The 113,338-nt window shown below is 36.9% G+C and overlaps 7 protein-coding genes and 1 long non-coding RNA gene across 11 annotated transcripts; 4 read left to right on the top strand and 4 right to left on the bottom strand.

The window, feature by feature from the left end:
* Positions 1–6,598: 6,598 nt before the first annotated feature.
* Positions 6,599–15,061, top strand: si:dkey-14d8.21 (deleted in malignant brain tumors 1 protein). The gene is made up of 11 exons (XM_052583078.1): positions 6,599–6,652; positions 7,265–7,303; positions 7,620–7,976; positions 8,466–8,774; positions 11,284–11,586; positions 11,680–11,985; positions 12,106–12,408; positions 13,290–13,595; positions 14,240–14,328; positions 14,420–14,524; positions 14,608–15,061. The coding sequence occupies exons 2-10, from the start codon at positions 7,270–7,272 to the stop codon at positions 14,519–14,521; spliced, it is 2,109 nt and encodes a 702-aa protein (XP_052439038.1). The 5' UTR covers positions 6,599–6,652; positions 7,265–7,269; the 3' UTR covers positions 14,522–14,524; positions 14,608–15,061.
* Positions 15,062–23,666: 8,605 nt separating this feature from the next.
* On the bottom strand, positions 23,667–45,802 carry LOC127977955 (soluble scavenger receptor cysteine-rich domain-containing protein SSC5D). The gene is made up of 9 exons (XM_052583167.1): positions 45,701–45,802; positions 45,303–45,342; positions 44,876–45,211; positions 44,492–44,800; positions 42,247–42,333; positions 25,068–25,277; positions 24,169–24,263; positions 23,912–24,005; positions 23,667–23,812 (listed from the first exon to the last, which is right to left on the bottom strand). The coding sequence occupies exons 2-9, from the start codon at positions 45,334–45,336 to the stop codon at positions 23,802–23,804; spliced, it is 1,176 nt and encodes a 391-aa protein (XP_052439127.1). The 5' UTR covers positions 45,337–45,342; positions 45,701–45,802; the 3' UTR covers positions 23,667–23,801.
* On the bottom strand, positions 40,378–42,238 carry LOC127978129 (uncharacterized). Its single transcript, XM_052583180.1, has 4 exons — positions 42,037–42,238; positions 41,041–41,135; positions 40,784–40,880; positions 40,378–40,684 (listed from the first exon to the last, which is right to left on the bottom strand). Exons 1-4 carry the CDS (start codon positions 42,146–42,148, stop codon positions 40,674–40,676), a joined length of 315 nt encoding a protein of 104 aa, XP_052439140.1. The 5' UTR covers positions 42,149–42,238; the 3' UTR covers positions 40,378–40,673.
* A 3,979-nt stretch (positions 45,803–49,781) lies between the features above and the next one.
* On the top strand, positions 49,782–57,649 carry mapk11 (mitogen-activated protein kinase 11). The gene is made up of 11 exons (XM_052582957.1): positions 49,782–50,013; positions 53,844–53,973; positions 54,171–54,229; positions 54,444–54,555; positions 54,696–54,725; positions 54,876–55,038; positions 55,169–55,240; positions 55,518–55,597; positions 55,782–55,860; positions 56,199–56,372; positions 56,581–57,649. Exons 1-11 carry the CDS (start codon positions 49,901–49,903, stop codon positions 56,652–56,654), a joined length of 1,086 nt encoding a protein of 361 aa, XP_052438917.1. The 5' UTR covers positions 49,782–49,900; the 3' UTR covers positions 56,655–57,649.
* An 852-nt stretch (positions 57,650–58,501) lies between these two features.
* mapk12b (mitogen-activated protein kinase 12b) lies at positions 58,502–63,298 on the top strand. The gene is made up of 12 exons (XM_052582948.1): positions 58,502–58,901; positions 59,730–59,859; positions 60,036–60,094; positions 60,282–60,393; positions 60,496–60,525; positions 60,761–60,808; positions 60,925–61,039; positions 61,836–61,907; positions 62,175–62,254; positions 62,372–62,450; positions 62,530–62,703; positions 63,125–63,298. The coding sequence occupies exons 1-12, from the start codon at positions 58,783–58,785 to the stop codon at positions 63,199–63,201; spliced, it is 1,095 nt and encodes a 364-aa protein (XP_052438908.1). The 5' UTR covers positions 58,502–58,782; the 3' UTR covers positions 63,202–63,298.
* A 2,035-nt stretch (positions 63,299–65,333) lies between these two features.
* Positions 65,334–66,576, top strand: LOC127977822 (dermatopontin-like). The gene is made up of 5 exons (XM_052582972.1): positions 65,334–65,491; positions 65,569–65,641; positions 65,894–66,082; positions 66,166–66,303; positions 66,412–66,576. Exons 1-5 carry the CDS (start codon positions 65,437–65,439, stop codon positions 66,455–66,457), a joined length of 501 nt encoding a protein of 166 aa, XP_052438932.1. The 5' UTR covers positions 65,334–65,436; the 3' UTR covers positions 66,458–66,576.
* Positions 66,577–67,658: 1,082 nt separating this feature from the next.
* Positions 67,659–84,390, bottom strand: LOC127977828 (uncharacterized). Its single transcript, XR_008158365.1, has 3 exons — positions 81,300–84,390; positions 80,224–80,474; positions 67,659–67,826 (listed from the first exon to the last, which is right to left on the bottom strand). It is a non-coding gene; the product is annotated as an uncharacterized LOC127977828 (long non-coding RNA).
* Positions 84,391–89,172: 4,782 nt separating this feature from the next.
* Positions 89,173–99,815, bottom strand: vegfab (vascular endothelial growth factor Ab). 4 transcript variants are annotated; one of them, XM_052582921.1, is made up of 8 exons: positions 98,931–99,815; positions 97,577–97,619; positions 96,881–97,077; positions 96,526–96,602; positions 96,084–96,116; positions 93,642–93,707; positions 91,247–91,390; positions 89,173–90,837 (listed from the first exon to the last, which is right to left on the bottom strand). In XM_052582921.1, the coding sequence occupies exons 1-8, from the start codon at positions 99,096–99,098 to the stop codon at positions 90,816–90,818; spliced, it is 750 nt and encodes a 249-aa protein (XP_052438881.1). In that variant the 5' UTR covers positions 99,099–99,815; the 3' UTR covers positions 89,173–90,815. The 4 variants fall into 4 exon arrangements, with proteins under 4 accessions (XP_052438881.1, XP_052438874.1, XP_052438889.1 ...); XM_052582914.1 differs by having other exon boundaries at positions 91,247–91,393; positions 98,931–99,813; XM_052582929.1 differs by lacking the exon at positions 93,642–93,707 and having other exon boundaries at positions 98,931–99,809.
* Between the last annotated feature and the right edge of the window lie 13,523 nt (positions 99,816–113,338).

The raw sequence follows: 113,338 nt of genomic DNA, 5'->3' as shown, positions 1-113,338 counted from the left end.
TGGAGGATTAGTGGTGCCACTGCACTGTTCTGTGATGGAGCATCAGTGAGGATGCAGGTCAGGAGAGCTGAGGGGACCTTTTTTTTTGATAGCTGAATTTTCATTATTTTTCTTAGTGCTGCCTTTGCATTGTTTGATTTTTTTTTTTTTTCTGGTCTCTTACATTTTTTTAATAGACCCAGGTAACTGGCTGATGGTTCACTGGAATGCTGGCTGACTTGCTGCTGGTTGACTGGGCTGTGTCACCTGTCCCTGTCTCTCCTCTCTAGCCATGTCCTTTTTCTTCACTCTCACTTTCCCTTCTCTGAGTGTCCTTGTTCTTTTTTCCTCAACCTTTGAAACTGATAGAGGTAGAATACATGGTTTTGCTAATTTTAAATATTGAAAATATCACATCACTTTACTAGTACGAGTTTGTACTTATTATATATGAATCACCTGAAATAACAGCTGTAATCAGTAGCCATTTCTTGTATGTTCACAGGTCTAGGGGTGCATCGTGGAGCAGGGCCCTCCTCTTTTTGACCACAGGACGATGTACAAAGATTGTGGGAATAGCATCTGGTCTCAGCCTACTCTTGAATTTTTTGGTCATGACAAATTGCTTTGCCGCATACTGACTTCAGTTTAGTTTCCACACACACCTTTTTTTTTGTCTACCCACATACAGTACATATCACATGGTGGTTAAATGCACAGTTATAGGTAACACTGATGACTCCCTGCAATGTCTCACCATGAGTCTCAGCTCCCTGGGTTTTGCAAGGCTTTGCTTCTTCCTTATTTTCTAGTAAAACATTGTCAATGTAAAAAAGTGCAAATAAATTTAAGTATAATTACCTAACAATTTTTTGTTGTTGTAATTTTTATTTGTATTTAGATTGCTCCTGCTGACTTGAGCCAACCATTATTTTCTCCTCTCCATGTCAGCGGGGAAGCCATACATTCGCACACCTTTCTCTGACTGAGTGGAGCATCCCCATGCAGCACAGTAAACCACGGTGGAGACTATGCAAGGACAACATGAAAGAAAGGACACATACAAAATGTTTGTCATGCTATTACATTTATTAGAAATGTATTCATGAATTGCTGTAAATAGTTAATTGTATAATTACAATTTAAAATAACTGTTTTCTATTTTAAAATGGAATATACTCCTGTGATGCCAACCTGAATTTTCAGCATCATTACTTTTGAATGGCAGTGTACATGTTTAAATACGAGTATGCTTAAGTTGTTTTAAACCTGAATATATTGTGTACATGAATAAGTATTGTAAGAATTATACTAGATATAATAGGTATATTATTTATAATACATAATTATATTACTATATGTAATTGTAAGAATTATAAACAGTAAGCTTCATTTTACATTTATTTAACATGCTAATTACTGCTGCTAACAGTTAATTGACCCATAGTTCGGTGCGAGCTGAAAATCACCTGTCACCAGCCTGTCTCTGTACTACCTGAAAGTCATCAATATGACATGAGTTAACATGAGATCAGTGAAAAAATTGACAATATGTAACGTAAAAAGGCAACAGGAACCCGTGTTTATAAAACTTAAGGTTAGCCTGAAATACGTTTTTAAAATAACGGTAATTGAACACTAATCCTCAAATATTACCCGATTTGATATTTTAAAAACAACATCGCTGTAACTACATACTCATGCTACGTACATATGTCAGTGTGTTGTATAAACATATAAAATAAATGCATTTATTGACTCCTTATTACCAGAAATCGCAGTTCTGTCCCTCTACTCTATCAGTTTGAATGGCCGCCAAAGCACTTCCTGGAACTATTTGAAGTCTACACGAATCACGTGACAACCAAACATTTCGAACTTCCGTTGTCGCAACTCTCTCTCTATATGGCTCTGCTTACAGGTAACTCCAGACTGTCTTTGATCATCCTGGAGGTGATCATTGGCTGAGCCTTTGCCATTCTGGTTATTCTTCTTTCCATTTTGATGGTTGTCTTCCGTTTTCTTCCACGTCTCTCTGGTTTTGCTCTCCATTTTAAGGCATTGGAGATCATTTTAGCTGAACAGCCTATCATTTTTTGCACCTCTTTATAGGTTTTCCCCTCTCTAATCAACTTTTTAATCAAAGTACGCTGTTCTTCTGAACAATGTCTTGAACGACCCATTTTCCTCAGCTTTCAAATGCATGTTCAACAAGTGTTGGCTTCATCCTTAAATAGGGGCCACCTGATTCACACCTGTTTCTTCACAAAATTGATGACCTCAGTGATTGAATGCCACACTGCTATTTTTTTGAACACACCCCTTTCAACTAATTCAACTAATTGCCCAATTGCACAGCCTTAAGAGCGTGCATATCATGAATGCTGGGTCTCATTTGTTTTCTGAGAATCTACTGAACCTACTGGTAACTTGTTTGCCACGTAGCAATAAAAAAATATACGAAAAACCTTGATTATTCTGGTTAGTCACATTGTACTGCTATTATTTTGAACAATACTGTATTATATACAAGACTGTAAAGTGGAATTATAATGAATCATGCTGTTTGTCTCTTTTGAAACTGTAGTTTTACTGTCAGTAGTATTTTAACTATCTCTGACCTGTTAACACTTAGATTGTGCTTTTGTTTTTCTCTATTGTTAATAATTTAGTGATTCTGGACAGTCTTGCTGCACTACTAGTGAGGATAAACGAGCTTAATGCAGTTCATGTTGAAGCATTTATATATCAAATATTTTTAAACCCAATATGTAAATGTATATTCACATTTATTTAATTAAAAAAGTCTTGGCTCTCCAGAATAAGTGATGTGAAGTTGGTTGGAAACTCGTCCGGCTGAAGCAAATCTCTGGACGTGTGGACAGATGTTGACTGTAATGATGGACAGGTAATGGATATTGTGTGTTCTAGTGCACTAAACGTAGGATACCAACATTTTCTTTTTGAAGGGCCTTCCTTTGAAAAGCAAATGATGGTAACCTAAGTAGGTGGGATGAAAATTTACTTGTTTTAATTTAAAATAATTTAGTACAGAAGTAGGTTGTTGAATTCTTTAGTGACAATTTTTGAGAGTTATTACAATCTAAATCAAGTCTAAAATCAGGCATGCACTATTCTCCTCCAAGAGGGTAAAAGCAAAAAAAACAAATCAATAATGCATTGCAATATCAATCAGAATTATTCACACAATATGTAATTTCATTGTTCTTGCTAAAACACTTGCAAGAGAGAAAGAGAGATAGAGAAATAACTAAAACGGTGATTATTGTGAATTACACCACTACAAATCGAGTCTAATTGCACTATACCTACGAAAACACATCGCATATCATCATGAACAACAAAGCTATTAACATTTTGTTCTTTACCAGCTTCTGTTAAAAATAATACATTTATTAGCAAGAAGGTTAGAAAATCACATTGTGATTTTTTTTTTTATTACACCACTGCAAATATAGTCTCCGTGTGTTGTTATTAGTGATTTAAAGCAATGCAAATCGATTTTAATATAAGTACTTTATTGTCATCATATACAAAACAAGTTACGTATTTTTCGGACTATAAATCGCACCTGAGTCGCATCAGTCCAAAAATAAGTAATGATGAGGAAAAAAACATATAAGTCGCATTTATTTAGAACCAAGAGAAAACATTACCGTCTACAGCTGCGAGAGGGCGCTCTATACTGCTCAGTGTAGACTACAGGAGCACTAAGCAGCATATAGCGCCCTCTGGTGGCTGGAGACGGTAATGTTTTCTCTTGGTTCATATCTCTTTGTTCATTTCTCTTGGTTCATATAAAATTAATTTTGATAAATAAGTCGCACCTGACTATAAGTCGCAAGACCAACCAAACTATGAAAAAAAGTGCGACTTATAGTCCGGAAAGTACGGTAATGCTGTATTAAATTCTGCAATAACCAATTTTAATGAACTAACAGCTGCCCCCTCCTGTGGTGTTTTAGTGAATTACACCACTGCAAAAACTATACATACAATATTGTCAAAACATTATATGCAAAACAAGTAATGACAAGAAGGAGGAATATACAACTTAACAATAACAACAATAAAAAACTGAAGCAAAATAAGGTGCTAAGTAATGCATAAAAAAATCTAAAATAAGATAAATTTTACATAATTAGTTCTAATGGATCTAATTGGGTTGCGCCCTCCTGTGGTGATTTTTGTCATTTACAGCGCTGCAAATTGAGACCAACTTTTTCGTTGCCTTTTTAAAAAATGAATACAGTATTGATTTTTCTGTGAATCAGTAAAAACATATAGCAAATTATACCTGTAAACTGAGCAAATAGTAAAAGCGTCTCAGCGACATGAATGTGGTGTTTCTTGCGCTGCTTTTATACAGTTATCCAAACTGAGTCATGTATTACACTGATTCAACTAAATGACGGCTAAAATTCGAGCAAAGGGATATTAAATTTAGCATCGATTCCAAATAAATAAATTACTGAATAAAATAAAGGCAGACATTGTTTTTTTTATTTATTAATTTTTTGTAATTTAAACCTCAAGACTTGCACTTGCAAAAAAAAAAAAAAAAAAAAGAAGTACATTTTGCATTGATCCATATTTTAAATATTGATTATTCTGTGCATCAAAACACATTTTATTATTAAAAAGTATCCCTTCAAACTGAGTAAAATAAAGACAAACGTGATTTATTATTTCTCCCATGGTGAATTGTGTGTATTACACTGATGCAACTTATGTGTCAATTAGACAGAGGAAATCCTTGTGTTAAAGTATTTAGCAAAAAAAGTAAACGACTGAAAAATTAGCACATAAAAATATGTATTACATGGAGCCAGATGAACGCAACACCCTCCTGTGGTGAAATGTGTGAATTACAACTTTTTAATTTTACAGGCCATAGAGCCTGAATCATTGTGCTTCAGTATTTGATTGGACAAAAAAATACGATTTTAATCAGAATTTAATTATTTAAATAACTGGATGCCACTGACTAAATTAGAAATATGTTGCTGTCATGTCATGTGGTATTGACAACAAGACAGCATAGGCTACTGCTGTTAAAAAACTGTATCCCATTGTTGTTGATGTTGTTTTAAACTTCATTTTTAGTATTTTCTTCTTTTCACAATGCAGCATGCATTATCCAATATCCTAGTATCATACTGTTCATATCTTGTTCCCCTGGGAAAAAAGTTGTTTCATTACTGAACTTTGACAGCCCTTGCTGATCACAGAATTCAGATGTGGGTTATTTCAGCCTCATATCTCCATCAGATGCTTGGAAGACAAAGTAAAAATAAACAATTACAATGCTAGCATAGATGTTGTTCGACTTCTTACCTTTGTCTTACCTCAACCTTCTCATTTAATGCAGGAACTTTCCTTCACTGATGTATTTCATTGGTTTAAACCTGAATGTTTATGAAAAACCATGTACATCTTCCTGGAAGTTGGTGTGATGTCATAGAAAATTAATGAAAGGAAATTTAGGAAGGTTCCAAGTTAAAAATCCAACATCAAGGGAAATTTATAGTTCAGTATATGTAGCTTTCAGAGTTAAATGGAACACTATCCTGGAATATTATTTGCTAAACTTTTCAAACAGATGAAAAATCAAACTATTGGGTTTTTCATAAGCCTTTGTAACTTGAACAACCATATAGCACTATATGCAAACCTCTGTGAGCTTAATTTTAATGTTTATGAGTTCAGTTGTTACAAGCAGTCTCCGTCTTCTCCCATTTGTCATTCATTCAGTGCTTTATGTACACTGTAAGAAAACCAAGACCAAGACAAATGTATGTGTCAAGCAGTGATTTGCATTGATTAGCCTTAAAACCTGTAGTTGCCAGCTGAGGAAAAATAGATGTCAAATAAAATGGCGTTAAAGTAAGTTACTGAAAGGCCACTTGTGGTATGGAAACATTACATAAATAAATTTGAATTTTAAATTGGATATGAAAACTTTGTTGGTAATTGATACTGTATTTATCTTTGAGGTGATAAAGTGTAATAGTGTTAACAATATAGAGTTGTAAATTACATATTAGCAGACAAAGTACTACAAAATAAAGACATGTTTTAAAACATCTGTACACTCACATGCATGTTTCTATCATCCAAAAGTTTCTTTGAATGCTTCTTTGCATATTCTTTAAACACAAGGAGCAAGTTTGCAAGCCCTTCATTCATATTCTCAGGCTATTTGAATAGTAAAACCAAGATTTGATTGCCAAATGTGTCTGACCTGCTCTTAAGTCTTAAAAAAGAAGAAGAAGAAAAAAAAAAAAACCTTCAGTAGCAGTGATATAAAACAATGCATTCAGCATTTTTTTTAACATTCCTTTTGTTGACTCATTTATATCAAACATTGCTAAATTTGTTCATGCTCATTAATTCCAGCTTTTTCATTCACAAAAAACCTTGACATTAGTTAATTTAAATTAACATGCTTCCCTAAGAGTGGTCCAATGGGTTATTATGAGCTTATTTCTTTCTGACACTGTGTGTGAATAACAGCGTGGGTCAGTCAGAGGAGGAGGGAAGGGGTTAATACTGCTTCCTTTTAACAAAGGTGTCTTAACACCTCTATGAACAGAAGTTCACTCATTCTTGAGGACTGCACGACGAAGAGCCAGACGGGTCACAGCCAAAGGTTTTAACATATTATTGCTTATTTCTTTTTCTGTCTGTCTTGATTTCTTTTTGTCAGGCACTGACTGATCATGAATTTATGATGTTCTGTTTGTTGAATGTCGTCATCATGACACACAATTTAAAAATAATCATGACGTTGATGCTCTTTTTAAGACGTTTTGTATATAATTATTGAAATTATTAGCTCATAACTTACAAAACATCTTAAAAAGAGACTCAAAATCATGATTATTTTGAAATCAATTAAATAATTATTTAGTAATAATATTCAATATATTTCAGTTGGTTTAATTATATATTTATATATATATATAGAGAGAGAGAGAGAGAGAGAGAGAGAGAGAGAGCGAGAGAGAGAAAATTAATTCTATACAACCAATTTTAACCAATATTTTTAACCAATTATATCCAGTATAATAAAAATAGACTATTATCAATGAATTATCGGCCATAAAGATCCATTAACATTCAATCCAAAATAATTGCACATTATTGAAGTTTCTTTTATCACTGAGCTTTAGTAGTTGCTGAATTATCTAGGTCTTGTTGAGGTTGTTTTTAGTTATTTTTCAGTTTTTGCTGCTTACTGATAACTTTCTTCTCTTTTCAGTCACTATGCTGTTCTATCTGAGCTTCATTCTGCTTCTAGGTGAGAAACACATTTAAATACAAAATTATTTTTATACTGTACAAACTATTTATTTTTAAATGCTAATTCCCTAATAAAGTGTTACATTTTGTCATTTAGTCTGATTTACAAGCTGTTTACCTCATGGGAACCAAAACAAAAAACAAAAAACAAAAAAAAGATAAGAAAAAGGAAAAAAGTTCCCACAAGATTCAGGTTTTACTATCTTTGTGGGACATCTGAGTTTACCTGGACCCCAACATAGGGTTTTCCTGGAACACTAATTACTCTGTTTATTAATTAAACTCCCCTCAACCTTCTTGTGTTTTTCAAACAGACAGTGTATTAAATGCAGGCGTCAGTAAAACCAAAGTGATAAGTGTGCTTGTTCCGGTGAGGTTGGTGGAAGGTGATAATGCCTGTTCCGGAAGGGTTGAAATTTACAAGGACAGTGAATGGGGCACCATTTGTGATGAAGGGCTGGACAACGCTGAAGGCAACTTGGTCTGCTACGAGGTAGGGTGCGGTCCTCTCGTATCCATACAGCCTAGTGCTTTCTTTGGGGAAGGTACGGGACCGCTGCTGACGGATGACCTAAACTGTTACGGTAACGAGAGCTCGGTGCTCGACTGCATTTGGGGGAACCAGACCGACGTGTGTGACCACAAGAGAGATGCTGGAGTCATCTGTGACTGTAGGTTACATTCATATTATTATCAAAATCATGCATTATTCTAAGACTCTTAAAAATAAAGGTTCCAAAAGTGGGGCTCTGTAAAAAGTGATTTAGGGTTCTACAAAGAACCTTTCAGTAAATAGTTTGAATAGAGAACATTTAAATAATCTAAAGAAGCTTTTTTCACAATAAAAACCCTTTTGTGGAATGAATGAAAATATTCTATGTTAAAGAAAACTCTTAAAAACATAAAAGTTTGATTCCAGAGAAAGAAGCGTTTTGAAGTACCCCAGAGAACCTTTCAGTCAACAGTTCTTAAAATAACAACTTTTCATAATGCGAAGAAAATGTGAAAAATTTTAAGAACTTTTGTAAAATGGCAAGGTTCCATGGATGTTAAAAGGTTCTTCGTGGAACTTTAGATTCCAATAACGAATCTTTAATTTTAAGAGTGAAAAAGAATGTATATTTTTAAGAGTGAAAGAACTTATGGAACTTTTCATTTAGACACCCTCAAGTTAAAAGACGGCAGTGGCATGTGTTCAGGGAGAGTGGAAATCTTCCACAACAGACAGTGGGGAACTCTCTGCGACTCCGCCTGGGATGTCGAAGACTCGTCGGTGGTGTGTAAAGAACTTGGCTGTGGAAGCCCAATAGCTACATACTACAATGCTTATTTTGGACAGGGAACAGGTCCGGTATGGATGGATGGCATCAGTTGCACTGGTCGGGAGAGTTTGCTGAAAGATTGTGTGTTTAGCGGTTGGGGAGTGACCTCTTACACACATGCTGATGATGCTGGAGTCACTTGCTCAGGTAATTACCAAAACCAAAGAAATACACTGGGAATTGTTACACTAGGGCTGGCCCTAACCAAAAAGGTTATTCCCAGGGAATTGAACCCCCAACCTTGCGCTTCATAGTGCAGTGCGATACCAATTGAGCTACGGGAACACTATTAAGTATACTTAAGTAAAGTTCAAGTATATGTTTAAGTATACTTCATGTAGCAAGTATACAAATATCAAGTGTTCTAGTAGTATACTTGTAAGTGTACTGTTTAAATACTCATTGGGACTAAATTGGCCCACTTTCTTGTATATAAAAGCATATTTAAAGTATATTTTAAAGGGGGGGTGAAATGCTCGTTTTCACTCAATATCCTGTTAATCTTGAGTACCTATAGAGTAGTACTGCATCCTTCATAACTCCAAAAAGTCTTTATTTTTTTTATATTTATAAGAGAAAGATAGTCTGTAATGATTTTTCCCGGAAAAACACGACCGGCTGGAGGCGTGACGTGTGGGCGGAGCTAAAGAATCACGAGCGCCAGTAGGCTTTTGAGTTGAGAGCATGTTGAAGCTGTGACACAGATCCAGAGGCTGAAATTTAACAAGAGCAGCATCAGCAAAGGCGGTATGCTATGTGGTATGTACTGAAACTGTATATATTTGCTAAGCGGTTTTGGAAAATGACTAAGTTCCACTTTATGTCGTCTTTTTTTTTTTTTTTAAGCTGTACATGTGGAAAGTGCAGTTTGATGACAACATCGCATGTTGTTTACTTGATGTGCTTATGCGCTGATAGCTAAGTTAACAACACAGAGATAATTGAAGCAGTTTAACTCACCGCATGTGGTTCCAACACACGATTGTGACCCTTTTTATTTGGGACTGCATTATCCTTAAGAAATAAACGATGTGCAATCCGAAATGCAAGGAACAAACAAAAACACTTGCACAACTCCGTTGATGCTCTGTAAAAATAAACTCCATCCACTGGTCCCTCAATGCTGTTTCTCTTTTGGTAATCTGTGCAGGGTTGTCTTGCCCTGGCAACCAAAAACACACTTTTTTTGTGACTTTTCGCGACGCTCTCGCTCTGATCAGTGATTGTCTGTGCACAGCCTCTCTCTGCTCTGCTATACGGGAGCGTGCGCTCTTCCGGCAGAAGAGCGCGCACTTAGGACCCATATAAGGAAATTCCGCTCCATCTAACGTCACACAGAGCCATACTCGAAAAAAACTTTCCGAAACTTGTGACAAACCGGAAGAGGTTTTTTGGAACAAAAATACTCCTTCAAACGTACAACTTAATTTTTGAAACTTTGTCCATGTTTAGCATGGGAATCCAACTCTTTAACAGTGTAAAAAACTCAGTATGCATGAAATAGCATTTCACCCCCCCTTTAAGTGTAACAGTAGCAAACATTGAGTAAACAAGTAAATTACCTCTATGTTTGTAGTTTGTACTTCAATTATACTAAAAGTGAACTTATATGTATTCTGACAGTTTACATATTAAATACTTTGTACACTTTGAAGTATAGTCTCAGTAAACTACTAGTTTAGTAATTTTATACTGCAAGTATACTCATGAGTTTTCTTTACGTGAGCTTTACATCATACTTTAAGTATACTACTATGTCCTATTTAGGTATGAATTTGTATATATTTTGTTATATAAATATATGAACATACAAAAACGTTTTAAAGAAAGAACAGGGGTCTCATTTATAAACGTTGCGTACGCACAAAATAGGCATAGAAATTGCGTACATATTTTTTTTTCGCACACATCGGGATCTATAAAAAATAAACTTGCCGTAAATATGTATGCACTGTATGGACATTATAAACCATGCGTACCAACTCTTTTTCATGGAGTGAAAAATTTATGAAGTAAACAACGACTTGAACAAAACTTTGTTTTCATGTTGATAAACACATTTACGTTAAGAGATTAACACAGAAATAACATAATTTGACCTTGACACTGTTATTTATTTGGCAGTCTATAGGACAGTCTCAAGCCTCCTTGTTATCTTCCAAAATATCTTAAATTGCGTTCTGAAGACGAATTAAGCTTTTAAGGGTTTGGAACGACATAGAGGTAAGTGATTGATGACAACATATTCGTTTTTGGGTGGAGTAACCCTTTAAATTCACATACTTGTTTCTCAGAAAAACAACGCTACAATCAGTAATCACTGTTGCCAACCCAAGCAAGACAAATAAGCAACTGCAGCTTAAAAAAACAAGCCTGATATTATTTGATTATTTAGTACCAGTAAATGAGTCTGCAACATATTAAACATAAACACTTTAATTTGAAAAGCGGTTATTTTACAAAAATCACGAAACTGCACCAGCCCGGGAGGAGTGCATACATAACATATTAAATTGCATGTACATTTATTTTAAAAAGTTAAAATATATGCATCACAGCCTGTGCGCAAGGTATTTTTTAATTGGATTCGGGGCAGTCACATTCAGGTCTCCATTTTTTATTAAAATCCTCAAACATCCTCCTTTCTCTTTTTTAGAGTATAGGCTTGAGGATGGACCAAACACTTGCTCCGGAAGGGTGGAGGTCGTCTTTGAACGTCTTGGGTGGGGAACTGTTTTGGACAAAGGCTGGAATGTGTTGGGAGGAGATGTGATCTGCAAACAGATGGACTGTGGAAGTGCACGGAGTGTCAATGGTGGGTCTGCTTTTGGGAAGGGTTCAGGTACGGCATGGTGGTATGATACCACATGCTCGGGAAATGAAATCTCCCTGAAAAGTTGTCTTTCAGGCAATGAGAAAAAGAGTTCACACAACAATGACGCAGGAGTGGTCTGCAGAGGTAAGTGTGAGCGACAAACAGAGAACTACGATGATTACGCCAAGACAACACATCAAATGCAATGTGATTTCATCTGAATTTTTCTTCTTTCAGAGGTGAAACTGGTAAACAGCCAAAGCATTTGTCAAGGTACAGTGCAGGTTCGTAATACTGGAGAATGGGGAACAATATGTCACAACGATTGGGATCCACTGGACGGTATTGTGCTGTGCCGAGAACTCGGCTGTGGTCCTCTTTCAGGGACATACACCTCAGCTTATTTTGGGATCGGTACAGGGTCAATAATGATGGATATTGTCCAGTGTACCGGCAGTGAGTCCTCACTGAAGGACTGCATTAATTCTGCGCCTGTAAGCAGCCTCTGTACACATTCACAGGACGCTGGAGTCATCTGCGGAGGTAAATTCAAACAAAAAGAGGTTTAAAATGAACAAATCTACTTATATATAAATGTTGTATATACAGTTATTCTTACATGAATGCCTTCTGAAATGTGTTGTCACTTACTCTGTCTCTCAGAAGTGAGATTGGTAGATGGAGACAGCATTTGTTCTGGAAGGGTGGAGGTTCTTAGAAACAATCAGTGGGGAAGTGTCTGTGGAGACAGCTGGGATATGACTGACGCCCAAGTCGTCTGTAGAGAGCTGGGCTGTGGAACTCCAGTGGAGGTAAACCAAGGTGCTTTTGGAAGCGGTGTTGGACCAATATGGATGGATGATGTGAAATGTACAGGCACTGAGTCAACATTAAAGGACTGTGGGTCAAACGGATGGGGAGTTCATAACTGTGATCATGCAAACGATGCAGGAGTTGTCTGCCGAGGTGAACTTCCTGACAACATTTTCTTACTTTTTTTCTTTTTTTTTTTTTTTTTACATGTATATATTTTCAAAATATAAATCCATGTATGGGAACTTTATCATTTTATTTAGGGCTGTATTAATTTTAATCTGACAATTATTCAATATTATAAATTGCAACTGGATTTGGTGAAATTCATTACATACAAAAGTAAAAAAAAAAAAAACCTACAGAGTAAAAAAAAGACAAAATTATAAATATTACTAGTGTAATCAGGGTTATTATAGTTAACTAAAACTATGAACTTTAAAAACTGTGAATGAATTTTAACTGAAACAAAATAAAATTTCAGCTAGAAAATAAAACCATTTCTCATTTTCATTAAGTTTAACTTAGTTTACATAAAATAACTAATAATAAAAATGAATTACAAATTAATAAAAAACTATGCAGAAAATAAAAAAGCAAAAGCTAACAAAAATATTTTTTTTACTTAGATTAAAATGAAAGCAAGATATAAAAATAAAACAAATTATGCATTGTTATTATTATTAACTATAAAAATATCTCAGTGATACTAAAATAACAGTAATTGTAATATTTCACTGTAAAGAAAAGAATAATAATAATACATTTGAATTATGAGCTGCTTGTGTATAAATGAAAACTGTGTTGCGCTTCATTTTGAAACACCAGCACATATTTTATCTATTTAAATTGCAGCCTTTGTGTTTTGATAATCACATCATATCATATCATAATTTTGGTTTTATTTCAATGAATCATGCAGACCTACTGTAATTAAATTCTGTTAATTAATTATTCAAATACATTAAATTATCATTGTCTATTATAAATGTATGCATAGAGATGGATCAGGAACTCTTCTGACTTCTTTTTAGAGGTACGGTTGGTGAATACGAACAACATGTGTCAGGGCACAGTGCAGGTGTATCATGACGGCCGGTGGGGAACTGTGTGCCACAACAGCTGGGATATCGCAGATGGTTTAGTGCTTTGTAGAGAGCTGGGCTGTGGTGGGAATGTAGAGCCCTTGGGAAGTGCATATTTTGGGGCTGGTGATGGGCCAATATGGATGGATTCACTCAGATGCAAAGGTGACGAGTCAAACCTAAGGAAATGCCAGTTTGGTGGGTGGGGAAACCATCAATGCATTCATGCATATGATGCAGGAATCATCTGCAAAGGTGCGTCCATGTCCAAACCCATACAGTACATCAGTCCTCTATGGAAGCATGCTTGTTTTTATTTTGTCTTTTACAATTCTTACCGTTTATATCTCACATTTCAGATTTTTTTTCCACCCACAAAATAAATACAAAATTCTAGTCTGAATTACTAGATATAAACTCTGAATCATGAGCTGTTCATGTGTAATTTAACACAGTGCTGCGCTTCACTCTTAGTTTCTATCTTTCTCTATTCTGAGAAAAAAGTAGGAACTGAAAAAACATTGCAAGTAAAAAAAAGAAGAAGCTACATGTAAACTCAAAATTCTGTCGAAAATTTTTAGAATTGCTAGATACAAACTCAGAACTGCGATAAAAAGGCAGAATTCTGAGTCTATATTTTGCAATTCTGGTTTTTCCCCCCTCGGGTCTGAGTTTACATTTCTAAATTCGATTCCGAAACTCCGTGCCTGAAACAGGCTTCCATAGTTCTTTGCATTTGCAAATATTAACCAAATATATTTCTATGCAAACATAAAATAATATAGGTACAAAAACAATATCACATAATCAAATAGGCAACTTCGCTGTAATAATGTTACAATACATGGGATATTATCACCATATGAAGATTTGCTTTAAACAATATCTCTCTTTTACAGAGATTAAAAATGTGCTCAGGATTAAGGTGAACGCTGACTCTGATGTAAACCCCAATGACCCTTCATACATGGCACAACTACTGGACAAAGTAACACATATTTATAAATCAATGACATTTTTATTCATTTGTCTATTGTTGTCATTGAGTGCCTGTTGTATTATTCATCTGAATTGCACAGATCAAAGAAGAGCTCAAAAATCATGGAAATTTCTCTGTCAAGTGGAGAACGCAGTTGAATGAGCAAGTGTTTCAGGAAAAGAAAAACTTATTTGATCCCTGACAGGTTTGTAAACTCTTTCTGAATGGGCTTATTTTAAAGATACAACTTGAATATAGAACGTCAGATCTTCATTCAAATTGTTGCAGGTCTGTTATTTCGACAGGAGCCATAGAAGAAATTACCTTTCATGACAAATTCAACAGAACAACTCAACTGCTCTTGCAGAATCATCCTGATGATGAAGAAGTGTTTATATTTACATTTAGACATTTAGCAGACGCTTTTATCCAAATTTAATACTAAGAATTATATACTAAAATGGTCTTACATTTTATATTATATACTAGAGATTTAGTATGTAGTATAAAATGATATAATAAAAAGGTTTAATATATTTTACAGCATATGAAATAAAACATACTATTTAGAATATCTGTTTAGGTTGCAGCAGGACAGTGACAATGAAAGTCTGTAATCATTTCACATGCGTTGATGCTTCTTTGTCGCTGACCATTGTTTAATTATGTTCATTGGTTGGAAGTGAAAGGAAAATAAAAATGTAAAAATGATTTTATTTACATGTTAAATGTTTCTTTGCTTCGGATTTAATATATTTAATATATTTATAAACCACCCTCCTAAAATAAAGTTACATAACTTGCTTAATTGTGTATTAATTTGTATGGTGTTACATTTCATTACATAAACAAATGTTTCCAGAGTAAAGCTGATTAATCAAATTTCTTGACAATTCTAGTAAATAAATTAATGAATGAATAAAAATGAATTAATAAATACAATTCTAAGTTATTCCACGTTGTTCCAGGACATTATATTTATTTTCCATTTATAGAGTTTTCAGTATTGTATAGAGTGAAGCAACAGAAAGATTAGCATTAGTTTTAATTAGATTTTGGATAGTGTGCAAGAGGTGCACAGCTCTTCATACCAGTTATAAATATTATAAACATTAATTAATAAATCTATGCATGCACTAAGGTGAGCCACATGCTTTAACACTTAATATTAGCCTATCTTTCAGAAGCACCTGTTGGGCTTTAAAACTCATTTGTCATTACCAACAGCCAAAATCGTATTCAGATTTTGAAGGCACTTTTACATGTACTTCAGGGTGTTTTGCATGTAGACTGCTGATGCTGCTCTAAGGTGCAGGCGGGGTGTGGCGGTTTAGATTTAGAATAACTAACTATGTCATAACATGGTAATATTAGTGTAATAATAAGTCTAAACGAATGTCCAAAATAAAATTAAATAAATAAATAAATCTCACTCCTTCTTGCCACTCTTACTGTATGACTTTCTGGTTCTCAAGGCATGCATCAGCCCTGCCTGTGAATATAACAGGTTTATAATTAAAATCAGCAATGCATTAATATTTACATACATCTTACATGCAAGAGACTCCCAACACCTCCTAGTGTACAAACCTGTGGCTGCTCTCTGCTGGTGAAACACCTGCTCATCAGACTGTCCTTTCACTTTATCAAAAGGTTTAAACGTTATCTTTATATTTATTCATTTATCTATTACCTATTGTGATTGCAAATATTGTTTAATAAAAGTTAACATGAACCTTACCATGTCCGGAAGCTTATTCTTGATATCTGGATTATTGACATTTACTCCAATATTGGCCTTCACCACAATATTTCTGACAATTGCTTTGTAGTCAAACATTGATAAGGAAGAATGATCTGTCATAATGGAATCTAGTCATTGCATTTTGTCAGGAAAACATAAATGAAAATGGGATGTAATTGAGATCATTCTTAACAGTCCTGTTGTGTTTAAAACCGGGTACAACTTCTGTAATGGGGTCCAACTGAATCCCAGGATCATTGTTGAATTCTATCGCTGTACAGGAGCCTACGCTCTCGAACTAGTAGGCTCAGGAAGAGCTTCTTCCCCCAAGCTGTGACACTTCTGAACTCCACACCACCAATCTAACCTGCACCTCCTCTTTTACTGCACTGGTCACAGTACTTTACATACATACAGTACAGACCAAAAGTTTGGACACACCTTCTCATTCAAAGAGTTTTCTTTATATTCATGACTATGAAAATTGTAGATTCACACTGAAGGCATCAGAACTATGAATTAACACATGTGGAATTATATATGGAGTTATATACATAACAAAAAAGTGTGAGAATATGTAATATTGTAGGTTCTTCAAAGTAGGCACCTTTTGCTTTGATTCCTGCTTTGCACACTCTTGGCTTCTCTTGATGAGCTTCAAGAGGTATTCACCTGAAATGGTCTTCCAACAGTCTTGAAGGAGTTCCCCGAGAGATGCTTAGCACTTGTTGGCCCTTTTGCCTTCTGTCTGCGGTCCAGCTCACCCCTAAACCATCTCGATCGGGTTCAGGTCAGGTGACTGTGGAGGCCAGGTCATCTGGCGCAGCACCCCATCACTCTCCTTCTTGGTCAAATAGCCCTTGATGCCTTCAGTGTGAATCTACAATTTTCATAGTCATGAAAATAAAGAAAACGCTTTGAATGAGAAGGTGTGTCCAAACTTTTGGTCTGTACTGTATATTTGCACTACTCATATTTTGCACAGACTACACACTATTCTAGCTATTACACTGTAAACTAACTAACATTGTTACTGTACTTAGCACAGTAAACTATTTCTATAAAAATATAATTGCACTAGTTATTTTGCATATAATACATTGTTTAAAGCTGCGGTAGGGAACTTTTGACGCTCTAGCGGTTAATAAACAGAACTGCTTGCGTCTTGCGGAAGAACATCGTAGCCGGAGCTACTTCTCTCTGTTTATGTCTATGAAGAATCACAAAGGTACTGGGTTACTCCGCCGCGGTACCCCTGAAGCAATCTAAAATAGTCTGAATATAAACACTTATTATAGATGTACCCTAGTGATGTACCTGATTGGTTGTTTCTTAATGGGAGCGATGTATTTCTGCAAATGGCAATAGGATCACTGGGAGGAGCCAGAGGAGCTTGATTTTTTCACAGATTATCTGTCTCGTATTCTACTGTCAGGACATAATGACAGGTTAAACAAATATGTAAAAAAAAAAAATTACATTTTTACAAAAGTTACCTACTGCAGCTTTAACAATACAGCCATAATTTGTACTTGGTACTTCTCCTGCCTTTTTGTAATGTCTATTTCTAAAACCTTTTGTGAGGGTAAAATGGTCCCCTATCTACGGAAGTTCTAAGCGGCCATGCATTATCATTTTTTCCCTTTGTTTTCTCGTTATAACAATTTCATTTTCTCGTTATCTTAACAATTTGTGATGTGCCTCTTTTTCCTATTATTAATCTTTGTTAATCATATTGATGAAATGTGATGTATATGTAAAGTGCATAGGCTACTTTAATTCAGTAATGTTCTATAATGTTGTACTACACATAGCCTACAGTACACTTACACATGAACGCTCTTTTCAAACAGAAGCTTGTAACGCACATGATATCCGTCACAGAAAATAATGACTACTAAAAATTACAAATTATAATTTAATTTCAAATAAAGGGAAAATTAAAAGTGAGTTTAATCCAAGCAGCTCTAAAAGATCTAAGAATAGTTCTGCGTCCTTCTGAAGTGTTTGTGGTGTTGTTTTGAAATGTAAATTACAAAAACAAAACGCTTGGTGTACTGTCCCTGGAAAAATCAACTGGGATCAGCATTTATCTATTGTAGACGTTATTACCTAGGCGAAGCAAAATTTGCTGAAATATAGGCTACAGTAAGAGTGCTGATCCTGTCGAAGCTGAGTTTGTTACTCTAGCAACAGTAAAAACTGTCATGTCGTGATAACTGTCATGTCATGAAAACAACTTTCGTTATGTCGAGATGAGAAAATTAAGTCGTAATAACTAGAAAATAAATAAATAATGCATGGCCACTTAGAACTTCCGTACCTATCTGTCGGTAACCACGAGTTACGTCGAACGACATATGGGGTCTCACTTGGGAGGCCAATCATCTGAGTTTGAGAAAATACCAATAGAAAATTGGCTAGTGGATTTTGCATAACTCACTGTTACAGGTGACTCCAGCATCTTTTAAATGCTCACTGTATTCCCCATTTTGTTGATGTACAGCTCACAAGTGAAGCCTCAGTCCCAGTACACTGTACATCACCCATCCATACTGGTCCTGCACCTGGTCCAAAATAAGCAGCACTCTTTGCCTCAATCACATTCCCACAATTCAGTTCTTTACACACCACTGCAGCATCGGTTTGATCCCATCCATCATCACACACTGTTCCCCACTGACCATCATGAAGAACCTCCACTCGTCCAGAACAAAAACCGATACCATTCATCAACCTCAGAAACAATTCGACTGGAGGTACATTTCCAAAATCTGTATGAATTATAAAACACAATATGGGCATCTATAACATACTTCTTAAACTTCAATAACATACTAAAATCCTTTAAGATCTTCTTCATACCCAATATGAGAATGAGCCACAACGAATTAAACATTGTGCCCTGAAAGAAAAACAAAATTATTACTTTGACTCTCTGACTTTAACTTTGTTTTGTACATTTCTGACACAAGATATCTGCACATTTATTCTTTCCAACCAGGAACCCTATTTTTTATTGTGCATACTATTTCAGTACAATTTCATAGTCATTTTCATAATTTAGTAACTACAAATAATTAACAAAAAGAGTAAAAAAAAAAGGTAAAATACACAATTTATAATAAGCAAATAATATCAGCTACACCAAAAAATCATAAATGTTGTCAGTATCTAATAAAATACAGTATCTAATAAAATCTGTAAATTACAGAAAATGATTAATTAATAGATTTCTTTACCCTGTTAATATGCCAGTCCCTTCAGAAGCGTCTTTGTCTCTGTGAGGGCGTAAGATCAAGTAAAAGAGGTTTCAAGGTGATTTCATTTAGTTGTAGAATCAGTTGAAGTCTTGGCTCCTCCCCTCCGATTTCCTTATAAGACAATGATCAACATCAGAAAAAAAACTCTTATTATCAAGCAGTCCATCTTTCAGAACGTAAACCTATTAAATACTCAGAAAGAGCTTGGTTATATTAAAACCAGGAATTAATTTCTCATCTTCTTTATGGATGTACCACAATAAACGCATATTTTCATGAAGTGAATGCTCTCATATACTACATTATCATATAGCTGTGAAGAGGATATCTGTCAGTTTTCAAACATTAAATATTTAGAGTGGGTCAGTTTCATGAAACCTACTTTATAAATTTGCAAAGAGATGCAAATTACATGAAAACAAAATATCTACATTCATGAATGCTAGAACTCTAGATTTGTTTGTGTTTACATGGACACACCGACCAACAAATCACGCTAGTGAGGTTCTCACGTGACAAAGAATTGAATTGGAAATTTCCATACCTTTAACTTATACCTAAGAGATGCAATAAAAATGTTTCCTTCACATTTCAGGTATGAAAAATTCTCTATACACTATATGTTTTGTTTGAGACCACATTCATACAGCAAGTCATAAAGTTCAGATAGTTATGATCAAACATTGATTAGGTGGAGATAAGCTTAGTAACCTCCTATAAGCTCATTTTATGTCCCTGCAAACAAATTACATTCTGCTGAATCTCCCTGAAGAGAATTAGAATCCGAAGTTTGCATATTGTTCAGGTTGAAATAGTAATTTGATTATATGCAGCACACAAATCCAGCACAACATGTTTGAATTTCAAGATGTTTTGTTTATCAAATGTGGATGTCAGTGTTATTTACTTGGTAGATAAGAATGCACCTGTGTGTAAATCCACACTGATATGAATCAGTTTGGAAGATGTTCCCACTCTATAGTGGCTGTAGTCAAAGATGAACAAGAGGAAAACAGTCTGTATGACAGTCACACGTCCACTGTTTAATAGACTACCTCAATCCTATAAGAAGTAGTCAGATAACCATCTAGCCAGGTATTACCCTAAAAACATTAGCATATAGACATAGTGAATGTTTTCATATACATTTAGCATAAGTACTTTTGTTCAGTTGAGATTAAGGGGGGTTTGTTTCAAATATTATTTAAAACTTAAAACGGCTTCAAAGGCAAAACTAATCAAAACTTTCAAACTTTAAAGCTTTTAAACTACTACACACTTTCTGTCAAGATGTTCTCATGCCAAAATAAAACTTATCTTGACAAACTTTTTTAATCTACTTTTAGTAATATTGTTTACTCTACACTGACAGTCCATAGTGTTTTATTTTTATTACATTTATTTTTTCATTTTATATGCTTACTGCCTATCATTGGAAATTCAACACTAGATTCAACTAAACATTACATTTGAATGATACAATATTACTATTGTTACTATTAGTAGTAGTAATAGTAGTAGTATTGAAGATGCTTAAATACATTTCTTTCATGCTTTCATTCATAATTGCTAATATCTAGAACTCACATTGATTTGCTTTAAAATGTATGTAGACTACTTCTCTTCTTAAATTAGAGCAAACGCCACAGGATGAAGCAAAAATTCTTATAAGACTATAAACCAACGAGTATTTCATATCTAATATCATATATTTGCAGCCAGTATATGTTGTGGTCCATGCAACACTTTCTGCTTCTGGATAAAGGAGACCGACGTACTGACACAAAACTTCAACGTGTATCTGTCGTCGTACTGATAAGGACTCATATAAAATTAAAGTGTCACAGAGTCATCAGTCACACCAGATACTTCAGCTTTCATCCACTCATTCACAATCAGCAGAATTCTGATGCACTTCACCTGTCAGCACCAATCAAGTATAAAGCCACTGCTTCGCCACCTCAGACTCTGGTTTTGTTGTTTACACAAGTGTATTAACTTACCTGGCTCCTTACCTGTTCACCAACCCATTCCAGTCATCAGCCATCATCTTCTGTCTTAACGAAGCACAAGGGACCAGCCACAACCTGGAAAGGAAAGCCTCAGTGACTGTTCAGATAAAAGATTATCAGCTCATTATCTCACCTGTGATCACTGCTTGCTAGGGATGTGACGAGGTCTCGCGATAACCTTGTAAAACATTTTGCAGTGTTTACATTAAGATCACGATCTCAGTTCAAACACACACATACGATCTTATTCCTGAATTACAACGATTCGGTTATGTCTATTATGACTTAAGCAACAAGTACTGGGATAAAGGTACAGTTTGGGTATAAACATTTCTCTACAGTAGCGATCAAAACGAAAGTATCTTAACACGTGTAAGTGTAAAGTGTATCATCTTCCACCAGGTGGCGACAACTGCCCGTTTAAAAAAGTATTTGTTCGTTGAAGTTCATTCAGGAGATTGCAGTAGTGAAAAATGTCTTTATGAATTGGGACAATGACTCCTTCGTTGATTTCTTTTTTTTAAAAAAATTAACTTTGTAGATATGTATCTCTTTTTTTAATATAATTAAAAAATGACCATTTTGAGAGAACCACTAGTCAAAAAAAATTCCTTCACAATCATGAGAATATCGTGATATCCAATATATATATATATATATATATATATACACACACACACACACACACACACACACACACACATTATATATATATAATGATTCTCAATTTATCCAGAATAGTGCAGCTCTTACTTGTTGTTTATTGCTGCATATAATTTAATAAAAAAATAAGTTTCATTTCATAAAGCACAAGTTGATTTCAAAATGCACCTACATGTTTTTGCCTTTTCTGTTTTTCAGTTAAATAAAATATTATTTTCCCCTATATTTTCCATCATTGAGGATTTCTTTTAAAATTTCTAAAAATCTCATCTTGTCTCCTGAACCCAGTCTCCTGTCTCGTCTCGTGGGATAAGGGTCTCATCACACCTCTACTGCTTGCTCCTTTTCTGAAGCCTTAAATAAAGCTCTGTGAGTTACCTTTATAGTTTCCTTCTGTTTGCTGACATAATGTGCATCTGTGACATCTCTCTAACATCCACAGGCTTCATAGCTGTCACTAGTGGAAGTGAATTCAGATTGGTTAATGGCAAGTTCTGTTCTGGAAAAGTGGGGAACCATGTTTGATGATGGCTGGGATCTAACAGTGGTGTGTAGGAAGATGGGTTGTGGGGATGCTATATAAGCAAAATGTGGTGCTTATTTCAGCCAGGGATCAGAAACGATATCGATTGTGTAGGCTACAATGTGCTGGGAATGAATCTACACTGTTCCTCAAATAGATGGAATACACAAGTCTAAGCAACACGATGCTCGAGTCAGCTGTAAACGCAAGTCAAAAGCTTTGTCTTCCTGAGAAACTACCAAACTTGAACTTTCAGCACACTTGCACAATTTAGTGGCAACAGATCAGCGTGATTTCAGCTGGAATGCATTACAATTTAATTTCAGTCACACACATGCAACATCTACTCTATAAAATAACTTTGTCAAATAAAATTGTACAAGAAAACACTGCATGAACCATGGATAGTTTGGGCTAGTATTGAGTAGCAATTGCACAGGTTTTGTTAAAACCTTGCAACCCTTTCTTTCAATCAGGTAACGTTAATATTGCTAACATGGCGGATCTATAGAAAAATAAACTGGCATCATCTGTATTAAAGAGAAAATAATGATTTAATAATTTGAACAACTACAGAGATTTCAAAGCTTTAGGCAAAACATTTCCTGAATAAATAATCAAACACAAAGAATCTTTATAGTGGACCCAGCTTTCCATGTACATTGTGTGATGAAATAAATCTATGGCACACAAAACAGTTTCAAATGAAGTCATGCTTTTTTTGGCCACAAATATGAAGGTTTGTTATATTGTGTACAGTGATCCACTGATCCTCTGTCAAAGAAAAATAAATGTACAACTGATTTTCTTTACATGTTAGATGTTTATTTGCTTTCTGATTTAATATTTCATGCATTTTCACATTTATCTCCTGAAATAAGTTATAATTTATTTTAACCATGTGTTGATTTGTTAAATTTGTAAACATTACCAAATGTACATTTCTATAAAGCACATTATCAAACCTACACCGATTAATGAAGATTAATACATTAAAAAAAATTTAATAAAAGCAACAAAGATATACACGTATACAGTTTATATATACTCAGTACATGAATGCCCACATCTTAACGTATTGATCTTGATGTGCATCATTGCATTTAATTTTCTTAATTTTATTTAAACGTTCTTTCTATTTTCTTGTGTTGTATTTATGTAGAGCTCTTGGAAACTACAAAATTATCCTTGTTTGTTTGTGCACACTTGGTGAATAAAGCTCATTCTGATTCTGATTATAATTAGGATTAGAGTCGGTTTTCTGCCTTTTTGGTCATTCAGAAAAGACCTGTGAATATAATAGGTTTATAATTTAAAACAATAATACAAAAATATTTTCATATCCAGTATTTTGAAAAGATAGCCCATCATCTCTCTGTTTACAAACCTGTGGCTGTTCTCTGTTTGTGAAAAACTTGCCCATCAGGCTGTATTCTCCAATATTGTGTATACTTTCCTTTACTTCCAATCACCTTCCCAACCTGTGAAATTAGGTGCAATTTTAGTAAGAAATAAGTCATGCCAGAGTGATTACACTTAGTGAGCACTCATTTTGACATTTCACTTTATCAAATTTTTTTTTTTTTACTTTGAATGATTTGTTTTTATTGCAAAGATTGTTTGATTAGTCAACATGAACCATACCATATCCAAAAGCTTGTTCTTGATATCTGGATCATTGACATTGACTCCACTCTCGGCCTTCACCACAACCCTGACCAAAACTTTTCTTACAGTTTCTGTGAAGTGAAACATTGACAAGGAATCTAGTCATTGCATTTGTCAGGAAAACTGGGATGGGAATGATATAATTCTTAGCCCTCTTTATGTTCAAAAACGGTACAACTGTCAAACTGACTCAAATTAGTTTTCATGCAATTTGACAAAAATATACTATATGGGTCATATAATGCTACATGCACTTTTACAAGTTGTTTGAATTAAAATGTATGTTGGCAGTGTGTGTACACAACCATCCTATACTGATAAAAATCCACCAAGTGTTTTTTTTTTTTTTTTTTGTAATGTCGTTAAATGTTTTCCCTTTTCTCAAATCGATATGTCTGGCGTCACACGTTCGGAGCCCCCTCCCATGATTATTTGATTGACAACAGTGTTTCAGCACAGACTGGACTTGTGTCTTACCTCAGACCCGCCCTGAGTGAGCTGTCATCAGTCCGAGATGCAGACAAGCATGACTCCTAAGTGATTGAGGGGTTTCATTGTTGGATGTAATAAAAGTAGTAGTCATTTACTCCCGACATCTGAGCGACTGAACAGAAAACTGCTATTTTGGATTATCTGAGACTAAAAAAATTATGTAAAAAAATGTTTAATCCCTCATATATTTTTATATGAGTGTATAAAAACCACAAGCATAAATAGCAGCTAACATGATTTGTACTTGCTCTGTTCCAAACTGCATGAAAACCAGTAAGGGTCAATTGGGGAGTCTATAAGACTCCAACACAAAAGATTCCAAAACACAAAAGCAGGGTTAAGCTATGCATCATTTGAGATGCTCATATGTACGTTGATCTTACTTTGGCAAAAAACTCCCGCATGAAGTCCATCCAAACAACTGCTCACACCCCAACCAGTAAAAGGACAGTCCTGCACTGTCAACTCATTTCCTGTACAAGCCACTTGATCCATCCATATTTGCTCTGAAGGTTGCACATATGCTTTTGGCTCAGCAATGTCTCCACAGTTAAGCTCTTGACACAACACTGTAGCATCTGCTAGATCCCAGCCTGAGTAACACACTGCGCCCCACTGCCGATTATACCGAATCTGCACTCTGCCATCACACTCACTGGAACCATTGACCAGCTTCACATCTGTTGAAAGAGTTTTACATGTTAACATTTTCACTCTTCAAGACCCATCTGTGGCCACCAGATGTGTAAAAATGACACAAAATTTCATGAACACAATTTTCTAAGAATTAAAGATCTCTTTAAAATTATATTTTAAATAATACTTCATACACACATACCCTGTTTTCCGCACTAAAATGCGCACTGGATTATAAGGCACACCTTCAATGAATGGCCTATTTTAGAACTGTTTTCATATATAGGGCACAGCGGATTATAAAGTGAATAGAATAGAAGATACTGCAGTCAAACGTTTCACTGGGTTTGCATTATGCATCCACTAGATGGAGCTGTGCTAAAGGGAATGTCAACATTTTGATAGAGCGCCTTGATCCATATATAAGGCGCTCCGGATTATAAGGCGCTCAAAGTAATTTTTTGAGAAAATTAAAGGCTTTTAAGTGCGCCTTATAGTGCGGAATATGGGTAATAAAAGTGGCAATAATAATGTTTGTGTGATGTCTGTACTTTTTACAGAAACTGATGTGACAATTTTTGAAAGAACTGTACTTTAGTTATCGATTACATGGTGGCACCAGTAGTAAAAATGTTACAACAGGAACCCCTTTGTCCCACTGTGGTTAAGTCAGGAAGGTGTCATTGAACCCTCAACAACGGCTTATGGCTCGTTTCCACTGAGCGGTACAGTACAGTTCAGTTCAGTACGATTTGGTATGAGTAACCCTGATCAGGCTTGCGTTTTCACTGCCTAGGGTACCTTTATTACTTTGTAGGAGTGGTGTATGCCTGATAGTAGCGATCAACGATGAACCTGCCTCTGCCTCTTTTTGTTAATTGATTAATAATAGCCATTAAGAAATTATAAGTACAAAGTATAAGAGGCTTAAGAATATAGACCACAGCAAACAGTTCAGTCAAGTATATTATATTATATTATAGGAGCTGCTACTGATCTGGGAAATACCTCAACCAATTCACATCAAGTTTGGAATCTTGGGACTCTGAAGACACTGTTTTACTTAACTGTATATTTTGGGACTAGGTAACAAGGTCCACAGGATGGAAAGGTGGGACGTTTGACCCAATCACGTTACCACAGTTGGAAAGGTGTAAAGGATTAGTACTCAGTGCTGCGTTTGACACTATCAATCATACGATACTACTAGAGAGAATGGAAAACTGGGCCAGGCTTTCTGGGATGGTACTCAAATGGTTCAGGTCATACTTAGAAGGGAGAAGTTATTATGTGAGTATAGAAGAGCAAAAGTCTAAGTGGAAGTCCATGACATGCGGAGTCCTACAAGGCTCAATTCTTGCACCGCTCTTGTTTAACCTGTATATGCTCCCACTAAGGCAGATAATGAGAAAGAACCAAACACAGCCCATTACAGCTATGCTGATGATACCCAGATTTACCTAGCCTTATCTCCAAATGACAGTTGGATGTTCCAGAGTTTTATTCAGTTATACAAAGAAAAAACTGAAGTCAAAGAAACAAAGATGAAATTCTCAAGGTAAATGCATACCTTGACTCTAAAAACTCAAATTTTTAGAATTCTAATTCTTTATTGTCAAGGTGAAAGTCCTTGGCTCTTGTCCCAAAGAATGGAGGGAGGTGCAATCTGATACCCACACCCACAATACGTGAAGCATGCAGTAGCCCCTCACTGCAGAACACAAGATCCAGGGGGCATTGTTGAATCCACATCTATGAAGATTGCTAGGTTTAGTGGTGGAGATGAGAGGGTTTAGGGATCAGGGGGTGGAGACGGGTAGGTTTAGGTATATGTAATGTGGGAGGAGTTGGATCTGGATCCAACCACACCCCCTGGATCGTGTGTTCTGCGGACCATCTCAATGTGTGGGCTTCATTATTATTTGGTACACAGCAATACCCAAACAAACCAAAACTATTTGTATACATGTAAATGTAAGTTTTTGGCTAATCAGAAGTTTACTGCGGAGAAGTTCACCAAAATAAAAATTTTGCTAATATAAGCAACATCTTGAATAAAATGGTAACACTAAGATCCCATTATACGATGTTAGTTAATGTGTTGACAGATATAAATTAAATTTAAACATGCATTTTTTATAGTATTTATAATCAGGAATTAAAAAGACATCATAATTAAAAAGTTAGTTGAAATGCAACACTCTTAAATTAAACGTCCCAAAAGGGGTATTTTGGCAGTTATGCTAAAGAACAACCATTTTGGGTCCCTTACTAACCACTTTTCTCAGTGTGAAGAAAATTTTAATAATCTTAAGAACCTTCTTCTGCTGTAGAGATTCTTTTGTGCAATGGAATATATATTAAAGTTTCTTCATGAAACCATCAATGCCAATAAAGAACCTTTATTTTAAAGAGTTAACTGTTCACTGTTAGGCCTTTATTCACCCCCCAGAGCCATGTGAGGGACATTTTATTATAGATACACACACTTTATTTCACGTCTTCTGAATGGTTGACAACAAACACCTCCTTACCCCAAGGCTTGGAAGAGCAAGGAAAATATGCTTCAAGGGTGAGTAGAACATTAATTTTTGGCTAAACTAACCCTTTAATATTTTACAGACAAAATTTTTCTCTGAACTTTTTTAAAACTACATACAAAATGCATCCAAGAAATATTAACTCACTGTTACAGGTGACTCCAGCATCTTTCAAATGTTCACAGTTCTGTATTCCCCATGTTGTTGATTTACAGCTCGCAAGTGAAGCCTCAGTCCCAGTACACTGTACATCACCCATCCATACTGGTCCTACACCTGGTCCAAAATAAGCAGCACTCTTTGCCTCAATCACATTCCCACAATTCAGTTCTTTACACACCACTGCAGCATCGGTTTGATCCCATCCATCATCACACACTGTTCCCCACTGACCATCATGAAGAACCTCCACTCGTCCAGAACAAGAGTCAGGACCATTTATCAACCTAATAAACTCTAACATAAAAACAGAGAGTAAGGGATTTGAAAAGCTTGGTTCTATTTGGTGTATTCAATATTTACATAGCTTTCATCCACCTTTACAGATGACTCCAGCGTCTTCTGAATGCTCACAATCATGTATTCCCCATCCAAGTGTCTCACAGTCCATCAGTGAAGACTCCATGCCATTGCACTTTACATCATCCATCCATATTTGTCCTGAACCTTCTCCAAAATAAGCTTCAGGCATTGCCTCTATCACATCCCCACAGCCCATCTCTCTACACACCACTGCAGCATGTGATTGATCCCAGTAATCATCGCACACTGTTCCCCATGTTCCATTATAAAGAACTTCCACTCGCCCAGAACAAAATCCGATACCATTCATCAACCTCAGAAACGATTCGACTGGAGGTCCATTTCCTAAAACTGTATGAATTATAAAACATGTTATGGATGCCAATAACATACTTATACTTTCAGTAATATACTTCATTCATTTAAAATATTTTAAGAGCATGACATGGGAATGTAGAGATACTTCATCATACCCAATATAAGTAGGAGCCAGAAGGAACTTAACATTGTGCTCTGAAATAAATACAGAATTTTTAATTTGACTGTTTAAAGTCAGAAATCAGAAAAAAAACAACTTCAATGCCTGTTTTTATTGTTCAAAAGTACTTTGTCTTTTTTTGTTTTTTGTTTTGCAACCAGAAACCTTACTTAACTGTACTTTGGTTACTAATGAAGTGCATACTACTTCAGTAGAGTTCAATTTCAAGTTTTTTCATAATTCAGTAACTTCTAATTACACAATTAAAAAAAATTGAAAGTAAGGGAAAGTGCAAGAGTTAGATAACTAGAATTATTTACAAATATTGTTAGTATGAAATAAAATACATTAGCAAAAAAAGTATTTCTTTAACCTGTTAATATGCCAGTCTCCTTCAGAAGAGTCTTTTTCTCTGTGAGGACGTAAGATCAAGTAAAAGAGGTTTCAAGGTGATTTCATTTAGTTGTAGAATCAGTTGAGGTCTTGGCTCCTCCCCTCTGATTTCCTTATGAGACAATGATCAACATCAGAAAAAAACTCTTATTATCAAGCAGAATGTGAACCTATATTCCTATATTCCTATATACCTATATTCCATAGGAAGTGCTTGCTGAAACTAATAGCCATGAAACCAGGAATGATTTTTCCATCTGCAGTACATTGTTGGACACACCACTGGAGGTCTGAATGTCATTCAGTGTATGTTATTATGATGTAATTCGATTTCAATGCAAATCCACTCGAATTATGAGAATGCTTTTATATACCATATGCTCATATAGCTGTGAAGAGGAGATTTGTCACCATTTAAATCAAAATATTTACACATATTTATCATCAAAATATATTGATGGCATATATTCATGAAACTTACTTTACAAATTTGCAAAGACATGTAAACTACATGGAAACAAAATGTCAATATTCATGAATGCTAGAACTCTAGATTTGTTTGTGTTTACATGGACACACGGACCAACAAATCACGCTAGTGAGGATCTTATGCAAGAGACAAAGAATTTAATTGGAATTTTCCATACCTTTAACTTATCCATATTAGATGCAATAAAATCAGTTCCTTCACATTTCGGGAATGAAAAATTCTCTATACACTGTGTGTGTGTTTTTTAACACCACATTCATACAGCAAGTCATAAAGCTCAGATATTTATGGTCAAACATTGATGAGGTGGAGATACGCTTTCTGTCAGTAACCTCCTATAAGCTAATTTTATGTCCCTGCAAACAAATTACATTCTGCAGAATCTCCCTGAAGAGAATTAGAATGGGAAGTTTGCATAGGCTATTGTTCATTTGATTATGTGCAGTGGAGTAGATTCCAGCAAAACATGTTTAAACTCCAAGATGTTTTTTTATCAAATGTGCTTGTGGATATCAGTGTTATTTACTTGACAGATAAAAATGCACAGCTATGGTGTAAATTCACACTGATATTAGTCAGTTTTGATGATGTTTAGGCTGTATGGTGGCTGGTGTCAAAGATGAACAAGTATATTACTGTCAAAAATCCACTGTTTAAAGACTACCTCAATCATCTAGACAACCATCTAGCCCGGTATTACCTTAAAAACATCAGCATATATAATGACAGTTATATATATCATAAATGTTTTCTTATGCACATTAGCATGATGTACTTTTGACTTGACCTTAGAATACAGGTGCTGTTTCAAATGAATATATGTAAGAATGTATAGTCTGCCTCGACCCAGCTTGTGTTTGATCATGCTCATTTCCCAAAATGGTTTAATTATTATAGAGAAGAAGAAAGTCAAAACTTATGTTGTTTGTAGACTATTTGGGATAATCACATCCTGAGCCAATGGTGACCAATGGTAGAATGGGAAAGGTGTGGGACACCAAGAACCACCTCAGACAAAGGGGTGTTAGAACTTAATTATCATACAGACTTCAGCTGTTACAACAGGAGCAACTTCATACACAAGAAGGGTAGTAAACTGAAAATGCTTAAAAGGCTTGAGCTAAGGATGTTCTGGGTCCAATCCAACTCCGTTGAACCCAAGGTACTACATGTATTTAGTCAATTCTATGCTGCAAAAAACATCTTCATCAAGATCTTCCACATCCTCATGACTTTTTCTTACATTGGCGAGCCACCCAATAAGGGAATCCCCCCAAAAGCAGGCAATGGTAAGAAGAGCGGTTTATTTCTTCTATGTTGTTCACCAGGAAACCCCTTAGTTAAGAAAAAAAAATTATAATAATACATTTCTAAAAAATAAAATTTAAGGACAGATGAGAATTTGGTTTAGACAGTATTGGCAGGAGAAGTTATTCCGTAAAAATTCTGGTTAAGATTCTAATAGAAGTGAATCAGCCTGACACACTTTGTTATCAGAGTTGGATTGGAATCATTAGGGGTTATTGTTATTGAAAGGGGCTATTGTTTCTAAAGTGAAGCAAAGTGATTAAGTTTAAAGTTTCTAAAGTAACTTAAATGTGCTGGTCTGTTATAATTCTGTTAAGATTTTAAAGTAATTGAATCAGACCGACGTAATGTGGTAGCAGAGTTGTATTAGACGCATTGTTTCTAAAGTCACTGAAACAGAGTTGTAAGCTTCCAACGTAATTGAAACAGAGTTAGTTGCTGTGATAATTCTGTTGAAATTCTAAAGAAACTGAACTGACCCGAAGCAGTGTGGTCACAGAATTATTTCAAAACTGTTGTGTGTTATAGTGTAGTAAGTCAGACGCATTGTGACTTTGCGTAGTTTAAAACCCGAAGTAGAGTTGTTTTGACCAACGTATTGTGAGTGTGTTACATTTTTAACAGTTTAGTGTAGTGAAATTAAAGGCATGACGGAGTGTGGCCATCTCCAAAGCAGTGAAAAATTTAGTTCAGAAGGCCGACGTAGTGTGGCTGTTTTATTCATTTGCGTCCAAAGCACAGGAGCTGTGAATAATTAGACTAACAGGTATCTTAAAGAAACTAGATACATTTTCAGTCAGTGAAGTAATAAAGCCTATTGAATTGCTGAAGAAAATTTAATAAGATTGTGAAAATGGAAGAGCTGATAGTTAAATGCATCGCTAAGCACAGCACAGTAGGAATGTTTGATGGGATAGAGAAGGCAGATGACCCATACGAGTGTCCTGTGTCTCAATTAAAAAATTCTCCCAAAATGCCCCAAAACATAAAGGGAAAAGTTGCTAATGCCCTTCAAGCTCTTTTTGCCTCATACAAGTAACTAAGAAAAAATTTGAAGAAATGAAAACAGAAAACAAGTTGCTAAATTCTCAAGTCAGAGGTTATGTCATGTCATCTAGAAACTGTGAGGCTGAAGAGATCATTTTGAAGGAACAGATAATAAACAAATTTCAAAGTCCAAAACAGAGAGGAAAACATTTAGATGTTTGTATGAAGGAACTGCTAGACAGTTGGGACATGTTCAATCCCATTCTGAATATGACGAAAATAACTAAGGAAGACTTTAGTCAACGACATAATTCTTCAGATGATTCGGTTCCCAATAGCACCAGTGCGAAAAGACTGGAAATGAGCGAGTTCTTGATCAAAGAAATGAAAATGGCCAAGCTGTTAGTCAACTTTCTTCAATGGGCTTTCAAAATCTTGTTACAGCAGTGGGTACTTTTGACCCTGATAACATGGATCCTGTAGAGTTTTTGTCAAAACTGGATAAGGTAGTGGATGTTTATTGTGTGTCAGATGAAGATGCTTGTAGAATTATTATGATCTCCATTCCTCGCTCATTAACTAGTGCTCTCTCACCACAAATTCATGACAAAAGAGCAGACAAAGGTTCAAGGAGAGACTCTACTTAAACTTGCTGGGACTAATTTGGTTACCTTGAGAAAGATAACTGAAGTGACAATGGAAATTGGAGAGCATCCTCTAGCATTTGCATCCAGGTTATGGGAAATGTTCTGCTGGTACAGTGGTTTGCCCAAGGCAACTAAACAAAATCTAATTGTTTAAGTCTGGATTAAATGCACAGAGTAGTTTGCACATGCGAGAAGCCATTGCTATGCATGTTGATGTAAATGCACCATACAAGCAAATCATTTCCAAAATAACACAGCTTTTCATGTCAAATGAAAGCTGCAGAATCTAGACATCCAGTTGCTGCATTCGGCAGGAGAGAATGTTCTAGATTAATCTAATGGTTTCCATCAGAGACCAAAGAGATTAGAAAGATTAAATTCAGAAGTTATTACTCTGTTACGCATGTGGAAAAGCTGGTCACATTTTTGGACATTATCAAGACAGCGAGAGACCTCATCGAAGCTTTCTCTGTCATGCATGAGGAAAGGATGGTCACATAACAAGGCATTGTTTAGAGAAAGTTAGGAAAGATCAGGAAGTTGTTTGTTTTGCTTGTGGAAGGATGGGACACAATGCAAGACAGTGTCACTTTTCACACTTTTCACGTGATTTGCTTAAGAAGACCCAGTTGGCACTGTCGAAAGGAAAAACGGGAGAAGCCATTGAGACATTGCCAGACTGCACTGCATGAACAACATGACTGTAGCTTAGTCACAAGCAGATACTGATGTGAATTGTTTCATGATATTTTAGGAAAATATGTTTACTATCAAGGGGGGGGGGGGGGGGTTATTTATAATTTCTGAGAAATGTGTTCATGGCATTAATATTAGAATTTAAGGTAACACTTTAGAATAAGGTTCCATTAGTTAATGTTAGTTAACTACTTTCGTTAACATGAACTAAGCAAGAACAATCCTTCTACAGCATTTATAAGTCTTAGTTCATGTTAATTTCAACATTTACTAATGCATTATTTAAATCAAAAGTTGTGCTTGTTAACATTGGTTAATGCACTGTGAATTACCATGAACTAACAATGAATAACTGTATTTTCATTAACTAACATTAATAAAGATGAATAAATACAGTAATAAATGTATTATTCATTGTTTGTTCATGTTAATTAATACATTAACTAACATTAACTAATGGAACGTTATTCTAAAGTGTTACCGAATTTAATACTACGGGGCCATTGAATGCTTGAATCTGATTGGCTGACGAACGTTCTGAGGTGTGCAATTATTTTCTGGGAAATGCACGGCGAATGTAGATCCAGGCAGCTCTCCTGACCGCATTACAGTTCCATATCACTTCGCACAATTAACTGTAATAACGGTCACGCAGTTTGCATATAAAAGTGTTGTCAGCGCTGACCTGACGATTGTATCAGTTTGCCTATATAATGTAGCAACTTAAAGGCTACACTTGACATTTCCCACCTTCAAGGAGACCACGAAGTTTAGAGATGCAGCTATCCCCCTCTCTCTCTGTGTGTGTGTGGGTCTCTGTCTCTCTCGCTCTATTTCTAATAACCCCATTAATAACTGCATTAGAAAGCTGTCAACAGCTCAAGCCTCCATTACCGGCTTTAAAATGATGTTTTGGTACTAGCAAAAGAGGCACTGGATGAGATGCGGAAGAAATAATCCTACTCACAATAGCGATTAAGGTACAAAAACCAGATGAATCCCTTTAAATATATCATCTGATCGTTGTCTTGAGGTGTGGTAATCATAGTAAATTATGTAAGGAATAACTCTGGCCCTATTACCACCTCGGGTGTGCATTATTTTTCTAATAATTTAATGGCTCATCGTCAATTATTCCTCAGATAATTTATGAGAAATTCTTTAATTACATTCTGCGATTAACTTTCTATAGCTTTGATGAAAAAAGTCAAGTATAAATCATCAAAAATGAAAGTATATTCATTTTGCTTAATTGGATGGAGCGATAACCTATGTACATGAGGTGATGACCCAATGAAGGGTAAGATTTTCCTTTGGCCTGAGGGGGACAACCTAAGCCAGGGCTTCACCGCCACTGGGCACCTACCCAGGAAGGTGGGTGTAATCTGTGTAAGGCAGTGGATGCGATGCTTCTTTTGGACCAAGAGTGTCGAAGAGGGGACTGTAAGAATTTATAGTCTGCCTCAACCCATCTTCCACTCCCCAATATGTTTGATCACGTTCATTTCCCAAAACGTCTTTAATTATTATAGACAAGAAGAAAGTCATTTCAAAACGAAATTGAAGAATGAACTGATATGACATCATTTAGAACAAAATCAGGCCGAAACAAAGTTCGTTTTGAGTTTGTTTCAGCAGCTTGAAACAGCTCACCAAAGCAAACTTTCTGGGGGAGTTCACTTGGGCTCCTAAACACCTTTGAGATTCCATTGGTCCGTGGTGATTACATTCGGTGGATGTGTTTTCTCGGTTTGTTCCTCATTCTGCTGAGGTCCTACACTAGAGCAACATCTCCTGAATACACTGGAGCATCGAATAGCTGAGCTGTGCAAATATATCCACACCTGTGCGATCGCTCATGGACACTTTAAAGATTCAGGGAAAGTATTTAATTCCTAGAAATAAATTACAACGACGCTTGGTCTCGACGACCCAGAGTTATGCAAAAACCGATGCAGAGAAACATCCGAGACAAGTTTTCCAAAGCCATGAAAAGAGGGAAAAGTTTATTCAGTGAAATCAGAGCCTTTTGAATTTTAATTCTACATACTAATCTATATTGCAATTCTTGTCTTTCTGTGCCCAAATTTAAGGCGTCTAATAATTAAGACTTGCTGTATTGTTTAGGAGTTTGCATGGCCTTTAATTGAAACTAATGATTAAGTGTTTTTAAGGACCCACTGAAACCCTAAGAACATAGTTCAGTGCAAGCAGTTCTGTCATGCATTTACTGTAGCAAAAAGCTTTTGTTGACAATGCATTTTACCTTTGAAATTTGAGGCAAGTGCAAGTGATGTGATGGTGATTTAAATAACATATTTCCAAACAATCCAAACATATAAGTATCCCCTTGAACCTGTTAAAAAAAAAAGTTAATCTATTTACCATATTGACTGGAAAATGCTGTTTTAATGTTCAGAGTGCACGTCCTACTACACTGGAAACTAGCGACCTCTCCTGGATGGAGATAGTATTAACATTATAAACTGAAAGCAGTCTTTACGTGACTTACATTTTTAATATTTTAAAATTGATCACCTAAATCTAAAATGATCCAGCGGGACGTACTAAAGACATAAGACAATTTTTTTATTTCATTAGTGCCCCCTTTTCTCTGTTGCTTATCTTAATTCCTGCTCATCTTAATATTTATTAAGTCTACAGTATTGTCCTGCACATTTTATTGTATAAACTTTTTATTTTGTTCTTTTTTTTATCTTACGTTTTCCATATGTTTTTATCTTGTAAATTGTCTTGTGTTTGTATTCTTTAACAATTGCACTGTCCATGCAACGGACTTGACTTCCATTTCACTGCTGGTCATATGCTGTCCATATACCATGTTTGTGATAAATAAAAATCTTGAATCTTGGCTGTAAATGTCACTTTATCTGACACTTTTTCTTTGATGATGAACCAGCAGGCCAACAGCCATTGGATGGACTTCTCCAGAACGCCTAGATGGCCGGTCTGCACCTGGCAAGTACCAAATATGTTTCAAATAAGCGTTACACCATACTGCTGCTGTAGTTCTTTCAATAAGTAAATTAATAGGATATACAATAAATGAAATGCCAAACGACTATACAATAAACCTTTAACAGAGTATGCTCTTGTGCATGTTTGATGTTCAATGTTCAATACTGTTTAAAGTCTGCAAGTGCCATAAAAAATCATGGAGCCTAAAATAATTATTTTTTATCATGTCCTATCAGGGATGAAACACTAGATGGAGCTGTTTACAAGTTTGAGTCGGTTGCTGGTGTTCACTGAAGAGTTATGGTAGCTACTATAACAAACATTTTTCACTTAGTTTCTAAAGTTATACTGTATGTTTGGTGGTGTGGACTTTTACAAACGCTGTTTGCATTATAAAATAAGTTATCTTTTTCATATCAGCTCTTAAATCTTCAAAATCCAATTGTTTCGAAACAAGTCTTTCTATTTTTTAATTGTACATCTGAACACTGCTTATATGAAACACATTTTAGATTTCACATGAAAATGTGAAAATTTAAGTTTATACAGAGATGTACAATATGGCAAATAATCAAAGTAAATGTTATTTCTGTGCGTCTTTGAATGGTTTGAGGCTTATTACTAATGATTTATCTTGTTTCATCTTTTTTATAGCCAATTTATTTTAAAAATGTATTTGACTGCAGTCACATTTGAGCATCATGCTTTTCTGGTATTTCTGCATTTCCACTTGTAATAGATAAATTAGTTGCATTACAAAGTGTAATTTGCTGTTTTAATAAATCCACATTATATTATTGTTTCATATTTATTCTTTAATCAAGATGCAAGATGCTGTCCTGGAGTTTTCTAGAAATTAATCATGCAATATGAAATGATACACACACTTTTGTTTTGTTATTTAATTGTTGTTATTTTATTTATATTATATATTTTGCTTATAAAATGTTTTAATTTTAATTATTTAAAAAAAAAAACAGAAGTCTCGTTTAAAGACAAGAGCACCCAGCCCCCATCTGGGATGCTCCCATTCCTTGTTTCAACCCCTCCACACCCCAGGTTCGCCCTGCCCCCTTCCTTTAAGCTAAATCAGCTCTGCTGTGAAGAAGTCAAATAATCACACAATAGAAAAGGGCTTAACTTGACCATTGCAAATTCACAGCTCATTTGAGTAAGAAAGTGTTTGTGGGAGTGTGTGTGAGAGAGAGATTCCTTGAGAATAAAATGACAGACATTAACAGGGTCTGAATAAAGATATCTAAATTAAAACTGTGATCACTTATGAGGCTTAATTTGAATCAGGACATTGTGATTAAATGACAATTGCCTTGTTTGGCATGCTTTATTAAAGCACTATGGGACCAGGCCTATTATTAAAACAAAAGATAACAATTGCTTAATCAGGTCTCTTGTGTCAGATGATACACAGCAATGTCTCTATAATCATATCCCCAGGCTGTTAGAAATAGTTGAACCTATTCAACTCGACATGGGATCCAGTCAGTTGGAATTAAATCTCCAGTGTAAATCCATTGTTAGTGCTGTGCATCTTTTAATACAGATAATGAAATAATTAGGTCTCAGGTGGTCTCAAGATGTTGTGGGGCATCTGCATCACTGACAATGAAATGAGCTGCATTGCATTATTTTTCAGAGCTGGCAAGTACCCCCAAAAAATGGGAAGAAACACTGGTAATAACTTCCAAAACAGGACACCCAAGTGATGCCCTCAATCAGTGCTAGCGCTTGGCACACCTGGGATCAATGAAACATATATATATATATATATATATATATATATATATATATATATATATATAAACTGGAATCAAATTAATACAAAAGGGGAAAAACTGGAAAAACATGAATAAACACACAAAACATGTGACAGTCTATGACACCAACGAGTAGGTATTTCATGTCTAATATCTTATGGAATAGCCTATATTTGCAGCCAATATGTTGTGGATGCATCTCTTTCTGCTTCTGGGTAAGGAGACCGATGTACTGACACAAAACTTAATTGCGTACCTGTCGTTGAACCGATAATATCTTTTGAATTATATATAATTATATATAAATTAAATACTATAAAATTAATGTGTCATCAGTCACACCAGATCCTTCAGCTTCATCCACTCATAAGCCTTAAATAAACCTCTGTGAGACTATCAATTACCTGTGTGGTTTCTTTCTGTTTGCTGACATAATGTGCATCTGTGATATCCCGCTAAAACATCCACAGGCTCCATAGCAGTCACTAGTGGAAGTGAATTCAGATTGGTTAAAATTAAATTAAAATTAAATTAATTTTTTTAAGATTGGTTAATGGCAGTTCTGTTCTGGAAGAGTGTGGGTTTCAGTGGGGAACAGTGTGTGATGGCTGGGATCTAACAAACGCTACAGTGGTGTATAGAGAGATGGGTTGTGGCAATATGATTGACACACGGAGTGCTGCTTCTTTTGGCCAAGGATCAGGAATGGTATGCATGGATGAAACGGGAAGGAATTTATGCTGAAAAGCTGTTCTTCAAATGGATGGATAATATACAACTGTAACCATTAACAAGATGCTAAAGTCATCTGCCAGTTGAGAAACGACTAGAGGTTCTTTGTGGGGAACAATGTGTGATGATGGCTGGGATCTATCAGATGCAGCAGTGGTATGAAGAGTGTGTGTTTGTTTCAGCAAGGGATCAGGAATGATGTGGATGGATTATGTACAATGTGCTGTGAATGAATCTACACTGAAAACCTGTTTATAAAATGGATGGGGAATACACAATGCTTGAGTCCTCTGTAAACGTTAAGTCAAAAGATTTGTCTTCCTGAGCATCTACCAAATTTGGACTTTCAGCACATTTACACAAGGAGTGGCAGCAGATCAGCATGACTTCAGCTCGAATGCTTAACATTTTAATTTCAGTCACACATATGCAACATCTACTCTATAAAATAACTTAGCCAAATGAAAATGTACAAGGAAAAGAAAACGGTTTCTGAACAAAAATGGTTTCATGAATCCATAATTAATAGAAACATAATTATAAACTGTTATTTAATATATTTTCACTCATTATTTTCACAGATAAGGAAGAAATTTAAAGATTCAGTAACTTTTACCCTGTGATGGAAGACACAATCTAATGAAGTGTTTCAGAAAGCTATTAAAAATAATACAAATCTTCTAGATTGTAAAAAATATGTATAAACCCTTTGTTTATTGTTATATATTTTGATTAATGTGTGATTTGATAATACGTGAATGTATTGATGCAGAAATCATAGCATTCATGTTTGACTACAAGTACATCTGGTCCTTCCATTAATTGTATAAAGTGATTGATTTCAATACACATTATCATTTAAAGAAGATTATAGTATGACAACCACATTTTACAAAATAACTAGATAAATTCAGATGGTGACATCATCTACATTTATAGTGGTATGCATTTCGAATATATTACAAAATATGTTTTAAATATGAATATGCTTGTTTGTCCTGTTTGCTGTGTTTACATAATCTGATTTACTATAGAGATTTTAGGCAAAACATTTTCTGAGTAAATAATAAAACACAAAGTTTTACAGTGGACCCTGCTTTCCATGTTCATTGTATGAAGAAACAAATCTATGGCACACAAAACATACATTTTTAACTGAAGTCAGGCTTTTTTGGCCACAGATATGAATGGTATGTTATCATTTTGAGCACAAAGAAAAATAAATAAAAGTAAAACTGTGATTTTCTTTACATGTTAAATCTTTATTTGATTTTGATTTAATATATTTACAAATCAATCTCCTAAAATAAGTGATAATTTATAATCAAACCTACCCTGGGTAATGAAGATTAATCTTTTTTTTTTTTCTTCCATAAATCAAACTACCTGGGTCTTTCTCTCTGCATGAGTGTGCACCAATAAATTACATACATATTTATTTTTCACATACACAGTAATCTGTATAGTAGAGTGATAGAGTAATAGAGTGAAGAAACAAAAAGACAAGTGTAATGTCATTATATGTCATTATGTAAATACATACTTTTTCCACTTATACAGTTTATATATACACAGTACATTAATACCCACATCTTATTGATCTTGATGTGCTTCATTGTATTTCATTTATTTATTTATTTTTATTGTTTTATTTAAACGTTCTTCATATTTTCTTGTGTTGTATGTATGTACAGCTCTTGGAAACCACAGAAAATCCTTGTTTGTTTGTGCACACTTGGTGAATAAAGCTCATTGTGATTCTGATTATAATTAGTATTAGAATCTGTTTTCTCCCTTTTCTGTCATTCAGAAAAGACCTGTGAATATAATAGTTTTACAATTTAAAACAATAATACAAAAATATTTTCATATCCAGTATTTTGAAAAGATAGCCCATCATCTCTCTGTTTGCAAACCTGTGGCTGTTCTCTGTTTGTGAAAAACTTGCTCATCATCAGGCTGTATTCTCCAATATTCTTTATACTTTCCTCTATCTCCAACCACATTCCCAATCTGTGAAATTTGTTGCAATTTTAGTAAGAAAACAGTCAAGCCAGAGTTATTTCACTTACTGAGCTCTCATTTTGGCATTACACTTTATCAAAAGTTTGAAACTTTGAATTATCTTTTTCTATTGCAAAGATTGCTTGATAAAAGTTAGCATGAACCGTACCATATCCAGAAGCTTGTTCTTGATATCTGGATCATTGACATTGAATCCACTCTCGGCCTTCACCACAATCCTCAACACAACTTTTCTCGCCGTTGCTGTGAAGTGAAACATTGACAAGGAAGAATGATTTGTCATTATGGAATCTAGTCATTGCATTTGTCAGGAAAACTGGGATGTGAATGATATAATTATTAACCCTCCCCGTGTTTAAAAACGGTACAAATTCGGTCAAATTGACACACATTAGTTTTCATGCAATTTGATAAAAATACACTGTGGAAATGCTTAATATTCTAAACTATTCTAAGAAAACAGAAACCTTTTATTTGGATTATCTGAGACTGGAAATACTAAATATGTAAGAAATGTAATGATTCATATATGTTTTTGTGTTATTTTTTAATGATCAATATTATCTTAAGTCCAAATAACTACAAGAATAAATAGCATCTAACATGATTTGAACTTGTGTAAGCAGTACATGTACAAGACAGACACTTTTATCCAAAGCAACTTAAAGTGCATTCAGGCTACAATATTCTTTTCAGTATGTGTGTATCCTGGGAATTGAACCCACAGCCTTTTGCACTGCTAACACAATGCTCTACCACTGAGCCACAGTTATTGTTACATCTAAGTTTTTTTCTTTTTCTCTAACCCTTTTGAGGGGAAAAAAGGTTTCTCAGCAACAGTCTAGTAATTGAGAACCCCCCACCCACAATTTGCTAATTTTGGTAAACTGCATGAAAACCAATAAGGGTCAATCAGGGAGGCCATATGACCCCAACACAAAAGATTCCAAAATACATCTATGTGTTGAACCTTTTCATGCACATTCATGACCCTAAATGATAAATCTTAAACAAATTTTCAAGAAATAAATAGTTTAACCAGTTTTTCAAGCTGCAAAATTAAGTGTGGGTCATACTGACCCCAACACAAAAGGAGTGTTAAGCTATACGTAATTTGAGAGACTCATATGTAAGTTGATCTTACGTTGACATGAAACTCCAGCATGAAGTCCATCCAAACAACTGCTCACACCCCAACCAGTAAAAGGACAGTCCCGCACTGTCAACTCATTTCCTGTACAAGCCACTTGATCCATCCATATTTGCCCTGAAGGTTGTACATATGCTTTCGGCTCAGCAATGTCTCCACAGTAAAGCTCTTGACACAACACTGTAGCATCTGCTAGATCCCAACCTGAGTGACACACTGCGCCCCACTGCTCATTATACAGAATCTGAACTCTTCCATCACACTCTCTGGAACCATCGACCAGCTTCACGTCTGTGGAAAGAGTTTTACATGTTAACATTTTCACTCTTCGAGACTCATCTGTGACCATCAGATGGTTAAAAGGGAGACCAGACAAAACCTCATGAATGCAATTGATTTTCTAAGAATCAGAGTGTGGAATGTAAATATAAGCTAACCAAACCTTTCCCTTGGCATTAGGTTGTTGCTATATGGGATTGCTATTTGTGTAGACACTGTTTTTCCAGGGTCAGTTTATACAGATAGATACATTATGCTTATTTACTATTTCATACCAGCATCCACAGTGAACACAACTGAATTACCCATAAACTGCTAACTACCCATTCAATGCGTCATCCAAACTGTTGCTCATTTACTTGGAATTAATTCAATTAACACCCATTTGTGTAGTAGTCTGTAGCTTCTGTTTGATATCGATTAAATTCCCTTAGTAGTTTAGTCATATTCCCTTTGTAATTTAGTCAGTTTCTTTGTAGTATTGATATTTTACTCTTATATATCTTTTTAATAAATTCATATTTATTGCAACTGTGTCATTCTTGTATTGATAATTAGAGGCTCTACAAGCTCACCAGTATATCACTTACTCATCAGATTAGTCAGATGGTAAACTCCCTCCGAATTATTATAATTCTAAATCTTTATTGTCAAGGTGAAAGTCCTTGGCTGTTGTCCCAAAGAATGGAGGGAAGTGCAATCTGATACCCACACCCATAATAAGTGATGCATGCAGTAGCCCCTCACTGCAGAACACAAGATCCAGGGGGCATTGTTGGATCCACATCTAGGGCTTGGAGACTGGTAGGTTTAGGGGTGGAAATGGGTGGATTTAGGGATCAGGAGGTGGAGATGGGTAGGTTTAGGTATATGTAAGGTGGGAGGAATTGGATCTGGATCCAACCACACCCCCTGGATCGTGTGTTCTGCAGTGAGGACCATCTTGATGCATGGGCTTTATTATTATTTGGTACACAGCAATATCAAAACCCACCACAATTATCAATTTTGGATTTGTATACATGTAAATTTTTGTGTTTTTGGCTAAACCAAAGTTTACTGACTTAAAGCAATAGTTCAGCAAAATGCAAATTTTGCTAGTTTAAGCTACATCTTGAATGCAATGGTAACAGTAATGGCATTTTTCCACTGCATAGTATGACTTGGCTTGGCTTCAGTACGGTACGGCACTGCTCGACTCGGCTTGGTTTGTGTTTCCACTGCAATTTAGTACCACTTTAGAGTGGGCGGGATTATTCATATGTCGTTATAGTTGTGCTGCCTGTACTGCCGCGACTCGTGATTAACCGTTTCTCTCCGGGCAATCAGCGATCAGCAGAGTTTACATGCCATGTTTTGGTAACAGTATGGTTCACTTGGAATCTCAACCAAAGTGGTACTAAAAAAGTACTAGGTACGAGGTACTGTACCCAGTGGAAAACCCTTGAAAAGTGAACCGTACCTAACTGTACCGTACCGCACCATGCAGTGGAAAAGCATCATAAGATCCCATTATATGACGTTAGTTAGTGTGTTGACAAATATAAATTAAATGTAAAAAATTTATCATATTTATTAATCATGAATTAATAATTATTATGAAAAAGTAAGTTGAAATGCAACACTCTTACAAATAAACATCCCAAAAGGGTTTTTGGGCAGTTATGCTAAAGCACGTTGGTGACAACCAATTGGGATTTCGCTTAGAGAGACCAATCTACTTCAAGTGTAAACTAAGTGAGCCAATATACATTGGCATGCGATTATTGCATCCAGCTGCTGATCAGAGCATGAGCATAAAAAGGCTGCAGGTGCAAAGCATACCAGGTTTTCGCTTTGGAGCCGAGAGACAACATTGTTCTGCTCCTACCAAACTGCTTTGTGTGTGACAAGTTCAGCGTGCTCTAGGGAGCTTCTTGTGTTGGCAGACAGCACTACAGCAGTGGTCGTTAATGTAACCTTATCATTTTGTGTTATCAATAATTGCTTTACACAAAAGCGTCTGCCAAACTTTTTGGCCCCTCTCTGATTTTGATCTGTGGTTAGAAAATATTTGTTTATATTTTACATACAGAAGAAACCTCATATGGTTTGGAATGGCATGAGTAAATAATAAGTGACAGAATAAAAAAAAAAAAAAACATGCAAAATGCAAGATATTTTAACTCACTGTTACAGGTGACTCCAGCATCTTTTAAATGTTCACAGTTCTGTATTCCCCATGTTGTTGATGTACAGTTCACAAGTGAAGCCTCAGTCCCAGTACACTGTACATCACCCATCCATACTGGTCCTACACCTGGTCCAAAATAAGCAGCACTCTTTGCCTCAATCACATTCCCACAATTCAGTTCTTTACACACCACTGCAGCATCGGTTTGATCCCATCCATCATCACACACTGTTCCCCACTGACCATCATGAAGAACCTCCACTCGTCCAGAACAAGAGTCAGGACCATTTATCAACCTAATAAAGTCTGACATAAAAAGTAAGGGATTAGAAAAGCTTGGTTCTATTTAGTGTATTCAATATTTACATAGCTTTCATCCACCTTCACATATGACTCCAGCGTCTTCTGAATGCTCACAATCATGTGTTCCCCATCCAAGTGTCTCACAGTCCATCAGTGAAGACTCTGTGCCAGTGCAATTTACATCATCCATCCATATTTGTCCTGAACCTTCTCCAAAATAAGCTTCAGGCATTGCCTCTATCACATCCCCACAGCCCATCTCTCTACACACCACTGCAGCATGTGATTGATTCCAGTAATCACCACACACTGTTCCCCATGTTCCATTATAAAGAACCTCCACTCGCCCAGAACAAAAACCAATACCATTCATCAACCTCAGAAACGATTCGACTGGAGGTACATTTCCAAAATCTGTATGAATTATAAAACACAATATGGGCATCTATAATATACATCTTAAACTTCAATAAAATACTAAAATCATTTAAAATCTTCTTCATACCCAATATGAGAATGAGCCACAACGAATTAAACATTGTGCCCTGAAAGAAAAACAAAATTGTTACTTTGACTCTCTGACTTTGACTTAAGTTACAAATCAGAAAAATGCTACTTTAATGTTTTTATTGTTTAAAAGAGGGTTTTGCACATTTCAGACACAAAATATCTCCACATTAATTTTTTCCAACCAGGAACCCTATTATTATTGTGTATACTTTAGTAACTACAAATTACACAATTAATTAACAGAAAGAGCAAAAAAGGGAAAATACACGATTTTGGATAAGCAAACAAAATCAGCTGCACCAGAAATAATCATTAATGTTGTCAGTTTCTAATAAAATACAGTATATAACAAATCTGTAAAATGAAAATGATTCATTATTAGATTTCTTTAACCTGTTAATATGCCAGTCCCTTCAGAAGCGTCTTTGTCTCTGTGAGGACGTAAGATCAAGTAAAGGAGGTTTCAGGTGATTTCATTTAGTTGTAGAATCAGTTGCGGTCTTAGCTCCTCCCCTCCGATTTCCTGACAAGACAATGATCAACATTAGAAATAAACTCTTACTATCAAGTAGTCCATCTTTCAGAATATAAACCTATTAAATTCTCAGAAAGTGCTTGCTAAAACAGCCATGAAACCAGGAATTAATTTTCCATCTGCAGTACATTGTTGGACACACCACTGGAGGTCTGAATGTCATTCAATGTATGTTTTTATGACGTGATTCAATTTCAATGCAAATCCATACAAATTAATTGTGGGAATGCTTTCATATACCCTATGCTCATATAGCTGTGAAGAGGAGATCTGTCAGTATTCAAATATCAAAATATATTGATGGCATCACTTTGAGTGGGCCAGTTTCATGAAACTTACTTTACAAATGTGTAAAGGCATGTAAACTACATGGAAACAAAATGTCAACATTCATGAACGCTAGAACTCTAGATTTGTTTGTGTTTACATGGACACACTTGCCAACACAACACGCGAGTGAGGAATTGGAATTTTCCATAACCAAAATGTGAAAAAACTGTTTTTATTACATCTCAAAGTTAAACTTATACATATGAGATGCAATAAAAACAGTTCCTTCACATTTGGAAAGTTCCAGTTCAATACTTTGTCTAAATATATTTGGTTAACAACACATTCACACAGCAAGTCATTAAGCTCATATATTTATGATCAAACATTGATTAGGTGGAGATAAGCTTGTTGTCACTAACCACCTATAAGCTCATTTTATGTCCCTACAAACAAATCACATTATGCAGAATCTCCCTGAAGGGATTTAGAATGGGAAGTAGTCATTTGATTATGTGCAGCGCAGTAGAATCCAGCAAAACATGATGTTTTGTTTATCAAAGTTATTTACTTGACAGATAAAAACTCCTACGTGTAAATTCACACTGATATAAATTAGTTTGCACGGTGTTCAGGCTGTATAGTGGCTGTGGTCAAGGATGCACAAGAGGAAAACACATATTACTGTCACACGTCCAGAGTTAAAGACTTCTTCAATTTTCTAGACAACCATCTAAGTCAGGTATTACCTTAAAAACATTAGCATATATCATAAATGTTTTCTTGTGCACATTTGCATGATGCACTTTTGTTGACTTGAAAATACAGGTGGTATGTTTCAAATGTTACTTATTTCAAATTTAAAACTGCTTCAAAGTTAAAGGTGCCATAGAATACAAAAATGATAGATCCAATGGATTTATACCTTGGACTAAAGTAACTTTCATCATTACCTATTAATAATATCAGAGTAAAATAACATAATTTTGTGTAATGTTTATTTCAGACAGCTATACCTATATCAACAATTCAAATCAAAGCTGGGACTACACTAGGATACTGCCACCAGAGACTAGCACACATTTTAAATGCCATGGCACACAAGTACACCACAAAAATGCTGCAGGATAAAGAAATCACCGATAGAGTGTGGATCTGCCTTTAACAGAGTATGCTCCTCCTTTCGTCAGCCCACCCCAGCTGTGGACCGGTGGGCCGTATGTATATGCAACTAGGCATCAAGAGATTTCAAAGGAACCAGGAAGAATGCTTTGTCTGAAACTTTTTAAGGAAGAACAGAACAGGTTTGGATGGATGGACACTTACTGCCATGAGCGCCTGCCTTTTACCCGTCAGGTTAGTTTCTTGTCCTAGTTTAATGAAAAGAGCTATTTGATTGCATGCACTGTTGTGCATGTTTGACGTTCAATGTTCAATACTGTTTAAAGTCTGCAAGTGCCTTTAAAAATCATAGAGCCTAAAATAATTATCTTTTACCATGTCATATCATGGATAAAACACTAGATGGAGCTGTATACAAGTTTGAGTCGGTTGCTGATCTTCACAGAAGGGTTATGATACCATGAAGTGCGCTTTCTAGGCATTGCGCCTGTGTCTGGCACTACATTCATTGCTACATTTAGCAGGGTTGTGTTAAAGAGTGTGCACAGTCACCCTGAAATATGACTGCCGCCCCACATTGGATCCCCCAACATTATTGGGCTAGAGTACTGTCTTACGATGCCTGTATGCCATTGGATCAAATTGCTGTCATTTGCTGACTGATTTTTGCATGCAATAAAGCTAAGTTCAAATGACAATTTGAAATATTGGTACAGTAAATAAATTAGGCATTATTTGTGGAAGTTGATAAGTCATGTTGCAAGATTTGTCCAAAAGGTGTGCGTTTTTGCGCCAATGCATTGTTAAAGGATCAGCATGTCATGTAATATTCCCATATAAACTTTAATAGTTTTGCTTCTAAAAGCACTTGTCATTAGAGGGCAGAGCGTCGCGTTATTTAAAGGAGAATTTCACGCGTTAATGAGTAGCAAAGGATTAAGTAGTTGCATTGATCACTTTTATGCCACTGACCAGGCTTTTATATGAAGTTTGGGGTAACAAATGGTTTCATAGGTTTGACTGAAATAATAATACAATAACTGACACTTTTACATTTTAAGTGTGAGTTTAAAGTTTAAATCAATGTTTCAAGAAACAACAACAAAAATTAAAAAAAAAAAAAAAAACAGATAAAAGCAAAAAAGTAGCCATTGATAATATCTAGACATGTATCCAAATCCAAATGCAATACAATTAATTGATGTGTGACTTATGTGTAAATTATGTGCAATGTCTTAGTTACTAGGATTGTTACAAAGGGCTGTTGAGGCATCTAGTGGCAACACCACGATATTACAGCTAATAAACTGTGCAAAATGTTTATATTAAGAGTCAAATTACAAATAATGCATTCAGATATGTGGAACTCACACTGGGCTAAGTCTCAATTTCAAACAATTTCAATGTGACAAGAAACTGGTATCTGAAAAGACCAGTTTCTTGTTACATTCAAATTGCTTGTCACTGGGGAGCGCCAATAGGGATTTCGCCTGGGGCGTCAAATTGGCTAGAAACGGCCCAGATACCATGATAAACATTTTTCACTTTGTTTCTAAAGTAATATGTTTAGTGGTGTGGCCTTATACAGATGCTGTTATTTGCATTGCAAATATACATATCAGCTCTTAAATCTTCAAAATCCAATTGTTTTATACAAGATTTTCTTGTTTGAATTGTACAGCTGAACGCTGTCTATACATGAAATACATTTTATATTTCACATGAAAATGTCAATCTTCTTTCTTTCTTTTTTTAGTTTATACTGAGATGTCCAATATGGCCAATACTTAAAATAAATGTTATTTCTGTACTTCTATGTGAATGGTTTGAGGCTTATTACTAATGATTGATTTTCTTGTTTAATCATTTTCATTATTTTTTTTATAGCCAATTTATTTTACAAATGTATTTAACTGCAGTCACATTTGAGTATCATGCATAATACATAACTAGTAATTAATTCAAGTATGGAAAACCTTCTCTAAACGTTTAGATTGGTAGCATTTTGCTTGAAATAGATAACTTAGATGTATTACAAAGTGTAATTTGCATCAGTTGCTGTTTTAAATCCACATTATATTTTTGTTTCATATAGCGTTTTTCACATTTAATATGGTTTAATATTTTTATACAATTTTCATATGGTGTTTTTCAGCACTCTGTCTATGTGAGTTTATACCGAGATGACTAGCAAATAAAGCTAGTAAACGTTTGGCAGTTTGCTTTATGTATTGTATTCCAGGTTATTTTTTTATATTGTTATTATTATTATTATTAAAGTGATATATCTTGTGGAAGTATAATAGGTTATTTTATATTTGTCATGGTAATAGTCATATACAGTTTCTACTACTATTATTATTGTTATTACAACAACACTAACATAATAATTATAATAAAAACAGATATTATTGTTGTTGTTATTATTTTTTTATCTTTATACCATGAATCACTTGCATGTCCCATCCCCCATCTTTCTCTCTCTCTCTCTCTTACACACACACACACACACACACACACACTCATAACAGACGGTTCCTCCCATTTCTGGCAAATATAGAGGGACTAAAGCCGGCTGCCTCCACACATAAGCACATCTCTCTGGCGGATGCGTTAATGATTTACTGACAGCTTAGTAATAAAGAGCGTCTTTTTAAACGGAAGAGATGTCGACAAGACCGGGATTCTACCGGCAAGAACTAAACAAGACTGTCTGGGAGGTGCCAGAACGATACCAGAATCTCACACCGGTTGGATCGGGGGCATATGGCTCAGTATGGTGAGTCTAGCAGGCGAGTTTACGAATACTACTATGAGGAAGATTTGGCTTATGAATATTAACGACGTAACCGATGATTGGCTAAAGCGCTGCTCCAGACCGATATCGAATTCTTAACTGAAGGCGTGGCTCATGAATATTACACTGGACGTACCAGGAAGGTTACTAAGCAACATCAGCATGAACAAATTAATATTCATTAGCTGAGCCTTCGCTGTAGTAAGATTCGTAATTTAGCATGCAAAAGGAGGAGAGGGTGAGGCAGGAATAAAGCCTGACAAAACAACATCCCGAAAAATTTTTTAATCTTACTTTTTCCAAAGAGATAATCAACCACTAGCAGGAAATTCATCTAATTAACAAAACAGAACTAACATTTCATACTGAAAATTATAGTTGTTGGCTTTGCTGTTTAAATGTGTTTATATTGTGACAAATGCTGCTGCTTCTTTTGTTTACTGACATGTGTCAATCATTCCTTTAGCAACAATGTCTGTATGACCTCATTTGGCATGTCCGTAGATTCAATAAGATCCCCTTCATCTGAATGATGCTGAACTGAAAGCTTTACTGTATGCATTTGGCAATCTGTCAAGAACACGAAGGCAGTATTTAAAGGAAAACAAAGGGATTTCCATGTATATCACAGGTAGTCACGACATTTATGTTTTTATACCGAATTACCACATACTAAGGCTTCTGATACTATATATGTGTTTAGTTGGGTTGTATAAAGAACCTTCCGACATGCCCATCTGCTACCACAATATTGCTCTAGTGGACAACATGCTAGGCCTATTCAGTTCCGGCCTTACAGTTAGACAGTCTTCCAGTTTTACCCGTGCCACACCCCCCAACTGACGTCCATCTGCATGGGAAATCGTCCAGATATTTCATCCTGCTGTAATGCACTCTCATTCTGAGAGTAACATTGCACTGCACACTGTAGCATCTCAGCTACAACATTAGAAAGCCTCTAGTCTCCCTTGTGCTATGACTGACTGAAACAGTTGCCATGGTGACAGAGCTTCTGGCTTCAGCATCTTCCTATTTTCACCATACTAATTTGCAAATATTCTGAAGATGTCAATCAGTTTATATATAACTACATCACATCATTTTGATGGACCAGGAGAAGTTGCATAATTATCCAGATGATATGCTAAATTAAGTTTGCAAGTAAACATATTTCTCTTCCTCTTCCCAACTTTGTTTTTTTACCATGTTTCACAATTGTTGTGTAATCAGGCATTACTGTTTCCGCACTGCAAGCTACTGTTCTGACAGCTTTGTCTAAGAGAGCCCAGTCAAAATCAGTCTGACTCATGATGGTATAAATATAATCTCTATTAGTTATTAACCGAATGGAAACCAACAATGCCTTAAAGAAATAGTTCACCCAACAATTTAAATTTGCAAACATTTATTCAATGTAAGGCCATCCAAGAAGAAGGTGAGTTTTTTTTTTCATTAGAACGGATTTAAAGAAATGTAGAGTTACATCACTTGTTCACCAATGGATCCTCTGCAGTGAATGGGTGCCATCAGAATGAGGGTCCAAACAGCTGATAAAACTTCACAATCCACACCACTTCAGTCCAACAGTTAACTTCTTGTGAAGCAAAAAGCTGTGTTTATAAGAAACAAATCACATTATTAAGGTGTTTAACAATAAATAATTTATTCTGACTAAAATATGTCAATAATTTATAATATTTCTTCCAGCCCTTGTTTTCATCTCACATTAAAATCCAACCACATATTTGTTTAGAACTATTTTTAACTGTTTTTGCTTGTAAACGGAGCTTGATGCGTGCATACTCCTCTCCTAATTCAGATAAACCAATATTATGGATAGAGGACTCACATTTAAGTTGGAAGAAATGGTTTGAAGTTAAAAACGTCTCTATGGATTTATGTCATTGAAACATGCAGCTTTTCTCTACACAATACATAAGTTGATGGAGTGGAGTGGTGTGGATTACTTGTGGATTATTGTGATGTTTTATCAGCTGTTTAGACTCTCATTCTGATGGCACCCATTCACTGCAGTTGATCCATTGGTGAGCAAGTGAGTAAATTTTCAGCCAGAAGTTCACTTCTCTATAATATAATTCATATTTTACATATTAATAATAATCTGTACAACAAAATACATAATTTTCATTGAAGGCAATGAGCATGAAATCATTTGGCTCCAACCATAGTAGTGATTCAGAAACGAAATACTGTACAATCCTACTCTGACAATGCTAAATAAAAGCTAACTAACAAATATCACAAACCCAAAGGCATTTGGGGTAATTTGGCATTCAAGGCATTTATTTTTTTAAACCACCAGCACTGATTGAGGTCATCACTTGGGTGTCCTGTTTTGGAAGTTATTACCAGTATTTCTTCCCATTTGTTTGGGGTACTTGCCAGCTCTGAAAAATAATGCGATGCAGCTCATTTCATTGTCAGTGATGCAGATGCCCCACAACATCTTGAGACCACCTGAGACCTAATTATTTCATTATCTGTATTAAAAGATGCACAGCACTAACAATGGATTTACACTGGAGATTTAATTGCAACTGCCTGGATCCCATGTCGAGTTAAATAGGTTCAGCTATTTCTAACAGCCTGGGGATATGATTATAGAGACATTGCTGTGTATCTGTGTGACACAAGAGACCTGATTAAGCAATTGTTATCTTTTGTTTTAATAATAGGCCTGGTCCCATAATGCTTTAATAAAGCATGCCAAACAAGGCAATAGTCATTTAGTCACAATTTCCTGATTCAAATTAAGCCTTATGAGTGATCACAGTTTTAATTTAGATATTCAGATCGTCATAATTATTCAGAATTAAAGCACAACTACAACTAGAAGAATTAACTATCTTTATTCAGACCCTGTTAATGTCTGTCATTTTATTCTCAAGGAATCTCTCTCTCACACACACTCCCACAAACACTTTCTTACTCAAATGAGCTGTGAATTTGCATTGTTCAAGTTAAGCCCTTCTCTATTGTGTGATTATTTGACTTCTTCACAGCAGAGCTGATTTAGCTTAAAGGAAGGGGGCAGGGCGAACCTGGGGTGTGGAGGGGTTGAAACAAGGAATGGGAGCATCCCAGATGGGGGTTGGGTGCTCTCGTCTTTAATCGACACTTCAGTGTTGAAAAATATTATATTTTTATGAGCAAAATATATTATATGAATTGAATAATATATCATTTTATATATATATATATATATATATATATATATATATATATATATATATATATATACATATATACATATATATATATATATATATATATATATATATATATATATATATATATATATATATATATACATATATACATATATATATATATATAACTATATAACTATATAACTATATATATATGAAAATAATGAAATAGCAAAATAAAATGCATGCATTATTTCCTATTGCATGACTGATATTGCATGTTGAGGTGTAAAAAACTCCAGGACAGCTTCTTGATTAAAGAATTAATCAAGTTTTAAAAGGTATTGATGGTGGAAGAGAGCACCGTTCATTCACTCCCCCTCCATCTACAACTCCTAGACTCAAACCTGCGACCTTCGGGTTACAAGCCCAACGCTCTAACCAATAGGCCACAGCTGCCCCGATGTTAAACACGGTCCACTGCTGTGAGGAAGTGATACCATTTTGAATGGAAGGTCAAACTGAACAGGAACATACCAGTCCTGTAATCATGGCAAATGTCTGTAGTGTCAATGTCAGCAAAAACTTCAGTTTTGAGTTGGATCAAAAAAATTCCAAGCGTTTCTGTGTTTCCCTCTTTAGCTCAGCATATGATGTGCGCCTTCGTCAGAAAGTGGCCGTCAAGAAGCTCTCCAGGCCTTTCCAGTCCCTCATCCACAGCAGAAGAACGTACAGAGAACTGAGACTCCTCAAACACATGAAACATGAGAATGTAAGTCCCCCAAAAACACATGCAAACACATCGATGCAAGGGAGCAAACAAATCCCAAATGTCCAGTCCTGCACCTAAATAACTCATACAACTGTTAGACAATCATCAATCATCTGTACTGAGATTGTTAGATCTGCTCAAACAAAAAAAATCTACAGCCACTTAAGTCACTAGGGTTATTTTTTTCTGTAATCCAGGTTATCGGACTGCTGGACGTTTTCACTCCGGCGGTTTCTCTTGAAGAATTCAATGAGGTGTGAGTGTCTGCCCAGTGACTGCATCTTCGTTTGAGAGTGCTTCAAATAGCTTTACAGATGTCTGTCAAACTAAAATGGCACTTTTGGTTTGATTAAACCCATCTGCACTTGCATTCAACCAATTATCAAACAGTATTTGTTTTTATTTGCAAGTGTGTGATGATTTAAAAGCACTAGATCGGATATAAGCTAAGACTGTGTCTGTCTCTCTAGATATCTTGTGACCAACCTGATGGGAGCGGATCTCAACAACATTGTCAAATTTCAGAGACTTTCAGATGAGCATGTGCAATTCCTCATTTATCAGCTTCTCCGGGGCCTTAAGGTACATTTTCAGTTCTGTTTTTTTTTACAGACACATACAAATGGACACAAACAGATGCAAGCTGTTTTTAGTGTCTCTGTCTCTTTTACTCTGTCCTACAATTTTTTTCATGGCTTAATTTTTTTTTCTTTTACAAACAGTACATCCATTCAGCTGGGCTGATCCACAGAGTGAGTGCTCCTTCTCAGTTTTTGTTTAGTGTCCACAGGCCACAAGAGTCTTTTTCCTCTCATCCCTCTTTACAAAAGAATAACACCGTTCTGATTGAAAAAAAGTTGATTTTACCTAGTTTTAACACTTTGCTACATCATATAATGCAGGATTTAAAGCCAAGTAATGTTGCAGTGAATGAAGATTGTGAACTCAGGATCCTGGATTTTGGATTAGCCAGGCAGACAGACGATGAGATGACGGGATATGTAGCAACTCGTTGGTACCGAGCCCCCGAGATCATGCTCAACTGGATGCATTACAACCAGACAGGTAAAACAAGCTTCACCTAAAAAGCCTTCAATCTCAACATGCACCAAAAATTCTTGTGTTTTTAGATAGATCAGCAGTCTTTATGTTCTGTGCAATTGGTTGATCAAATACAATTAAATCTGTTTTACAGTGGATATCTGGTCTGTCGGATGCATCATGGGTGAACTTCTGAAGGGGAAGGTTTTGTTTCCTGGCAACGATTGTATCCTTTCTTCATAAAAGCCACTTACACCTGCTCTAAGTGTGCTTATGTGTGGTTTTTGAGTGAGCCTTGCTTCCTGTAAGACAGGTGATGAAAGCACAGCCTAAATGGTTTGAATTAAATTATAGTTACTGAAAGTAAGGAACTAGAAATCAGTTTCCAAAGATGGAGGCATCAGATGGCTATCTCTCTATACGCCAGACCGTCTTATACCTTCAGCTTTATACTCGGAGCTCTCTTGAGGGGATCTGTATAATCTTTAACATAATTTGTTCAGATATAGATCAGCTAAAGAGAATCATGGAGGTTGTAGGCACTCCCACGCCTGATGTTTTGAAGAAGATATCCTCTGAACATGTGAGAATAGACCAACTGTTTAGTTATTGGTTTAATATATTAATTCTAACAATGTTACTATACTACAATAGTGCATGCTAATAAATACTAACATTAATGGATGCTAGATGGATGATGGATTCATGGATGATAGACTGGCTGAAATTCAAACCATAGTTTATGTTTGTTTTTAATATGCATCCAGGCTCAGAAGTACATACAGTCTCTTCCACACATGCCTCAGCAGGACTTGGCAAAGATATTTAGAGGAGCAAATCCACTGGGTAAGAAGGCCTGCTCACATTAACAGCGATAATTATATTAGCACCCACACGGTATATTAACGCAAGCTACATTTATGCCACCTGCCGCTTTGAATGCTCAAGCTCTTTAAAGTCTGGTGTATTCTGATTGGCTGACAGTGTTTTTAACGTTCATCAGCAGAAAAAAAAAATGTTCTAAAAAGTTCCAGCGATGTATCGTTATTGCTCTAGATGTGGAATGATTTGTAAAACTTTATCTCTATAGTTATCGTTATTGTTATCATCCTTGCTCTACAAGTGATTATCATAAATCTTTTTTTCAACTTGTTCCTAACCCCATACTCCCTCTTTGACTTTAGCGGTTGATCTGTTAAAAAAAATGCTAGTATTAGACTGTGATGGGAGGATTTCAGCCAGTGAAGCTCTGTGCCATCCATACTTTTCCCAATACCACGATCCTGAAGATGAACCGGAGGCGCCTCCGTATGATCAGACCCCCGAGAGCAAGGATCGCACACTGGAGGAGTGGAAGGGTGAGAGGGAGTACTACTTATCCTAAAACACCACCATGCTAAAGCTATTTTTGTTCATTCAGAAAATCATCATGAACATAATCTGGCAAATTTATTAACTGTATTATAAAATGTACTGTCTTTATTGACTTATATTTAACTTTATTAACTAATATTTTGAAATTGTACAGTGATTGTGGAAACTCACTCTCTCTTTCTCCCTCTCCAGAGCTGGTGTTTGAGGAAGTAAGCAATTTTAAAGACCCTCCCAATAAGCCTGAAAGTCTTCAGGCTGAACAATAAAACTGAGCATAACTACAATCCAGGAAGATGCCGCCCTCGCCCCTGTCTGTCTTTCAAACTACAGGACTGGTGGACACTTAATGAACAGCTTGCAGTCCAACCAGAGACAATGACTATATATTTCCAAGGCATGATGCCCTTCCTGTATGTGGGTGTGTGTTCAATGAACATTGTTCATACACACTTAATTAAGAGCAAAACACGACCAGTATTGTTTGAACATAGACACAATGTATTAATATCACCAGGTGCATGTTGTGTGTGTATGTATGCAGAGTTGTGTGTTTTGAGTGGTTTTTTATATTTGATGTGAGACAGGTGAAGCAGGGTATGGTGTCTTTCATACGAGACCAAAACAAACTAAGCAGGAGGAGGAGAAAAATATGTTTACAGTGTTGGACATGGAGTGGGATGTGTTTCTTAAAACGTTTATATATGCATCAATGTACAAAAGTCTGCATAAAACTGAATCAGTTACATAATCGGTCTTTACTTGTTTTGCATCTGCAAGGCTGTTTGAATATAACATACCTCAAATGCATCATGTGTGTTTGCATGGAATAACACCTCAGATGAAAATGAAGTGATTAATAGTTGTTTAGTTACAGAAAACAGATGGTGGTGAGAGAACTCATCCCAGCCACAAATAGTCTTTTCTTCACAAAACGTTGAAATAAAGGTTAACTGTTAGTTTACGCTGCACTACAACAGTGCCCATATAATTCAGCATATGCTGGATGTTTTTCGTTTCTCAGGTTATTTAAGGGACCAGTATGTGGTTTGATGTCATATATTGTAATACATAAATTTCCAAGTCCATTTCTATAGTACAAGTCAGTTTTCATTTGTTAATATCCTTATCTATCACAAAACCTGTATCCTTATCTATCACAAAACATGTTCAGTAAATCTGGGTCACAATTCACCCTAAAATTCAAGTAAGTAAGTAAATAAATGTATCTTGCATTAAAGAATATATACTTTTAGGACCATTATGATTGTTTGTATTGTGACATTATTTTTCAATTTTCATTACAATTAAGATAATTTCTCTCAATTTCCATTATGATAAAATGCAAATAAATAAATAACAACAATAATAATAAATAAGTGAGTGATTGAGTAATTATACATTCGTCGTACTGCTGCCTTTAATTTATACAAGTGCCAAATATGTATGATTTTAGGAATATAAGAAAATAAGAATTTATGTATATATATGTATATGTTGTCTTTTGAGAAAGCAATATAAATTCAGTCTTCTGAATGTTTCTTCTGTCTAGTAAAATGAATTACACAACATGTAAAATGTATTTGGGGAACAGCAGCAGAATTAATGCATGTGTGTGAGTGAGTGAAACTGCATTTCAGGAAGTGGCAGTGTCTCAATTATTTCTCAGTATAATAGTTTTGGAAGATCCCGAATGACAACATTGATGTCACAAAACTAGTCAGCATCCTCAGAAGTTGAATGGGGTAAATGGGTTTGGTTTCTCACATTTACACTTTATGTAAATTAACGTTATCAACAACTGCACTGCTTTCAGTTCAGTAAAATGTAAAAATATAGCCTACTAACCACTTGCTACAAACCAGCTGTGACTTCTCTGATGTTGTTCTACTGGTTATGTTGCCTTAGCACTTTGCCCTTATGTAGTATCTTCACCCTCCTTCTGGGCTTTTGCATGCCTTTTAACAAAGATAAAAACTGCCTTCAGCTGTTTCGGTGGGAGTGGATAGGTCTTTCTCCTTTTGTGAGTCAGCCAGTCCACTTAGCATATCCACGACCCCCTCACCATATCTCTTTTAATAAAATCAACCCTTTTCCTGAAACCCATTAACGTGTTAAGTATTTTAAAACTAGAAGGAGTCAATTAAACCCCATTTACAGATCCGATAACATTCTGAAAAGTCTGTTTTAGGATGATCAAATGTTTATTCCAGCGAGTCTCGCGTGCGTAACTGGAAACTTCGAACCGCCCCCAAATTCTACCGGCGCTCTCTCCAAGTTGCGCTACGTCTGCGCTCGTTCTCTGAGAGTTTCTTTATCAAAATATCAGATGAAAAATGAGAACGTAAAAAGGAGAGTTTCACATTTGAGAGACATTACTTTCAACAGTCTCTGAGGATGTCAGTCCGAACCAGGGCAGGTTTTTGTCGTCAGGAGATAAACAGAACCGTTTGGGATGTACCGGATAGATACAGAGACCTCATTCAGATAGGAACCGGAGCATACGGAACGGTCTGGTAAGTACATTATTAGTTTTTTAAAGTTCATAACTCCTTAGCCTTTACCAATTAATTACTTAGCCTACTTTTAGTGGATCTATTTTTAAAAAACAGTTTCTGTTCTGTAGTTTTCGGAATTGAGTGCAGAGAGTTGAACACTAAGTTTATTTAGTGCACTTCAGCTAACTTGCAAAGTTAACTTTTGTGGCTACTGAAACGTTGTATTCAAATCATTCCAACTGCTTCAGCTTTTGTTAAAATAAGCTGAATTCAGTTAAAATAAGTTTGCATGATGAGACAAAGCATCACTCTACTGGCTCTGTGACGTCAGTATACAGGAGGATATTTCTCAATGAAGCTGTGCAATGCGCAGTGAACGCTGTTTTAGATTGGCCTTCTTTTTTTAAATTGCACCATTCACTTCCATCCTAGCTTATCTGGGTGAAACTGTGAAACCTCTGTAAACTTTTCTTTCTTTGCAAGACAAGCGCTCACACAACAAAGCCTCCCTGCTGATGCCATTGTCTGCGTTTAACAAGCAGAAGACATTTAACATTAAAGAGATTATGTTGGTCTTCGGCAAGCTTTCCACTTAAATAGATTTTTCACTTGTCCAAAATGCTGAAGTTTCAGATTGAGTAATGAACCTATTGCACATTAAGCTACGTCCATGACCTCTTTCTTAACCACATCTTCATGTCCAGACGTAGAGGTAGAAAAATGCAATCAACATGCAGTGACTATGCAGTTTCCAAGGATGGTGGACTTCAACCATGTGATGGTCTTTTAGGGGGTTATAAAGACAATTGTCAAGCATTGATCTTACTCTTCTCAATATATCCAAAGTTCAGCCATTGACCATAAGACAGGAGTGCGGGTGGCCATCAAGAAGCTCCACCGTCCGTTCCAGTCCAGACTGTTCGCCAAACGCGCTTACAGAGAGCTGCGACTGCTCAAACACATGAAACACGAGAATGTATGTTACCAACATCTACATTTACCATTTACATTATTAAAGAACTGTGTGTCATTAATTAATAATCTCATAAGGTTGTTTATTTTCCCCCTTGTTCGCCTCAATAAGTCTGGCATGTATCTACTTTGTTAATGTTTTTCATGCACCCTTACATCTAATCCTAACCAACTGTGCAGGTTATTGGACTGCTGGACGTCTTTACCTCGGAAATCTTATTGGACAGATTTCAGGATTTGTGAGTCAATTCTTTCAGTTCTAATGCTATTAAAAAGCTAAAAAGCTAGATTTTGTTGTCGACACATAAACTACCATTAAAAATATTAACTTAACTATCATTATGTAATTCAGATCATTAGCGATTGTTCAAAGTTCAAAGTCAGATCAGCAATGAAACATCAGTTAATGTCTTTTTTTTCTCTCAGTTACCTGGTGATGCCATTTATGGGCACTGATCTTGGAAAGCTGATGAAGATGGAGAGATTATCGGATGACAGGGTGCAGTATCTGGTCTATCAGATACTGAGGGGTCTGAAGGTTAGGCACAGATAAACAAACAATCACATTTGTGAAACATTATGTCCTTCTTTATAGCTTTGTGGTATCTATAAATCTCTCTCTCTTGCTCTTTTTCCACAGTACATTCATTCATCCGGAATCATTCACAGGGTTAGTGACCTCGGAGAGTTTAAACAGATGCACAGAGGGGGTTGGGTGACCACTTCATTCAGCCCCGACGTTCATTCATTCTCTGACCATCTCTTCTCTTTTATAATTTCTGAGAAAATACATGGAGGCGTGCATTAATGTTTCTTTAAAACAGGCTATATATATTATACGTATGAGCATTTTTATGTATTAGTTGTGTTTACAGTAAATGTATACTTTGGTTGTCTTTCTTTAGGATCTCAAACCAGGAAATCTGGCAGTGAACCAGGACTGTGAGTTGAAGGTATTAAACCAACTTGGTCTGTAGGGGAATTTAAATGAATGGCTACATCAACTTTCTTAAATAGCTGGAGTTTCAAAAATCTTGACAAGTGTAAAAATGATCAATTTTGTGCGCAGATCTTGGATTTTGGACTTGCACGTCAGGCAGATTCAGAGATGACAGGTTACGTTGTGACCCGCTGGTACAGAGCACCGGAGGTTATCCTCAACTGGATGCACTACTCACAAACAGGTGAGATACACTACCAATAGAGACGCGTGCAAATAAATGTAGCTATTACATCGCCTAACCACTAGATGTCCCTCTAGGTCATAGGACGTAAAGGGACACCAAGTTACAACACACACACACTACTAAATATTTTTGCTTCACACCATATTTTTGCATTTGTAACATAGCTCTACAAATAAACTAAACATTTATGGAAGCCTCTTACCAGAATTATGGTTTTAAATAAAATCCATCGCAGATTGAATAAATTGCATCAATAAACTTAAAAAATAAATAAATAAATAAACTTATATCAAGCATTGAAGTCTGTTTTACCTGACATGCATCGGTCCATGCATCGGTCTGTGTTTTGCATGTCAAATAAAATCAACCATAATAAATAAATAAAAAATTATGCATCTATGTTTACTGATCCTTTTAACATACCTATTATGTTATTCATGGTTAAGGAGTATTATTTTTTTAGCAGAAATGTATTTTTACCATTAGTTTTGAGAGATAAAAGAAGTTTGAATCAGTGAAAAACTGAAATTCACAGCATTTCAACAACTTCTGCTTTCCAATTTTAAGGCTGCTATCGGATCACTGAGGGTTAAAGTCACATTAGGCAACTATGCATTACTACATTCTGCCTTAAGAACAAATGGTGCAACCAAATTGCTACAGACTATCTAATAGTTACTAAGCATCTAGTGTGAAATTTCCAACTTCCCTACATTCCAATTTAAGAAAGAACTTATGGTTCAACAACTGATGTGAATACTAATTATTATGTGATTTGTATTTTCTGTTTTAGTTGATATCTGGTCAGTTGGCTGTATCATGGCAGAGATGTTACTTGGAAGGCCACTTTTTAAAGGAAATGACCGTATCTTTTTGTGCAATGACACTGAATTTCATGGGGCCTGCTTTGACATGTTCCGGTGACTATGATGATTAGTTAACTGATTTAATTGAATGGAAAAATAATATGTTGTTCTTTGCTTGAGTATTTAACTTTAGCTATCTCTGCACATTTGAAAATCGATCAACTGTACTGACTTTACTACAATCCACAGTAGAGATTTAACAGATGACGTCTGTGTTAACTGTACTGCCTCTATTGTATCACTGAGTCCTTGACATAGACTTATAGATTTGGACCAGCTAAGAGAGATCATGAAAATCACAGGAACGCCAGCACCAGATTTCATCATGAAGCTACAGAGCCAAGATGTGAGTGTATTACAGATAATAAGAAACATTGGGAAGATGAATTAATTGCATGCACACACATACAGACATGCAATTGCATAACTGATGCATGTGTGTTTTCTTCATCCACCCAAACAGGCCAAAAACTACATCAGAGGTCTACCTAAAGTCCCAAAAAAAGACTTAAACACTATTTTCCTTAAAGCCAGTTCTGAAGGTAAGCCATTTTTCTTTTGCTAGACTGCTAGAGTCAATTGTAAAAGTTATTTGTGTCCAAAGAGTGTCTTTTTTTCCAGCGGTGAGCGCTCTGGAGAGGATGCTGGTTCTGGATCCAGAAAAGCGCGTGAGTGCTGCAGAGGCGCTTGAGCTCCCGCTGTTTACAGAGTTCAGAGAACCTGAGGAAGAGACGGAGGCCCTGCCTTATGATCACTCTATGGACAACACAGAAATGCCTCTCGATCAATGGAAACGTATGAGATAACATCTTAATACCGTATTTTCCGGACTATAAGTCACACTTTTTTTCATAGTTTGGCTGGTCCTGCAACTTATAGTCAGGTACGACTGATTTATCAAAATTAATTTGACATGAACCAAGAGAAATGAACGAGAGAGACTGGAGACAGTAATGTTTTCTATTGATTCTTGGTCCTAAATAAATGCGACTTATAGTCCAGTGTGACTTAAATACATATTTTTGGACCGATGCGACTTATACTCAGGTGCAACTTATAGTCCGAAAAATACAGTAGTTAAATTATAAAATAAAGAGAATTGCTAGGTTTTATTATATGGCTTGAGGTAAAGAATGAATAATGTTGGAGAGAGATGAGAAGCACATGGAGATTCCATAGTTCTGATTCATTGTAATTTCTGTCTCTTACTTTGCAGGACACACTTTTACAGAGATCCTGTCATTCCAGCCACCCATTACAGAAATCAGAGACCCCAAAGAAACATCCCTCTGAGTGAACGCAGAAGTACATGTCATATGCATAAATTTATGTGAAAAGAAAATGAAATGAATGTAAACTATATGACTTTGTAAGTAAATGTAAGAAATTGTCACGTTGTTCAGTTATAAGTTTACCGATTATTGTACAGTTATGTGAATTTTCTTTAATTAGATGACTTAAAATCCATGTTTTAACTGCAACCAAAACCATTTTATTTGAATGCTAGTCTTTATTTCAGCATGCCAGTAGGCTTATATTTTATGTACTTTACTGATGAGTTCTTATTTAATTTATTAACACAATAGTTATACAGCATGTGCCATGGTTAGCACATTTGACACAACACCTCTTTTTTATTAATTAATAAAACCATCTTAATGAGAAATTGCTAGTAAATTTAATAAATAATTTCAAAGAAACAGCAAGAACATTGATTTAAATGTAATATATTGAAGAAAAACACTGAAATAGCGTTTTCTTTTTGAAATAGCATTTGTTTTATTATTTCTTATCTTAAAAAAAAGTGTATAATTATTTGAGATTTTGCCTAAAGTAATCTGATAACTTTTCAACAACTATTAGCTTTTCCTGAGTAAGACTGCATAACTCACCTGGCATAAGATTAACTTTAAAAACCAAGCACCCAATACAAAAATAAAACAATAACATGCTTAATTACTGCTAAAGTTGCACCTGTTGCACTAGTTGCACTATTTTCCAAAGATGATACAGATGCAAAATAAAGGCTGAAAAAATAAACAGCAAAACATAAATTAGTGTAGATGAGCAGGTCACTTAATGTAGAATGGCATCCTTAAAGCTGCAGACCGTAAGTTTTGCCTCTTTGCCGCCATCTCTGAAAACCTGCAATTGCAGTTATTTGCGCATTATGTTCCTTGCATTGGTTGTGCACCGGCACAGCTTCAGCGCGGATGAATCTAATGTTTTGAGGTAAATGTGTGGCTGTCACCACACCGGTGTCGATACTGTACTTCAGAATCACAGATTCTATTTTAGGTCTTGAAATATATGACCAAAAAAATAACTTTCACCGGATATTGTCATCTGAACAAAGTAAGTAACAAGTCTACCACTTTTGCTCTGACCATTTGAGGAAAAAAGCATTAAAATAACTCCTGCCACCAATGGGCAAATTATTCTTCTTTCAAACTGGTTCTGTTTAAAATACAAATATTGTGTAATTCCACGTATGCTATCTGTAATCAGATGCATATTTAAAACTGGAATAAAATTTAATTTCAGTCACATGTTACATAAACACATAATCCTTTCTGGATTACAATCAAAATGATAAATTCAATTTTTCCAGTGAAAAAAGGCTACAAACGATCCGCCGCCTTTCTTAGCCATAGTACCCTGGACAACTTCTGTATGCTTACAGACCTGATTTTAAGTTACAGACTGCAGATTTAAGAAATCCAGTAATTAAGAGTATGTTTATATATATATATATATATATATATATATATATATATATATTGGTATCAAATATTTTTTGACTATAAATGGCAGCGAGCTTTGTGCTTTATATCAATAAAACGGCCCTGTTGGCAACTAAAAACATTTTTTAGAACAGGTCTGTTCCAGAGAAATCGCCTGGAGGGTAGGGCTGCACGATTAAACAAAATTAAAATCGCAAAGGCTATAAATCGCGAACATGCGCATCTTTCAGTGAAGCAAGGTTCTGTTAGAAGTAGTAAATCTCTATTCGAAGGCCAGAGGGCGCTCTCGCGCTGAAACTCCAAATATGCCTCGGAGAAGAAACCCAGGAAATGATTAATAAACATTAACTGAATTATTAATTAAACGTGACTAATAAACACACGACTATGACAATATATGGTTTATCTAAGTTCGTCATCTTATAATTTTTATTATAATAAACTAAATAATAATAAAAATGCAATGCTAATCGATACAGCCTTTATCACTGCTTAGATTAATATGAAATATGTTGCGTGTAATTGTTTATAAAAATAAATGCTTTTCCTCCTGAACACACGTGCTGGAGATTTACTACTAATCACAGAACCAATGACGGGATGCATGTGACAATCAAGTCCGATTAATCATGCAGCCCTACTGGATGGTAGAAATCAGTTCCACCTGTTCAAACATGATTAGATTACAGTTGTAAAGCAACAGATTGACCTTACCTTAGTATGTGACCATAAGGACTGAGGTCTTTATAAAAACGCAGGTTGCCTTGGATTTTTATACAACACCATGAGGAGAATTGCTTTATTTCTGCTGCTGACGGGTATCTTGTGTAACGGACAAGGTAGGAAACTTCATGAAAAACTATTTGTGTTTATCAATTGATGGAAGTGCTTGTTAAGTCTGAATAAAATCCCACAGAGTTGCACTGGGAAAACAACCAGTCTCTAGAGTTTAAGTGCCATGCAGGACAGTCGATATCCCTCATAAAGATGTGAGTAAAAGGCAGTGTTTACTTCTGTAAATTTATTGTTAAAATGTCATAAGTCAACGTTGTATACAAAGGATGCAGTTTACAATAAAATGTAAGGTGATTGGCAATAAAACATGCATGTTGAGGCCGTATTCCATTTTAAAAGGAATTCCACTTTCTTTGAAGTCTTTCTCAAATATTACTATATTAATTGAATTCATTCAGAACATCAAGATTGATTCAATTTCTTACCGTTTCTCTGCATAAACCAAGCCAACTGGATATCAATCATAAGGATCTGACATGGGAGTTTGGCTGTAAAGACACCTTTGCTTCTGGTGCAGACTGTGTCTCGTCACCACAAGTCAATGAATCTAACCAAACATTTGCCTACGAGTGTCCACCACACCATGTCCTCTCAGGAATGAGCAGCTACTACAGCATCCAGCTTGAGGACCGGCGGTGAGCTCTGACTTTGGACCGTTTGATGCAAGTTCATCTGAAGTGAATACAGGGCGTTTTTACTATTTATATTTTTCACCCAGATGGCAGTTCTACTGCTGTAGAAGCAACAGCCGCTGTACTGATAAGTGTGAGTGGATTACCAATGTGAATGGATTTGAGTTCTTCAATGTACCAGACCAAAAGTACCTGGTGGGTGCTGAAAGCTACTCGGAGAAAGCGTAAGTACAGTTCTCCAAATTATTTAAGCAGTAATTCTGTAAATGGAGTAATGGCTGGGGCTTTATTTTTTTTTAGTTCAGTACTGAGGTCTGTTTTAATGTTTTCAGAGACCGGCGCTGGAAGTACAAGTATTGCAGTATTGTACAATGCTGAGACTCCCGGAGATGCCCTCAAAATGCAAATCTGAAAAAAAAAAACGCACAAGGTTGAAGTGTCACTATTTTTGGCCCAATTATTTAATAAAATTCAGTTGGTCTGAGACCACAAATGTATATGCGTGTCAAAGTCCATTAAAGCCATTAGTGGGATTTGGGGTCAGTACACTTGCAAGGGTCTTTATTTTTTTGGGGGGGGGGGGCTCTGTGGGCGTCATTGTAGTTTTATTTGTTCAGCAAAGTGACCATAGTGAAGTAGTTAATGAGTTTTGTCAACATGATTTATAACACTTAAATGGAAGAAGTCCAATGGTGTGCACATGCAGGGTTTTTTTTTTTTTTTTTTTTTTTTGTGTGTTCCTATTTGACAGACCAAGGGTGTCTGCCAGACTAGGTGCCTCATATAAAATAAAAAAAAATATATGGGAGTGCAGCAGTCATGTGGCTGACATTATCAGATGGATTATGGTCTCTTACCCATGGGGTCAATAGGCTTGTTAAGAGCAGTGCTGACCAACTGTGTTCCTGGAAGCAAACAAAAATAAAGTTCAGTCTCTTAACTCGTAAAATTCTGGAATGTTATGGTAGCAGTAACAACAGTACAGTCTCATGGCAATTTCTCTCACTTTAATCAAATTAAGTAGTAACCTAATACACCACCATAATCAAACACAGAATCTCCACAGCAAAGAATCCAAATCTGTTGAATGTTCCAGTTCTTCAATCTCATGTAGCAGGCCATGCAATCAAAACTTACCTAATTTGTTTCTGCCGTGGATCCAGAGAACTCTGCACTGATTGAAGAATTGCAGGAAAGAGCATTAATTTGTGTTCATAAATGCTCAAGCATTTTTACAATACACTAAAATAATGCATGCATCACATACTGAAAAATATAAGCACTAGTTTCCTGTATATGGAAATGTTTCATAAGGGTATAGAAAGTAAATGTAAAATTAAAAACCTTTCACATTGGAGTCAGAGCAGATAATTTCTAACAAATTACAACTATGACCACAAAGTGGCAGCACAGACCTAGTTTGCACTCAAGCAAGTCACAACACGTGACCTAAACCTACTAAAGCATTGCACAATGTACTGGAATCATTTTATTCAGATGCTCTTTTCGGCTTTACTTTCTAATTCTTTCGATCTCTGCTCCCTGCTTTGAGTCTTTTCAACTGACCTTGGTTGGAACTTAATATTTAGCTCACTTTGGCTGAGGAAACAAACTAACAACTCCAGTGTGTTATTGTGTCCAGTTTAGGAAGCAGGTTGCAGAATTGCTGCAGATGGTCTTGGTGATGTATGTCTAGCAGGTGGAGAGTGGGATAGATTTGGCCTGTTCATGGCCACTGTATATCCGGCTGGAAAAAAAAAAGCAGATTTCCACACAAACATACATTCACTAAGACTAAGCGTTTGCCAGTTTGACTGGACGCATTATGAACAGGAGCATCAGCTTTATTACATTATTATTGTACATATTTTCATCCAATATTACAAACGTTTCCCAAATGAGGCAATTCTGGCCTTCTGTGGCGAGATCTGTCTAGAGCTTAGTCCTTTTGTGCTTAATTAAATTCTGCTCTTTCAGTTTGGTTCCCATGCCTCTGCTTGTCTTTCACACGTCTCAGATATCGAGCTAAAAGTGAAACATTTCTCATTGTCAAGGTCTCATGGGGGATCGGGGGGAGGTGTTAGAAAGAGAAAGTGGGGAGAAACAGAAAAATTAGAGAAGAATAAAGCAATAGATGCCGGGGAGGGTGGAAGCAGAGAGCGATATAGAGAGAGGGAGAGTGTGTCCCTGCCAGAACTCACGTAGACCCACAGCTGCAGAGTCTTTCTGATCCCAGTACCTCCCTTCGCCCCTCTGTCACACTCCCGGCGTTCAAAATGACTGTGTGTGTGAGAGAGAGAAAGTGTCCTTTTATTTGAAGGCAAAGCTGTTTAAATTAGCCGATTGTCTGGGTGGCACCACACTAACTTTACAACCAACATATGCAAGTGTGTGTGGCTGACATCTGCTGCTTTTTATGGTGGAGTGAATATACACACCAGCTGAGAATAGACATCTATGACACACATACATTTAGAGCGGTGTCTTATATGGCATCAGCCCGTCTCGAGAGTGCTTATTTGTTCATCTATTAAGTAATATATAAAAAAATTATGAGAGTATTATTAGAGACATAAATTTATAAAAGCTGTCCGTTTATATGGTTTAGGGGTCATTATACAAAAATATTTGGCCACAGAATGAACAAAGATTTGAGTCAAAGGGATAGTTCTCAAAAAAGTGAACATTTTGTCATTTATTCACTCATGTTGTTCCAAACACCATTGTTTAATCTTCAAAACACAAATTAAGATTTACATTTTTTTTTTTTTTATAAAACCTGAAAAGTTTCTGTCCCTCCACTGAAAGGTCACCAAACTTAGAACATCCAAAAAAGTACATAAAGGCACCATTAAAATGAGTTCATATGAATCGAGCGGTTCAATCCAAGTCTTGTGAAGATATTTAATCGCTTCAGACACTTTAAAAATAATTTGGCATAGAATTTTTTTTAACAAACTTGCTATAGGATAGAATTTTTGCTCCAATAATCTTTACTTCAAACTTCAAATCATTGTTACAGTGTATGATAAACAGGTTAAATTTACAGGTCATCACCCATCAGCACACTGCAATAGTCTAATGCCACCATATATCTAATACACAGAAGTCTGAAAAAAAAAAAACACAAAGATGGCTGAGAAAGTTCTCACTCACTAGTGATCAAGCATTGTTAGAACACCTGCTAACTGGATAAACAAAATCTAATTTAGCAGCAGCTGAAACTTCTGATATTTGCAAGCATGCACCGATTCAACGAGAAGACTATTTTTAGCTTGCAGGGTCGTAATTTCAAGGTTTCCTAAGGAGAGCCGTCTAACATCATGCTGGCAGCTGGTGATGCCAGCTGGCTGTCTGGGAGCCGGTGATTGTGACATTGATAGGCTCTTACAACAGTAGGGCATCTGATTACACATTGTCTCAAAAGATCAGCGGTCTCTGTGAGAAGAGATGATTCATTCATACACCTGTAATTGACTGTACACATCATGAATCTGAACCTTTCACTCCTTAAAAAAGATTTTTTAGGGTTTCTTCTAAAACCAGAAAAGAATAAAGAATACATTTTGTGTAATAATATTACAATACAATTTAAAATAACTGCTTCCTTGTAAATATATTTTAAAATGCAATTAATTCCTTTGAACGCAAAGCTGAATTTTCAGCATTTACTCCTTCAGAGTCATATGATATTATATACAGTAGTCAAAACCTTTCATCAAAGTTGTCCTAAAACCTTAATCCAAAATGCATTCTTGTCTTAGGACAACTTTGATTAACTTTTGTGATCCACTTCAAATATGAAAAAATTCATATATATATATTACTTAATTTTTTTAAAGATATTTTTTTTTATAAATGATATTTTAAACTATATTAAAACAGAGACCAATTATTTTAGCTTTTAATAATATTTACAATTTTTACGTTTTTTAAATGTTTTTTATTTTTTTTATTTTACGAAATATGCGGCCTAAGCTTAGCTACAAAAAATAAAATAAATAATAATAATCTTAATTATTAACTTTTGACCTATAGAGTATATTCAAAATATATTTATAAATGTGAAAAAATGTATAATAAAAAAAAAAAAATCCCATAACATTTATTAAATTAACAAATTGTCCTAAGTATTGCACTTTGATTTGAGATATCACATGCAGCTTTATTCCCTAACCACTGTTTACCACATCCGGTGTTTGATAAACCTGATATGAGGTCACGTCACTGAATTCTGAGGATTTAATTATCACCTGCGTACAGAAACTGTGAGAAACTCTGTTTACAGTAAGCCACACACCTTCAGTATTAAATTTCTCACAGACAGAAGATTTTCTGAATGAATCTGCAGGCTGTGTTGACCCAGCTTTGCTATGTTTCTCGCTGCAGCCGGTTCCTGTAGCGACTGCAGACATGGCAAGCTGCACGTTGCCACAGCGCTCATCTCAGCCAGCCTCTGAGGCAGAGGGCCAGACTGTCAGCTGACTAGAGCGAGCGAGCGAGAGAGAGAGAGTCAGTCTATGAAAGGATCTGGCTGAGATTGTAAAGTGGCTGAGTGGGAAAGAGAGAGAGAGTGAACGAAGGACTTTGTAAGGACGTGTTATGTAGTCTGAGGCCAAAAAGAAGAATTGGAGTTGAATTGAAAGAAAGAAACTGTGAGGGAGACATTGAAAGGGTGTGGAGAAAGAGAGAGTCAGATTTCATACAATGCACAGAATGACAGTATTTTTATTCAACATTAGCAGATCCAGTGGGACCATAATGACTGTCCTGTGCAATGTGCAATATATATATATATATATATAAATCTATATAAACCTAAAATCTTGAGTTCATAGTCACATTATGCATCAGCTACCCTTTATATATATCTATAAGTTTGCCGATTCACACTTTTTTACAGTTTCAGCACAGCTGACATTCAAATAGGAAGGTTGGAAATGCTTAGCATATTTCTATGTTGAAGTTATTGGATTCAAACACGGTCAAATGTGTCATGGTCAATAGGTACCAGAAACTGTTTGGTTACCAACATTCTTCAAACTATCTTCTGTTATGTTCAGCATCACAAGGAAATCCATACAGGTTTGGAACAGTTTGTGGAAATGTTTTTTTTCCCTAAAAAATACACTTAAACAAGACGGAGACCCTGCAACAAAGGGGTGAAGATGAGATTTCACTGGTGAAATAAAGCTGGTTAAAAGACTTCCTATACCCACTAACTCTGAAATATTCTGTCTGAATCCCTTGGAAATCCCATCATCCCACATCTGTTACTCAAATATACTTATTCCATTATATGCATGGAGTCGGAGTGTATGTGTGTGACTCAGGCGTTTGATTAATAGCCGCTGTCAGACTGTAAGTCATCACAGTTGCACTATATTAAGGCTTATAACAGTGAACAATGTGGATCTACCACTCCTCGCTTAGACTTCAGAAGTTTTAGAACTAGGAAACCCAACCTTCTTTTTCTTCTGCAAACGTGCATGTGTCAACACCCACGCTGGGATGACAGCTTTAGGCTTGTTTGCTTGTTTAATATAAACGTTTATGTTGGAAAATGGGAGAATCTGCCGAGGATCTCCTAGTGCCAGGAAAACCTGCCGCAGAAGGGAGTGGTTAAATGCATTAATCTTATAAATGTTTATACTCAACTCTTTCAGGCCCTGTCTTGCCTAAACCTATTGTAAATATGAAGTATTTGCCCAATGTTGGCTACCATGGCCACGTGAGAAAGAGGGAGAGAAATCTTCTCTGATGCTAAGCCAGAATAGATGTGAGGTGATGTGAGGGTGTGTTTCTCCTATAAATCTGAGATTTCAATGCCGCTCAGACAGCCAGTGATCATTTCTATCCCCTGTAATATGTGAACTGTGAAGGTGAAAGGATGTTCTATAAAGGCCAGTATCTGCTGACTGGTCTGGCTGCTCTTTAAATAGCCCACTGTCCACTATGTCCTCCACAATTTTGTCTTTTGACACAGCACTCTCACTTGTCGCTGTGACCTCACCAGATGACACACACCTGTCGAACTCAAGCACACGGTCTACAGCAGAGGTATTCTGCACTCTAATCGCTCAGGGATGTGCAGGTCAAGGTTGCAGAGAGTGACAGCGTGCGACTCTTCACGTCTGTTTCTGAACGTGTAAACCTGTCAAGTTCTAAAAGTTGTAACTTTCCCAAGGCCATTTTTACGTCATTTCTAGTAGGTGTTTCTGTTATTGTAAACGTATAACTAAAACCGAAAGTGTTTTAAAAAAAATGGTAACGTTTTAAAGAAATATAAAATAAAATAAAATACAAATATCAGATGAAAAACTTTAACTAAACAAAAAGTAGAAATGGTACCTCATCAACTAAATGAAATTATTGAGACTGTTAATTATGTTTTAAATATGTGTTTCTCCAGCAAGGTTATTATTAACTTCTAGTTAAAGCTGACACTATTAAATATAATAGAAATATTGGATGAAAACTCAAATAAAAAAAAATTAGAAATGCTACTTTGGCAAAAAAAAAAAAAAAAAGAAAAGAAAACGCTATCCGTTATATTTATCACTGTTGTTCCAGAGAACTTCTGGTGGAGGTAAGTAAACACACACATGCTGTTTCCTACATACAAATTCAATCTGCATATTATATATGCATAACTCTAAAAGTGAATGTGTACACTGGAGAAAGAGAGAGACTGCTTCCTTAAGCTTCAATTTCTCAACATGTTTTAAATGCTCACATGCCAAGCCTTCAGGTGGCTGATTGTTGATAGTAAATTCTGTGGTAAAAAAAAAAAATCCTTTGACGTTTCTCGCTAATCCATTTTCATGTCCATACTTGAATAAGCAAGGTGACTTTGAACCAGACATTGTTTAGACTCAGTGGAGGTCCAAAATCACAGGAGATTGAACAGATCCTCCATGTCAACCTTCAGCCTCAGGGAGGGACAACAGCAGTGGGAAAACACGCTAAATATTAACTAGCGAGAGAGAGAGTTGTTACACACGGACGTGCATGTAACTGAGCTAGTCAGAGGTTCATGTATTACCTATTTCGCTTCACATCGCTCTTCTCTTCTATTGAACATCCAGACTGTAGGACATCTGGTTTCTGTCAGGGAGAGCGAGGCGATCGGACGTCTCATTTCACATGAATTGTCCCGAGAGTTAGTGTGACAAAGTCAAATTTAACAGCTAATATATTTTTGTAATGGTAAATAACTTCCAGGTGGAGTTTAGTGTAAATTTCCAACGTGTGCAGTCCATGTAATTCTGCTGACAGTGTGTCCCGTGACATTAGTGTGTACCCAGCATCCTTCCTGCTTTATAGAGGAAATCTGCACAGGGGACAATTTTGTCTGATTGGCCCGGCTGATGCACCTGGGACCACAAGGCCTCAGGAATTAATAACTTTCTGCGCAAAAAGCAGTTTAGAACTCGTGTTACCAAAACAACTTTTGTCAATGTTGGGGGTGTTTTGAGGTTTAATACAAGCTCAGGTCTATCTATAGCGTGTGAGCTGTTAGTTACTGCAAAAACAACAACAAAAAAACCCTTTTGAATCTTCCTGTCAGTTTGTAAAAATCTGTTTCTAGTAATGGATTTATAATGGAAGTCTATGAAGCATGACATTGCACTAGGAGAAATGTTCAAATATACACTGTTGTGAAGGTACAGCCAAACTAAACATTATGTGTGTTAACTTGTGATAAAATTGTTTACTAACCTACTAACCCTAATCAATCATAAAGTTAGTCCTATATTCAGTTTTTCAACTCCTGCCATGTGTGTCACATGATACAAATGTCGCATTATGTGTACAGTGGCTTTTTACCTAAATAAAAATCCACTGTTCAAAAGTTTGAGGTTAGTAAGATAGTTTCCAATCATTTTGACTCTATGTGCATCAAAAAATCTTGACAAGACCTTAAAGTCTCACGGTTTTTACAAAAGAATTAAGAAGGACAACTGTTTTCAACATGAATGAGAAATGTTTCTTGAGCAGCAAATCAGCATACTTGAATGATTCCTGAAGGATCATGTGACACTGGAGAAGACTGGATAAATGGCTGTTAAAAAATCAGCTTTGCATCACAGGAATAAATTACATTTTCAAATATATTAAAACAGTTATTTTAAATTGTAAAAATATTACAATTACACTATTACCATTTTTTTCTACTGTATTTTTGATCAAATAAATGCAGCCTTGTTGATCATAAGAAGCTTCTTTCGTAAACATCTAAAAGAACATTCCGAACCAAACATTCCGACTCTGAAAATCCATGGCTTTTAGACTTCCATTATAAATGCTTTTCTACAAAGAAAAAAGGTTACATTTTCTTTCAAACTAAGGGACAAGTCAAAACTAATCTTTATGATAAACTCAATGACATCTGTTTATTTTACAGTATAAGCAAACCTCAAACATTCTCCTAACCAGTTCCCAGGATGTTTCCGCGGAAAACCGGCAAATCAGAATAAGCAAAAGTGCAAATTTGGGGTTTTATGAGGCCATTTTTTGGCAACTTGCCACAGGAGGGCGATGTTACTTTGACAGAGACCCATCCCTAGAGACAGCGGGACATGCCTTCTCAAATCCTTGATGAATGTTTCCTAGTCTTTGTGCCAGAGCGTTGGCATGAGATCAACTGAGCACAACCGCATGAGTCAGCTTAACAGATGTGAACAGAGCAGGATAAGAGTCACTTCCACTGCTCAGCTGCATCTGACCAGGTCTTATCAGCACGGTTGGGTTGTCTCTTAGCGTTAAACGCTAAATGCAAACTCAAACTGCAGTTATATCTATGCAGGATTTCCACTCAGTAGTGTGTTACCACATTATCACATTACTGTATTGATTTTAAGATAGTAACACATGGTTCCTAGAAACTTCAGGGGGGCTTCTGTCCATCGTCCTTACTATGTTTAGGCTCCAACAGGTCATCAACCGTAGGGGGAGGGTTTGTTAAAATGGGACATACGTTTACGTGACATCAGGAAGATGTGTTATCATACTTGGCTACCCTTGCCAAACACCCCAGCCAATCGGGAGTCGAATGCCATGCTGTCCAACCATTGCCAGTGTATCTGAAGCATAACATTTATTAATATTTGCTAAGGCAAACATCAGCATTACTATTGTTCAAACTACAAGACGTTTATGCTTTGGACAGAATTGGTTCTGGCAAGGTTCTCCCCAAGTTATGTACAAACATTCTTGCAGAAATTGATAATTCTTTCAGAGTTATCTGGTCTTTAATAATGTAAAAAAATGTAAACACAAATGCATTATTTATACATTGCATACATTTTGCTGGATGTTCATCTAACATGTTGAGAACATTCAAAAGCAATATTTTCAAAAACAATAAAATGGAATGTTCCCATAATTTTGTTATTTTTATAAAACATTACAAAAACAGAAGACAGCCATGCACCACTGAAAGAAAAATGCTAATAAATTTCACAAATAAATACATGGAAATGACTCGTGACAAACTGAGTTAAAAGTGAAAGACAAATATTAGTTTTTTTTTCATCTTAAAAAACTTACTCCAATAATGTTTGTTTTATTTACAGCTTTTAAATATATATTTTTTCTTTTCCTCTTTTTTTTATGCATTACAACTTGGGATTGACTTTTGGGTGATGGACCAAAATTCCCATACTTTTGATATTTTTGTACAAATTATTGGATCTAAACTGCAGAAATTTTTAAAGTTTATTTTCTTGTTTGCAGGTGGGAAAAAGTTACAAGCCAGGCTTGAATTTGCCCTCATAAGAGGCACTTAGAAACATTTCTTAACATGTGCACTAACCAGCTTTAATTTTCTCATTATAGTTTTATACAACAGCTTTGACATTAATATGTTTGGATAGAAGCCTATAATAACTGTGCTTTTGTTTAGCCATAGTTTAGCATAAAGATTTTTAGGTTATGCAATGTTTGCTGAATTCTGCAATAATGACTATTTAAACTCAGCTCATTTTCATTATCAAATTTCACAGCACGTGCAAATATGGGAAACACACTCTTTTAATTATGTGCACAGTCACAAAAGGTTTCGATATTAACGTGCTTGGCCTTTGCAGAGTACTTAATTTGGAGGAGTAGGTCCGCGTGACATGCTGCTCTGAAGTAATTGTTACTTGTGGAAAATCTGAGTGCCATAAAACCAATCACATGACCCCTGCCTTCATCCATGGCCAAATATTTACTGTGCCAGGCCCTCTGGCCTTAATGGCTCAGTGTTTTTCTTACAAACGTGGACAATGCGGCATGTTTGCGATCCATTACTGCCATTATGCTGAACACACGGCCTTGATGTGCACGAGTCTAATAACTACGCAATCTGACTCCATCTGTCTCTCCAACTATTCTCAGGTATGCTGTTTCTGGCACCTGTTAAATTGAAGTCTAGATTTGGGATGGTGGAGGCAGACATACTTATGCAATTTAATTTGAAGTTTCACTCCAAATAATGGGCCAATTGTAAACTGTGAGCTCTTGAGCAAGTGCTCAGACAGTCTTGTAGACAGTAATACCAGTATATCATCTCCGTCATGTGGAAACCTCATGGTGACCAGGGACATCCTGACACATGTGCAGTTACCCTTTAGTTTCCCTTCCAAATATGTCAATGTGTTGCATCCGAGAGTCGGGAAATGTTCCAGATTTTGTCCTGGCTTTCTGGGTTTCAACAAACAGCCATTAATGGTTCTGTCTAATTAATATTTGGCCTACAAAACCAACTCATTATTTTTTTTAGACGTTTGACCCAAGGCTTTCTGGAAGTGATGTTTCTGAGGGAGGCATTGCCGCTCACTTCACATGATTCTCTGCTGTGGTCTTGAGTGGGAGACCAAGAAAAATACAATATATCATTTCAAACACCTTTAAGTATCCAGAAAACTTACAACATTAGGATTTAAGTTGGCGTCTTTTTCAAGCTAAATGGCTCAGTTTGTGTCAAACCTTGCATTTGCTCTCGTCCATCAAAACTGCTAAAAGGCTATTTGTGCAATTAGTTAATGGGTTGTGCAGTAATGAAACAAAAAGAAAAAAAATTAAACAAACTGTGTTCATCTAAATCACATGACATCTAAAAAAATGTAATGTCTATATATCGGTAAGGATGAACGTAATGTAGATTTATGTAGGGTCGTTGAGTTATTTGGGATTTTTAATGCACCTCATCCAACAAAAACACTTTACAATCCTCTACAATCTCAATTTCTTCAGTGCTCTGTAAAAGCCAACGCATTACAGTATAATTCTTTATCTATCATGTAGAAAAAATATTCAAAGACAGTCTCTTGGTCAGTAGATGATAGATTCTCAGGAACCCTTTGGAACAGTGGAGAATATTTCATCTCTGTGACAGCTACAATTACATATACTTCTATTTAGGGACAGCAAAGGACATTTGTATGCATAGGGAAAGCTTTTCCTCAGGAAGACACAACACAAACTCCTTTAAACTAACCAGGGAAATTGCAGTTTTTCAAAGAACGCCTTCATTTGGTCTTTTTGTTCTATCTGTCAGTGGGCAAACTGCTGATTTTGGATACCTTTGGCCTGAAGTCTACACACACACACACACACACACCCTCTTTGCTACATCATGATGGCAAAGCCAAAACCAAAGATGATGCAACAATACAGAGAAGCATTTTTGGAGTCAAGTTCAGAGTCTGAATTATTCATTTTCAGATTTTGAAATTTACTCAAAAATGTACTGAAAAAATTACTTCTGGATGGACTGCATGACACAACCCACTACCGTGTCGCAGGGTTTTCTGAATGATTATTAGAAAGCTGCTGTTCGGTTGAAAGGGTGAAGCTATGTGGTAGTAACGTGGTTGCTTACTGGTTCATAGACTCCAAAACTGGTGCAAAACTCCAAAAGCATAAATATACATACAATTCACCTGTAGTTTCCAGCTGAAATAAACACTAATGGCAGTAGAAAAAACACTTTTATTACTTTTCACACAAATTATGAATGATAAATTAACAGATTTATTTTTTGCATGCTTTCTTGCACAATACTATATGTTATAACCTTAAAACACTATAGTGCGTGATTTGTAAAATAATACAGTTTGATGTTAGCATCACATAAGGAATGCTCCATATATATGGCTTTTCAATCATAATAAACTTGCTCGGTAGTGCACCTGGCATGATACAAGAGTTTATTAGAAGCAAGCTAAAAGTGCATGGTTGTTTCAGAAAATGCAGTTTATCTCAAGTTTCCTTTTGTTATCACTATCCGTTTGACCTTTTAGTGCTACCTTTTAGATATTTCATTTCCAAACTGCCATGATACCCAACATAAAAATCCATTGCCACAATCACGGCAATTAACAGATTCAGAGGATTATACCACCATTCACTGGACATCTCACTTTGAAATTGCTGCAAAACGTGCAAGAAGCAACATAATATCATTTTACAAACTCATTTTTCCAATGAGCTTGGGATGCAAAAGTTTAATTATTATGGTTTGAGTTTGTTTAAATCATTAGTTCTATGTCTGAGCAAAAGTGAAACAAATAGCTCATGTTAAATATTTAATATTAAATATTAAATATTTCAGGATGAAAACACTGAATGTGAGCGAGAGAGACAAGTGTGCGTGAAGCAGCATGTACAATGCTGTAAGTCAGTGTTGGTCTGTGGTTGGGTTTAAATGTCAGAGTATTTGCAAGAAGGACACTGACACTCCACTTTGTGGAGACGCCGTAGCTATAAATGGACAATCAGGTCTGTAAGGCCATGGAGAAACCATGAGAGAATGAGAGAGGGAGTCCCTCCACAGAGTCAACTGATCGCTCACACAAAATCTGCAGGCTGACCAAAAAAAAAAAAAACTGAATGTAACAATATCTAATAGTAAATGCACACATAAAGGAAGGTGCATGTGCTGAATTTGATCAGGATGGATGTTGATTAATTTTTTGTGAGTTTCCCTTTGAGCCTGAATAAAAGTGGCATAGTTATGCTTCATCATGTAACAAACCTGGACAAGGCATATATAGGGATATGAGGTTTATTCAAGTGCAATTTTTTTCTTTTTAAATAGCTGATTCACATGCTATGTATGTGATATATTTAGAGTCGGGTGCTAAAACAATGCAGAAAGCATGTACATGTCATCCTGTTCACAACACAACTTACGGGAGCACAAGTCATTTCTCTTCTCTAACTCACATGCAATGCCAAAGCAAAGTGGCAGATAATGATAGTAAAAAAAATCTTTAAGGATTATATTTTTATTTTAGACTAGTTCAGGCTCTTTTCATTTTCTCAAACAGTTCCTGCCAATTTTCATAACCTGAGGGAGGTTGACAGCTCATGATTGACAGCAAAGAATAAATAGTTTCAAGCTATAATTATGTTTAATTATATTTTAATTATATTTACTATAATTGACTGTGTACTACAAAAAACGATTTACTTAGTTTTTTTGTCCGGTTTTCTATTACAAATATCTACAAAATCTTAAATCAAGATCTTGAAGGAAATTTACTGAAGATATAAACTATGTTTTCTGAAACATGTTTAAAATTAATTAAAAATTAAATATATATATATATATCACTAGGGTAAAAGAAATAAGCTTTTTTACACTACAAAGATATTCTTAATACTTTTGTCTACAAATATCTCAAATTCTTAAATCAAGATACATTCTTGAAGGAAAATTACTAAACATTATGTTTTCTGAAAATCGATCAAAATTAAGTGAGTTAATGCTTAAAATAGCAAATCTATTTATGGTGTTTAAATATTTTTCTAATGGAAAACATAGTTTTGTTCATACAGCTAATACTCTTAAAAAAGCTCTTAATATTAGGCTATGACTCCCTAAGTTTACTCGTAGTTGTAGTATGTGTTTTCTGCTGCTGTGTGACAGTAACCTCACTGACATCTATACACATTCCCTCTCTCTCTTTCCCCCTATTTCTGTCCCTCTCTGGTACTCTTTCACCATCTTCTCTCTCAAGAGCATTTCATATGACATATGAGATCAGGCCAATTTTACCCGACACAAACACACACACACACAAACACACACACACACACACACACACACACACACAGAGCACTGTGATGGTCTGCCAGAGGTTAAAACTCACCTCTGTGTTGTTCGGCCATCCCACGTCCTCCCAGCAAAACCCCCGACAGTGGTGGACAGGCCATCCAGACCCCGGAGGAGGGGGCTGTGGCCCAAACAGAGGCCTCTCATAGCAGGCATGACTGAAGCATCAGCAGGGTCACATTACAGCCAGGAACTCTCGACCCCCTGCATAGCCCTGTCATTTTTCCATCTCTGAGGCCCATGGTGATGACATCGTCCCTAAGCGCAGCACACAAAAGGGTCACAGGTCTGTAAGGTGAGAGGAGAGGATGCCAATAAAGGGATGTTTCCGGATGAAAGGGACAGTTTTTCATAGAGAGAGTGTTTCTTTTGTGTATCAGAGTGACAGCAGGTGCAAGTAACACACACACACACACACACTCACTCACTCAAACCCCCCCCCAAAAAAAAAAAATAAAATAAAATTTTGTCGGGTTTTACACTATGACGCATTTAGATTTCAGTTATGTTAAGTTATGTTTTAAAGAAACCGAAATTAGAGACAATCAAACAGAAGTTGATTTGTAGATGTTTTTGAAAGAAGTCTATCATACTCACTAAGACTGCATTTAAATCAACTAAACAATACAGTAAAATATGAAACATTGTGAAATATTATTACTATTTAAAATAACTGTTTTCAATTCGAATATATTATAAAATGTAATTTATTCCAAAGCTGAATTTTCTGCATCATTAATCCAGTCTTCAGCATCACATGATCCTTCAGAAATTATTTTAATATGCAGATTTAGTGCTCAGTTATTAATAGTGTTTCCTATTATTATTGTTATTCTGTATATAATAGTTGCAAATAAATCTTAATTTGATGCAACCATAAAACATTGTCACCTTAAAAGATAATGAAAACACATTTTTACTACAAAATCGGACTAAGCTGAAACAAAATGTTTGGTAATGTTTTTAGTAAAATAATAATAATAAATTGTAAATACGTTCTGTTTTTGGAAAAGCATTGCAAATAATAACACATTGCAAAATGATGTGTATGGTATGGTGCATGATAGCAAAATAAAAAGGCTTATCAGCTTTTAAGGAGGAGATCATGCTTACCATATCTTTGTTATTGATGTCAAAGGTTGTGCATCTAATCAATCTCATTGTTTAGGCACAATGTGGTTTGGAAGAAGCTAGTCAATCCTTGAAGAAAATGAGCAAAACTACACAGGGTAGAAGAAAATAAGCCAAAAATTATACTAAATTTGGATTCATTTAAAAAATACTGGTCACAATGTGTTTTTTGCAGCAAATTATTGGCATAAAATAATCTAAACTCAAGAAACATTTGGAAAACCAAAAACTCTGAAGACACTCTGACACATTACAATAAATCATATGGGTAATGGTAATATTAATAAAATGAAATGCATGATTTTATGGAATTTCTTATTTATTTTTGAACTGCTGTAAGATTCTTAATTTATATGTAATGTTATGTAATGTAATATAATAGGTAAATAAATATGAATATATAATTACCTAAAAATAATTATTTAATATATTATTATTTAATATAGCATAAATGTTATACACACACACACAACATTATTCAAATTTGCTACATATAAAAAAAAAACCTAGCATAACACAACTATGGTTGCTTGGAAGTGTGTTATAAATAGAGAGATAAAAATGAATGTTGCATTTTGATTGCAGTTTTTAGGTCACAGTACAAAGCTTGACGTGAAAGCAATGAAAATATTTTTGGGGGTTACCAGGTTACCAAAAAGCATTCATTTTATACAACCAAGATACAACATTGTGAGCATATGACAATAAAAATGTTTCATCTTACGGTGAAAATGTTACATCATTTTCACAACATTAAACCCATAAGTGTGCTTGCTGGGAAGTGTGTGATAAAGAGCGAGACAGGAACAGCCAGTAAAAGAGTGCCGGTGAAGGTCAGGTCAGTATATAGGTCACATACTTTGAGCTGATTTATTACACTGTTGCAGTTCCGCTTTGATTATGTTCATGAAAAGGTGGAGCAAACATCTGTATAGTGGCTACCTTCCTCTCTCTAGTGTGTGTGTGTGTGTGTTTGATTATACACATATATTTTAAGGACAAAACGTCTCACAAAGTTACTTTTATAAATGCACCCATGCATTTTGATCTATTTTTAATGTGCTACATGATTACAGCAACAAAGCAAAGGCTAATGAGATCAGTGTGTGTTCTGTGTGTCTCCACTTGGAAGAAATCAGATACTCTGCGCTCTCGGCGCAGCTGATCGCATACCAACCCGTTTCAAAGCGTCCAGATACAACCTGAACCTTGGCCGCCCACCAAAAACGCTTTAACCTTTCTAAACACACATGCACACACAGATGCAGATTAAGGCCTGTCAGTCAGACCTCGGGTCACCGGGACACAAATGTTTGTAGTTGCGGTATGACTCCAGAGAAATGCATGCAATGCGGCTGACCGGCAGATCTTTCGTGTTGTTTCTAATGCACACACATTGGTCCGTTTCAGTTGAGACATTTGATATTTCAATACGTGCTGTCTATGGTTTAACTGACATTACTGACATTACGTCAAAATGAGAATTCTGTCAACATGTTGTTATGCATTGTGTTATTGTAGTGACAAAATCAACAGAACCAGAATATCCAGGATGCACAACACAAATAAACAAAACAAATAAAGCTTCCAAAAGAGGGGTTTTCGCAATGTTATGGAGGAAACATTTCGATTCCTCCAAGAACCTTTCAGTGAACAGTTGATAGTGTAAAAAACAATAGTTCACTGTTATCAACTGTTTGCACTCTCATTCTGACGGCACCCATTCACTGCAGAGGATCCATTGGTGAGCAAGTGATGGAATGCTAAATTTCTCCAAATCTGTTCTGTTGTTTACCTAAACAGTCCTAAAGCGTACATATTAGTACCTAAAAGGTACAAAAGTGTACCTTTTGCAAAGGTACCACCCAAGTGACAGCTTTCGTACCTTTTTTCTGAGAGAGTTCAAGCAAAAAACTAGTTATGCTCATGAAAACATGTAGCAGATAGTATTGTATATTGCGGTAAATGGGGCCGAAAGTAAATTCAGGTGAACATAGACCTGGATTTATAGATTTGCAGATTTTTAAACCATTTTTACAAATGAGGACATCCCTAAAAAGAGATTTTAAGAGATTTAACTTGCAAAAAAAATTTCCCTAAAATATGGTTAGGTCCACAAACACACACACACACACACACACAACGAAGTTCTTTTATGAGACATCACACTGTATATGGTGTGCTGTAAACATTCATACAGCTCTGTGTAGGAGTGTTGTGTACGTCTCATTTCACGGAGTATACATTAACATTCAAAAACACTTTATTTCAGCTGTTCACCAAACACATCAAAACATTTCCCTCTGCATGTGGCCGAACAATACTTTGATTTACTGATAAAATATATTATTTTACTATTTATTTTTGTATTTAGTTTTATTTCCTTGTTAATCATACTGCAATAATCTGTTTTATTTGCAACTTTGATTAATAGATTTTTACAGTGTAGTATTTCAATTTACTTGAACAGATGTTGATTTTAATTGAAATCATTGTGTCCAGACAGGATGAAGTGATTAACTCTGGATTTCGATGCAAAAAGATTCATTTTGAAAATGTGTTCATTTTTCTCATCCAACCTCTGAATTTCGTTTAAGAAGATAATTATTATGCATTAAGCTGGTGAGGGAATTTTGGTCAAATGTGATGTAAGTAATCATGGAACATATCTGTGAAATGACTCCAGTGTGGAGAGAAGCCCAGGAATGATCATCTCGCTGTAAGCGTTAAGTATGAGCAAGTCATGCTTATTTTCCCTGGATCTGTCCTCCGGAGCTCTCTCTCCTTCCCTGTCTTTCTTAAACAGAAGATAAACTAGCAGTTTTTCTTAGATCACACATTTTGGAAATGGTGTAAACAACCAGTGAGCATTCGATCAACATCTGCAAGACTAAACACAGTCGTCCACGCACAAACACACAGAGACACATGCTCTCATTTGCATTGAAATAAACACTGAGGGTTTCTTTAGGCTCTCTTGTGTCTCTTTATACTTGCTGGATCTCTGCCACTCTTGAGTTTACCATGTACCGTATATTCAAGTCTTACTGCTCTGTTGAGAGAACGTTATTAAAGACCAAAACGAACGTTATGTTAAAGTTACTGGAAGAATGTTTGTTCAGAACTTTGAGAGAACCTTGCCATAACGTTCTTAGAATGTTTCCTGTTGGCCGGTCAGTCACTGTTAACTTTTTCCTATTAGATGCTGAAATTAAACGAAGCGTGTGAGTGTCTGTGCAATTGTACAGTGTGATGAATATTTAATAATAAAAGCACTGAGACAGTTAACTGTCCGTTGCTAAATGACTTGCCATAAAATGTAAGCACAAAAATGGTTCTAAACAATCTCGAAAATGGTTAAAAGTGACTTTAACTCCATTTCAAATATATTAAGTGCAGTGTAAAAAGATGTTTTGTGTGACCCATTATGAACTATTTGGGCTTTAGTGAGTAATATACAGAAAAGGAAGCAATATGCTTTAGAAGAAATAATAATAATAAAAGTGTTTTTGAGGTTTGTACGTTTTTGGATCTGTTTTAGGTCTGAGTTTATTGTCTTTGAGTGACAGTGTTTAATATCGTGTGTGTTGACAGGACTCTTTAGCACATGCTATTGTCTGGTATATTGTCTCATTTCCCTCTGTCGTGTGGTCAGTGTTAGTGTTAGTGAGTGATTAGTCTGTAGTGTTGCTATGAGACCAGTTTAAGGCATTCCACACATATTCCATCTAATCCTTCATTCCAGGCTGTTAAAATCAATGACTTGATCAGTGTCTCTTCTGAGGGTTGAGCTGATCCCACTGTTTCTGCGTTTGGGTGTTCCCACATTAAAGATGTTTGAAAGCATTTTAATAGAAAAAAATTAATAAATGCTCTCATAATTTTTATGTGCATGCGTGTGTTTATTTGTGTTTGTAAGCAAGTTTTTATTTTTTTTATTTTTTTACTTTTTATAAGATCTTCAAGCCATTAGATTGTTTTTTCCTCCACATTCACTTTTAACTCTCTGTAATTCTCATTACCATAATGCATCCTATGAATTTGATAATTTTATGTTTGTGAATTGAATTGAATGATTCTGACTATTTAAAAAGATGTTTACCCAAGGTGTAACTCATTGTTTGACTCATTGATTCATTTATATTAATGTTACTTGTACTTAAATATATATATATTTTTTATTATATTTCTATTTCCATGCACCAGCAGAAAACCAGACCTGCATGAATGCCAACAGCGAGGTTTATGGCGGCTGTTTCTAAACATGCTGTAACTTCAAATATACTATTAAAGTAATTATTTTACTATTTTGGGCAGCAATACTAACCTTCTGTTAATGAATATTGGTGGAATCATTTCTGTAAAATAATATTAAATCAATGAAATATATTTAATTAAAAAATACATTTAGAATCTAAACAATTTTGGCTAATAATTATAAAATCAGTTCCAAAGTAGCTGCAAATTATCACACTCACCTCTGATTATACAGCTCTATATTGTGCACATTTTCTAGTTTAGTTTAGATGTTTTTATTTTTATTTTAGTAGCAGTAAATCTGACAGATCTGGCACTTAACCCATAATTTAAACAGCCTTAATAGAATCTGATAAAATTGAAATTTAGACAACAGATAAAGCCTGAGAAATTAATTATCATAATTTTTAATAATAGGGATTTTTTTGGGCACTTCCAGTGGTGTTTTTCTCCCCAAGCCCTGGTTAAATTATGACTGATCTTTGCACGATTGAAAGATAGCAGATGCATTAAATTGCTTTCTTTATATGCTCAAACATTGATGTACTTCAGGAAATAAATCAATAAAACTGCTTTGATTCCTGTTCAAGGGTGTGAAACTCTAGTTTTAGTCAAACTCAATCCCACGAAAGGGATATGAGTTCAAATTCAGAATGACATCATGTGCATTTATTTCTAAACTATGAATGCATTTGTCTTTAAAGTGAACCTTAAACCTCAAAGCCTTCCGTCATAAAAGCTGATGAGGAAACTTCAAACTTGATCATTTAATAACTCCCACACTTTGATTGTCTTAAAATGAAAAACATATAAAATATAGCCATGTTTTATAGGATTGATGACTTAATGGTGGTTAGCAGTATGTGAGTGAGCGAGCATGCACATAATCTGATACTCTCTCTCTCAAACACACACACACACAGGTGTGAGACGTGGACAGATGAGTAATGATGCCACTGAACGATATATGTTCCTGACAGAGTGCACGTCTCTACTGTAGGGTGTGGACTGCATTTGATTTTTTAAGACGCAGACCTTGGTCACGCCACACTGTTGGAAACGAGGGTAAATTCCAGTTAATTTTCAGTGACATGACAATTACCCATGGCACCAATTTATGACTGCTTACTAAACAATGTCAAGATGTGTAAGACTCAGCACTGTGCCTCTCTAATCTACGTCCCAGTGGATCTCAACCCCAAATTCTCAGCTCATTCTCAGTAATTTGTGCCTGGTAGATGTGTGTCCAAAATAGTTGGTTTGTAAAGTAAACATGAAAATTATTTCAACCATGCCACATGAAGTTTTGAGTTCATATAATTTGAACTGAATGTTATGTCAGACCGACACTGCTTCATAATTGACACACAATAGCATAGAAAAATGCAGTCAAGTGCAATTAAGTTTATTTTTATTAATTGAAGATCTCTTGACCAGCATTTAATATTTTTTACACTATTTCAGAGTTCACTGTTTTGGGGTTGAAAGTAAGTGCAAAAATGCCAGAGCGCTAGCAGTGAACAGGCAGAACAAGTTACACTACGTATTAATTAGTCAAAATTGCTGATTTTTTCTTAGAGTTGAATCAGCTTGAGAAAGCCAATATAATTGTATTTGCTCATCACAAACTGTGTGAGAAATGTACTTTTGAACTTACTGTTTGAGCCACGTGATGTCAGAAGCTGCAGAACAAGACTGAATGAAAAACAATGCAAAAACACATTCTGCATGTACATATATAAGTGGAATTTAATTCTAATGAAACCCCCCAAAATTAACAGACAGTAATGAATGAGGACATGCAAAATTGCTCAGTATATTTTTTATATTAAATAAATGTGTAAATATTTAATATTAAAAATATATTTAGTGTTACACACTATTTTATTTTTTAAATAATGGGTAACACTTTACAACAAGCTCTCATTTGTTAATGCATTACAGCATTTATTAATGTTAAAGTGCATTAACTAATGTTTACAGATACTTCGGTAACACCTAGTTAAGGATCAATTGTCACTATTAACTAGTTGCTTTCTAGCTTGCATATAACTAGCCTGTTTATTAGTATTTATAAAGCACATATTCTGCATGACCAGGACTTAAACTTAACAATGACCTTACAAACTATTAAGCAGTAATTAGGAGTTTATTGAGGCATAGTTAGTTAATAGCCAGAATTTGACCTTAAAATAAAGTGTGACAGATAATTTTGACTTTTGATTTAAAACTTTTTTTTTATTAGTATTTGTTGAAATTCATTAATAAATGCTGCAAAAGTACTGTCAATTCTTAGTTCAAGTTAACTAATATAGTTAACCAGTGTTAACAAATGAAAACTTATTGTGAAATGTTACCAAAGTGCAGTATCCAGTTCATTATATCAGTAACAAGTCATGGCACATGGCAACCTTTACTGAGAATGAACCTCCTTCACTCTGATTGGACAAAATGCATAAAAAAAAATCTGGGATTTAAACCTGCAACCACCCGGTTCATGCCATTTAACTCCAAGTTAAACTGATGGGGTAAAGTTCACTGGTAGATCCAACTAAAATGACGGTTTATGCAGGAGACGTGAACCTGCCACCCCACCATTCCTCCTTTAATCACATCTTAAGTCACTTACAGCATTCTTGGGGTATTTAAGTGGCCGGAGGGGCCTGTGCAGGTGGGGGGAGGGCGGCAAGAGGATTATCTCATATTTCATAGGTAGTGTAAAGCTGCTCCTCTTAAGTGCTTCACATGGTTATATTATGTCAAACATATCGGCTAATCTAGTATGAGCAGAGCACCGCTCAGGCTAAAATCAGCTGTTTCAAAACAAACACTGCAAACTGTTCCACAAACCGCTCTTAAACCTAAGCCTTATTAACACTGATCTACTGATGGCTGCCATTCTGATGATCACATGGACCTGTCGGCTCAGGTTTAGTGAGACGGATGGGAAATTTCTGGAATGGTAACTGCTAGTTGAACATTTGTATGTTTTATAGAGTTCAACAAACCAAAACATTCCTACATAATGTTCGCCAAGACTGAACTGAACCACATGTAGGACACATTTTGAACAAAAACATAGTTTTAAAGTGGAATCCTTAGGTGATGCAACTCTAGGCCACATCGAGAACAAATAATAAAATAATTAACTATTGTTAACAGTGATATGCATTTTTTGACTTAAGTGCAATATATAAAGCAGTTCTGAAAACTTTTCAGCATGTATCAAGAAATTTTGCTATTATTCTTATTTATACAATAGGGACATGCAGGAGCATTATGCATTCGTTTGAACTAAAAGGGCAGATGATGACAGTTTTCATTTGATTAAACGTGGCTGGATCTCAAGATGTAAAAGTTTACCTACAAGAAATAAGGTCATGTATGCTCCTGAATGCCCATAATGGTTTTTTTGAGTCATGAGTTAAGGCCCGTTCACACTATATATTTTATCCATACCAGCGGTCGATATCATCTGTTTATTCGAAGCACACGCTTGTCTGCTGCTTTCTCAAGCTCGATTGATTCTGATTGGGTGACAGTGTTTTTATCATTCATAAGCTGGAAAAAAACATTTCTGAAAGTGATTCCAACGATATCATTTCTCTGTGCCTTTATTGTTATAGCCGTGATGTGGATTTTTAGAACGATATCCTTATCTTTATTCTTATCATCCTTGGTGTGAATAGGCCTTTTTCTCAAGAATATTGTCTACTTCTGAAATCTGTAATAACTGATAACTTCAAAAGGAACCTAAACACTGAATACTATATTGCAATTAATAAATATTAACCAAACCAACAGCTATGCAAGGTGCTTTCATGTAATCGTAAAACATCAAGAGCTTTCAAACAAAATTTTATAGAAAAGGAGCAATATAATTTGAAAATAAATATGCTGTACTACATTAAACAGACACAAATAAGATGTTAATATTCAACATATTTACACAAAGTAAATAAATATTGTAAAACTCCAAATCTGATCATACGGTTTCAGCTTGTTAGATCTTATTATAGTAGAAGTAAAAGGTGATGTGGGTTTGGCCTATATTTACATTTGGCTGCTATATTGTTATTCAATACGTATGTCACACTGACATCAGGACTGTTTTGCCAAAGCATTCTCACACATTAACGTGCACAAACACTAGCCTCGTATGCACACAAAATCACATTAACGCGGTTCGTTTGTTAGAGATCACACGGCACACACACATCTGCATCAAGGCGGCAAAGTCAAGGCAGTTGGCAACGCGACTGATCAGTTCTAGGAATGTTTCTCTGTTCATCTACAGAAAATAAAACAGGATGAAAAGCTTTTTTTTTTTCAGACAGCCATGGAGGTTTGCAGACATTAAAGGGCGAGAAGTTCCATCTTAACATAACACTGCACATAAATAGGTCAAATTAAATACAAAGAGATAGAATACTGAAAATACCGAGAAAAAAAAAATAATAAATTACTGAATTGCTTAGGGGAATAAATTTTGACTAAAGTTCCAAGCTGAACGACAACCAAATCCCCAGTAGTGTGGAAGCATGGAATCGAATCATACGATCTGCACAAAGTGGTTTCCAAAGATGTCAAAGAATGAATATCCCTTTAAGGAGTGAATATGACCAAAATCCTCTTAGGTGTGCCTCTTCAAGGCCAGAGCTCTGGTGCAAACACGGCGTCACTGTGTAACTTTCCAATGACAGAATCAGTTCAGTCTTCCGTCAAAACTCCAGTCATTTGTCCATCTATAAAAACACACGCATTGTTCTCAGTCTTCACGTTCTGGGAGGAATGATTCCACGGGCGCACAGTGGATGCTGACAAATTGTTGCAGTCCTACAAACATTTCGTTTGTGCTTTAGATTCACATGAAAAACTGCACAGTAGACCCAAATCCAGTGATGTGTTTCGCTGAGTGATTTCGAGTACGACTTTACGCACGCCAGCCGAGATCAGAAACATTTACGCAGGTCTTTGCCTAGAAGACCCTTTAGCAGCAAATCAAATCCTGTGCTTTCAGTCTCTCGCTTCGCTTAACACGCACACGAAAATCATGAAAATATACAGAGAGAACATTTCATTGACTATTAGCCCCCCACTCCCCCCAAACCCGTTCACTTCATTCGTTCAATATCTCCGGGACGGAAAACGAGACCAAAGTTCAAAGCTGAAAGTTCAAAGTGCTGTGAATTACTGTGAAATATTCCTTCATGTCAGAGTCCATTCTCAAGTCGGTTCGGTTCACCTCCTTGGTTTGTCACATCTGGGAAAGTAAGTGGAAAAATCACAAATGAAATCTTTACAACATCCCAATTATTGACCCTAGACATGAATATTATTAAACCTTCGCTCAAGGTTTCTGCCAAGAAGGTCTTCTATAGTTTCAGAAGAGATGCATCAATATCTTAAACTGAACTCAGATTTAAACAACTCTTTACACTCTTTTCCATACATAAACAACTAAATCGAGGAGAATGAGTTGATGTTTAAAGCAGCAGCAGTTGTTTGTATGGAAACAAACATTCTACCAAACATCTCCATTTGTCTCCAGAGCGCAACTTCTGAGCAACACAACTTTTGTCAAGAGATGTACATGACGATACAGAAACAGGAAGGCCAGTGTTGCACTAACATATGTAGATACACAAGAAAGTGTAGATTGACAAACACACCTGCAGGTCCTTTCGTTGAGTTCTAGTTGTCTAGACCTGCAGTCGGCTTCAGAGTGTTTACAGGAGCACTGACACGTCTCAGGGTCTTGAATAAACAACCTTCTTCTCCTCTCAGAGCATGTAGCACAGCAAGGCTCACACTGACTACTGAAAAGAGACAGAATGCGAGAAAAGGAAAAGGATTGGGGGAGATTACAGCGGACACAGTCATGGCAAATATTATTAAACACTTCCACTCAAACACACATACACAAACACAATTTTTTTTTGAGCAACAGGGTTTGCCCCTTCAGGGGGTCCAAGAGGGGTTTGTAGAGTGTGCATAGCTGACGTTAGGCAGGAAGTGAAGGCCATGCACCAGCAAGCTCAGTTGATGCAAGGAAAAACCAAACAAACACAATCGGTTTCAGAAAAGCATACTGGAATAAGAGTCAGAGAGAGCGAAGTGCATGAAAATCCAGAGTTTCTGTTTATTGCTTTTTGTAGTGTTGGATCAGGGTCATTAGGACACATGTACAGTACAAAACGCTGGACTCCAAGAGGAAGATTCACACATATTTGAGCCAACTGACCTTATCTGAAGCCAATATTTCTCTGAGGACATGCTTAATCAAAGCCACGGCCTAACTTCAATTCACAACAGTGTAAACTTTTGGCATGAAAAACATGCACAAGATTTTATTTTACCCATTATAATTGAGAGAGAGAGCATTGTGTTAGGGAAATGTCACAAGTCAAATTTCAACCCACATAAGCATCTCGATGTTCTGAGCATTAAGTCACAGCTCTGGCCACAATCAGATTTTACATCCAAATTTGAAATCCAAATCTTCTTGCGGAATGTCAAAAATTCAGTGTGAATAGTTGTGGTGCAAAATAACTACTTTCATGCTCTTTTGCCTAAACAAGCCTCGAATCTAATTTAACTTTTTATATGTAAACCCAAACCCCAGCCCTCAGAAAAATACTGAACTCAAAAGCATCAGTCCCACAGGAGCAGACTGTCCCCCGTGTATGTATTTCTTTGCTCTTTCAGTTTCATTGAAACACAGTTCATTTCCCAATTACTGGGAGAAGCACCAAGGTAAACAGGCTGTTTGACTTTTGTAATGCTGTGTGGCAGAGCTCACGCAGCATGACAAGACCAAACTCACAGCAATGAATTTAAAAAAAAGCATCTCACACAATCCTTCTCATCTGTCGGAGAGGACATAACTGATGCGAGGATGACGGTAAGTCCTCATTCAAATGTGAGAACAAAAAACACATTGCAAAAACAGGAAGCAGCACAAACAAGTTTGTGATTCCAACACAAATATTGCAATAGATTAGTACCATCGACTGAAAGCCATGCTGGGTGGATCGGGTGAGTTTGTATGTTGTCTACCTCCTCACCCAATCATAGAGCTTGATTTATTGGGCACAACCTATAGAGCTCAACTGTAGGGTTCCAGAAATAGAAATCCCATTCATTTTCTCCATTAAAACACAGACAGCCCTATGAGCTCATAGGCTGTTAAGTGGCGGTGCTTTTGCAGATGGTGCATTTGCGATTTTTCACTTCTGAATTCCTATGAAGTGCTGCACTAGTTAGATTCCTTAAGTGAGATCCCGAGTACCTGAAAACCAATCTTGGAAATAAGAACAAGTCTCTTTTTTTTTTTAAAGTTGCTTTTGAGATCGACTACTTCTATAAAGCATTGCTATTGATGAAATCCAATAAGCTTCTACGACCGCAATCAATGTATATATCTGATTATTTTGCAACAAACATCCTATATAAGATGAATTGTCTCTGTATAATTTATTTTATGCTTGTATTCAATGACTTGTCAGGCTTGTTAGTGTATTGTGGCTATTGCTTGGATTACATCATTCACAACGCTGCATGGGATGAATAGTTCGTTCTCTCGTAAAAGACTGCTACAGTATTTTCCAAACACTTTCTTTGTTCGAATTAAAAGTTGTAGTCATGTGATTCGTCTTGGTTTGGTTGAAGGCTTAGCAATCTTTGCTGAGGAAGTTTTTGAAATGCCTGAAGAGAATGAATGGAAAATGAATGGGAAAATAATTCTGAATGAAAAAGTGGGTGGTTGCGCTCTACTTGATTTGTACCCAAAAAAAAACTCCTAAACAATTTGACCAAACTTGTCAATGTTAATGGTTCGGCATTAGTGAGTCAAGCTCTGTGAAAGCAGAGATCGGGCATGAGGTTTTGTCGGATGGTCAGTTTTAATTAATTGGCGCATGAGATGATGGTTTAATGGCAATTAACAACGTCCGACAGGAATGCACTGATTAAAGGAGGCATAAAATCTCCTCCCAAATTAATCTGACGACCAAGACTGTCACACTCAGGTGCAGGTGAGAGGAGGCGAACGCAGAGGTGACGTACAAATCCTGCTTTTTTTCACTGTTTTTCTTTCTCTTTCGCTTTTGGCCTTTGCCCTTCCGGGGTTTTCTGGAAAGGGAACATGACAAACAAAGAAGAACATCGAGAAACAAAATCTGAATCGGGGTTGTTGAAAAAGATCCAACACAGCTTGCAATGAATGTACTGTAGTGCTAAAATGATCCAGACATTAGCAAACATGTCTCTTCTTATTCTTGTATAAGTGCCTGACACAACAGCAAACCACACGAGACCTGAATTAGAAATTAAAAGCCGGTCAGGCTCAGGGGAAATTCGCCAATTCTTCAAATTCTCTCACACGAAGATGTTTCAATGAATAGGACATTAAATATTCAAAAGCTTCAGAAATGTTTGCGGGGTTCCAGGCAAACTGATTCAATCCCAACCAAAGCTCAACATCTACGGGTGAGTTTTAACTCTTATTTTAGTGACTTCTAATCAGAAAACTGATCAATCAGCAAATCAACACACAGTATTGGCAACACACACGTCCATTTATCTTTCAGATAGCCGAGGATCCTTGCATATCACGTCAGACACGTCAGGCAGCAAGAATGTGAACTTTCCCCTCTCACAATCACAGTATGAACTGAAGTACCGCGGTCCGTATATGGTTATTTGCATTAGTGGTTTACCGACATGGGTTTTTCAATGCGCAATGGGAATAACTGAATTGCAAGATGTCCAATAGAGATGCAGCTGAGACTAAAACATTTGAAAGCATTTCATAAAGGCATCTCTTACAAACATTACGAAGTTGACGCTCTTTAAACAGAATATCAGGACTGTACTGTTGACACATCGGGTGGGTTATTATCTAGGATTACATTTATTGTTTTTTAGAGGTCAGATTTAATCATGTTATGAGGCAGTTGTCTTTGAACACGCTGAGGAACAGCTTCTGTGTCAAAGGGCCACTTGTTTACCAGAACCAGAAAGCATTCAACTTTTTAACCCCCTTGAGATAACCTCTGACCCGTAACACATCAGCCACAAGATCAACACCCTCTCTGCAAAAGCGCCAACTTCAGTAAACTTCTTAAACACTTTGGCCCACGTTCTCTGGCGAGAGGGAGTCATCAGAGATGGGGTTGACTGACCGCTGCAGTGTCTCTGAGGAGTGGAAACGGCCTCGTGAACAAAAGCACAAAACCTTGTCTTATCGCCCGACGTAAAGACACTTCAGAGATGACAGATCCCTCTCTTACCTCAGATCATAAAGCAGAGCTTAAAGATTGAATGTGGGGCGAGGGCATTGAACTAGCGGGCGAAACTCACACACCTGTTCACGCAGCTCTTTACACATCTGAGGTGTTGAATTTACACCTGAGAAACCAACGTGCGATGACATGAAGACATCAAACAGGAAGTGAGATAAGACAGTAGCGTAAGGGTCAGAGAGTCTCTGTTCTTCTATAGACTGTTGTATTAACAAAAGCAGTAGTTCTAGTCCTAGTACTTGTGCTAGGTCTGGGCAATATAGCTAAAAATGACATCTGTATATAATAATAATAATAATAATAATAATAATATAATTTTTTTTTTTTCAATTTTCACAATTCAGATTTTTTATTCTGAGAATTGTGAATTTATATATAACAATTCCGAATTTATATTATTTATAAAGTTCAAATTGTGAGATAAAAAAAGTCAGAATTGTGAAATAAAAGTCACAATTACCCGCTTTTATTTTTTTGTTCTGTGGCGTAAATAAACTTCCATATTTGTTCTGTAAAGACTTTCATAAAGTGGAGCAATTATTGCAACTAAACAGCCACTGTAGTCGAGGAATACAGTAAATACACACTTTAAAATAAACTTTAAAACTAAATAAAAGGCTATTTAGGAAGAATGTATATGTATTATTATGAGAGATAGTAATAATTTTTAACTAAATACATTAAAGCACTGAATGCATTTATTTTATAATGATAAACAAATTGTTTAATCAGAGCTGAACTGATTCATTGAAATAAATACTTATTAAAAAAATCTTTGTTTTAATGTTCTCTACACAAAATGAGAACTTCTTAAGAAAACGTGACAAAAACATGAAATAAAAAACATTCACAATATTGTCTAAATTTATATTGCTAATGTTGGCAAAAAATATTGTGTATACTTTCTATATATAGCCATGATTTTTTCGAGATCTAAATCACCTGTTCGCGTGGTTCAACAACAATGAAGAGCTCCACTGTTCTCTCACGATCAGATTTTATGGCTTTATGTAACATGAAAAGCAGGGAGATGAGATGAAAGGACCAGGAAGAAAAAGAAAACAGGAAGGAATACACCTAGCTGGAGATAAGGGTGACTGAGATAAAGGCAGAGAGATTGATGGAGGGGAAGACGACAAAATAGAGCGAGAACAGAAGCATGCACACACATACAGCATCACCACACGAGAACAACAACACTCACTTTTCTTTTTTCTCCAGTGCATCTTTCCTTGGCCTGAAAGAGCAACAAAAAAGCGACCCATTACCTCAGTGAACATGTTTGTTTGTGTGCACACAACAAACACACTTAGAATTAAAGACCTGCACACATATGAAACAGTACAGAAGCAGTCATACGTCAACTAAATTGTATTAATACAGCTAGAAATGTAGTGTTCCTGTTGCTCAATTGGTAGAGCATTGCATTATCAAGCGCAAAGTTGGGGGTTTGATTCCCCGGGAACACATGATAGATAAAAATTGATAGCCTGAATGCACTGTAAGTCGCTTTGGATAAAAGCGTTTGATAAATGCATACATTTATTTATTTATTTAGAAATGCAATTACTGTCTGTAGCAATTACGGCATAATTAGCTATAAAGTTTCTGTGTTTATGTACGTTTGTTGAAATGAGGCTTCTTACCGACACTGGCATTCACTGTGTTCTGCAAAACTCATGAAAAAGTCACCCTGATGACGGAGAGGTTTCAGTCTTTTAATCTAGAGAAGAAAGCAATAACACGTTAAAACAGTACATCATAAACAAACAGGCAGTGTTAGTGTTACGCAAAGCACTACCTAAAAATTGGGTACTCTTATTCAGGAGAAACCCTGCTGGCTTGGCCAAAAAGAGAGAGATAAGAGGTTTGAGTGTGGGAGACAAAGTAGAAGAGTGTAGGGTTTCCAAAAAGTAGACTTAACAAGATTCAGACGGATAGCGGAAGAAATAAAATAGAGAGAAAAAGGGAGCAACAGTCTGGAAGTTAGTGGTCTCTGACCTCCAAGGTAATGTTGTATGTGACGGTAGGGGTGCATTCCATCATCTCATCATTGCAGCACCCAGCACAGCGGGTGAGAACCACACAGGACGGGATGAAGATATGCTCGATGTCATCAGGGTATTCCTGTTGAATTTCCACCAGCATTTCCCGAGGACGGCAGAGAGACCGGTTATACACTTCCATGAATGGCACCACTGCAAGTTAAAGGAAAGTGGAAATCAGTCTCTCTTTTTTGCCAAAAAAATGTTGGCCAAGAGTTGCACCACTGAGAGCGAGATGGTCTTTGCTCTTATTCAAGGCCAACACTGTTTGGAAATACGGGAGCCCTTCTAGGAATTTTTGACTGAGTGGTGTCCATTTGAACCATGTACATTCCTTGTGTTGCGCACTGCAAACCTAAAAAAACAAAAAAGGTTCTCTATGTTCTCTGGGTTTAGCAGAGATTGGGCAATGAGAAGTCTGGCAATGCTTACTCCAAATTATCCCTTGGAGGTTTGTGTGTTGAGAAGAATTACAAACCACACTGGATTGAGAGCGTCTAATAAATACTACAAATTCATCCGAAACTATTCAGTGTCAGATTGATTAAAGGCATAGAAGCTTTCCTTCACCCCTCCACCAGAGGGTGCTATACTCAGTGAATCTGTACGTCACATCTCTGGATGACACCATTCAGTGCCAGAAGAAACTTACCATCATATGTGCTTCTGCCTCCCTCCCTGGGTATGTAGGCACTCTGTGGATTAAAAGAAAAAAAAATTTGTGTAAATTTATATTTACACAACTGTACAGTTGTACATATTAATTCAAAATTGTTAGTCACATGAGTCCCAACAGGTTTGACTAGTTATTAACAACCGCATTACCACAGGTTTGGGATGATGCAACAGATAACCTAATTTCATTTCAAAGACAAAGTTCATCGAAATCTTAATGTTAGCTAACACAGAGAATTATTGTTTTCTGGCTCGTGCATATAGTTAAACGTTGCATTTATTAAAAAATATAATGCAAGTAAACCTATCAACAACTCAAGTCTGAAACTCAGGCTCAAGTTAACTCAGGTTAAGTTGTAAAAAAGAAAACCTGTCATTTAAGCAGCTCACTAAAGATATGACTTTGACTCCTAATGAGAGACTAAAGATAACAGATAAAAAGCTGTCAATCATGACAAATGGGCTTTCAGATTTTATATATACAGCCTATATTAAAAATGTTGTGCAGAATACAGAAAACTATTAATAAAAAAAGATACTTTAGACTTAGACTTGGCCTTGAAAGACCCGAGACTTGATTTAGACTTGACCTTGATAGTTTTCTGTCACTTGAACTCTGCATTAGAGAGCTGTGAACATTTCAGATCTCAGACATTTCGCAAAAAGCACCACTGAGAGACCATGTGCATTTCTCAATTAAGCTTTTTACTCTCTTTACAGACCGGCTTAGCTTTTTCTTGGGTTTCATATGGTTTAACATATTTCATATGTTTTTTGTTTTTTATTATTATTATTCCATTGCATCAAGTTCTCATCAAACTGACTGATTAACAATGTTATTAGTATTTATGCATGTCCTTGAGCATAATGCTTCAAATTTCATCCAGAACAAGTCTCTGTGGTTAAAATGTTTGCTCAAATCATAACTTAAATGACTGATATCTCTACACTGTGGTCTCCAGAGGCAGATTATGTTGATAGCCGCTCAGTCTGAAGCGCTAGACAGTAGCTGCGCCTTTAAAGCGTAATAATATCACTAAGGAGGCTATGATAGGGCCTTCACCAAAACCAACAACAAACTTCAAAACAGTTGAATTCCTCCCGGTTGTATCTTTTCTACAGAGTTTAATGGCTCACTGTGGCCTGGTCCGATTTGCTTGTTCAAGTGATTTTGAATAGGTTGGCAAGACATGGTCAATGACCTCGCAAGGGGACACACAAGGACGTCCGATATAGTGGCGCAGGCACATTATATTCAAAACAACAGTATTTACAATTCAACCAACACGTCGGATGCATTCTCTATACATGCTCAGGCATCTAAAACTTACCTTGACAGCTGAAAAATACAGAAGCGTCACAAGAAATAACTGGAGCACGCGAACGGCAAAGTTCATGATTGAATTTATAAGGCGAATAAATCTTTTTAATACCCTATCCGATGATAGGCGAACTTTAGCAAACGCATTGGTAAAGGTCTCGGAGAGCAGGTTAGACATGAGTAAAGGCTTCTTCGCAAGGGGTCCGACCTATAGGGGCAACGAGAATCCCATGTTGGTCCCAAAACACGCATGCAGACACCTGAGAGCGACAGAGAGTGTGTTATAATGTCTCTCAGCTGTTGCCGATTATTTTCAGAATATCCAGAAATATGAGAATCCAGGACGCAGGTCCTCTCACATTGTTGAGAAGTATTTTAAATTTCTCTTCCAAGGCTTTTACAATCCACATCACAAAAGTAATCCCATGCTTATCCTGCCGCCCGTCTCCAAGTGCGTTGGGTTCATTTGGGAATGGGACGCAGAATGGATCAGAAACTCACTCTCTGATACAGATCAGAGTATTACCGTCACTGTGTTTTATTAGCAGAGCGTACAGTGATACCAGTGGGAACACAAAGACGCTGAGAATAGAGTGCAAAATCCAAGCGCACTTCTAGTCCCTGCGAATGAACGTTGCTTATTCCGCTTCCTGTTGGATTTGTCGTCTTGCTCTTGCCGTTATGAATGATCAGGGACGCCGCCGTTCCCCGGTTTTAACGAACAGCTTAGTTTTGCAATTGAATCCACGCCATTGGAGGAGTGTAGCGCGATGGGCGGGGCCATAGTGGTGTCAGCGTGGACTTTCTCGGACGTTCAAGTCAATGCGCAGGTCTGCTTCACTCAAATGTTAACTGAAAGAGAAACGAGATATCGCGCTCTGCTTACGGCGGGCTGGCATCAGTTATGTTTAGGTGGCTGGCGTTTAGTCAATTGAGCCAACAGTTATAGTCCTCTTGTCGCAAGTTTGCATTTTGATTGGTCAGTCCCGGCCAGACATTTTTGAATAATGTCTGTTGTCCATGGCGACGCTGTAGGCTATACGCACGACTAGCTCTGTGTGTTCTAATAATGATTTAAAGTCAAATTCAAAATAGTTTTATTATACTTCAAAATATAGCCTCTAAATAAAACATGTCTGTTTTTTTATTTGGGAAGTAAATGTATACAAAGTGACACATTGTATAGCCTAGTGAGCCATTGTTAAAGAATGAATATATATTATATTCAATGCGTGTGTACGCTTAACAGTTGAGCCCAAAAGTCAGAGACCACCACTGAAAAAAGGAAGAAAAATCAGATTTTCGAAATGCCTTGCCCTTTTTGCATAATGATTGAGTGAAATAGGGCATGATATTTATATAATTTATAACATATTAAAATGTAAACATATATAATATATAGATAAATATATATAAATTGACCATAATAGGTATGACTAATACCCGCTGCGTAATGCAGGGTTGTACGTGCAGAAGCGTAGCAGTTTGCATATCTTCCGCATCACATGCCGTTTTGGGGTTCTCGGTCATCTGCAAGGTTGCGTGGAAAACGGGAAGGGTGCTTGGTAATGAGGGCGTGATCATATGGAAAAGTGTGTTTGTGTCCGTTACCACGTACAGGTGTGTGGTCGCGCGCACGCGTGCGCGTAGGAAAAGACGGGACTCTACAACACACAGAATTCCATAGACGCACACAGATTCAGGAAAAATAGGTATTTAATCAAAAAGATTAGTGTCGTGTTATTTTCGTATTACGGATTAAAGATATATATATATCCTACCACGTAGACACCTGTGAATCGATTCAGGATAGATTTTCATGGATAACATAAGTGCTCTAGCAAAATCCATTTTTCTTCTTATTATTTAATATAGACCTATTATATAAATCCCCCATAGACTTTATATGCTATGTCTATTTTAAGAATATTTTAAAAAAAGTTCCTTACTCATTTGATTTACTGTAAATTGCATTGGCGCCATCTGCCTGCCAGCACACGTATAGCACGTGTAAGGGGCTTGTCTGTGTTGCCATGTCCACTTAACACAAGCAATAAATATATACTTATTAACATAAACATACACGAGTTTCCATTTTCGGGCTTATTTCCACCAGTATAAAGCAGCATATTTTGATTGCTTTTAGGTTTATACTACAATAAATCAGATAAACAAAGTCAAGCAATTCCCCTTAATCCATTAATCACACACTAGAAACACAAACAACTGGGGTCACTTATGTAGGCTTGCTTTTGTAAAGCAAGACATTTTATTTTAAGGGCTAAATTGTCAGACTAGGTTGCTTGTTTTCCTGCCCATATCTGGCAACATCAGACTCTGCTCCCATATTACTGACTTTGCAGCAAAAGCCACTTGCATGGAGTAAGATTACTAAAATAATTTATGATGTGAAATACATTAAAAAGGCAGCCTGATTACATATCTTGGTGATAGTCACCAATTAGGAAGTCTCGGCAGCTGCAGAAAAGCACCAGCGCTCGCTCTCAGCACACACTCAGACAGACACGCACCTCAGTAAGAGCTGTTTAGTCTGAGTGCTAGAGGAAACCTTGAGTGCAAGGTAAAAGAGCGAGAGGGAGCTTCAGAGACAGAAAGAGAGGGGGATATACTTAAAACAGGAAAGAGTTGTGTAAAGACAGAAAAAGTCATAGAAGAGAGCTGTACAGAACGAGTTAAAAAGTGAGGTGTTGATGTCGGAGGTATTGAGATGAGACGTTTGTTTTTTGTTAGTGTGTTGTTCGTGCGTTGGATTTTAATTGAAAAATAACAGACAGATATGAGCTACAGTGCCACCTGTCAGAAATACTGCAAACTCAGTAAGGACAAAACTAATGAAGTTTACACTCCTACTGCTGTTCCCGAAAGCTTCAGTACACAAACATCGACCCACAGATGGGAAGTCACCGAAACCACTGTACTGTCATTATTGTTCAATGCAGTGCAACAGTGACCACCAGCTTTTTCAGCAGTCTTGGGTTTAAAATATTTTCCCATTCATTTTCTACACAGGCATTAACATTTTTGAAAAGAGAGATTAAATGTGCAATGCCTTTCATTTATATTGTTGTTTAAAATCAATTCCTCTATTGAGAAACTGTTCCACGGTCAACATATTCATATAGGTAATTTCCTAGTTCTGTCTAGAGTTCAGCTCTTAAGCAGCTCTTTATCTGTGCTTCACAAAGAGTGTCTCTTACACTTAATACTCACTCAGGTATGGGTGAGTCCTGTATGCATACGCCACTCCCTACCACACACACACTCACACAGGTCCGTGTCAGAGGGAAATGAAATGGCTTATGGCCAGGCCTAGATTAGACTCTACCCTATACACCAGAACTGAGCTTCCAGTAAAAGCACAGCTCAGATATCCAGTGAAGGAAGCTAAAAAAAAAAAAAAAAAAAGGTTTTGTAGGTTGTAGGCAGATGCTGAGAAGATGTGATCCTCCAGTTAGGTCAACTTTACTTTGAAAATAATCAAATTAATAAATGGTTAATATTAAAACAGTTTTGCAGCTCTACTGACAGCATCGGTCGTATGCTTGCCCTACAGAGGTTCATTGCAAGTCAGTAACTGTCAAAAGCTGTGAAAAATGATTTTCTGTGCTATATGGCACTGAAGCTATTGACAAAGTTTATGTATTACAGAGAAATTAGTTATGTGTATTCTCGCTCTTTCCATTTGATTGTGCAAGAAGTGTAGGAGTGTAAACATATACGCTTATTAATGTGTGACTGTGTACGTGCATGTGAACAGCAGACTGCTTAGGGTTTGGCTTGGTTCTAAACTACAAGCAACTTTTCTGTGCACACTGAAAATGAAAATACAGGTCAGTGCCACAACATTAGAACACAGTGCGGACAAGTGTTCTCTGCAGCTGAAGAGCTTAAACTTAAAGCACATACCTTGTATTTTCATGATGCTGGTGATTATTCCCCAGACAACATCCTTTTGGGGCTTGTTATGTAATTTCCAACGTTTCTAACGCTCTCCTCAGTACTCGGCGCTGTGTTTGTCTGCACTGACCAGTACATCCAGAGAAACCCTGACAGATTCTTGGATGGGACACAAAGCAGATGAATTTAGTCATTAAACTTAAACGTTCAATAAATCACTGGCATTTTGCTGGCAGAGGGAGTGACCCTCGACCCCCCCAGCTGTGGCAAGTGTGCGGTGGTGTTGTAGCGCACATCTACCCGACCCAGAGCAACCTTTAAGAGAAGAGCCCTACGCTGCACGTACATAAACGCTTTTCCCAGAAACCTGGCAAAAACTCACACTCCCTTCATATTTAAGATATTTTACTAGAAGAGGAATGAGCATTCCCCTGTGATTCACCTACTAACAGTAAAACACCTATGAAAAACACCCAGTGCAAAAATGACAAATTGCCTCTGAGTGTTTGTAGCTGTGCAGTTCGTGCAGTGCAACAGATCTGAAATACAGGAGATTGGCATCAGGGGGACAACATACATGAGTGTATATCAGAAACTTGCCCTGTATGTAATACCACTCATGTGTAAACACATGACATAAATCTTAGCTCTCTGTATGGCCTAGCATGTCAAAACCAAGCCATATGGAACTTCAAAGGATCTTTATGGATATAGTTGTTTGGAAAAAACTGGCAGGGGGCGGCAGTTGGGCCTTTTACATTACAGATGGCGTTGCAAAGGAGACGAGCACCAGTCACTCAAACTCCCAAGCACTATCACGCCATGAGGTGACATTCAGAAGATATTTCATTCCGGCTAATGAAAAAAAGCGAAATGTGAGTCTTAAAGTGTGCATATGTTTCTCTCTCTTGTGTGTGGGATGGGTTAGGACTACGTGTCTACTGGCAGATCTTCATGAACACCGGGATATATTTTATGGGAAACCATAACGTTTTTGAGAAATTAGGCAAGTACCTCAAGCTCAGGTTTCCAAATGACTATTCTGGAAGAGACTACATCTTTAACAGTTCACCACAAAGTCTGAGTTGGGTGGTTTTGGTACATGAGAGAGTGTCTGGGTATAGATTACATGCTCTTATATTAAATGCTTTTAACAGTAATGGAAATTTTCCAGGTAGGCAACAAGCCATGGTAAACCCACTTTGTAAAGATGCAGTCATCCCTTGTACTTGAACAAGAAAACACAATTTCCAACAAATAATTCAAGCACAGACCTGAACTCAGAAAATTCAGGACACATCTGAATGACCACCTTAAAGCTCCATTGAAAGTGGATGCCTCCAATTACAGCTGTAGTGCTGTTCAGACATGCTTAAAGAAACTTCTTCCCAGTTCACATATATTTGAATCGACAATTTGAGAGATACCAAGTGCCTTTTGGTGCAGATCAAGGCTGCGAGGGTGGATCATTTATAAAACCACGTTCAGGCTAAGATTTCTGAGTCTAGTTCTGACAGTTACACATACCCTGTTTCCCTCTGGAAGGTAAAGCTAGTAACCCCTCACTAGTTTGGTCATAGCTGCCTGACAGTGTTAGGCCTCATCATCGCTCTCCTGAAAACGGGTCTGTTCCAGTGACAGGATTCAAGGCTGGGTTGAAATGTCAAATGCAAGACTGATCAGCTAAACACGATGCTTCCTAAAATCCTCATTCTTCTCTGCTTGACTGGACAAGGGGGTTACACTTATGACCTTTGACTTCTGACGTTGCGGTCCAAGTTCCTTGGAGAAATAGTAACAGATAAATACTAATGCAGACATGAGGAAAGAGAGCAGGAGAGTCTTCTCTATGGATGATGGACAGGTAGATATTAAACAATTTATAAGCTCCAAAGGAACTGAAGCAGTATTACTCATGAGATTAGAAAGAAAAAAAAATCATCCTGACCACAATGACAATTTATCCTGTGGAATACTGCATGTCTGGTTACTCCATCATGTGTCATGGTCACACTAATATTCTAGCATTTTTCCAGCATTTGTCATTTTACACACCTATGGAAAAATTCAACCAGAAATGGCATTTTTGTAATTGTGTAGTCATCCTCTCGTCTTTCCAAATCTGTTTTGGAGAATGTTCACAGTGCTCTTTTCCACACAATGAGAATATATCATTGAGGGGCTTTTAAGCTCCAAAAAGGAGCGTGCCAAGATCACTTACAAGACTTACAATGGTGTCAAATTTGGAATTACACATTTTCACGTCTGATGCATTTCATGGCACACTAATTCACTCTTTGCTGGGAGTTGGACTGGCCAATCAGAATGCAGAATTTTTTATTTGTCTGACAAGCAAACCAGACAGGAGAGTAGACTTGAAAAATGGTGTGTGCTGATGTCTTTCCGCAGTTGAAACAAGATATCTTCTGATGTTCATTCATGTTTATTACATGTTATAATTAGTATGGAGGAAGAGAAGATCATGTGCTGCTTATAACTGAGGTACAGTGACCTGTCACAACATGAAATGCTATTTATTGCTTGAATTTCTTAAAAAATGACTCTATAGCAAACAAAGCAAAAGTGCTTTCCTTATACATTTTGGCCTTTTTTTAAATTTTTTTATTCAGGCTCTTACGGAGAGGCATTCTTATACCTAAAGTTTTGGCAAGGAAAAGATCATTATTTTTCTTGTAATAATAAAAATGCTACAGCAACATGGTCGAAGCTCTTTAATAGACTCACAAGTGTTTATAAGGATTTAAAATTTGGTTGCAAAGGGTGAGTGTACATTATGTGTGTGACTATTTTAGAGAGGCTGAAAGTAATGTGTGGATGTTTCTTTTAGGAATCTGTGTTTTTGTGTGGCGAGGGTTGATTATTTGTGGTTTTGTGGAATTTCTTTGCCTAAAGCCTAAAAGATCAACAGGACATGGACGGTTTGATGGGGAAGGTGGGACTTTGAGGTTTTTTCATGTGTGAAGGTTTTTGATTATATAGACGTATATTTGTGTTTCATTGCAGGGGTGTGTGAGAGAGAAATATCACGGCCCTTACCTCACAGTGCACATCAATTTCCCCTGTGTGTGTGTGTGTGTGTGTGTGTGTGTGTTATTGTGTATAGTGAAGCGCTTCTGTCTCCACAGCACCAGAGCAGCAAGTCTTGAGCGAACTCAAACCAGCCAAATTCAAGTTTTATCGTAACGTAGAGGGAATCAGTCTTCCATGGAGGACAGCATGGATGCTGAATGATTCAAGACTTGAGGAAAGGCTTAAAAAGCTGTGAAGTATGACTTCTCAGGAAAGCACTTTAAAACAAACACTTTTACAGAAACATATCACACACAAAGAATAGGAGAGGGTGAAGAGGCTATTTAACATGGATGTTTTGTAATGTTCTGGCCTTCCTCTAGAAAAATATTTTTAAAGCAGAATCGCATGAGAAATAAAGCAGAAGATCAGGGATAAACCAGCTCTGTGTGTGTTAGTGTATGCTGGGAGGAAAGCCAAAAAAAGCACTTTACTTTCTCATTTGCCATTTTAACAATTACACTACACTGGAATAGTCTAAGAAACATGGCTCTTATGATATCCAGAAACGCCTTTGCTTCGGTAGCGAATGAAAGACTATGATGAGTTGGTTGATGATGGATGCTGTGGATGTGTGTACATTTCCACTTCCCCTCCAGTAAGTTATGTAGTAGTTTAGAGTCGTTCTCTTTTGGGATCTATACAAGTTTGTTCGTTTTACTGAAACAGATCTGTTTTAACTCAAAGTGTCTGTGCTTAGTCTGTATTTCACTGCTCGAATCGCCTCTTCACGGCATCTCTCAAGCCAGACTGGCCTGCATCTTATACTTTTGTCTTTGTCTATGTCTAATTCTTCATCAGGGTCAACTAACTCTACAGCATCTTAGTGTGTAAAGAGACCCAGATCCATGCCCATATCCCTTCTGATACCCTTGAAGGCACTTCAGCAAGCATCTCACTTCTCTCATTATCTGCCACCCAAGTAAAAGTGTAATTTTTCCAGAAATCTAAATTCTCGTATTATTCGAATCATACTCGTGTCCTTCCAAGCCAGTATGACTTTATTTCTTCCTTGGAAAACAAAAGGAGAAGTTTCTTCTGAAACCATATATTGCTTTGTTGGAGGAATATGCTGAAATTCTAAACAAGCAATGGTACAGTGTGAAATCAGCGACACCAATTGCAATAGGTTCCCAGCTTTAGCATTCTTCACTATTTCTCTTTTTGTGTTCCATAGAAGACCGAAAGGCAATATGGGTATGAAATGACATGATGGTGTGTAAATGACAGAATTTTGCACTGAAATATACATTTAAGAAGAAAATAGAGAGAAAGTACAGAGGTTATGCTCATTAGCTCCCCTTTACCATTTATAGAGTAAGAGGTGGACAATTGACCATTCAGGAAAACCACATAACAGTGCTGGAGACATTCAGGATGTGGAAGCTGTGTGGGAGAAGTTAATGTGGTCAGAATGGGAACCGCTCGACTACTAAACGCCTCGAATAATCCACAATACCAAACACTTGTAGAGTTAAAGTTCAGTATAGCTCCACAACGTGAGGTTATCGGAGTTGCTTTTCTTGCTGTGTTTGGAATGCAAGGGAAATCAAGACCCTAATTCATTATGAATCTCTAATCTGCTATAAACGGGCTGTCATTTGATTGTCTTGGTGATAGTAACTGACCACCAGAAGGAGTCAAAGAGATTCCTCAGTGGGAAACCACCTGGGTTGGCAGGAGCAGTGAAGAGCTCATCCTGCTTTCGACACTGAAATCTGAGAATCCTCCGGAGCCGCTGATCAAGAATCAGATTTCTCCGACTCGCATCTGATCTACAAGCTAAAAGCTCAAAGTTATCACAAGAATGAATTCAGATTTGATGGGAAATATAACTACAGAGGTTACGCCTACCCAAAAAGACAATCACATGCGGTCTGTGACGGATACGTCTCTGAGCCTTCTTTTAATCTTTGTTCTGTGGGACGTCTTGGTCTGTGTGTATGTGTGTGTGGGAAAACAAATGAGAATGAGGTGAAAGCTGTCATTGAGAACTTGTAATCAAAGAGAGAGAGAGAGCTGGAGAGAGTCCAGGATTGGGAGTCAGATACAGTATACCACAGTTCTGCCTGAATGCCACATCAATGCTTTCATTTAAGTCACAATTTGACTCTCTTCTTAGTCTCCCTTTTTCTGATCTAATGCTTCTTTGCCTCCAGCCTTGTCTTATCATTGCTCTTTTCCCAGTCTGTGTTCTTTTCATCTTACTATTAGACAAATAAAATAATGTTCTTAAAATAACTGAAGAAATTCATTAAAGAAACAAAAAACTGACACACAACAAGAGTATATAGATAATAACTGAATGTGGACACCTAGACCAGATCATTTGATTTTCCGAAGAATTTGGCTGAAATATTTAAACCTCCAGCTTTGATCACAGACTTCGATGTCTTAGCAAATGTAGCATGGTTGAGTTTCCTTTGGAAATGCTAGAGGACGCACGTGATAGTCTTCAGGAGAAAAATCAAAGAAGCAGGAGATTTAGGGAAATGTCTTCTTTTAATCTCATCGCTCCGAACAATTGAGATACAAGGAATTTTCTATATCTGATGCTTTAGGCCACCACAGAGATCACTGTTGTTAGGCGGTTAGCCAGCGAGGTGAGCCGTGACCACAAACATGCCACCACATGCACACAAACACACAAAAACAGACCTCCATCCACAACCTTCTCTGTATGTTTGAAATAACAGAGCAGTGTGAAAAACCTCAAGCTTCTCTTTAGATCCTTCATTCATGTCTGGATCAAAATAAGGAATACTGACATTGAATCTGCGCTGCAAAAAATTACTTTCTTAATTAGTATTTTTGTCTTGGTTTCTGGTATAAATATCTAAATGTTTAATCAAGATGCATTTTCTCGAGAAGCAAAATGACTTAAAATTGTAAAAAATGTATCAGAATTTTGTTAGTTTATTAATTCGAAAGCAAAACAAGATTAATTTTCTTATCCCACTGGCAGATATTTTTCCTGTTTTAAATGGGACATTGGATGCCCATTTTCCACAAGTTGGTATGATTCTTTTAGGGTTTTCATGAAATGTCTGCAACATGTTTTGGTCGTGTAAAACAACACCCTTGTTACCTTGTCAAAAAACAGCTCGGTACACAGTGACCTGTTTCGGTGCATGTCTCTTTAAATGATAATGAGCTACTGCTCACCCCACCCCTATCTTCTGTTTTTGTCTGTGTGTGTGTGTGTGTGTATGTGTGTATTCGGTGGCACATTACCATCAAATCAAAACTAATCCAATGCATCCTTGTTGGCTTTGATATCAGGAGAAAATTAAGACTCTAATGTTCACTTTTACATCCAACTACAAAACACCTACATTGCTTACAAGACGTGGAAATGTGTCAATCAGTAGTCGTGTTTGGGACCCAAGCAGTATGCTATCATACGATCAGAAAATCAAAATGGCTTGATAATTGAGACTGGGAAAAAAGGATTTTAATAATTGTATGGTGGTTGATTCCAACTTTATATGCAAACCACGTTGTCACGGTTTTACGCTGCCTGAAGGAATACGGAGTCGAGGATAAACGGAATAAGGTTTTTAATATATCCAACACAGGGGATATCCAACATGGAGCACAGAGGTAGACACACGTAAGTAGCAAATGGTGAATGTCACAAGTGAGCTGCAAGTGAGAAGACCCGAACAAAACAGAAGGGACACGGCTTATGAACAACAGATAATTGGGGAAACACAGGTGGATGGAATCATTAAATTAACAGGGACATGGAACACATGAGGAAGATAATGGACACACCTGGGAACTAATCAAACACGGAAAGACAGAAACTGGGTCACGGGCAAAAACACATTAAATGAGTCCAGGTGTGTGACAGTACTCCCCCCTCCCGGTAGGTGCGTCCTCGCACCGTAGAAACAACAGGGGGAGGCGTAGGTGGGAACTTGGGAGGAGGTTCCGGTGGAGGACGGACTTCCAGGAGGGGGCCAGCAGACAGGGACCACAGAAGGAGGAGCCAGGGAGGAGACGACGGAGGAAGGAGCCAGGGAGGAGACAGGAGCAGGAGGAGCCAGATGGTCCACCAGAGACCAGCCAGGACGGAGATCCAAGGTGGGGTCGACGGCGGGAGGAGCCATGGTGAAGGAAGGGTCGACGACACCAGGGGGCCGACAGGCGGAGACTGCACCGGTGGGTGAGGAGCCCAAGATGGAGCAGCACAGCCGCAGAGCCAGGGTGACGTCGAGGATCCGGAGGGCCTAGGTGGAGCTGAAGGCTCAGGCGACCAAGGCAGAGGCGGGGTCCTGGCAGACCGCTGTGGAGCCGGAGTGACCGAGGATGGAGGTGGAACTGGAGGGAAGGAGGAGCCTGACAGAGCCGGAGGGATGGAGTGACGAGGTGGAACCAGAGGAGTGGAGTCCCGAGGCGGCGGATGGTCGACGACTGACCAAGGTGGAGCCGGAGGGACGAGGGAGCCCGGTGGAGCAGGTGGGATGACAGGCCACGGTGGAGACGAGGGAGCTAAGAGCCAAGGCGGAGCCGCTGGGTCGAAGGACCGAGGAGGAGTCCAGGGCTCGGAGGCTGGAGGCGGAGACAGGGCCTTAACACGCCAAGGCGGAGCTGGAGACTGGCAGTCCAGCGGCGAACCACCGCGCCTCGATGGCGCGGACTGAGGGTGAGCTGCGGGACTGACTGGCACCAGCAGGGATGACGAGGAACTGGCTGGTCTAGGAGGAGGAGAGAGGAGAAGGGTGGGAGGAAGGACAGGAGGATCAGGACTGGACGGAACCAGCGAAAGAGGAGTAGAGGGACCAGCAGGTTTGGGAGGAGGCGGGAGAGGGAGGCTGGGAGGGAATACAGGAGACACAGAAGATTCAGGGCTGGGCGGAACCAGCGGTGAAACAGAAAAATCATGGCTTGGCGGAACCAGCGGAGACACAGAAAATTCAGAGCTGGGCGGAACCAGCGGAGACACAGAAGATTCAGAGCTGGGCGGAACCAGCGGAGACACAGAAGATTCAGAGCTGGGTGGAACCAGCGGAGACACAGAAGATTCAGAGCTGGGCGGAACCAGCGGAGACACAGAAGATTCAGAGCTGGGCGGAACCAGCGGAGACACAGAAGATTCAGAGCTGGGCGGAACCAGCGGAGACACAGAAGATTCAGAGCTGGGCGGAACCAGCGAAGACACAGAAGATTCAGAGCTGGGCGGAACCAGCGGAGACACAGAAGATTCAGAGCTGGGCGGAGCCAGCGGAGATACAGGAAACTCAGGGCTGGGCGGAACCAGCGAAGAAACAGAAAACTCAGGGCTGGGCGGAACCAGCGGAGAAACAGAAAACTCAGGGCTGGGCGGAACCAGCGGAAATGGAACAGAGGAAATGACTGGAGGAGGTAGGAGTGGGAGACTGAGAGGGTATACAGGGGAATCAGGGCTGGACGGAACCAGCGGGGAAACAGGAAAATTAGGGATTACCTCCATAGACCAGTCCATCAGATCCTGAACTTGCTCCATATGATCTTCAGAGACTGCATTTAGCTCACCCTCAGTCGCAGGAGTGTGGGCAGGGCTTTCCTCCACGCCCTCGATCTCCACGAGGACTCCCACGATGCACGGTGTTGCCGGCTCACACACCTGGTCAGTCGCGCTCTCGAGATCCGGCTCCCTGTCAGTGGATGGCTCGGACTCTGCGGCTGCGGTGGGCTCTGGCTCCGTGCGGCGTGATGGTGGCTGGCTGGTCTCTGGGTCGGGAGTGGGGCTGGCGAGGTCCTCTATGGGGCAGACGGTGAGAGGTGACCCATTTCTCGCCAGAGTCCACTCCACGAATGCGGCGAAATCCTCTCGAGGACCATCTTCGGACGACAACGCTCTGCATTTGGAGTTCAGGCTGGTGTTGTAGAAGGTGCAGAGCGCGTTGTCCGGGTAGCTGGTGGCATAAGCTAATAGAATAAACTGTCTGGTATGGTCCTCGAGAGAACGTCCTTCCTGCTTCAGCAGAAGGATGAGGAATTCGGGACGATAGAGGGGATCCATAGAACACTACGAAACAAAAAGACTTTGAAAACACAAAAACAAAACGGAGGGGAAAAACACACAGTTTTCTATTTTCTTCTTTTGGTCGGGTCTTCTGTCACGGTTTTACGCTGCCTGAAGGAATACGGAGTCGAGGATAAACGGAATAAGGTTTTTAATATATCCAACACAGGGGATATCCAACATGGAGCACAGAGGTAGACACACGTAAGTAGCAAATGGTGAATGTCACAAGTGAGCTGCAAGTGAGAAGACCCGAACAAAACAGAACTGAAGGGACACGGCTTATGAACAACAGATAATTGGGGAAACACAGGTGGATGGAATCATTAAATTAACAGGGACATGGAACACATGAGGAAGATAATGGACACACCTGGGAACTAATCAAACACGGAAAGACAGAAACTGGGTCACGGGCAAAAACACATTAAATGAGTCCAGGTGTGTGACACACGTACAGTAAAAGTGAATTTTGCATTCAATGTTATTTTTAAGCAAAAACTGAATTTTGATAAATTTTTCTGAAAACGACTTAATATCGTGCATAATTTTGCTTCTTAAGAAATGCATCTTGATTTAATAGTGTTCATATATTTGTACTGGAAACAAGACAAAATATTCTTAATCTACGGAGAGAGATAAAGATATTTAACCAACGGACACACAGTTAAGTGTGTACATATTTGTTTGGAGAGTGTTTATACTGGGTTTACGAGAAAACTGCATCCTCCCACAACCACAATTTGGAAGTGGTTCTGACCACACGGCCATTGTACTCACATGCCACACCAGTACTGCTGACATGCCAAAGAGAAGTGCTGACAAAATTGCACAAAACCTGTTTTCAACAGTAGTCAGTTAAACATGCAAATAAAAGACAGAAAGGCTCAACAAGCAATGCTGAAATCATCTCAACCACATTTATGTTTCAGTCCGAAAATGTGTTGTATTCAATGGATAGACAAAACCAACGTTGGAAACAGAATTAATAGAATGTAAAAGTTACTACTGATGACCATTTCTGACTAAAAATGGGTGTGCAGACAGAGGAACTCACACGACCCTGATACAGCAGTGGTGTAAGAAATCCTACTAGAGAAACAATAGTACAGCGACTCGACCAGTCATATGACGTTGCTAAAAAGAACACTATTTTGTGTATTTGGTGTAATGCAATTTGTTTATGCAGTGTGAAGTGATTGGCCGACTGCCTCAAGCGTGTGACGGAAATGTTAACATACTATTAACATAGTATTATGCCGTGTGTCCCGGCACAACGAGACAAAACCAATAAAACCCATTACAAACAAGGCATTTGTTGCATCCAGTGGGGATATAATTACAGATTATAATGACTTATACTGTCTTTTTTAAGCGTTGTGTTGCGTTGCATATTG

This window comes from Carassius gibelio, chromosome A4, assembly GCF_023724105.1.
Source record: "Carassius gibelio isolate Cgi1373 ecotype wild population from Czech Republic chromosome A4, carGib1.2-hapl.c, whole genome shotgun sequence".
NCBI lineage: Eukaryota > Metazoa > Chordata > Actinopteri > Cypriniformes > Cyprinidae > Carassius > Carassius gibelio.
Note: the sequence above shows the minus strand (reverse complement) of the source record. Positions and strands in the feature narration are given on the sequence as shown.

What these genes read in the sequence shown, in the direction of transcription:
- si:dkey-14d8.21 (XM_052583078.1), top strand. Translation starts at nt 7,270, where the DNA reads ATGCTGTTCTATCTGAGCTTCATTCTGCTTCTAG. An exon ending in GAGCTTCATTCTGCTTCTAG is followed by an intron (nt 7,304 to 7,619) that starts GTGAGAAACACA and finishes TTTTTCAAACAG; the next exon opens with ACAGTGTATTAAATGCAGGC. An exon ending in TGCAGGAGTTGTCTGCCGAG is followed by an intron (nt 12,409 to 13,289) that starts GTGAACTTCCTG and finishes ACTTCTTTTTAG; the next exon opens with AGGTACGGTTGGTGAATACG.
- LOC127978129 (XM_052583180.1), bottom strand. Translation starts at nt 42,148, where the DNA reads ATGGATCAAGTGGCTTGTACAGGAAATGAGTTGACAGTGCGGGACTGT. An exon ending in TGCTGGAGTTTCATGTCAAC is followed by an intron (nt 41,136 to 42,036) that starts GTAAGATCAACT and finishes TTCACTTCACAG; the next exon opens with CAACGGCGAGAAAAGTTGTG. An exon ending in AGAACAAGCTTCTGGATATG is followed by an intron (nt 40,881 to 41,040) that starts GTACGGTTCATG and finishes CAAATTTCACAG; the next exon opens with ATTGGGAATGTGGTTGGAGA.
- LOC127977955 (XM_052583167.1), bottom strand. Translation starts at nt 45,336, where the DNA reads ATGTTTAATTCGTTGTGGCTCATTCTCATATTGG. An exon ending in CGCTGGAGTCATATGTGAAG is followed by an intron (nt 44,801 to 44,875) that starts GTGGATGAAAGC and finishes TTTTTATGTCAG; the next exon opens with ACTTTATTAGGTTGATAAAT. An exon ending in AGAACAAGCTTTTGGATATG is followed by an intron (nt 24,006 to 24,168) that starts GTATGGTTCATG and finishes CTAATTTCACAG; the next exon opens with GTTGGGAAGGTGATTGGAAG.
- mapk11 (XM_052582957.1), top strand. Translation starts at nt 49,901, where the DNA reads ATGTCGACAAGACCGGGATTCTACCGGCAAGAACTAAACAAGACTGTC. An exon ending in GATGCATTACAACCAGACAG is followed by an intron (nt 55,039 to 55,168) that starts GTAAAACAAGCT and finishes TCTGTTTTACAG; the next exon opens with TGGATATCTGGTCTGTCGGA. An exon ending in AGAAGATATCCTCTGAACAT is followed by an intron (nt 55,598 to 55,781) that starts GTGAGAATAGAC and finishes ATATGCATCCAG; the next exon opens with GCTCAGAAGTACATACAGTC.
- mapk12b (XM_052582948.1), top strand. Translation starts at nt 58,783, where the DNA reads ATGTCAGTCCGAACCAGGGCAGGTTTTTGTCGTCAGGAGATAAACAGA. An exon ending in TTGGACAGATTTCAGGATTT is followed by an intron (nt 60,095 to 60,281) that starts GTGAGTCAATTC and finishes TTTTTCTCTCAG; the next exon opens with TTACCTGGTGATGCCATTTA. An exon ending in ACTTTTTAAAGGAAATGACC is followed by an intron (nt 61,908 to 62,174) that starts GTATCTTTTTGT and finishes ATAGACTTATAG; the next exon opens with ATTTGGACCAGCTAAGAGAG.
- LOC127977822 (XM_052582972.1), top strand. Translation starts at nt 65,437, where the DNA reads ATGAGGAGAATTGCTTTATTTCTGCTGCTGACGGGTATCTTGTGTAAC. An exon ending in ATCCAGCTTGAGGACCGGCG is followed by an intron (nt 66,083 to 66,165) that starts GTGAGCTCTGAC and finishes TTTTTCACCCAG; the next exon opens with ATGGCAGTTCTACTGCTGTA. An exon ending in GAAAGCTACTCGGAGAAAGC is followed by an intron (nt 66,304 to 66,411) that starts GTAAGTACAGTT and finishes TAATGTTTTCAG; the next exon opens with AGACCGGCGCTGGAAGTACA.
- vegfab (XM_052582914.1), bottom strand. Translation starts at nt 99,098, where the DNA reads ATGTCTAACCTGCTCTCCGAGACCTTTACCAATGCGTTTGCTAAAGTT. An exon ending in AGGCAGAAGCACATATGATG is followed by an intron (nt 97,078 to 97,576) that starts GTAAGTTTCTTC and finishes TTTAACTTGCAG; the next exon opens with TGGTGCCATTCATGGAAGTG. An exon ending in CATACAACATTACCTTGGAG is followed by an intron (nt 96,603 to 96,880) that starts GTCAGAGACCAC and finishes TTTCTTCTCTAG; the next exon opens with ATTAAAAGACTGAAACCTCT.